This window comes from Dama dama, chromosome 29 (genome assembly GCF_033118175.1).
Source record: "Dama dama isolate Ldn47 chromosome 29, ASM3311817v1, whole genome shotgun sequence".
In the NCBI taxonomy this organism is placed as follows: domain Eukaryota; kingdom Metazoa; phylum Chordata; class Mammalia; order Artiodactyla; family Cervidae; genus Dama; species Dama dama.
In genome coordinates this window covers 321,026-465,204 of record NC_083709.1, presented here as the reverse complement: position 1 = coordinate 465,204, position 144,179 = coordinate 321,026, and positions in this window count along the sequence as shown.

Genomic DNA, 144,179 nt, shown 5'->3' with positions numbered 1-144,179 from the left:
TTTTTGAACACCGCTTCATGCTTCTCCTATTTTTCAGACCGTTTCATGCTATTCATGTATTTAATACCTTTTGAAGCTCTTCATATTTTTCACACCTTTTCAGGCTCTTCATGTTTTTGAACACCTTTTCATGCTCCTCGTATTTTTCTGACCGTTTCCTGCTCCTCATATTTTTGACCCTTTTTGAACCTCCTCATATTTTTCGCACCTTTTGAACCTCTTCATATATTTCACATCATTTCAGGCTCTTCATGTTTTTCAACACCACTTCATGCTCCTCCTATTTTTCAGACCGTTTCATGCTCCTCATAATTTTGACACGTTTTGAAGCTCTTCAAATTTTTCACACCTTTTCAGGCTCTTCATCTTTTTCAACACCACTTCATGCTCCTCCTCTTTTCCAGAGCGTTTCATTGTCCTCATATTTTTGACACCTTTAGAAGCTCTTTATATTTTTCACAACTTTTCAGGCTCTTCATGTTTTTCACAACCGCTTCATGCTCCTCCTATTTTTCAGACAGTTTCATTCCTCTCATGTATTTCACACCTTTTGAAGCTCTTCATATTTTTCACACCTTTTCAGGCTCTTCATGTTTTTGAACAACACTTCATGCTCCTCCTATTTTACACACAGTTTCATGCTCCAAATGTATTTCACACCTTTTGAAGCTCTTCTTATTTTTCACACATTTTGAGGCTCTTCATTTGTTTGAACACCGTTTCATGCTGCTCCTAATTTTCAGACCGTTTCATTCTCATCTCATTTTGACAGCTTTTGAAGCTCTTCATATTTTCACGCCATTTGAAGCTCTTCATATATTTCACACCTTTTCAGGCTCTTCTTTTTTTTCAACACCACTTCATGCTCCTCCTAATTTTCAGACCGTTTCATGATCATCTTATTTTGACAGCTTTTGAAGCACTTCATATTTTCACACCTTTTGAAGCTCTACATATTATTCACATCTTTTCAGGCTCTTCATGATTTTCAACACCGCTTCATGCTCATCCTATTTTTCAGACTGTTTCATGCTCATCTCATTTTTGACACCTTTGGAAACTCTTCATATTTTTTCACACGTTTTCAGGCTCTTCAAGTTTTTCAACAACATTTCATGCTCCTCCTATTTTTCAGACTGTTTCATGGTCGTAATGTATTTCACACCTTTTGAAGCTCTTTATATTTTTCACACCTTGTCAGGCTCTTCATGTTTCTGAACAGTGCTTCATGCTCCTCCTATTTTTCAGACCGTATCATGCTCCTCATATTTTTGAAACATTTTGAAGCTCTTCATATATTTCACACCTTTTCAGGCTCTTCATGTTTTTGAACACTGCTTCATGCTCCTCCTATTTTTCAGAGAGTTTCATGCTCCTCATGTATTTCACAACTTTTGAAGCTCTTCATGTTTTTCACACCTTTTCAGGCTGTTCATGTTTTTTAACAGCGCTTCATGATTCTCCTATTTTTCAGACCGTTTCATGCTCTTCATATTTTTGACACATTTTGAAGCTCTTCATATTTTTCACAGCTTTTCAGGCTCTTCATGTTTTTCCACACCACTTCATGCTTCTCCTAATTTTCAGACCGTTTCATGCTCCTCATGTATTTCACACCTTTTGAAGCTCTTCATATTTTTCACACCTTTTCAGGCTCTTCATGTTTTTCCACACCACTTCATGCTTCTCTTATTTTTCAGCCCGTTTCATGCTCCTCATATATTTCACACCTTTTGAAGCTCTTCATATTTTTCAAACCTTTTCAGGCTCTTCATGTTTTTGATCACCGTTTCATGCTCCTCCTATTTTTCAGACGGTTTCATGCTCCTCATATTTTTGACACTTTTTGAAGATCTTCATATTTTTCACACCTTTTCAGGCTCTTCATTTTTTTCAACACCACTTCATGCTCCTCCTATTTTTCAGACCGTTTCATGCTCCTCATATATTTGACACATTTAGAAGCTCTTCATATTTGCACACCTTTTCAGGCTCTTCATATTTATCATCACCGCTTCATGCTCCTCCTATTTTTCAGACGGTTTCATGTTGATCTCATTTTTGACACCTTTGGAAGCTCTTCATATTTTTCACACCTTTTGAAACTCTTCATATTTTTCACAGCTTTTCAGGCCCTTCATGATTTTCATCACCACTTCATGCTCCTCCTATTTTTAAGACCGTTTCATGCTCCTCATATTTTTGACACCTTTAGAAGATCTTCATATTTTTCACACCTTATCAGGCTCTTCATGTTTTTCAACAACGCTTCATGCTCCTCCTATTTTTCAGACCGTTTCATGCTCCTCATATTTTTGACACCTTTTGAAGCTCTTCATATTTTTCACACCTTTTCAGGCTCTTCATATTTTTCAACACCGCATCATGCTCTTCCTATTTTTCAGACCGTTTCATGCACCTCATATTTTTCACACCTTTTAAAGCTCTTCATATTTTTCACACCTTTTCAGGCTCCTTATGTTTTTCAACACCGATTCATTCTCCTCCTATTTTTCAGACCGTTTCATGCTTCTCATATTCTTGACAAGTTTTAAAGCTCTTCATATTTTTCACACCTTTTCAGGCTCTTCATGATTTTGAACACCGCTTCATGCTCCTCCTATTTTTCAGACCGTTTCATGCTCCTCATATTTTTCACACCTTTTGAAGCTCTTCATATTTTTCACAACTTTTCAGGCTCTTCATATTTTGAACACCGCTTCATGCTCCTCCTATTTTTCAGACCGTTAAATGCTCCTCATGTATTTGACACCTTTTGAAGCTCCTCATATTTTTCACACGTTTTCAGGCTGTGCATGTTTTTGAACACCGCTTCATGCTCCTCCTATTTTTCAGACCGTTTCATGCTCGTCATATTTTTGACACCTTTTGAAGCTCTTCATATTTTTCACACCTTTTCAGGCTCTTCAGGTTTTTCAACACTGCTTCATGCTCCACCTATTTTTCAGACCGTTTCATCCTCCTCATACTTTTGACACCTTTTGAAGCTCTTCATATTTTTCACACCTTTTCAGGCTCTTCAGGTTTTTCAACACTGCTTCATGCTCCTCCTATTTTTCAGACCGTTTCATGCTCCGCATATTTTTGACACCTTTTGAATTTCTTCATATTTTTCACACCTTTTCAGGCTCTTCATGTTTTTGATCACCGTTTCATGCTCCTCCTATTTTTCAGACCGTTTCATGCTCCTCATATTTTTCACTCCTTTTGAAGCTCTTCATAATTTTTACATCTTTTCAGTCTCTTCATGTTTTTGAACACCATTTCATGCCGCTTCTATTTTTTAGACCGTTTCCTGCTCCTCATATTTTTCACTCCTTTTGATGCTCTTCATATTTTTCACACGTTTTCAGGCTCTTCATATTTTTCACACCTTTTCAGGCTCTTCATGTTTTTGAACACCATTTCATGATCCTCCTATTTTTCTGACCGTTTAATGCTCCTCATATTTTTGACACCTTTAGAAACTCTTCATATTTTTCACACCTTTTCAAGCACTTCATGGTTTTCCACACCTCTTCATGCTCCTTCTATTTTTCAGACGGTTTCATGCTATTCATATTTTTGATAACTTTTGAAGCTCTTCATATTTTTCACACCTTTTCAGGCTCTTCATGTTTTTCAAGACCACTTCATGCTCCTCCTATTTTTCAGACCGTTTCATGCTCATCTCATTTTTGACACCTTTTGAAGTTCTTCATATTTTTCCCACCTTTTGAAGCTCTTCATATATTTCACACGTTTTCAGGTTCTTCATATTTTTCAACACCGTTTCATGCTGCTTCTATTTTTCAGACCGTTTCATGCTCCTCATATTTTTCACACCTTTTGAAGCTCTTCATATTTTTCACACGTTTTCAGGCTCTTCATGTTTTTCAACACCGTTTAATTCTGCTTCTATTTTTCAGACCGTTTCATGCTCCTCATATTTTTGACACCTTTAGACTCTTCATATTTTTCACACCTTTTCAGCCTCTTCATGTTTTTCACACATTTTCAGCCTCTTCATGTTTTTGAACACCCTTTCTTGCTCCTTTTATTTTTCAGAGAGTTTCATGCTCCTCATGTATTTCACACCTTTTAAAGCTCTTCATATTTTTCACACCTTTACAGGCTCTTCACGATTTTGAACACCGTTTCATCCTCCTCCTATTTTTCAGACCGTTTCATGCTCCTCATATTTTTGACACCTTTTGAAGCTCTTCATATTTTTCACACCTTTTCAAGCTCTTCATGTTTTTGCACACTGCTTCATGCTCTTCCTATTTTTCAGACCGTTTCATGCTCCTCATATTTTTGACACCTTTTGAAGCTCTTCATATTTTTCACACCTTTTCAGGCTCTTCATGTTTTTCAACACCAATTCATGCTTCTCCTATTTTTCAGACTGTTTAATGCTCCTCATATTTTTGACACCTTTAGAAACTCTTCATATTTTTCACACCTTTTCAAGCACTTCATGGTTTTCCACACCGCTTCATGCTCCTCCTATTTTTCATACCGTTTCATTCTCCTCATATTTTTGACATCTTTTGAAGCTCTCATATATTTCACACCTTTTCAGGCTCTTCATTTTTTACAACACCACGTCATGCTCCTCCTATTTTTCAGACCCTTTTATGCTCTTCTCATTTTTGACACCATTTGAAGCTCTTCATATTTTTCACACCTTTTGAAGCTCTTCATGGTTTTCACACCTTTTCAGGCTCTTCATGTTTTTCAATGCCGCTTCATGCTCCTTCTATTTTTCTGACCGTTTCATGCTCCTCATAATTTTAACACATTTTGAAGCTCTTCATATTTTTCACACCTTTTCAGGCTCTTCATGTTTTTCAACACCGCTTCGTGCTCCTCCTCTTTTTCAGACCGTTTCATGCTCCTCATATTTTTGACATCTATTGAAGCTCTTCATATTTCTCACACCTTTTCAGGTTCTTCACGTTTTTCAACACCACTTCATGCTCCTCCTATTTTTCAGACCGTTTCATGCACATCTCATTTTTGACACCTTTTGAAGCTCTTCATATCTTTCATATTTTTGAAGTTCTTCATATTTTCACAGGTTTTCAGACTCTTCATGTTTTTCAACACCGCTTCATGCTCCTGCTATTTTTGAGACCGTTTCATGCTCTTCATATATTTGACACCTCTTGAAGCTCTTCATATTTTTCACACCTTTTCAGGCTCTTCATGTTTTTCCCCACCACTTCATTCTTCTCCTATTTTTCAGATCATTTCATGCTCCTCATGAATTTCACACCTTTTGAAGCTCTTCATATTTTTCACACCTTTTCAGGCTCTTCATGTTTTTTATCAACGTTTCATGCTCCTATTTATCAGACCGTTTCATGCTCCTCATATTTTTGACACCTTTTGCAGCTCTTCATATTTTTCACAAGTTTTCAGTCTCTTCATGATTTTGAACACCGCTTCAAGATCCTCCTATTTTTAAGACCGTTTCATGCTCTTCATATTTTTGACACCTTTTGCAGCTCTTCATATTTTTCACACCTTTTCAGGCTCTTCATGTTTTTCAACACCGTTTCATGCTGCTTCTCTTTTTCAGACCGTTTCATGCTCCTCATATTTTTCACACCTTTTGAAGCTCCTCATATTTTTCACACCTTTTCAGGCTCTTCATGTTTTTGAACACAGCTTCATGCTACTCCTATTTTTCAGACTGTTTCATGCTCCTCATATTTTTCACACCTTTTGAAGCTCCTCATATTTTTCACACCTTTTCAGGCTCTTCATGTTTTTCAGCACCGTTACATGATCCTCCTATTTTTCAGACTGTTTCATGCTCATCTCATTTTTGACACCTTTTGAAGCTTTTCAGATTTTTCTCAACTTTTTAGGCTCTTCATGTTTCTCAACACGGCTTCATGCTCCACATATTTTTCAGACCGTTTCATGCTCATCTCATTTTTGACACCTTTTGAAGCTCTTCATATTTCTCACAACTTTTTAGGCTTTTCATATTTTTGAACACCGCTTCATGCTCCTCCTATTTTTCAGAGAGTTTCATGCTCCTCATGTATTTCACATCTTTTGAAGCTCTTCATATTTCTCACAACTTTTTAGGCTCTTCATGTTTTTCCACATCACTTCATGCTTCTCGTATTTTTCGGCCTGTTTCATGCTCCTCATGTATTTCACAGCTTTTGAAGCTCTTCATATTTTTCACACCTTTTCAGGCTCTTCATGTTTTTAATCACCGTTTCATGCTCCTCCTATTTTTCAGACCGTTTCATGCTCCTCATATATTTGACACATTTTGAAGCTCTTTATATTTTTCACACATTTTCAGGCTCTTCATGTTTTTGAACACTGCTTCATGATCCTCCTATTTTTCAGACCTTTTCATGTTCTTCATATGTTTGACACATTTTGAAGCTCTTCATATTTTTCACACCTTTTCAGGCTCTTCATGTGTTTCAACACCACTTCATGCTTCTCCTATTTTTCAGACCGTTTCATGCGCCTCATGTATTTCACACCTTTTGAAGCTCTTCATAATTTTCACATCTTTTCAGTCTCTTCATGTTTTTGAACACCATTCCATGCCGCTTCTATTTTTTAGACCGTTTCCTGCTCCTCATATTTTTCACACCTTTTGATGCTCTTCATATTTTTCACACGTTTTCAGGCTCTTCTTGTTTTTCAACACCGCTTCATGCTCCTCCTATTTTTCAGACCGTTTCTTGCACCTCATATTTTTCTCACCTTTTGAAGCGCTTCATATTTTCCACACCTTTTCAGGCTCTTCATGTTTTTCAACACCACTTCATGCTCCTCCTATTTTTCAGACCGTTTCATGCTCCTCATATTTTTGACACGTTTTGAAGCTCTTCATATTTTTCACACGGTTTCAGGCTCTTCATGTTTTTCACACCTTTTCAGGCTCTTCATGTTTTTGAACACCATTTCATGATCCTCCTATTTTTCTGACCGTTTAATGCTCCTCATATTTTTGACACCTTTAGAAACTCTTCATATTTTTCACACCTTTTCAAGCACTTCATGGTTTTCCACACCGCTTCATGCTCCTCCTATTTTTCAGACGGTTTCACGCTCTTCATATTTTTGATAACTTTTGAAGCTCTTCATATTTTTCACACCTTTTCAGGCTCTTCATGTTTTTCAAGACCACTTCATGCTCCTCCTATTTTTCAGACCGTTTCATGCTCATCTCATTTTTGACACCTTTTGAAGTTCTTCATATTTTTCCCACCTTTTGAAGCTCTTCATATATTTCACACGTTTTCAGGTTCTTCATGTTTTTCAACACCGTTTCATGCTGCTTCTATTTTTCAGACCGTTTCATGCTCCTCATATTTTTCACACCTTTTGAAGCTCTTCATATTTTTCACACGTTTTCAGGCTCTTCATGTTTTTCAACACCGTTTAATTCTGCTTCTATTTTTCAGACCGTTTCATGCTCCTCATATTTTTGACACCTTTAGACTCTTCATATTTTTCACACCTTTTCAGCCTCTTCATGTTTTTCACACATTTTCAGCCTCTTCATGTTTTTGAACACCCCTTCTTGCTCCTTTTATTTTTCAGAGAGTTTCATGCTCCTCATGTATTTCACACCTTTTAAAGCTCTTCATATTTTTCACACCTTTACAGGCTCTTCATGTTTTTGAACACCGTTTCATCCTCCTCCTATTTTTCAGACCGTTTCATGCTCCTCATATTTTTGACACCTTTTGAAGCTCTTCATATTTTTCACACCTTTTCAAGCTCTTCATGTTTTTGCACACTGCTTCATACTCTTCCTATTTTTCAGACCGTTTCATGCTCCTCATATTTTTGACACCTTTTGAAGCTCTTCATATTTTTCACACCTTTTCAGGCTCTTCATGTTTTTCAACACCAATTCATGCTTCTCCTATTTTTCAGACTGTTTAATGCTCCTCATATTTTTGACACCTTTAGAAACTCTTCATATTTTTCACACCTTTTCAAGCACTTCATGGTTTTCCACACCGCTTCATGCTCCTCCTATTTTTCATACCGTTTCATTCTCCTCATATTTTTGACACCTTTTGAAGCTCTCATATATTTCACACCTTTTCAGGCTCTTCATTTTTTTCAACACCACGTCATGCTCCTCCTATTTTTCAGACCCTTTTATGCTCTTCTCATTTTTGACACCTTTTGAAGCTCTTCATATTTTTCACACCTTTTGAAGCTCTTCATGTTTTTCACACCTTTTCAGGCTCTTCATGTTTTTCAACACTGCTTCATGCTCCTTCTATTTTTCTGACCGTTTCATGCTCCTCATAATTTTGACACATTTTGAAGCTCTTCATATTTTTCACACCTTTTCAGGCTCTTCATGTTTTTCAACACCGCTTCGTGCACCTCCTCTTTTTCAGACCGTTTCATGCTCCTCATATTTTTGACATCTATTGAAGCTCTTCATATTTCTCACACCTTTTCAGGTTCTTCATGTTTTTCAACACCACTTCATGCTCCTCCTATTTTTCAGACCGTTTCATGCACATCTCATTTTTGACACCTTTTGAAGCTCTTCATATCTTTCATATTTTTGAAATTCTTCATATTTTCACACGTTTTCAGACTCTTCATGTTTTTCAACACCGCTTCATGCTCCTGCTATTTTTCAGACCGTTTCATGCTCTTCAAATATTTGACACCTCTTGAAGCTCTTCATATTTTGCACACCTTTTCAGGCTCTTCATGTTATTCCCCACCACTTCATTCTTCTCCTATTTTTCAGACCATTTCATGCTCCTCATGAATTTCACACCTTTTGAAGCTCTTCATATTTTTCACACCTTTTCAGGCTCTTCATGTTTTTTATCACCGTTTCATGCTCCTATTTTTCAGACCGTTTCATGCTCCTCATATTTTTGACACCTTTTGCAGCTCTTCCTATTTTTCACAAGTTTTCAGTCTCTTCATGATTTTGAACACCGCTTCAAGATCCTCCTATTTTTAAGACCGTTTCATGCTCTTCATATTTTTCACACCTTTTCAGGCTCTTCATGTTTTTCAACACCGTTTCATGCTGCTTCTCTTTTTCAGACCGTTTCATGCTCCTCATATTTTTCACACCTTTTGAAGCTCCTCATATTTTTCACACCTTTTCAGGCTCTTCATGTTTTTGAACACAGCTTCATGCTACTCCTATTTTTCAGACTGTTTCATGCTCCTCATATTTTTCACACCTTTTGAAGCTCCTCATATTTTTCACACCTTTTCAGGCTCTTCATGTTTTTCAACACCGTTACATGATCCTCCTATTTTTCAGACTGTTTCATGCTCATCTCATTTTTGACCCCTTTTGAAGCTTTTCAGATTTTTCACAACTTTTTAGGCTCTTCATGTTTCTCAACACGGCTTCATGCTCCACATATTTTTCAGACCGTTTCAAGCTCATCTCATTTTTGACACCTTTTGAAGCTCTTCATATTTCTCACAACTTTTTAGGCTTTTCATATTTTTGAACACCGCTTCATGCTCCTCCTATTTTTCAGAGAGTTTCATGCTCCTCATGTATTTCACATCTTTTGAAACTCTTCATATTTCTCACAACTTTTTAGGCTCTTCATGCTTTTCCACATCACTTCATGCTTCTCGTATTTTTCGGCCTGTTTCATGCTCCTCATGTATTTCACACCTTTTGAAGCTCTTCATATTTTTCACCCCTTTTCAGGCTCTTCATGTTTTTAATCACCGTTTCATGCTCCTCCTATTTTTCAGACCGTTTCATGCTCCTCATATATTTGACACATTTTGAAGCTCTTTATATTTTTCACACATTTTCAGGCTCTTCATGTTTTTGAACACTGCTTCATGATCCTCCTATTTTTCAGACCTTTTCATGTTCTTCATATGTTTGACACATTTTGAAGCTCTTCATATTTTTCACACCTTTTCAGGCTCTTCATGTGTTTCAACACCACTTCATGCTTCTCCTATTTTTCAGACCGTTTCATGCGCCTCATGTATTTCACACCTTTTGAAGCTCTTCATAATTTTCACATCTTTTCAGTCTCTTCATGTTTTTGAACACCATTTCATGCCGCTTCTATTTTTTAGACCGTTTCCTGCTCCTCATATTTTTCACACCTTTTGATGCTCTTCATATTTTTCACACGTTTTCAGGCTCTTCTTGTTTTTCAACACCGCTTCATGCTCCTCCTATTTTTCAGACCGTTTCTTGCACCTCATATTTTTCTCACCTTTTGAAGCGCTTCATATTTTCCACACCTTTTCAGGCTCTTCATGTTTTTCAACACCGCTTCATGCTCCTCCTATTTTTCAGACCGTTTCATGCTCCTCATATTTTTGACACGTTTTGAAGCTCTTCATATTTTTCACACGTTTTCAGGCTCTTCATGTTTTTGAACGCCATTTCATGATCCTCCTATTTTTCTGACCGTTTAATGCTCCTCATATTTTTGACACCTTTAGAAACTCTTCATATTTTTCACACCTTTTCAAGCACTTCATGTTTTTCCACACCACTTCATGCTCCTCCTATTTTTCAGACCGTTTCATGCTCATCTCATTTTTGACACCTTTTGAAGTTCTTCATATTTTTCCCACCTTTTGAAGCTCTTCATATATTTCACACGTTTTCAGGTTCTTCATGTTTTTCAACATCGTTTCATGCTGCTTCTATTTTTCAGACCGTTTCATGCTTCTCATATTTTTCACACCTTTTGAAGCTCTTCATATTTTTCACACGTTTTCAGGCTCTTCATTTTTTCAACACCGTTTAATTCTGCTTCTATTTTTCAGACCGTTTCATGCTCCTCATATTTTTGACACCTTTAGACTCTTCATATTTTTCACACCTTTTCAGCCTCTTCATGTTTTTCACACATTTTCAGCCTCTTCATGTTTTTGAACACCCCTTCTTGCTCCTTTTATTTTTCAGAGAGTTTCATGCTCCTCATGTATTTCACACCTTTTATAGCTCTTCATATTTTTCACACCTTTACAGGCTCTTCATGTTTTTGAACACCGTTTCATCCTCCTCCTATTTTTCAGACCGTTTCATGCTCCTCATATTTTTGACATCTTTTGAAGCTCTTCATAATTTTCACACCTTTTCAAGCTCTTCATGTTTTTGCACACTGCTTCATGCTCTTCCTATTTTTCAGACCGTTTCATGCTCCTCATATTTTGACACCTTTTGAAGCTCTTCATATTTTTCACACCTTTTCAGGCTCTTCATGATTTTCCACACCAATTCATGCTTCTCCTATTTTTCAGACTGTTTAATGCTCCTCATATTTTTGACACCTTTAGAAACTCTTCATATTTTTCACACCTTTTCAAGCACTTCATGGTTTTCCACACCACTTCATGCTCCTCCTATTTTTCAGACCGTTTCATTCTCCTCATATTTTTGACACCTTTTGAAGCTCTCATATATTTCACACCTTTTCAGGCTCTTCATTTTTTTCAACACCACGTCATGCTCCTCCTATTTTTCAGACCCTTTTATGCTCTTCTCATTTTTGACACCTTTTGAAGCTCTTCATATTTTTCACACCTTTTGAAGCTCTTCATGGTTTTCACACCTTTTCAGGCTCTTCATGTTTTTCAACACCGCTTCATGCTCCTTCTATTTTTCTGACCGTTTCATGCTCCTCATAATTTTGACACATTTTGAAGCTCTTCATATTTTTCACACCTTTTCAAGCACTTCATGGTTTTCCACACCGCTTCATGCTCCTCCTCTTTTTCAGACCGTTTCATGCTCCTCATATTTTTGACATCTATTGAAGCTCTTCATATTTCTCACACCTTTTCAGTTTCTTCACGTTTTTCAACACCGCTTCATGCTCCTCCTATTTTTCAGACAGTTTCATGCACATCTCATTTTTGACACCTTTTGAAGCTCTTCATATTTTTCATATTTTTGAAGCTCTTCATGTTTTCAGACGTTTTCAGACTCTTCATGTTTTTCAACACCAATTCATGCTCCTCCTATTTTTCAGACCGTTTCATGGTCCACACATTTTGAAACCTTTTGAAGCTCTTCATATTTTTCACACCTTTTCAGGCTCTCCATGTTTTTCATCACCGCTTCATGCTCCTCGTATGTTCAGACCGTTTCATGCTCCTCATATTTTTGACACCTTTTGAATCTCTTCATACTTTTCACACCTTTTAGGCTCTTCATGTTGTTGAACAGCGCTTCATGCTCCTCCTATTTTTCAGACCGTTTCATGCTCCTCATGTATTTCACACCATTTGAAGCTCTTCCTGTTTTTCACACCTTTTCAGTCTCTTCATGTATTTGAACACCATTTCATGCTCCTCCGATTTTTTAGACCGTTTCATGCTCCTCATATTTTTGACACCTTTTGAAGCTCTTCATATTTTTCACACCTTTTGAAGCTCTTCATGTTTTTCATATTTTTGAAGCTCTTCATATTTTTCACACCTTTTCACGCTTTTCATGTATTTGAACACCGGTTCATGCTCTTCCTATTTTTCAGACCGTTTCATGCTCCTCCTATTTTTCACTCCTTTTGAAGCTCTTCATATTTTTCACACCTTTTCAGTCTCTACATGTTTTTGAACACCGCTTCATGCTCCTCCTATTTCTCAGACCATTTCATGCTCCTCATGTATTTCACACCTTTTGAAGCTCTTCGTATTTTGCACACATTTTCAGGCTTTTCATGTTTTTCACAACGACTTCATGCTCCTCATATTTTTCAGACCGTTTCATGCACATTTCATTTTTGACTCCTTTGGAAGCTCTTCATATTTTTCACACCATTTTCAGGCTCTTCATGTTTTTCAACACCGCTTTATGATCCTCCTATTTTTCAGACCGTTTCATATTCCTCATATTTTTGACATTTTTTGAGGCTCTTCATATTTTTCACACCTTTTCAGGCTCTTCATGTCTTTGAACACCGTTTCATGCTCCTCCTATTTTTGTGACCGTTTCATGCACATCTCATTTTGACACCTTTTGAAGCCTTTGATATTTTTCACACCATTTTCAGGCTCTTCATGTTTTTCAACACCGCTTTCTGATCCTCCTATTTTTCAGACCGTTTCATGCTCCTCATATATTTGACACCTTTTAAAGCTCCTCATATTTTTCACACCTTTTCAGGCTCTTCATATTTTTCACATAATTTCAGGCTGTTCATGTTTTTGAACACGGCTTCATGCTCCTCCAATTTTTCAGACCGTTTCATGTTCCTCATATTTTTGACACCTTTTGAAGCTCTTCATATTTTTCACACCTTTTGAAGCTCTTCATATTTTTCACACCATTTTCAGGCTCTTCATGTTTTTTAACACCGTTTCATGCTCCTCCTATTTTTCAGACCGTTTCATGCTCCTCTTATGTTTGACACCTTTTGAAGCTCTTCATATTTTTCACACCTTTTCACGCTCTTCATGTTTTTGAACACCGCTTCATACTCCGCATATTTTTCAGACCGTTTCATGCACATCTCATTTTTGACACCTTTTGAAGCCTTTGATATTTTTCACACCATTTTCAGGCTCTTCAGGTTTTTCAACACCACTTTCTGATCCTCCTATTTTTCAGACCGTTTCATGCTCCTCATATATTTGACACCTTTTGAAGCTCTTCATATTTTCACAATTTTTTAAGCTCTTCATATGTTTCACACGTTTTCAGGTTCTTCATGTTTTTCAACACCGCTTCATGCTCCCCCTATTTTTCATTCCGTTTCATGCTCCTCATATTCTTGACACCTTTTGACGCTTTTCATATTTTTCACACATTTTCAGGCTCTTCTAGTTTTTCAACACCGCTTCATGCTCCCCCTATTTTTCATTCCGTTTCATGCTCCTCATATTTTTGACACCTTTTGAAGCTCTTCATATTTCTCACACCTTTTCAGGCTCTTCATGTTTTTCAACACCGCTTCATGATCCTCCTGTTTTTCAGACCGTTTCATGCTGATCTCATTTTTGACACCTTTGGAAGCTTTTCATATTTTTCACAACTTTTCAGGCTCTTCACGTTTTTGAACACCGCTTCATGTTCCTCCTATTTTTCAGACCGCATCATGCTCCTCATATATTTCACACGTTTTGAAGCTCTTCATATTTTTCATACCTTTTCAGGCTCTTCATGTATTTCAACACCAATTCATGCTCCTACTATTTTTCAGACCGTTTCATGCTCATCTCATTTTTGACACCTTTCGAAGCTGTTTATATTTTTCACACCTTTTGAAGCTCTTCATATTTTTCACACGTTTTCATGCCCTACATGTTTTTCATCAACGCTTCATGCTCCTCCTATTTTTCAGACCGTTTCATGCTCCTCATATTTTTGACACCTTTTGAAGCTCTTCATATATTTCACACCTTTTCAGGCTCTTCTTTTTTTTCAACACCACTTCATGCTCCTCCTATTTTTCAGACCGTTTCATGCTCATTTCATTTTTGACACCTTTTGTAGCTCTTCATATTTTTCACACATTTTCATGCTCTTCATGTAATTGAACACCGCTTCATTTTCCTCCTATTTTTCAGACCGTTTCATGCTCCTCATATTCTTGACACCTTTTGAAGCTTTTCATATTTTCACACCTTTTAAGGCTCTTCAAGTTTTTCAATACCGTTTCATGCTCCTCCTATTTTTCAGACCGTTTCATGCTCCTCTTATGTTTGACACCTTTTGAAGCTCTTCATATTTTCACAATTTTTTAAGCTCTTCATATGTTTCACACGTTTTCAGGTTCTTCATGTTTTTCAACACCGCTTCATGCTCCTCCTATTTTTCATTCCGTTTCATGCTCCTCATATTCTTGACACCTTTTGACGCTTTTCATATTTTTCACACATTTTCAGGCTCTTCATGTTTTGCCACACCACTTCATGCTCCTCCTATTTTTCAGACGTTTTCATGCTCCTCATATTTTTGACACCTTTAGAAACTCTTCATATCATTCACACCTTTTCAGGCTCTTCATGTTTTGCCACACCGCTTCATGCTCCTTCTATTTTTGAGCCCGTTTCATGCTCCTCATGTATTTCACACCTTTTGAAGCTCTTCATATATTTCACACCCTTACATACTCTTCATGTTTTTCAACACCACTTCATGCTCCTCCTATTTTTAAGACTGTTTCATGCTCCTGATATTTTTGACTCGTTTTGAAGCTCTTCATATTTTCACAATTTTTTAAGCTCTTCATATTTTTCACACGTTTTCAGGTTCTTCATGTTTTTCAACACCGCTTCATGCTCCTCCTATTTTTCTTTCCGTTTCATGCTCCTCATATTCTTGACACCTTTTGACGCTTTTCATATTTTTCACACATTTTCAGGCTCTTCAAGTTTTTCAACACCGCTTCATGCTCCTCCTATTTTTCATTCCGTTTCATGCTCCTCATATTTTTGACACCTTTTGAAGCTCTTCATATTTCTCACACCTTTTCAGGCTCTTCATGTTTTTCAACACCGCTTCATGATCCTCCTGTTTTTCAGACCGTTTCATGCTGATCTCATTTTTGACACCTTTGGAAGCTTTTCATATTTTTCACAACTTTTCAGGCTCTTCACGGTTTTGAACACCTTTTCATGTTCCTCCTATTTTTCAGACCGTATCATGCTCCTCATATATTTCACACGTTTTGAAGCTCTTCATATTTTTCATACCTTTTCAGGCTCTTCATGTATTTCAACACCAATTCATGCTCCTACTATTTTTCAGACCGTTTCATGCTCATCTCATTTTTGACACCTTTCGAAGCTGTTTGTATTTTTCACACCTTTTGAAGCTCTTCATATTTTTCACACGTTTTCATGCCCTTCATGTTTTTCATCACCGCTTCATGCTCCTCCTATTTTTCAGACCGTTTCATGCTCCTCATATTTTTGACACCTTTTGAAGCTCTTCATATATTTCACACCTTTTCAGGCTCTTCTTTTTTTTCAACACCACTTCATGCTCCTACTATTTTTCAGACCGTTTCATGCTCATCTCATTTTTGACACCTTTTGATGCACTTCATATTTTTGACACCTTTTGAAGCTCTTCGTATATTTCACACCTTTTCAGGCTCTTCATGTTTTCAACACCACTTCATGCCCCTCCTATTTTTCAGACCCTTTCATGTTAAACTAAATTTGACACCTTATGAAGCTTTTCATGTTTTTCATACCTTTTCATGCTCTTTATGTTTTTGAACACCGGTTCATGCTCCTCCTATTTTTCAACCCGTTTCATGCTCCTCATGTATTTCACATCTTTTGAACTCTTCATATTTTTCACACCTTTTCAGTCTCTTCATGTTTTTGAACACCGTTTCATGCTCCTCCTACTTTTCAGACCATATAATGCTCGTCATATATTTCACACGTTTTGAAGCTCTTCATATTTTTCACAACTTTTCAGGCTCTTCATGTTTTTAAACACCACTTCATGCTCCTCCTAATTATCAGACCGTTTCATGCTCCTCATATATTTGACACCTTTTGTAGCTCTTCATATTATTCACTCCTTTTCAGACTCCCCATGTTTTTCAACACCACTTCATGTTCCTCCCATTTTGCAGACAGTTTCATACTCCTCATATTTGTGACAACATTTGAAGCTCTTCATATTTCTAACACCTTTTCAGGCGCTTCATGTTTTTCAACACCGCTTCGTGCGCCTCCTATTTTTCAGACCGTTTCATGCTCATCTCATTTTTGACACCTTTTGAAGCTCTTCTTATTTTCCACATCTTTTGAAACCCTTCATATTTTTCACACGTTTTCAAGCTCTTCATGTTTTTCAACAACGTTTCATGCTCCTCCTATTTTTCAGACCGTTTCATGCTCCTCATATTTTTGACACCTTTTGAAGCTCTTCATATTTTTCACAACTTTTGAATCTCTTATATTTTTCACACCTTTTCAGGCTCTTCATGATTTTCAACACCGCTTCATGCTCCTCCTATTTTTCAGACCGTTTCTTGTTCCTCATATATTTGACACCTTTTGAAGCTCTTCATATATTTCACACCTTTTCAGGCGCTTCATGTTTTTCAACACCGCTTCATGCTCCTCCTATTTTTCAGACCATTTCATGCTCATCTCTTTTTTGACACCTTTTGAAGCTCTTCATATTTTTCACACCTTTTGAGCTCTTCATATTTTTCAAGACTGCTTTATGCTCCTTCTATTTTTCAGACCATTCATGCCCCTCATAATTTTGAAACATTTTGAAGCTCTTCATATTTTTTACACCTTTTCAGGCTCTTCATGTTTTTCAACACCACTTCATCCTCCTCCTGTTTTTAAGACCGTTCATGTCCCTCATATTTTTGACACCTTTTGAAGCTCTTCATATTTTCACACGTTTTCAGGCTCTTCATGTTTTTCAACACCCTATCATGCTCATCGTATTTTTCAGACCGTTTCATGCTCCTCATATTTTTGACACGTTTTCAGTCTCTTCATATTATTGACACATTTTCAGGCTCTTCATGTTTTTCAACACTGCTTCATGCTCCTCCTTTTTTTCAGAACTTTTCATGCTCATCTCATTTTTGACACCTTGTGAAGCTCTTCGTATTTTTTACACCTTTTGAAGCTCTTCATATTTTTATACCTTTTCAGGCTCTTCATGTTTTTCAACACCGCTTCATGCTTCTCCTGTTTTTCAGACCGTTTCATGCTCCTCATATTTTTGACACCTTTTGAAGCTCTTCATACTTTTCACATCTTTTCAGGCTCTTCATGATTTTCAACACCACTTCATGCTCCTAGTATTTTTCAGACCTTTTCATGCTCCTCGTATTTTTGACACCTTTTGAAGCTCTTCATATTTTTCACACCTTTTAAGGCTCTTCATGTTTTTCAACACCACTTCATGTTCCTCCTATTTTTCAGAACGTTTCATGCTCCTCATATTCTTGACACCTTTTAAAGTTCTTCATATTTTTCACACCTTTTAAGGCTCTTCATGTTTTGAACACCGTTTCATGCTCCTCCTATTTTCAGACCGTTTCATGCTCTTCATTTTTTTGACACCTTTTGAAGCTCTTCATATTTTTCACACGTTTTGAAGCTCTTCATATATTTCACACCTTTTCAGGCTCTTCATGTTTTTGAACACCGCTTCATGCTCCTCCTATTTTTCAGGCCATTTCATGCTCTTCATTTTTTTGACACCTTTTGAAGCTCTTCATATTTTTCACACCTTTTGAAGCTCTTCATATATTTCACACCTTTTCAGGCTGTTCATGTTTTTCAAAACACCACTTCATGCTCCTCCTATTTTTCAGACCGTTTCATGCTCATCTAATTTTTGACACTTTTTGAAGCTCTTCATATATTTCACACCTTTTGAAGCTCTTCATATTTTTCACATTTATGAAGCTATTCAAATTTTTCACACGTTTTCAGGCTCTTCATGTTTTTGAACACCGCTTCATGTTCCTGCTATTTTTCAGAACGTTTCACACTCCTCATGTTTTTGACACATTTTGAGGCTACTCATATTTTTCACACCTTTTCAGGCTCTTCATGTTTTTGAACACCGTTTCATGATCCTCCTATTTTTCAGAACGTTTCATGCTCCTCATATTCTTGACACTTTTTAAAGTTCTTCATATTTTTCACACCTTTTAAATCTCTTCATGTTTTGAACACCGTTTCATGCTCCTCTTATTTTCAGACCGTTTCATGCTCTTCATTTTTTTGACACCTTTTGAAGCTCTTCATATTTTTCACACCTTTTGAAGCTCTTCATATATTTCACACCTTTTCAGGCTCTTCATGTTTTTGAACACCGCTTCATGCTCCTCATACTTTTCACACCTTTTGAAGCTCTTCATTTTTTTCACACATTTTCAGGCCCTTTATGTTTCTCACCACCGCTTCATGCTCCTCCTATTTTTGAGACCGTTTCATGCTCATCTCATTTTTGACACCTTTTGAAGCTCTTCGTATTTTTTACACCTTTTGAAGCTCTTCATATTTTTATAACTTTTCAGGCTCTTCATGTATTTCAACACCGCTTGATTCTTCTCCAGCTTTTCAGACCGTTTCATGCTCCTCATATTTTTGACACCTTTTGAAACTCTTCATATTTTTCACATCTTTTCAGGCTCTTCATGATTTTCAACACCACTTCATGCTCCTCGTATTTTTCAGACCTTTTAATGCTCCTCATATTTTTGACACCTTTTGAAGCTCTTCATATTTTTCACACCTTTTGAAGCTCTTCGTATTTTTCACACCTTTTCAGGCTCTTCATGTTTTTGAACACCGTTTTTTGCTGCTTCTATTTTTCAGACCGTTTCATGCTCCTCATATATTTTAAACCTTTTGAAACTCTTCATATTTTTCACACCTTTTCAAGCTGTTCATGTTTTTCAACAATGCTTCATGATCCTCCTATTTTTCAGACCGTTTCATGCTCCTCAAGTATTTCACAACTTTTGAAGCTCTTCATATTTTTCACACCTTTTCAGGCTCTTCATGATTTTGAAGACCGATTCATGCTCCTCCTGTTTTTCAGACGGTTTCAGGCTCCTCATATTTTTGACACCTTTTGAAGCTCTTCATATTTTTTACAACTTTTCAGGCATTTCATGTATTTGAACACCTCTTCATGCTCCTCCTATTTTTCACACCTTTTGAAGCTCTTCACAGTTTTCACACCATTTCAGGCTCTTCATGTTTTTCAACACCGCTTCCTGCTCCTCCTATTTTTCAGACAGTTTAATGCTCCTCCTGTATTTCACACCTTTTGTAGCTCTTCATATTTTTTACACCTTTTCAAGCTCTTCATGTTTTTGAATAGCGCTTCATGCTCCTCCTATTTTTCAGACAGTTTCATGATCCTCATGTATTTCACACCTTTTGAAGCTCTTCGTATTTTTCACACCTTTTCAGGCTCTTCATGTTTTTGAGCACCGCTTCATGCTCCTCTTCTTTTTCAGACCGTTTCATGCTCCTCATATTTTTGACCTCTTTTGAAGCTCCTAATATTTTTCACATCTTTTGAAGCTCTTCATATATTTCACACTTTTTCAGGCTCTTCATGTTTTTCAAAACCACTTCATGTTCCTCCTATTTTTCAGACCGTTTCATGCTCATCTCATTTTTGACAGATTTTGAAGCTCTTCATATTTTTCACACCTTTTCAGTCTCTTCATGTTTTTGAACACCGTTTCATGCTCCTCCTATTTTTCAGACCGTTTCATGCTCCTCATGTATTTCACACCTTTTGAAGCTGTTCATATTTTTCACACGTTTTCAGGCTCTTCATGTTTTTCATCAATGCTTCATGCTCCTTCTCTTTTTCAGACCGTTTCATGCTCCTCATATTTTTCACACTTTTTGAAGCTCTTCATATTTTTCACACCTTTTCAGGCTCTTCACGTTTTTCAACACCGTCTCATGCTCCTCCTATTTTTCAGACAGTTTCATGCTCCTCATGTATTTCACATCTTTTGAAGCTCTTCATATTTTTCACACCTTTTCAAGCTCTTCATGTTTTTGAACACCGCTTCATGCTCCTTCTATTTTTCAGACCGTTTCATTCTCCTCATATTTTTAACACCGTTTGTAGCTCTTCATATTTTTCACACCTTTTCAGGCTCTTCATGTTTCTGAACACCGCTTCATGCTCCTCCTATTTTATACACCGTTTCATGCTCCTCATGTATTTCACACCTTTTGTAGCTCTTCATATTTTTTACACCTTTTCAAACTCTTCATGTTTTTGAACAGCGCTTCATGCTCCTCCTATTTTTCAGACAGTTTCATGCTCCTCATGTATTTCACACCTTTTGAAGCTCTTCGTATTTTTCACACCTTTTGAAGCTCTTCATGTTTATCAACACCGCTTCATGCTCCTCCTATTTTTCAGACCGTTACATGCGCCTCATATTTTTGACACCTTTTGAAGCTCTTCATATTTTTCACACATTTTCAGGCTCTTCATGTTTATCAACACCGCTTCATGCTCCTCCTATTTTTCAGACCGTTTCTTGCTCCTAATATTTTTGACACTTTTTGAAGCTCTTCATATTTTTCACACCTTTTCATGCTCTTCATGTTTTCAACATCGATTCACGCTCCTATTATTTTTCAGACCGTTTCATCCTCGTCCTATTTTCACACCGTTTCATGCTCCTCATATTTTTGACACCTTTTGAAGCTCTTCATATTTTTCACACCTTTTCATGCTCTTCATGTTTTCAACATCGATTCATGCTCCTATTATTTTTCAGACCGTTTCATCCTCGTCCTATTTTCACACCGTTTCATGCTCCTCATATTTTTGACACATTTTGAAGCTCTTCATATTTTTCACACCTTTTCAGGCTCTTCAAGTTTTTGAACAATGCTACAATTCTCCTCCTATTTTTCAGACCGTTTCATGCTCCTCATATTTTTGATCTCTTTTGAAGCTCTTCATATTTTTCACGCCTTTTGAAGCTCTTCATATATTTCACACTTTTTCAGGCTCTTCATGTTTTTCAACACCACTTCATGCTTCTCCTATTTCTCAGACCGTTTCATGCTCATCTCATTTTTGACAGCATTTGAAGCTCTTCATATTTTTCACATTTTTGAAGCTCTTCAAATTTTTCACACTTTTTCAGGCTCTTCATGTTTTTGAACACCGCTTCATGCTCCTCCTATTTTCAGACCGTTTCTTGCTCCTCATATTTTTGACACCTTTTGAAGCTCTTCATATTTTTCACACCTTTTCCGGCTCTTCATGTTTTTGAACACCGTTTCATGCTCCTCCTATTTTCAGACCGTTTCTTGCTCCTCATATTTTTGACACCTTTGAATCTCTTCATATTTTTCACACCTTTTCAGCCTCTTCATATATTTCACACGTTTTAAGTCTCTTCATGTTTTTCAACACCGCTTCATGCTCCTCCTATTTTTCTGACCGTTTCATGCTCCTCATGTATTTCACACATTTTGAAGCTCTTCATATTTTTCACACCTTTTGAAGCTCTTCATATTTTTCACACCTTTTGAAGCACTTCATATTTTTCCCACCTTTTCAGGCTATTCATGTTTTTGAACACCGTTTCATGCTCCTCCTATAATTCAGACGGTTTCATGCTCCTCATGTATTTCACTCCTTTTGAAGCTCTTCATATTTTACACACCTTTTCAGGCTCTTCATGATTTTCAACCCCACTCATGCTCCTCCGATTTTTCAGACCGTTTCATGCTCATCTCATTTTTGACACCTTTTGAAGCTCTTCATATTTTTCACACCTTTTCAGGCTCTTCATGTTTTTCACACCTTTTCAGGCTCTTCATGATTTTGAACAGCGTTTCATGCTGCTCGTATTTTTCAGACCTTTTCATACTCCTCTTATTTTGACACATTTTGAAGCTCTTCATATATTTCACACCTTTTCAGGCTCTTCATGTTTTTCTACACTGCTTCATGCTCCTCCGATTTTTCAGACCGTTTCATGCTCATCTCATTTTTGACACCTTTTGAAGCTCTTCATATTTCACACCTTTTCATGATCTTCATGTTTTTCAATAACACTTCATGTTCCTCCGAGATTTCAGACCGTTTCATACTCCTCCTATTTTTGACACCTTTGGAAGCTCTTAATATATTTCACCCCATTTCAAGCTCTTCATGTTTTTCAACACCGCTTCATGCTCCTCCTATTTTTCAGACCGTTACAGGCGCCTCATATTTTTGACAGCTTTTGAAGCTCTTCATATTTTTCACACATTTTCAGGCTCTTCATGTTTTTCAACACCGCTTCATGGTCCTCCTATTTTTCAGACCGTTTCTTGCTCCTAATATTTTTGACACCTTTTGAAGCTCTTCATATTTTTCACACCTCTTCATGCTCTTCATGTTTTCAACATCGATTCATGCTCCTATTATTTTTCAGACCGTTTCATCCTCCTCCTATTTTCACACCGTTTCATGCTCCTCATATTTTTGACACCTTTTGAAGCTCTTCATATATTTCACACCTTTTCAGGCACTTCATGTTTTTTCACACCACTTCATGCTTCTCCTATTTTTCAGACCGTTTCATGATCCTCATGAATTTCACACATTTTGAAGCTCTTTATATTTTTCACACATTTTCAGGCTCTTCATTTTGTTCAACACTACTTCTTGCTCCTCCAAATTTTCAGACCGTTTCATACTCATCTAATTTTTGACACCTTTTGAAGCTCTTCATATTTTTCACACCTTTTCAGGCTCTTCATATTTTTCCCCACCACTTCATTCTTCTCCTATTTTTCAGACCATTTCATGCTCCTCATGAATTTCACACCTTTTGAAGCTCCTCATATTTTTCACACCTTTTCAGGCTCTTCATGATTTTCAACCCCACTTCATGCTCCTCCGATTTTTCAGACCGTTTCATGCTCATCTCATTTTTGACACCTTTTGAAGCTCTTCATATTTTTCACACCTTTTCAGGCTCTTCATGTTTTTCACACCTTTTCAGGCTCTTCATGATTTTGAACAGTGTTTCATGTTACTCCTATTTTTCAGACCGTTTCATACTCCTCATATTTTACACATTTTGAAGCTCTTCATATATTTCACACCTTTTCAGGCTCTTCATGTTTTTCTACACAGCTTCATGCTCCTCCTATTTTTCAGACCGTTTCATGCTCCTCATATTTTTGACACCTTTTAAAGCTCTTCATATTTTTCACAACTTTCAGGCTCTTCATGGTTTTCAACACCACTACATGCTCTTCCTCATATGTTTCACACCTTTTGAAGCTCTTCAAGTTTTTTAACACCTTTTCATGCTGCTCCTATATTTCCTACCATTTCATGCTCCTTATATTTTTGACACCTTTTGAAGCTCTTCATATATTTCACACCTTTTCACGCTCTTCATATTTTTCAACACCGCTTCAAGCTCCTCCTATTTTTCAGACCGATTATTGCTCCTCATATTGTTGACACCTTTGAGGCTCTTCATATATTTCACACATTTTCAGGCTCTTCATGTTTTCAACACCGCTTCATGCTCCTCCTAATTTTCAGACCGTTTCATTCTCCTCATATTTTTGACACCATTTTAAGCTCTTCATATTTTTCACACCTTTTCAGGCTCTTCATGTTTTTTAACACCTTTTCATGCTCCTGCTATATTTCAGACCGTTTCATGCTCCTTATATTTTTGACACCTTTTGAAGCTCTTCCTATTTTTCATACGTTTTCAGGCTCTACATATTTTTCAACACCGCTTCATGCTCCTCCTATTTTTCAGACCGTATCATGCTCCTCATATGTTTCACACTTTTTCAGGCTCTTCATGGTTTTCAACAACACTTCATGCTCCTCATATGTTTCAGACCGTTTCATGCTCCTCATATTTTTGACACAGTTTGAATCTCTTCACATTGTTCACACCTTTTGAGTTTCTTCATGTTTTTGAAAACAGTTTCTTGCTCCTCATATTTTTCAGACCGTTTCACCCTCTATATATTTGACACCTTTTTGAAGTTCTTCATATTTTTCACACCTTTTGAGGCTCTTCATGTTTTTGAAAACAGTTTCTTGCTCCGCAGATTTTTCAGACCATTTCACCCTCTGTATATTTGACAAATTTTTGAAGCTCTTCATATTTTTCACACCTTTTCAGGCTCTTCATGTTTTTCAACACCACTTCAAGTTCCTTCTATTTTTCAGACCGTTTCTTGCTCCTCATAATTTTGACACCTTTGAGGCTCTTCATATACTTCACACTGTTTCAGGCTCTTCATGTTTTTCAACACCACTTCAAGCTCCTTCTATTTTTCAGACCGTTTCCTGCTCCTCATATTTTTGACACCTTTGAGGCTCTTCATATATTTCACACTGTTTCAGGCTCTGTATGTTTTTCAACACCGCTTCATGCTCCTCCTAATTTTCAGACCGTTTCATTCTCCTCATATTTTTGACGCCTTTTGAGGCTCTTCATATTTTTCACACTTTTTCAGGCTCTTCATGTTTTTCAAACCGCTTCATGCTCCTCCTATTTTTCAGACCGTTTCATGCTTCTCCTATTTTTCAGACCGTTTCATGCTCCTCATATTTTTGACGCCTTTTGAAGCTCTTCCTATTTTTCACACCTTTTCAGGCTCTTCATGTTTTTCAACACCGCTTCATGCTCCTCGTATTTTTCAGAGCGTTTCATGGTCCTCATAATTTTGACACCTTTGAAGCTCTTCATATTTTTCACACCTTTTCAGTCTCTTCATATTTTTCAACACCACTTCATGCTTCTCCTATTTTTCAGACCGTTTAATGTTCCTCATATTTTTGACACTTTTTGAAGCTCTTCATATTTTTCACACTTCTCCAGGCTCTTCATTTTTTTGAACACCGCTTCATGCTCCTCCTATTTTTCAGACCTTTTCATGCTCCTCATGTTTTTGACACCTTTTGAAGCACTTCATATTTTTCACACCTTTTCAGGCTCTTCATGTTTTTCAACAACGCTTCATGCTCCTCCTATTTTTCAGACCGTTTCATGCTCCTCATATGTTTCACACCTTTTGAAGCTCTTCATATTTTTTTAACACTTTTTCACGCTCCTCCTATATATCAGACCGTTTCAAGCTCCTCATATTTTTGACACTTTTTGTAGCTCTTCATATTTTTCACACCTTTTCAGGGTCTTCATGTTTTTCTCCACCACTTCATGCTCCTCCTATTTTTCAGACCGTTTTATTCTACTCATATGTTTCACACCTTTTTCAAGCTCTTCATGTTTTTCAACACCACTTCATGCTCCTCCTAATTATCAGACCGTTTCATTCTCCTCATATTTTTGACACCATTTGAAGCTTTTCATATTTTTCACACCTTTTCAGGCTCTTCATGTTTTTTAACACCTTTTCATGCTCCTCCTATATTTCAGACCGTTTCATGCTCCTTATATTTTTGACACCTTTTGAAGCTCTTCATATTTTTCACTCCTTTTTCAGGCTCTTCCTGTTTTTCAACAACACTTCATGCTCCACCTATGTTTAAGACCGTTTCATGCTCCTCATATTTTTGACACAGTTTGAAGCTCTTCACATTGTTCACACCTTTTGAGGCTCTTCATGTTTTTGAAAACAGTTTCTTGCTCCTCATATTTTTCAGACCGTTTCACCCTCTATATATTTGACACCTTTTTGAAGCTCTTCATATTTTTCACACCTTTTGAGGCTCTTCATGTTTTTGAAAACAGTTTCTTGCTCCTCTTAATTTTCAGACCGTTTCACCCTCTATATATTTGACACCTTTTTGAAACTCTTCATATTTTTCACACCTTTTCAGGCTCTTCATGTTTTTCAACACCACTTCAAGTTCCTTCTATTTTTCAGACCGTTTCTTGCTCCTCATATTTTTGACACCTTTGAGGCTCTTCATATATTTCACACTTTTTCAGGCTCTTCATGTCTTTCAACACCACTTCAAGCTCCTTCAATTTTTCAGACCTTTTCTTGCTCCTCTTATTTTTGACACCTTTGAGGCTCTTCATATATTTCACACTGTATCAGGCTCTTTATGTTTTTCAACACCGCTTCATGCTCCTCCTAATTTTCACATCGTTTCATTCTCCTCATATTTTTGACACCTTTTGAAGCTCTTCATATTTTTCACACTTTTTCAGGCTCTTCATGTTTTTCAAACCGCTTCATGCTCCTCCTATTTTTCAGACCATTTCATGCTTCTCCTATTTTTCAGACCGTTTCATGCTCCTCATATTTTTGACGCCTTTTGAAGCTCTTCCTATTTTTCACACCTTTTCAGGCTCTTCATGTTTTTCAACACCGCTTCATGCTCCTCGTATTTTTCAGACCGTTTCATGCTCCTCATATTTTTCACTCCTTTTGAAGCTCTTCATATTTTTCACACCTTTTCAGGCTCTTCATGTTTTTGAACACCGTTTCATGCTCGTCATATTTTTCAGACCGTTTCATGCTCCTCATATTTTTGACACCTTTTGAAGCTCTTCATATTTTTCACACCTTTTCAGTCTATTCATGTTTTTCAATACCGCTCATGATCCTCCTATTTTTCAGACCGTTTCATACTCCTCATGTATTTCACACCTTTTGAAGCTCTTCATATGTTTCACACCTTTTCAGGCTCTTCATGTTTTTCAACACCATTTCATGCTCCTCTTATTTTTCAGACCGTTTCATGCTCCTCATATTTTTGACACCTTTTGAAGCTCTTCATATTTTTCACACCATTTCAGGCTCTTCAAGTTTTTGAACAACGCTACAATGCTCCTCCTATTTTTCAGACCGTTTCATGCTCCTCATATTTTTGACACCTTTTGAAGCTCTTCATATTTTTTACACCTTTTCAGTCTCTACATGTTTTTCAACACGGCTTCATGCTCCTCTTATTTTTCAGACCGTTTCATGCTCCTCATATTTTTCACAACTTTTGAAGCTCTTCCTATTTTTCACACCTTTTCAGGCTCTTCATATTTTTCAGCACCACTTCATACTCCTCCTATTTTTCAGACCGTATCATGCTCCTCATATATTTGACACCTTTTGAAGCTCTTCATATTTTTCACACCTTTTCAGGCTCTTCATGTTTTTCAACACCGCTTCATGCTCCTCCTATTTTTCAGACCGTTTCTTGCTCCTCATATTTTTGACACCTTTTGAAGCTCTTCATATTTTTCACACCTTTTCACGCTCTTCATGTTTTTCAACATCGCTTGCTGCTCCTCCTCTTTTTCAGAGCGTTTCATGCTCCTCATAATTTTGACACCTTTGAAGCTCTTCGTATTTTTCACACCTTTTCAGGCTCTTCATATTTTTCAACCCCACTTCATGGTTCTCCTATTTTTCAGACCGTTTAATGCTCCTCATATTTTTGACACTTTTTGAAGCTCTTCATATTTTTCAAACTTCTCCAGGCTCTTCATTTTTTTGAACACCGCTTCATGCTCCTCCTATTTTTCAGACCTTTTCATGCTCCTCATGTTTTTGACACCTTTTGAAGCACTTCATGTTTTTCACACCTTTTCAGGCTCTTCATGTTTTTCAACAACGCTTCATGCTCCTCCTATATTTCAGACTGTTTTATTCTACTCATATATTTCACACCTTTTTCAAGCTTTTCATGTTTTTCAACACCACTTCATGCTCCTCCTAATTATCAGACCGTTTAATTCTCCTCATATATTTGACAACATTTGAAGCTTTTCATATTTTTCACACCTTTTCATGCTCTTCATGTTTTTTAACACCTTTTCATGCTCCTCCTATATTTCAGGCCGTTTCATGCTCCTTATATTTTTGACACCTTTTGAAGCTCTTCATATTTTTCACACCTTTTCAGGCTCTTCATATTTTTCAACACCGCTTCATGCTCCTCCTATTTTTCAGACTGTATCATGCTCCTCATATGTTTCACACATTTTTCAGGCTCTTCAAGTTTTTCAACAACACTTCATGCTCCTCCTATTTTTCAGAGCGTTTCATGCTTCTCCTATTTTTCAGACCGTTTCATGCTCCTCATATTTTTGACGCCTTTTGAAGCTCTTCATATTTTTCACACCTTTTCAGGCTATTCATGTTTTTCAGCACCACTTCATGCTCCTCCTATTTTTCAGACCGTTTCATGCTCCTCATATTCTTGACACCTTTTGAAGCTCTTCATATTTTTCACACCTTTTCAGCCTCTTCATGTTTTTCAACACCGCTTCATGCTCCTCCTATTTTTCAGACCCTTTCATGCTCCTCATATTTGTGACACCTTTTGAAGCTCTTCATATTTTTCACACCTTTTCACGCTCTTCATGTTTTTCAACATCGCTTGCTGCTCCTCCTCTTTTTCAGGGCGTTTCATGCTCCTCATAATTTTGACACCTTTGAAGCTCTTCATATTTTTCACACCTTTTCAGGCTCTTCATGTTTTTCAACACCACTTCAAGCTCCTTCTATTTTTCAGACCGTTTCTTGCTCCTCATATTTTTGACACCTTTGAGGCTCTTCATATATTTCACACATTTTCAGGCTCTTCATGTTTTTCAACACCACTTCACGCTCCTTCTATTTTTCAGAACGTTTCTTGCTCCTCATATTTTTGACACCTTTGAGGCTCTTCATATATTTCACACTGTTTCAGGCTCTTTATATTTTTCAACACTGCTTCATGCTCCTCCTATTTTTCAGACCGTTTCATGCTTCTCCTATTTTTCAGACCGTTTCATGCTTCTCCTATTTTTCAGACCGTTTCATGCTCCTCATATTTTTGACACCTTTTGAAGCTCTTCATATTTTTCACACCATTTCAGGCTCTTCAAGTTTTTGAACAACGCTACAATGCTCCTCCTATTTTTCAGACCGTTTCATGCTCCTCATATTTTTGACACCTTTTGAAGCTCTTCATATTTTTTACACCTTTTCAGTCTCTACATGTTTTTCAACACGGCTTCATGCTCCTCTTATTTTTCAGACCGTTTCATGCTCCTCATATTTTTCACAACTTTTGAAGCTCTTCCTATTTTTCACACCTTTTCAGGCTCTTCATATTTTTCAGCACCACTTCATACTCCTCCTATTTTTCAGACCGTATCATGCTCCTCATATATTTGACACCTTTTGAAGCTCTTCATATTTTTCACACCTTTTCAGGCTCTTCATGTTTTTCAACACCGCTTCATGCTCCTCCTATTTTTCAGACCGTTTCTTGCTCCTCATATTTTTGACACCTTTTGAAGCTCTTCATATTTTTCACACCTTTTCACGCTCTTCATGTTTTTCAACATCGCTTGCTGCTCCTCCTCTTTTTCAGAGCGTTTCATGCTCCTCATAATTTTGACACCTTTGAAGCTCTTCGTATTTTTCACACCTTTTCAGGCTCTTCATATTTTTCAACCCCACTTCATGGTTCTCCTATTTTTCAGACAGTTTAATGCTCCTCATATTTTTGACACTTTTTGAAGCTCTTCATATTTTTCAAACTTCTCCAGGCTCTTCATTTTTTTGAACACAGCTTCATGCTCCTCCTATTTTTCAGACCTTTTCATGCTCCTCATGTTTTTGACACCTTTTGAAGCACTTCATGTTTTTCACACCTTTTCAGGCTCTTCATGTTTTTCAACAACGCTTCATGCTCCTCCTATTTTTCAGACTGTTTTATTCTACTCATATATTTCACACCTTTTTCAAGCTTTTCATGTTTTTCAACACCACTTCATGCTCCTCCTAATTATCAGACCGTTTAATTCTCCTCATATATTTGACAACATTTGAAGCTTTTCATATTTTTCACACCTTTTCAGGCTCTTCATGTTTTTTAACACCTTTTCATGCTCCTCCTATATTTCAGGCCGTTTCATGCTCCTTATATTTTTGACACCTTTTGAAGCTCTTCATATTTTTCACACCTTTTCAGGCTCTTCATATTTTTCAACACCGCTTCATGCTCCTCCTATTTTTCAGACTGTATCATGCTCCTCATATGTTTCACACATTTTTCAGGCTCTTCAAGTTTTTCAACAACACTTCATGCTCCTCCTATTTTTCAGAGCGTTTCATGCTTCTCCTATTTTTCAGACCGTTTCATGCTCCTCATATTTTTGACGCCTTTTGAAGCTCTTCATATTTTTCACACCTTTTCAGGCTATTCATGTTTTTCAGCACCACTTCATGCTCCTCCTATTTTTCAGACCGTTTCATGCTCCTCATATTCTTGACACCTTTTGAAGCTCTTCATATTTTTCACACCTTTTCAGCCTCTTCATGTTTTTCAACACCGCTTCATGCTCCTCCTATTTTTCAGACCCTTTCATGCTCCTCATATTTGTGACACCTTTTGAAGCTCTTCATATTTTTCACACCTTTTCACGCTCTTCATGTTTTTCAACATCGCTTGCTGCTCCTCCTCTTTTTCAGGGCGTTTCATGCTCCTCATAATTTTGACACCTTTGAAGCTCTTCATATTTTTCACACCTTTTCAGGCTCTTCATGTTTTTCAACACCACTTCAAGCTCCTTCAATTTTTCAGACCGTTTCTTGCTCCTCATATTTTTGACACCTTTGAGGCTCTTCATATATTTCACACATTTTCAGGCTCTTCATGTTTTTCAACACCACTTCACGCTCCTTCTATTTTTCAGAACGTTTCTTGCTCCTCATATTTTTGACACCTTTGAGGCTCTTCATATATTTCACACTGTTTCAGGCTCTTTATGTTTTTCAACACTGCTTCATGCTCCTCCTATTTTTCAGACCGTTTCGGCTTCTCCTATTTTTCAGACCGTTTCATGCTTCTCCTATTTTTCAGACCGTTTCATGCTCCTCATATTTTTGACACTTTTTGAAGCTCTTCATATTTTTCACACTTCTCCAGGCTCTTCATTTTTTTGAACACCGCTTCAAGCTCCTCCTATTTTTCAGACATTTTCATGCTCCTCATGTTTTTGACACTTTTTGAAGCACTTCATATTTTTCACACCTTTTCAGGCTCTTCATGTTTTTCAACAACGCTTCATGCTCCTCCTATTTTTCAGACCGTTTCATGCTCCTCATACTTTTCACACCTTTTGAAGCTCTTCATATTTTTTTAACACCTTTTCACGCTCCTCCTATATTTCAGACCGTTTCAAGCTCCTCATATTTTTGACACTTTTTGTAGCTCTTCATATTTTTCACACCTTTTCAGGGTCTTTATGTTTTTCTACACCACTTCATGCTCCTCCTATTTTTCAGACCGTTTTATTCTACTCATATGTTTCACACCTTTTTCAAGCTCTTCATGTTTTTCAACACCACTTCATGCTCCTCCTAATTATCAGACCGTTTCATTCTCCTCATATTTTTGACACCATTTGAAGCTTTTCATATTTTTCACACCTTTTCAGGCTCTTCATGTTTTTTAACAACTTTTCATGCTCCTGCTATATTTCAGACCGTTTCATGCTCCTTATATTTTTGACACCTTTTGAAGCTCTTCATATTTTTCACACATTTTCATGCTCTTCATATTTTTCAACACCGCTTCATGCTCCTCCTATTTATCAGACCATATCATGCTCCTCATATGTTTCACAACTTTTTCAGGCTCTTCATGTTTTTCAACAACACTTCATGCTCCTCCTATGTTTCAGACCGTTTCATCTCCTCATATTTTTGACACAGTTTGAAGCTCTTCACATTTTTCACACCTTTTGAGGCTCTTCATGTTTTTCAGCACCACTTCATGCTCCTCCTATTTTTCAGACCTTTTTTTGCTCCTCATATTTTTTACACATTTTGAAGCTCTTCATATTTTTCACACCTTTTCAGGCTCTTCATGTTTTTCACCACCGCTTCATGCTCCTCCTATTTTTCAAACCGTTTCATGCTCCTCATATTTTTGACACCTTTTGAATCTCTTCATATTTTTCACACCTTTTCAGGCTCTTCATGTTTTTCAACATCGCTTGCTGCTCCTCATCTTTTTCAGACCGTTTCATGCTCCTCTTAGTTTTGACACCTTTGAAGCTCTTCATATTTTTTACACCTTTTCAGGCTCCTCATATTTTTCTCCACCACTTCATGCTTCTCCTATTTTTCAGACCGTTTCATGCTCCTCATATTTTTGACACTTTTTGAAGCTCTTCATATTTTTGACACCTTTTCAGGCTCTTCATGTTTTTCAACAACGCTTCATGCTCCTCCTATTTTTCAGACCGTTTCATGCTCCTCATATTTTTGACACTTTTTGAAGCTCTTCCTATTTTTCACACCTTTTCAGGCTCTTCATGTTTTTCAACACCGCTTCATGCTCCTCGTATTTTTCAGAGCGTTTCATGGTCCTCATAATTTTGACACCTTTGAAGCTCTTCATATTTTTCACACCTTTTCAGTCTCTTCATATTTTTCAACACCACTTCATGCTTCTCCTATTTTTCAGACAATTTAATGCTCCTCATATTTTTGACACTTTTTGAAGCTCTTCGTATTTTTCACACTTCTCCAGGCTCTTCATTTTTTTGAACACCGCTTCATGCTCCTCCTATTTTTCAGACCTTTTCATGCTCCTCATGTTTTTGACACCTTTTGAAGCACTTCATATTTTTCACACCTTTTCAGGCTCTTCATGTTTTTCAACAACGATTCATGCTCCTCCTATTTTTCAGACCGTTTCATGCTCCTCATATGTTTCACACCTTTTGAAGCTCTTCATATTTTTTTAACACTTTTTCACGCTCCTCCTATATTTCAGACCGTTTCAAGCTCCTCATATTTTTGACACTTTTTGTAGCTCTTCATATTTTTCACACCTTTTCAGGGTCTTCATGTTTTTCTACACCACTTCATGCTCCTCCTATTTTTCAGACCGTTTTATTCTACTCATATGTTTCACACCTTTTTCAAGCTCTTCATGTTTTTCAACACCACTTCATGCTCCTCCTAATTATCAGACCGTTTCATTCTCCTCATATTTTTGACACCATTTGAAGCTTTTCATATTTTTCACACCTTTTCAGGCTCTTCATGTTTTTTAACACCTTTTCATGCTCCTCCTATATTTCAGACCGTTTCATGCTCCTTATATTTTTGACACCTTTTGAAGCTCTTCATATTTTTCACTCCTTTTTCAGGCTCTTCATGTTTTTCAACAACACTTCATGCTCCACCTATGTTTAAGACCGTTTCATGCTCCTCATATTTTTGACACAGTTTGAAGCTCTTCACATTGTTCACACCTTTTGAGGCTCTTCATGTTTTTGAAAACAGTTTCTTGCTCCTCATATTTTTCAGACCGTTTCACCCTCTATATATTTGACACCTTTTTGAAGCTCTTCATATTTTTCACACCTTTTGAGGCTCTTCATGTTTTTGAAAACAGTTTCTTGCTCCTCTTAATTTTCAGACCGTTTCACCCTCTATATATTTGACACCTTTTTGAAACTCTTCATATTTTTCACACCTTTTCAGGCTCTTCATGTTTTTCAACACCACTTCAAGTTCCTTCTATTTTTCAGACCGTTTCTTGCTCCTCATATTTTTGACACCTTTGAGGCTCTTCATATATTTCACACTTTTTCAGGCTCTTCATGTCTTTCAACACCACTTCAAGCTCCTTCAATTTTTCAGACCTTTTCTTGCTCCTCTTATTTTTGACACCTTTGAGGCTCTTCATATATTTCACACTGTTTCAGGCTCTTTATGTTTTTCAACACCGCTTCATGCTCCTCCTAATTTTCAGACCGTTTCATTCTCCTCATATTTTTGACACCTTTTGAAGCTGTTCATATTTTTCACACTTTTTCAGGCTCTTCATGTTTTTCAAACCGCTTCATGCTCCTCCTATTTTTCAGACCATTTCATGCTTCTCCTATTTTTCAGACCGTTTCATGCTCCTCATATTTTTGACGCCTTTTGAAGCTCTTCCTATTTTTCACACCTTTTCAGGCTCTTCATGTTTTTCAACACCGCTTCATGCTCCTCGTATTTTTCAGACCGTTTCATGCTCCTCATATTTTTCACTCCTTTTGAAGCTCTTCATATTTTTCACACCTTTTCAGGCTCTTCATGTTTTTCAACACCACTTCAAGTTCCTTCTATTTTTCAGACCGTTTCTTGCTCCTCATATTTTTGACACCTTTGAGGCTCTTCATATATTTCACACTTTTTCAGGCTCTTCATGTCTTTCAACACCACTTCAAGCTCCTTCAATTTTTCAGACCTTTTCTTGCTCCTCTTATTTTTGACACCTTTGAGGCTCTTCATATATTTCACACTGTTTCAGGCTCTTTATGTTTTTCAACACCGCTTCATGCTCCTCCTAATTTTCAGACCGTTTCATTCTCCTCATATTTTTGACACCTTTTGAAGCTCTTCATATTTTTCACACTTTTTCAGTCTCTTCATGTTTTTCAAACCGCTTCATGCTCCTCCTATTTTTCAGACCATTTCATGCTTCTCCTATTTTTCAGACCGTTTCATGCTCCTCATATTTTTGACACCTTTTGAAGCTCTTCATATTTTTCACACCTTTTCAGTCTATTCATGTTTTTCAATACCGCTCATGATCCTCCTATTTTTCAGACCATTTCATACTCCTCATGTATTTCACACCTTTTGAAGCTCTTCATATGTTTCACACCTTTTCAGGCTCTTCATGTTTTTCAACACCATTTCATGCTCCTCTTATTTTTCAGACCGTTTCATGCTCCTCATATTTTTGACACCTTTTGAAGCTCTTCATATTTTTCACACCATTTCAGGCTCTTCAAGTTTTTGAACAACGCTACAATGCTCCTCCTATTTTTCAGACCGTTTCATGCTCCTCATATTTTTGACACCTTTTGAAGCTCTTCATATTTTTTACACCTTTTCAGTCTCTACATGTTTTTCAACACGGCTTCATGCTCCTCTTATTTTTCAGACCGTTTCATGCTCCTCATATTTTTCACAACTTTTGAAGCTCTTCCTATTTTTCACACCTTTTCAGGCTCTTCATATTTTTCAGCACCACTTCATACTCCTCCTATTTTTCAGACCGTATCATGCTCCTCATATATTTGACACCTTTTGAAGCTCTTCATATTTTTCACACCTTTTCAGGCTCTTCATGTTTTTCAACACCGCTTCATGCTCCTCCTATTTTTCAGACCGTTTCTTGCTCCTCATATTTTTGACACCTTTTGAAGCTCTTCATATTTTTCACACCTTTTCACGCTCTTCATGTTTTTCAACATCGCTTGCTGCTCCTCCTCTTTTTCAGAGCGTTTCATGCTCCTCATAATTTTGACACCTTTGAAGCTCTTCGTATTTTTCACACCTTTTCAGGCTCTTCATATTTTTCAACCCCACTTCATGGTTCTCCTATTTTTCAGACCGTTTAATGCTCCTCATATTTTTGACACTTTTTGAAGCTCTTCATATTTTTCAAACTTCTCCAGGCTCTTCATTTTTTTGAACACAGCTTCATGCTCCTCCTATTTTTCAGACCTTTTCATGCTCCTCATGTTTTTGACACCTTTTGAAGCACTTCATGTTTTTCACACCTTTTCAGGCTCTTCATGTTTTTCAACAACGCTTCATGCTCCTCCTATTTTTCAGACCGTTTCATGCTCCTCATATGTTTCACACATTTTGAAGCTCTTCATATTTTTTTAACACCTTTTCACGCTCCTCCTATATTTCAGACCGTTTCAAGCTCCTCATATTTTTGACACTTTTTGTAGCTCTTCATATTTTTCACACCTTTTCAGGGTCTTCATGTTTTTCTACACCACTTCATGCTCCTCCTATTTTTCAGACTGTTTTATTCTACTCATATGTTTCACACCTTTTTCAAGCTTTTCATGTTTTTCAACACCACTTCATGCTCCTCCTAATTATCAGACCGTTTAATTCTCCTCATATATTTGACAACATTTGAAGCTTTTCATATTTTACACACCTTTTCAGGCTCTTCATGTTTTTTAACACCTTTTCATGCTCCTCCTATATTTCAGGGCGTTTCATGCTCCTCATATTTTTGACACCTTTTGAAGCTCTTCATATTTTTCACACCTTTTCAGGCTCTTCATATTTTTCAACATCGCTTCATGCTCCTCCTATTTTTCAGACCGTATCATGGTCCTCATATGATTCACACCTTTTTCAGGCTCTTCATGTTTTTCAACAACACTTCATGCTCCTCCTATTTTTCAGAGCGTTTCATGCTTCTCCTATTTTTCAGACCGTTTCATGCTCCTCATATTTTTGACGCCTTTTGAAGCTCTTCATATTTTTCAAACCTTTTCAGGCTATTCATGTTTTTCAGCACCACTTCATGCTCCTCCTATTTTTCAGACCGTTTCATGTTCCTCATATTCTTGACACCTTTTGAAGCTCTTCATATTTTTCACACCTTTTCAGGCTCTTCATGTTTTTCAACACCGCTTCATGCTCCTCCTATTTTTCAGACCCTTTCATGCTCCTCATATTTGTGACACCTTTTGAAGCTCTTCATATTTTTCACACCTTTTCACGCTCTTCATGTTTTTCAACATCGCTTGCTGCTCCTCCTCATTTTCAGAGTGTTTCATGCTCCTCATAATTTTGACACCTTTGAAGCTCTTCATATTTTTCACACCTTTTCAGGCTCTTCATGTTTTTCAACACCACTTCAAGCTCCTTCTATTTTTCAGACCGTTTCTTGCTCCTCATATTTTTGACACCTTTGAGGCTCTTCATATATTTCACACTTTTTCAGGCTCTTCATGTTTTTCAACACCACTTCAAGCTCCTTCTATTTTTCAGACCGTTTCCTGCTCCTCATATTTTTGACACCTTTGAGGCTCTTCATTTATTTCACACTGTTTCAGGCTCTTTATGTTTTTCAACACTGCTTCATGCTCCTCCTATTTTTCAGACCGTTTCATGCTTCTCCTATTTTTCAGACCGTTTCATGCTTCTCCTATTTTTCAGACCGTTTAATGCTCCTCATATTTTTGACACTTTTTGAAGCTCTTCATATTTTTCACACTTCTCCAGGCTCTTCATTTTTTTGAACACCGCTTCAAGCTCCTCCTATTTTTCAGACATTTTCATGCTCCTCATGTCTTTGACACTTTTTGAAGCACTTCATATTTTTCACACCTTTTCAGGCTCTTCATGTTTTTCAACAACGCTTCATGCTCCTCCTATTTTTCAGACCGTTTCATGCTCCTCATACTTTTCACACCTTTTGAAGCTCTTCATATTTTTTTTAACACCTTTTCATGCTCCTCCTATATTTCAGACCGTTTCAAGCTCCTCATATTTTTGACACTTTTTGTAGCTCTTCATATTTTTCACACCTTTTCAGGGTCTTCATGTTTTTCTACACCACTTCATGCTCCTCCTATTTTTCAGACCGTTTTATTCTACTCATATGTTTCACACCTTTTTCAAGCTCTTCATGTTTTTCAACACCACTTCATGCTCCTCCTAAATATCAGACCGTTTCATTCTCCTCATATTTTTGACACCATTTGAAGCTTTTCATATTTTTCACACCTTTTCAGGCTCTTCATGTTTTTTAACACCTTTTCATGCTCCTGCTATATTTCAGACCGTTTCATGCTCCTTATATTTTTGACACCTTTTGAAGCTCTTCATATTTTTCACACATTTTCATGCTCTTCATATTTTTCAACACCGCTTCATGCTCCTCCTATTTATCAGACCATATCATGCTCCTCATATGTTTCACAACTTTTTCAGTCTCTTCATGTTTTTCAACATCACTTCATGCTCCTCCTATGTTTCAGACCGTTTCATGCTCCGCATATTTTTGACACAGTTTGAAGCTCTTCACATTTTTCACACCTTTTGAGGCTCTTCATGTTTTTGAAAACAGTTTCTTGCTCCTCATATTTTTCAGACCGTTTCACCCTCTATATATTTGACACCTTTCTGAAGCTCTTCATATTTTTCACACCTTTTCAGGCTCTTCATGTTTTTCAACACCACTTCAAGCTCCTTCTATTTTTCAGACCGTTTCTTGCTCCTAATATTTTTGACACCTTTGAGGCTCTTCATATATTTCACACTTTTTCAGTCTCTTTATGTTTTTCAACACCGCTTCATGCTCCTCCTAATTTTCAGACCGTTTCATTCTCCTCATATTTTTGACACCTTTTGAAGCTCTTCATATTTTTCACACCTTTTCAGGCTCTTCATGTTTTTCAACACCACTTCAAGCTCCTTCTATTTTTCAGACCGTTTCTTGCTCCTCATATTTTTGACACCTTTGAGGCTCTTCATATATTTCACACTTTTTCAGGCTCTTTATGTTTTTCAACACCGCTTCATGCTCCTCCTGATTTTCAGACCGTTTCATTCTCCTCATATTTTTGACACCTTTTGAAGCTCTTCATATTTTTCACACTTTTTCAGGCTCTTCATGTTTTTCAAACCGCTTCATGCTCCTCCTATTTTCAGACCGTTTCATGCTCCTCCTATTTTTCAGACCGTTTCATGCTCCTCGTATTTTTGACGCCTTTTGAAGCTCTTCATATTTTTCACACCTTTTCAGGCTCTTCATGTTTTTCAGCACCACTTCATGCTCCTCCTATTTTTCAGACATTTTTTTGCTCCTCATATTTTTTACACATTTTGAAGCTCTTCATATTTTTCACACCTTTTCAGGCTCTTCATGTTTTTCAACACCGCTTCATGCTCCTCCTATTTTTCAAACCGTTTCATGCTCCTCATATTTTTGACACATTTTGAATCTCTTCATATTTTTCACACCTTTTCAGGCTCTTCATATTTTTCAACATCGCTTGCTGCTCCTCAACTTTTTCAGACCGTTTCATGCTCCTCTTAGTTTTGACACCTTTGAAGCTCTTCATATTTTTTACACCTTTTCAGGCTCCTCATATTTTTCTTCACCACTTCATGCTTCTTCTATTTTTCAGACCGTTTCATGCTCCTCATATTTTTGACACTTTTTGAAGCTCTTCATATTTTTGACACCTTTTCAGGCTCTTCATGTTTTTCAACAACACTTCATGCTCCTCCTATTTTTCAGACCGTTTCATGCTCCTCATATGTTTCACACCTTTTTCAGGCTCTTCATGTTTTTCAACAACACTTCATGCTCCTCCTATGTTTCAGACCGTTTCATGCTCCTCATATTTTTGACACAGTTTGAAGCTCTTCACATTGTTCACACCTTTTGAGGCTCTTCATGTTTTTGAAAACAGTCTCTTGCTCCTCATATTTTTCAGACCGTTTCACCCTCTATATATTTGACACCTTTTTGAAGCTCTTCATATTTTTCACACCTTTTGAGGCTCTTCATGTTTTTGAAAACAGTTTCTTGCTCCTCATATTTTTCAGACCGTTTCAACCTTTATATATTTGACACCTTTTTGAAGCTCTTCATATTTTTCACACCTTTTCAGGCTCTTCATGTTTTTCAACACCACTTCAAGCTCCTTCTATTTTTCAGACCGTTTCTTGCTCCTCATATTTTTGACACCTTTGAGGCTCTTCATATATTTCACACTGTTTCAGGCTCTTTATGTTTTTCAACACCGCTTCATGCTCCTCCTAATTTTCAGACCGTTTCATTCTCCTCATATTTTTGACACATTTTGAAGCTCTTCATATTTTTCACACTTTTTCAGGCTCTTCATGTTTTTCAAACCGCTTCATGCTCCTCCTATTTTTCAGACCGTTTCATGCTTCTCCTATTTTTCAGACCGTTTCATGCTCCTCATATTTTTGACGCCTTTTGAAGCTCTTCATATTTTTCACACCTTTTCAGGCTATTCATGTTTTTCAGCACCACTTCATGCTCCTCCTATTTTTCAGACCGTTTCATGCTCCTCATATACTTGAAACCTTTTGAAGCTCTTCATATTTTTCACACTTTTTCACGCTCTTCATGTTTTTCAACATCGCTTGCTTCTCCTCCTCTTTTTCAGAGCGTTTCATGCTCCTCCTAATTTTGACACCTTTGAAGCTCTTCATATTGTTCACACCTTCAGGCTCTTCATGTTTTTCAACACCACTTCAAGCTCCTTCTATTTTTCAGACCGTTTCTTGCTCCTCATATTTTTGACACCTTTGAGGCTCTTCATATATTTCACACTTTTTCAGGCTCTTCATGTTTTTCAACACCACTTCAAGCTCCTTCTATTTTTCAGACCGTTTCTTGCTCCTCATATTTTTGACACCTTTGAGGCTCTTCATATATTTCACACTGTTTCAGGCTCTTTATGTTTTTCAACACTGCTTCATGCTCCTCCTAATTTTCAGACCGTTTCATGCTTCTCCTATTTTTCAGACCGTTTCATGCTCCTCATATTTTTGACGCCCTTTGAAGCTCTTCCTATTTTTCACACCTTTTCAGGCTCTTCATGATTTTCAACACCACTTCATGCTCCTCCTTTTTCAGACTGCTTCATTCTCATCTCATTTTTGACACATTTTGAAGCTGTTCATATTTTTCATTTCTTTTGAAGCTCTTCATATATTTTACACGTTTTCAGGCTCTTCATGGTTTTCAACACTGCTTCGTGCTGCTCCTAATTTTCAGATCATTTCATGCTCATCGATTTTTACACCTTTTGCAGGTCTTCATATTTTCACACCTTTTGAAGCTCTTCATATTTTTCACACCTTTTTAGGCTCTTCATGTATTTGAACACCGTTTCATGCTCCTCCTCTTTTTCAGATCGTTTCATGCTCCTCATATTTTTGACACCTTTTGAAACTCTTCTTTTATTTTCACACCTTTTGAAGCTTTTCATATATTTCACACCTTTTCAGGCTCTTCATGCTTTTAAACAACACTTCATGCTCCTCCTATTTTTCAGACCGCTTCAAGCTCATCTCATTTTTCACACCTTTTGAAGCTGTTCATATTTTTCACACGTTTTCAGGTTCTTCATGTTTTTCAACACTGCTTCATGCTCCTCCTAATTTTCAGACCGTTTCATGCTTCTCCTATTTTTCAGACCGTTTCATGCTCCTCATATTTTTGACGCCCTTTGAAGCTCTTCCTATTTTTCACACCTTTTCAGGCTCTTCATGTTTTTCAACACCGCTTCATGCACCTCCTATTTTTCAGAACGTTTCATGCTCATCTCATTTTTGACACCTTTTGAAGCTTTTCATATTTTTCAAAACTTTTCAGGCTCTTCATGTTTTGAACACCGCTTCATGGTAATCCTATTTTTGAAACCATATCATGCTCCTCATATTTTTCACATATTTTGAAGCTCTTCATATTTTTCAATCCTTTTCAGACTCTTCATGTTTTTGAACACCACTTCATGCTCCTTCTATTTTTCAGAGAGTTTCATGCTCCTCATGTATTTCACACCTTTTGAAGCTCTTCATATTTTTCACACCTTTTCAGGCTCTTCATGTTTTTGAACACCGTTTCATGCTCCTCCAATTTTTCAGACGGTTTCATGCTCCGCATATTTTGACACCTTTTGAAGCTCTTCAAATTTTTCACACTTTTTCAAGCTCTTCATGTTTTTCAACTCCACTTCATACTCCTCCTATTTTTCAGACCGTTTCATGTTCCTCATATTTTTGACACCTTTAGAAACTTTTCATAATTGTCACACTTTTTCAGGCTCTTCATGTTTTTCAACACCGCTTCAGCTCCTCCTATTTTTCAGACAGTTTCATTCTCCTCATAAATTTGACACATTTTAAAGCTCTTCATATATTTCACACCTTTTCAGGCTCTTCATTTTTTCAACACCACTTCATGCTCCTCCTATTTTTCAGACCGTTTCATGCTCATCTACTTTTTAACACCTTTTGAAGCTCTTCATATTTTTCACACCTTTTAAGCTCTTCACATTTTTCACACCTTTTCAGGCTCTTCATGTTTTGTACACCGTTTCTTGCTACTCCTATTATTCAGACCGTTTCATGATCCTCATATATTTGACACCTCATGAAACTCTTCATATTTTTCACACCTTTTCAGGCTCTTCAAATTTTTCATATTTTTGAACCTCTTCATGTTTTTCACACCTTTTCAGGCTCTTCAAGATTTTCAACACCGCTTCATGCTCCTCCGATTTTTCAGACCGTTTCATGCTCATCTAATTTTTGACACCTTTTGAAGCTCTTCATATTTTTCACAACTTTTCAGGCTCTTCATTTGTTTAAAGACCGTTTCATGCTCCTTCTATTATTCAGACCGTTTCATGCTCCTCATATTTTTGACACCTTTTGAAGCTCTTCATATTTTTCACACGTTTTCAGGCTCTTCATGTTTTTCATCAATGCTTCATGCTCCTCCTATTTGTCAGACGGTTTCATTCTCCTCATATTTTTGACTCCTTTTGAAGCTCTTCATATATTTCACACCTTTTCAGGCTCTTCATGTTTTTCAACACTGCTTCATGTTCCTCCTATTTTTCAGACCGTTTCATGCTCCTCATATTTTTGACACCTTTTGAAGCTCTTCATATTTTTCACAGCTTTTCAGGCTCTTCAAGTTTTTGAACATCGTTTCATGCTCCTCCTATTTTTCAGAACGTTCCATGCTCCTCATATTTTTCACACGTTTTGCAGCTCTTCATATTTTTCACACCTTTTCTGGGTCTTCATATTTTTCAACACCACTTCATGCTTCTCCTATTTTTTAGAATGTTTAATGCTCCTCATAATTTTGACACCTTTTGAAACTCTTCATATTTTTCAAACCTTTTCAGACTCTTCATGTTTTTCAACAACAATTCATGCTCCTCCTATTTTTCACACCGTTTCATGCTCCTCATATTTTTGACATCTTTTGAAGCTCTTCATATATTTCACACCTTTTCATACTCTTCATGTTTTTCACCATTGCTTCATTCTCCTCCTATTTTTCAGACCGTTTCATGCTCCTCATATTTTTGACACCCTTGAAGCTCTTCATATTTTTCACAGCTTTTCATGCTCTTCATGTTTTTGAACACCCCTTCATGCACCTCTTCTTTTTCAGACCGTTTCATACTCCTCATATTTTTGACACCTTTTGAAGCTCTTCATATATTTCACAACTTTTCAGGCTCTTCATGTTTATCAACACCATTTCATGCTCCTCCTGTTTTTCAGCCCATTTCATGCTCATCTCATTTTTGACACCTTTTGAAGCTCTTCATATTTTTCACAGCATTTTAGGCTCTTCATGTTTTTCAAAACCGCTTCCTTTTCCTCCTATTTTTCAGAACGTTTCATGCTCCTCATATTTTTGATACCTTTTGAAGCTGTTCATATTTTTCACACCTTTTCATGCTCTTCATGTTTTCAACACCGATTCATGCTCCTCCTATTTTTCAGACCGTTTCATGCTCCTCCTATTTTTCAGACCGTTTCATGCTCCTCCTATTTTTCAGACCGTTTCATTCTGCTCATATTTTTGACACCTTTTGAAGCTCTTCATATTTGTCATATCTTTTCAGGCTCTTCATGTTTTTGAACACCGCTTCATGCTCCTCTTATTTTTCAGACCGTTTCATGCTCATTTCATTATTGACACCTTTTGAAGCTCTTCATATTTTTCACACCTTTTCAAGCTCTTCATGTTTTTCAACACCGTTTCATGCTCCTCCTATTTTTCAGACCATTTCATGCTCATCTCATTTTTGACACCTTTTGAAACACTTCATATTCTTCACACATTTTGAAGCTTTTCATATTTTTTCACACGTTTTCAGGCTCTTCATGTTTTTCAACACCGCTTCATGCTCCTCCTATTTTTCAGACCGTTTCATGCTCCTCATATTTTTGACACCTTTTGAAGCTCTTCATATTTTTCACACTTTTCTGGCTCTTCATGTTTTTCAACACCACTTCCTGCTCCTCCTATTTTTCAGACCGTTTCATGCTCCTCATGTATTTCACACCTTTTGAAGCTCTTCATATTTTTCACACCTTTTCAGGCTCTTCATGTTTTTAATCACCGTTTCATCCTCCTCTAATTTTTCAGACCGTTTCATGCTCCTCATATATTTGACACATTTTGAAGCTCTGAATATTTTTCACACATTTTCAGGCTCTTCATGTTTTTGAACACTGCTTCATAATCCTCCTATTTTTCAGACCGTTTCATGCTCCTCATATTCTTCACACCTTTTGAAGCTCTTCATATTTTTCACACATTTTCAGGCTCTTCATATTTTTGAACACCGCTTCTCGCTCCTCCTATTTTAAGACCGTTTCATGCTCATCTCATTTTTCACACCTTTTGAAGCTCTTCATATTTTTCACACGTTTTCAGGCTCTTCATGTTTTTCAGCACTTCTTCAAACTCCTCCTATTTTTCAGCCCGTTTCATGCTCCTCATATTTTTACACCTTTTGAAGCTTTTCATATTTTTCAAACCTTTTCAGGCTCTTCATTTTTTTCAACACTACTTCTTGCTCCTCCAATTTTTCAGACCGTTTCATGCTCATCTAATTTTTGACACCTGTTGAAGCTATTCATATATTTCACACCTTCTGAAGCTCTTCATATTTTTCACACTTTTTCAGGCTCTTCATGTTTTGCAACACCACTTCATGCTTCTCCTATTTTTCAGCCCGTTTCATGCTCCTCATGTTTTTCACACCTTTTGAAGCTCGTCATATTTTTTACACCTTTTCAGGCTCTTCATGTTTTGATCACCGTTTCATGCTACCCCTATTTTTCAGACCGTTTCATGCTCATCTAATTTTTGACACCTTTTGAAGCTCTTCATATATTTCACACCTTTTGAAGCTCTTCATATTTTGCACACCTTTCCAGGATCTTCATATTTTTCAACACAGCTTCATGCTCGTCCTATTTTTCAGACCTTTTCATGCTCCTCATATTTTGACACCTTTTGAAGCTCTTCATATTTTTCACAGCATTTTAGGCTCTTCATGTTTTTCAACACCGCTTCAGGCTCCTCCTATTTTTCAGACCTTTTCATGCTCCTCATATTTTTGACACCTTTTGAAGCTCTTCATATTTTTCACAGCATTTTAGGCTCTTCATGTTTTTCAACACCCCTTCATGCTCCTCCTATTTTTCAGACCGTTTCATGCTCCTCATATTTTTGACAGCTTTTGAAGCTCTTCAAATATTTCACACCTTTTCAGGCTCTTCTATTTTTTTCAACACCACTTCATGCTCCTCCTTTTTTTCAGACCGTTTCATGCTCATCTCATTTTTGACACCTTTTGAAGCTCTTCATATTCTTCACACATTTTGAAGCTCTTCATATTTTTTCACATCTTTTCAGCTTCTTCATGTTTTTCAACACCGCTTCATGCTCCTCCTATTTTTCAGACCGTTTCATGCTCCTCATATTTTTGACACCTTTTGAAGCTCTTCATATTTTTCACACTTTTCAGGCTCTTCATGTTTTTCAACACCACTTCATGCTCCTCCTATTTTTCAGACCGTTTCATTCTCCTCATATTTTTGACACCTTTTGAAGCTCTTCATATATTTCACACCTTTTCAGGCTCTTCATGTTTTTAACACCACTTCATGCTCCTCCTATTTTTCAGACCATTTCCTGCTCATCGATTTTTGACACCTTTTGAAGCTCTTCATGTTTTTGACCACCGTTTCATGCTATTCCTATTTTTCAAACTGTTTCATGGTCCTCATGTTTGTTACACCTTTTGAAGCTATTCATATATTTCACACCTTTTCAGGCTCTTCTTGTTTTTCAACACAGCTTCATTCTCCTCCTATTTTACACCGTTTCATGCTCCTCCTGTTTTTGACACCTTTTGAAGCACTTCATATTTTTCACACTTTTCAGGCTCTTCATGTATTTGAAAACCGCCTCATGCTCCTCCTATTTTTCAGACCGTTTCATGTCCAAATGTATTTCACACCTTTTGAAGCGCTTTATATTTTTCAAAACTTTTCAGGCCCTTCATGTGTTTGATCAGCATTTCATGCTCCTCCTATTTTTCAGACCGTTTCATGCTCCTCATATTTTGACAACTTTTGAAGCTCTTCATATTTTTCACCCCTTTTCAGGCTCTTCATATTTTTGAACACCCCTTCATGCTCCTCCTATTTTTCAGACCGTTTCATTCTCCTCATATTTTTGACACCTTTTGGATCTCTTCATATATTTCACACCTTTTCAGGCTCTTCTTTTTTTTCAAAACCTCTTCATGCTCGTCCTGTTTGTCAGACCGTTTCATGCTCCTCATATTTTTCACACCTTTTGAAGCTCTTCATATTTTTCACACCTTTTGAAGCTCTTCATATTTTCCACACGTTTTCAGGCTCCTCATGTTTTTGAACACCGCTTCATGCTCCTCATATTTTTCAGACCGTTTCGTGCTCCTCATACTCTTGACACCTTCTGAAGCTCTTCATATTTTTCACACCTTTTCAGGCTCTTCATGTTTTTGATCACCGTTTTATGCTCCTCCTATTTATCAGACCGTTTCATGCTCATGTCATTGTCGACACCTTTTCAAGCTCTTCATATATTTCACACCTTTTTAAGCTCTTCATATTTTGCACACCTTTCCAGGCTCTTCATATTTTTCAGCACCGCTTCATGCTCCACCTATTTTTCAGACCGTTTCATGCTCCTCATATTTTTGACACCTTTTGAAGCTTTTCATATTTTTCACACCTTTTCATGCTCTTCATTTTTTTCAACACTACTTCTTGCTCCTCCACTTTTTCAGACCATTTCATGCTCATCTAATTTTTGACACCTGTTGAAGCTCTTCATATTTTTCACACCTTCTGAAGCTCTTTATATTTTTCACACTTTTTCAGGCTCTTCATGTTTTTCAACACCACTTCATGCTTCTCCTATTTTTCAGCCCGTTTCATGCTCATCATGTTTTTCACACCTTTTGAAGCTCGTCATATTTTTCACACCTTTTAAGGCTCTCCATGTTTTTGATCACCGTTTCTTGCTCCTCCTATTTTTCAGACCGTTTCATGCTCCTCATAGTTTTCACACCTTTTGAAACTCGTCATATTTTTCACACCTTTTTAGGCTCTCCATTTTTTTGATCACCGTTTCTTGCTCCTCCTATTTTTCAGACCCTTTCATGCTCCTCATATTTTTGAAACCTTTTGAAGCTCTTCATATTTTTCACAAGTTCTCAGCCTCCTCATGTTTTTCAACACCGCTTCATGCTCCTCCTATTTTTCAGACCGTTTCATGCTTCTCATATTTTTGACACCTTTTGAAGCTCTTCATATTTTTCACACCTTTAAAGGCTCTTCATGTTTTTGAACACCGCTTCATGGTCCTCCTCTTTTTCAGACCATTTCATGCACCTCATATTTTTGACACCTTTTGAAGCTCTTCATAATTTTCACACCTTTTCAGGCTCTTCATATTTTTGAACACCGCTTCATGCTCCTCCTATTTTTCAGACCGTTTCATGCTCCTTGTAATTTTGACACCTTTTGAAGCTCTTCGTATTTTTCACACCTTTTCAGGCTCTTCATGTTTTTTAACCGCTGCATACTCCTCCTATTTTTCAGACCGTTTCATGCTCCTCATATATTTCACACCTTTTGAAGCTCTTCATATTTTTCACACCTTTTCAAGCTCTTCATATTTTCACACCTTTTCAGGCTCTTCATGTTTTTGAACACTGCTTCATGCTCCTTCTATTTTTCCGAGAGTTTCATGCTCCTCATGTATTTCTCACCTTTTGAAGCTCTTCATATTTTTCACACCTTTTCAGGCTCTTCATGTTTTTCCACACCACTTCATGCTTCTCCTATTTTTCAGCCCGTTTCATGCTCCTCATGTATTTCCCACCTTTTGAAGCTCTTCAAATATTTCACACCTTTTCAGGCTCTTCACGTTTTGATCACCATTTCATGCTCCTTTATTTTTCAGACCGTTTCATGCTCATCTCATTTTTGACACCTTTTTAAGCTCTTCATATATTTCACACATTTTCAAGCTCCTCATATTTTTCACACCTTTTCAGGCTCTTCATGTTTTGAACACCGCTTCATGCTCCTCCTATTTTTCAGACCGTTTCATGCTTCTCATATTTTTGACACCTTTTGAAGCTCTTCATATTTTTCACACCTTTTCAGGCTCTTCATGTATTTGATCACCATTTCTTTCTCCTCCTATTTTTCAGACCGTTTCATGCTCCTCATATTTTTGACACTTTTTGAATCTCTTCCTTTTTTTCACACCTTTTCAGACTCTTCATTTTTCTCAACTCCGCTTCATGCTCCTCCTATTTTTCAGACTGTTTCATGCTCCTCATATTTTTGACAAGTTTTGAAGCTCTTCATATTTTTCACACCTTTTCATGCTCTTCATGTTTTTGAACACCACTTCATGCTTCTCCTATTTTTCAGACCGTTTCATGCTCCTCATATGTTTCACTCCTTTTTCAGGCTCTTCATGATTTTCAACAACACTTCATGCTCCTCCTATTTTTCAGACCATTTCATGCTCCTCCTATTTTTCAGACCGTTTCATGCTCCTCATATTTTGACACCTTTTGAAGCTCTTCATATTTTTCACCTTTTCAGGCTCTTCATATTTTTCAACACTGCTACATACTTCTCCTATATTTCCGACCGTTTCATGCTCCTCATATTTTTGATACCTCTTGAAGCTCTTCATATTTTTCACACCTTTTCAGGCTCTTCATGTTTTTCAGCACCGCTTCATGCTCCTCCTATTTTCCAGACCGTTTCATGCTCCTCATATTTTTGACACCTTTGAAGCTCTTCATATATTTCAAACCTTTTCAGGCTCTTCAAGTTTTTCAACACAGCTTCATGCTCCTCATATTTTTCAGACCGTTTCATTCTCCTCATATTTTTGATACCTTTTGAAGCTCTTCGTATTTTTCACACCTTTTCAGGCTCTTCATGTTTTTCAACACCGCTTCAGGCTCCTCCTATTTTTCAGACCGTTTCATGCTCCTCCTATTTTTGTCACCTTTTAGAGCACTTCATATTTTTCACACCTTTTCAGGCTCCTCATGTTTTTCCTGACCGCTTCATGCTCCTCCTAATTTTCAGACCGTTTCATGCTCTTCATATTTTTGAGACCTTTTGAAGCTCTTCATATTTTTCATACCTTTTCAGGCTTTTCATGTTTTTCAAGACCGCTTCATGCTCCGCCTATTTTTCAAACCGTTTCATGCTCCTCATATGTTTCACACCTTTTTCAGGCTCTTCATGGTTTTCAACACCACTTCATGCTCCTCCTATTTTTCAGACCTTTTCATGTTTCTCATATATTTGACACAGTTTGAAGCTCTTCATATTTTTCACAACTGTTGAGGCTCTTCATGTTTTTGAAAACAGTTTCTTGCTCCTCATGTTTTTCAGACCCTTTCACCCTCCTCATATTTTTGACACCTTTTTGAAGCTCTTCATTTTTTTCACACCTTTCCAGGCTCTTCAAGTGTATGAACACCATTTCATGATCTTCCTATTTTTCAGACCGTTTCATGCTCCTCATATATTTGACACCTTTTGAAGTTCTTCATATTTTTCACACCTTTTCAGACTCTTCATGTTTTTCAACACCACTTCATGCTCCTCCTATTTTTCAGATCGTTTCATGCTCCTTATATTTTTGACACCTTTTGAAGTTCTTCATATTTTTCACACCTTTCAGGCTCTTCATGGTTTTCAACACCACTTCATGCTCTTCCTATATTTCATACCGTTTCATGCTCCTTATATTTTTGACACCTTTTGAAGCTCTTCATATATTTCACACCTTTTCAGGCTCTTCATATTTTTCAACACCGCTTCAAGCTCCTCCTATTTTTCAGACCGTTTCTTGGTCCTCATATTTTTGACACCTTTGAGGCTCTTCATATATTTCACACATTTTCAGGCTCTTCATGTTTTTCAACACCGCTTCATGCTCCTCCTAATTTTCAGACCGTTTCATTCTCCTCATATTTTTGACACCATTTGAAGCTTTTCATATTTTTCACACCTTTTCAGGCTCTTCATATTTTTTAACAACTTTTCATGCTCCTCCTATATTTCAGACCGTTTCATGCTCCTCATAATTTTGACACCTTTGAAGCTCTTCATATTTTTCACACCTTTTCAGGCTGTTCATATTTTTCAACACCACTTCATGCTTCTCCGATTTTTCAGACCGTTTCATGCTCCTCATATGTTTCACACCTTTTGAAGCTCTTCATATTTTTTTTAACACCTTTTCACGCTCCTCCTATATTTCAGACCGTTTCATGCTCCTCATATTTTTGACACAGTTTGAAGCTCTTCACATTTTTCACAACTTTTGAGGCTCTTCATGTTTTTGAAAACAGTTTCTTGCTCCTCCTATTTTTCAGACCGTTTCATGCTCCTCATATGTTTCACAACTTTTGAAGCTCTTCATATTTTTTACACCTTTTCAGGCTCTTTATGTTTTTCAACAGGCTTCATGCTCCTCTTATTTTTCAGACCGTTTTGTGCTCCTCATATTTTTCACACCTTTGAAGCTCTTCATATTTTTCACACCTATTCAGGCTCTTCATAATTTTGAACACGGCTTCATGCTCCTCCTATTTTTCAGACCGTTTCATGCTCCTCATATTTTTGACACCTTTTGAAGCTCTTCATATTTTTCACACCTTTTCAGGCTATTTATGTTTTTCAATACAGCTCATGATCCTCCTATTTTTCAGACCGTTTCATACTCCTCATGTATTTCACACCTTTTGAAGCTCTTCATATTTTTCACACCTTTTCAGGCTCTTCATGTTTTTGAACACAGTTTCATGTTCCTCCTATTTTTCAGACCGTTTCATGCTCCTCATATTTTTGACACCTTTTGAAGCTCTTCATATTTTTCACACCATTTCAGGCTCTTCACGTTTTTGAACAACGCTACAATGCTCCTCCTATTTTTCAGACAGTTTCATGCTCCTCATATTTTTGACACCTTTTGAAGCTCTTCATATTTTTTGCACCTTTTCAGTCTTTACATGTTTTTCAACACAGCTTCATGCTCCTCTTATTTTTCAGACAGTTTCATGCTCCTCATGTATTTCACACCTTTTGAAGCTCTTCATATTTTTCACACCTTTTCAGGCTCTTCATGTTTTTGAGCACCGTTTCATGTTCCTCCTATTTTTCACACCTTTTGAAGGTCTTCATATATTTCACACATTTTCAGGCTCTTCATGTTTTTCAACAACGCTTCATGCTCCTCCTATTTTTCACACCTTTTGAAGCTCTTCATATTTTACACCTTTTCAGGCTCTTCATGTTTTTGAACAACGCTTCATGCTCCTACAATTTTCAGACCGTTTCAAACTCCTCAGGTATTTCACACCATTTGAAGCTCTTCATATTTTTCACACCTTTTCAGTCTCTTCATGTTTTTGAACAGCGTTTCATGCTGCTCCTATTTTTCAGACGGTTTCATACTCCTCATAATTTTGACACATTTTGAAGCTCTTCATATATTTCACACCTTTTAAGGCTCTTTATATTTTTCAACACCACTTCATGCTCCTCCTATTTTTCAGACCGTTTCATGCTCCTCATATTTTTGACACCTTTTGAAGCTCTTCATAATTTTCACATCTTTTCAGGCTCTTAATGTTTTTCAACACAGCTTCATGCTCCTCCTATTTTTCAGACCGTTTCATGCTCCTCATGTATTTCACACCTTTTGAAGCTCTTCATATTCTTCACACCTTTTCAGGCTCTTCATGTTTTTGAACACCGTTTCATGCTCCTCCTATTTTTCAGACCGTTTCATGCTCCTCGTATTTGTGACATCTTTTGAAGCCTTTCATATTTTTCACACCTTTTAGGCTCTTCATGTTTTTCAGCACCAATTCTTGCTCCTCCCCTTTTTCAGACCGTTTCATGCTCCTCTTATTTTTGACACCTTTTGAAGCTCTTCATATTTTTTACACCTTTTCAGGCTCTACATGTTTTTCAACACGGCTTCATGCTCCTCTTATTTTTCAGACCGTTTCATGCTCCTCATATTTTTCACACCTTTTGATGCTCTTCATATTTTTCACACTTTTTCAGGCTCTTCATGTTTTTCAACACCGCTTCATGCTCCTCCTATTTTTCAGACCGTTTCATGCTCCTCATATTTTTCACACCTTTTGATGCTCTTCATATTTTTCACACCTTTTCAGGCTCTTCATGTTTTTCAACACCGCTTCATGCTCCTCCTATTTTTCAGACCGTTTCATGCTCCTCATATATTTGACACCTTTTCAAGCTCTTCATATATTTCACACCTTTTCAGGTTCTTCATGTTTTTGAACACCGTTTCATGCTCCTCCTATTTTTCAGACCATTTCATGCTCCTCATATATTTCACATTATTTGAAGCTCTTCATATTTTTCACACCTTTTGAATCTCTTCATATTTTTCACACCTTTTGAAGCTCTTCATATTTTTCACACCTTTTCAGGCTCTTCATGCTTTTGAACACCGTTTCATGCCCCTCTATATTTCAGACTGTTTCATGCTCCTCATATTTTTGACACCTTTTGAAGCTCTTCATATTTTTCACACCTTTGCAGGCTCTTCATGTTCTTCAACAACACTTCATGCTCCTCCTTTTGTTCAGACCTTTTCATGCTCCTCATATTTTTGACACCTTTTGAAGCTCTTCATTTTTTTCACACCTTTTCAGGCTTTTCATGTTTTTCAACACTACTTCATGCTCCTCCTATTTTTCAGACCGCTTCTTGCTCATCTCATTTTTGACCGCTTTTGAAGCTCTTCATATTTTTCACACCTTTTGAGGCTCTTCATATTTTTCACACGTTTTCAGGCTCTTCATGTTTTTGAACACCGTTTCATGCTGCTCCTATTTTTCAGACCGTTTCATGCTTCTCATATTTTTGACACCTTTTGAAGCTCTTCATATTTTTCACACCTTTTCAGGCTCTTCATGTTTTTCAACACCGCTTCATGGTCCTCCTATTTTTCAGACCCTTTCATGCTCCCACTTTTTTGACACCTTTTGAAGCTCTTCATATTTTTCACAGCTTTTCATGCTCTTCATGTTTTTCAACACTGCTTCATGCTCCTCCTATTCTTCAGACAGTTTCATGCTCCTCATGTGTTTCACACCTTTTGAAGCTGTTAGTATTTTTCACACATTTTCATGCTCTTAATGTATTTGAACACCGCTACAATCCTCCTCCTATTCTTCAGACCGTTTCATGCTCCTCATATTTTTCACACCTTTTGAAGCTCTTCATATTTTTAACACCATTTCAGGCTCTTCATTTTTTTGAACACCGCTTCATGCTCCTACTATTTTTCAGACCGTTTTCTGCTCCTCATATATTTGACACCTTTTGAAGCTGTTCATATTTTTCATATCTTTTCAGGTTTTCATGTTTTTCAACACCGCTTCATGCTCCTCCTATATTTCATACCATTTCATGCTCCTCATGTATTTCACATTATTTGAAGCTCTTCATATTTTTCACACCTTTTGAATCTCTTCATATTTTTCACACCTTTTGAAGCTCTTCATATATTTCACACCTTTTGAACCTCGTCAAATTTTTCACAACTTTTCAGGCTCTTCATGTTTTTGAACACCGCTTCATGCTCCTCCTATTTTTCAGACCTTTTCATATTCCTCCTATTTTTCAGATCATTTCATGCTCCTCATATGTTTGACACCTTTTGAAGCTTTTCATATTTTTCACACCCTTTCAGGCTCTTCATGTTTTTCAACACCGTTTCATGCTCCTCCTATTTTAGACATTTTCATGCTCCTCATATTTTTGACTCCTTTTGAACCTCTTCATATTTTTCACACCTTTTCTGGCTCTTCATATTTTTAAACACCGCTTCATGCTCCTCGTATGTTTAGAACTTTTAATGCTCCTCATAATTTTGACACCTTTTGCAGCTCTTCATATATTTCACACTTTTTCTGGCTCTTCATATTTTTCAACACCACTTCATGCTCCTCCTATGTTTAGAACGTATAATGTTTCTCATAATTTTGACACCTTTTGAAGCTCTTCATAATTTTCACACCTTTTCAGTCTCTTCATGTTTTGAACACCGCTTCATGATCCTCCTATTTTTCAGACCGTTTCATGCTCTGCATATATTTCACACCTTTTGAAGCTCTTCATATTTTTCACACCTTTTCTGGTTCTCATGTTTTTGAACACAGCTTCATGCTTCTGCTATTTTTCAAACCGTTTCATGCTCCTCATATATTTCACACCTTTTGAAGCTCTTCATATTTTTCACACCTTTTCAGGCTCTTCATCTTTTTCGACATCACTTCATGCTCCTCCTATTTCTCAGACCATTTCAGGCTCCTCATATTTTTGACAGCTTTTGAATCTCTTCATATTTTTCACACCTTTTCATGATCTTCATGTTTTTCAACACCGTGTCATGCTCGTCCTATTTTTCAGACGGTTTCATGCTCCTCATATTTTTCACACCTTTAAAGCTCTTCATATTTTTCACACATTTTAAGGCTCTTCATATTTTTCAACACCGTGTCATGCTCCTGCTAATTTTCAGATGGTTTCATGCTCCTCATAATTTTCACAACTTTAAAGCTCTTCATATTTTTCACACCTTTTAAGGCTCTTCATGTTTTTGAACACCACTACATGCTCCTCCTATTTTTCTGACCGTTTCATGCTCCTCATATTTTTGACACCTTTTGAAGCTCTTCATATTTTTAACACCTTTTCAGGCTCTTCATGTTTTTCAACACCATTTCATGCTCCTCATATTTTGACAACTTTTGAAACTCTTCATATTTTTCAGACCGTTTCATGCTCCTCATATTTTTGACACCTTTTGAAGCTCTTCCTATTATTCACACCTTTCCAGACTCTTCATGTTTTTGAACACCGCTTCATGCTCCTCCTATTTTTCAGACCGTTTCATGCTCCTCATATTTTTCACACCTTTTGAAGCTCTTCATATTTTTCTCACCTTTTCAGGCTCTTCTTGTTTTTGAACAGCACTTCATGCTCCTCCTATTTTTCAGAGAGTTTCATGCTCCTCATGTATTTCACACCTTTTGAAGCTCTTCATATTTTTCACACCTTTTCAGGCTCTTCATGTTTTTCCACACCACTTCATGCTTCTCCTATTTTTCATCCGTTTCATGCTCATCTCAATTTTGACACCATTTGAAGCTTTTCATATTTTTCACAACTTTTCAGGCTCTTCATGTTTTTGAACACCGCTTCATGCTCCTCCTATTTTTCAGACCGTTTCATGCTCTCATGTATTTCACACCTTTTGAAGCTCTTCATATTTTTCACACCTTTTCAGGCTCTTCATGTTTTTCCACACCAGTTCATGCTCCTCCTATTTTTCAGACCATTCATGCTCCTCATATTTTTGAAACCTTTAGAAACTCTTCATATTTTTCACACCTTTTCCGGCTCTTCATGTTTTTCAACACCGCTTCATGCTCCTCCTATTTTTCAGATCGTTTCATGCTCCTCATATTTGACACCTTTTGAAGCTCTTCATATTTTTCACACCTTTTCAGGCTCTTCATGTTTTTGAACACTTCTTCTTGCTCCTCCTCTTTTTCAAACCCTTTCATGCTTCTCATATTTTTGACATCTTTTAAAGCTCTTCATATTTTTCACACCTTTTCAGGCTCTTCATGTTTTTCAACACCACTTCATGCACCTCCTATTTTTGAGACCGTTTCATGCTCCTCATATTTCTGACACCTTTAGAAACTCTTCATATTTTTCACACCTTTTCCGGCTCTTCAGGTTTTTTAACACCTCTTCATACTCCTCCTATTTTTCAGACCGTTTCATTCTCCTCATATTTTTGACACCTTTTCAAGCTCTTCATATATTTCACACCCTTTCAGGTTCTTCATTTTTTTCAACACCACTTCATGCTCCTCCTATTTTTCAGAGCGTTTCATGCTCCTCATCTTTTTGACAGCTTTTGAAGCTCTTCATATATTTCACACATTTTCAGGCTCTTCATGTTTTTCAACACTGCTTCATGCTCGTCCTATTTTTCAGAACGTTTCATGCTCCTCAAATTTTTGACACCTTTTCAAGCTCTTCATATTTCTCACACCTTTTCAGGCTTTTCATGTTTTTTTGAACACCGCTTCATGTTCCTCCTATTTTTCAGACCGTTTCATGCTCCTCATATTTTTGACACCTTTTGAGGCTCTTCATATATTTCACAACTTTTCAGGCTCTTCATATTTTTGAACACCGCTTCATGCTCCTCCTATTTTCAGACCGTTTCATGCTCCTCTCATTTTTGACACCTTTTGAAGATTTGCATTTCTTTACACACCTATTCAGGCTCTTCATGTTTTTGAACACTGCTTCATGCTCCTCCTATTTTTCAGACCATATCATGCTCCTCATATTTTTCACACATTTTGAAGCTCTTCATATTTTTCACACCTTTTCAGGCTCTTCATTTTTTTCAACAGTACTTGTTGCTCCTCCTATTTTTTAGACCTTTTCATGCTCATCTAATTTTTGACACTTTTGAAGCTCTTCATATTTTTTACACCTTTTGAAGCTCCTCATATTTTTCACACATTTTGAAGCTCTTCATATTTTTCTCACCTTTTCAGGCTCTTCATGATTTTCATCACCGCTTCATGCTCCTCCTATTTTTCAGACCGTTTCATGCTCATCTCATTTTTGACACCTTTTGAAGCTCTTCCTATTTTTTACAGGTTTTCAGGCTCTTCATGTTTTTCAACAACGCTTCATGCTCCTCCGATTTTTCAGACCGTTTCATGCTCCTCATAATTTTGACACCTTTTGAAGCTTTAATATTTTTAACACCTTTTCAGGCTCTTCATCTTTTTCAACACCACTTCATGCTCCTCCTTTTTTGCAGACCATTTCATGCTACTCATATTTTTAACACCTTTTGAAGCTCTTCATATTTCTCACAACTTTTCAGGCTCTTCATGTTTTTCAACAACGCTTCATGCTCCTCCGATTTTTCAGACCGTTTCATGCTCCTCATATTTTTGACACCTTTTGAAGCTGTTCATGTTTTTCACACCTTTTCAGGCTCTTCATGTTTTTGAACACCGCTTCATGCTTCTCCTATTTTTCAGACCGTTTCATGCTCCTCATATTTTTGACACCTTTTGAAGCTCTTCATATTTTTCACAACTTTTCAGGCTCTTCATGTTTTTCAACACCGCTTCATGCACGTCCTATTTTTCAGACCATTTCATGCTCATCTCATTTTTGACACCTTTTGAAGTTTTTCATATTTTTCACAACTTTTCAGGCTCTTCATGTTTTTGAACACCACTTCACGCTAATCCTATTTTTCAAACCATATCATGCTCCTCATATTTTTCACACCTTTTGAAGCTCTTCATATATTTCACACCTATTCAGGCTCTTCATGTTTCTGAACACCACTTCATGCTCCTTCTCTTTTTCAGAGAGTTTTATGCTCCTCATGTATTTCACACCTTTTGAAGCTCTTCATATTTTTCACACCTTTTCAGGCTCTTCATGTTTTTCAACACCACTTCATGCTGCTCATATTTTTCAGACCGTTTCATGCTCCTCATATTTTTGACACCTTTTGAAGCTCTTCATTTTTTTCACACCTTTTAAGGCTCTTCATGTTTTTCAACACCGCTTCATGCTGCTCATATTTTTCAGACCGTTTCATGCTCCTCATATTTTTGACACCTTTTGAAGCTCTTCATATTTTTCACACGTTTTCAGTCTATTCATGTTTTTGAACACCATTTCAGGCTCCTCCTATTTTTCAGAGTGTTTCATGCTCCTCATGTATTTCACACCTTTGAAAGCTCTTCATATTTTTCAAAGATTTTGAAGCTCTTCATATTTTTCACACCTTTTCAGGCTCTTCATGTTTTTCAACACCGTTTCATGCTCCTCCTATTTTTCAAACCGTTTCATGTTCCTCATAATTTTGACACCTTTTGAAGATCTTCATAATTTTCACACATTTTCAGGCTCTTCATGTGTTTGAACACCGCTTCATGTTCCTCCTATTTTTCAGACCGTTTCATGCTCCTCATATTTTTGACACCTTTTGAAGCTCTCATATTTTTCATACCTTTTGAAGCTCTTCATGTTTTTGAACACTGCTTCATGCTCCTCGTATTTTTCAGATCGTTTCATGCTCCTCATTTTTTGGCACTTTTTGAGCTCTTCGTATTTTTCAAAACTTTTCAGGCTCTTCATGTTTTCGAACTCTGCTTCATGCTCCTCCAATTTTTCACACCGTTTCATGATCCTCATATTTTTGATACTTTTTGAGCTCTTCATATTTTTCACACCTTTTCAGGCTCTTCATGTTTTTGAACACCGCTTCATGCTACTCCTATTTTTCAGACCGTTTATGCTCCTCATATTTTTGACACCTTTAGAAGCTCTTCATATTTTTCACACATTTTCAGGCTCTTCATGTTTTTGATCACCGTTTCATGCTCCTCCTATTTTTCAGACCGTTTCATGCTCCTCATATTTTTGACACCTTTTGAAGTTCTTCATATTTTTCACACATTTTCAGGCTCTTCATGTTTTTGATCACCGTTTCATGCTCCTCCTATTTTTCAGACCGTTTCATGCTCCTCATATTTTTGACACCTTTTGAAGCTCTTCATATTTTTCACACCTTTTCAGGCTCTTCGTGTTTTTGAACACCGCTTCATGATCCTCTTGTTTTTCAGACCGTTTCATGCTCTTCATATTTGTGAAACATTTTGAAGCTCTTCATATTTTTCACACCTTTTCAGGCTCTTCATGTTTTTCACCACCACTTCACGCTCCTCCTATTTTTCAGACCGTATCATGCTCATCTCATTTTTGTCACCTTTGAAGCTCTTTATTTTTTTCACACCTTTTGAAGCTCTTCATATTTTTCACACGTTTTCATGCTCTTCATATTTTTCAACACCGTTTCATGCTGCTTCAATTTTTCAGTCCGTTTCATGCTCATCTCATTTTTGACACCTTTTAAAGCTCTTCATATTTTTCACACATTTTCAGGCTCTTCATATTTTTCAACACCGCATCATGCTCCTCCGATTTTTCAGACCGTTTCATGCTCCTCATATTTTTCAGACCTTTTGAAGCCTTTCATATTTTTCACAACGTTTCAGGCTCTTCATGTTTTTGAACATCGCTTCATGCTCCTCCTATTTTTCAGACCGTTTCATGCTCATCTCATTTTTGACACCTTTTGAAGCTTTTGATATTTTTCACAACTTTTCAGGCTCTTCATGTTTTTGAACACAGCTTCATGCTCCTCCTATTTTTCAGACCGTATCATGCTCCTCATATTTTTCACACCTTTTGAAGCTCTTCATATTTTTCACACGTTTTCAGTCTATTCATGTTTTTGAACACCATTTCAGGCTCCTCCTATTTTTCAGAGAGTTTCATGCTCCTCATGTATTTCACACCTTTGAAAGCTCTTCATATTTTTCAAAGATTTTGAAGCTCTTCATATTTTTCACACCTTTTCAGGCTCTTCATGTTTTTCAACACCGTTTCATGCTCCTCCTATTTTTCAAACCGTTTCATGTTCCTCATAATTTTGACACCTTTTGAAGATCTTCATAATTTTCACACATTTTCAGGCTCTTCATGTGTTTGAACACCGCTTCATGTTCCTCCTATTTTTCAGACCGTTTCATGCTCCTCATATTTTTGACACCTTTTGAAGCTCTCATATTTTTTCTTACCTTTTGAAGCTCTTCATGTTTTTGAACACTGCTTCATGCTCCTCGTATTTTTCAGATCGTTTCATGCTCCTCATATTTTTGACACTTTTTGAGCTCTTCATATTTTTCACACCTTTTCAGGCTCTTCATGCTTTTGAACACCGCTTCATGATCTTCCTGATTTTCAGACCGTTTCATGCTCTTCATATTATTGAAACATTTTGAAGCTCTTCATATTTTTCACACCTTTTCAGGCTCTTTATTGTTTTCTCCACCACTTCATGCTCCTCATATTATTCAGACCGTTTCATGCTCATCTCATTTGTGTCACCTTTGAAGCTCTTCATATTTTTCACACCTTTTAAAGCTCTTCATATTTTTCACAAGTTTTCAGGCTCTTCATGTTTTTCAAAACCGTTTCATGCTGCTTCTATTTTTCAGACCGTTTCATGCTCCTCATATTTTTCACACCTTTTGAAGCTCTTCATATTTTTCACACCCTTTTAAGATCTTCATGTTTTTGAACACAGCTTCATGCTCCTCCTATTTTTCAGACCGTTTCATGCTCCTCATATTTTTGACAACTTTTGAAGCTCTTCATATTTTTCACACCTTTTCAGGCTCTTCATATTTTTGAACACAGCTTCATGCTCCTCCAATTTTTCAGACCGTTTCATGCTCCTCATATTTTTGACACCTTTTGAAGCTTTTCATATTTTTCACATCTTTTCAGGCTCTTCATGTTTTGCAACACCATTTCATGATCCTCCTATTTTTCAGACCGTTTCATGCTCATCTCATTTTTGACATCTTTTGAAGCTTTTCATATTTTTCACACATTTTCAGGCTCTTCATATTTTTGCACACCACTTCATGCTTCTCCTATTTTTCAGCCCGTTTCATGCTCCTCATGTTTTTGACATCTTTTGAAGCTCTTCATATTTTTCACACGTTTTCAACTCTTAATGTTTTTCAACACCGCTTCATGCTCTTCCTATTTTTCAGACCGTTTCATGCTCATCTCATTTTTGACACCTTTGGAAGCTCTTCATATTTTTCACACGTTTTCAGCTCTTAATGTTTTTCAACACCGCTTCATGCTCTTCCTATTTTTCTGACGGTTTCATGCTCATCTCAAGTTTGACACCTTTTGAAGCTCTTCATATTTTTCACACATTTTCAGGCTCTTCATGTTTTTGACCATCGCTTCATGCTCCTCCTATTTTTCAGAGAGTTTCATGCTCCTCATGTATTTCACACCTTTTGAAGCTCTTCATATTTTTCACACCTTTTCAGGCTCTTCATGTTTTTCAACACCGCTTATGCTCCTCCTATTTTTCAGACCGTTTCATGCTCATCTCATTTTTGAAAACTTTTGAAGCTCTTCATATTTTTAATATTTTTGAAGCTCTTCATATTTTCACACGTTTTCAGACTCTTCATGTTTTTCAACACCGCTTCATGCTCCTCCTATTTTTCAAACGGTATCATGCTCCTCATATTTTTGAAAACTTTTGAAGCTCTTCATATTTTTCACACCTTTTCAGGCTCTTCATGTTTTTGAACACTTCTTCATGCTCTTCCTCTTTTTCAGACCGTTTCATGCTCCTCATATTTTTGACACTTTTTGAAGCTCTTCATATTTTTCACTCATTTTCAGGCTCTTCATATTTTTCAACACCACTTCATGCTCCTCCTATTTTTGAGACCGTTTGGTGCTCCGCATATTTTTGACACCTTTAGGAACTCTTCATATTTTTCACACCTTTTCAGGCACTTCATGTTTTTTATCACTGCTTCATGCTCGTCCTATTTTTCAGAACGTTTCATGCTCCTCATATTTTTGACACCTTTTGAAGCTCTTCATATTTTTCACACCTTTTCAGGCTTTTCATGTTTTTGAACACCGCTTCATGCTCCTCCTATTTTTCAGATTGTTTCATGCTCCTCATATTTTTGACACCTTTTGAAGCTCTTCATATTTTTCACACCTTTTCAGGCTCTTCATGTTTTTCAACACCGCTTCATGCTCGTCGTATTTTGCTGACCGTTTCATGCTCCTCATATTTTTGACACCTTTTGAAGCTCTTCAGATATTTCGCACCTTTCCAGGCTCTTCATTTTTTCAACATCACTTCATGCTCCTCCTATTTTTCAGATCGTTTCATGCTCATCTCATTTTAACACCTTTTGAAGCTCTTCATATTTTTGACAAATTTTGAAGGTCTTCATATTTTTCACACGTTTTCAGGCTCTTCATGATTTTCAACACCGCTTCATGCTCCTCCTATTTTTCAGACCTTTTCATGCTCATCTCTTTTTTGACACCTTTTGAAGCTCTTCAGATTTTTCACACCTTTTGAAACTCTTCATATTTTTCACATTTATTAATCTCTTCATATTTTCCACACGTTTTCAGACAATTCATGTTTTTCAACATCGCTTCATGCTCCTCCGATTTTTCAGACCGTTTCATTCTCCTCATATTTTTGACACCTTTTGAAGCTCTTCATATATTTCACACTTTTTCAGACTTTTCCTTTTTTTCAACACGACTTCATGCTCCTCCTATTTTTCAGACCGTTTCATGCTCATCTCATTTTGACATCTTTTGAAGCTCTTCATATTTTTCACACCTTTTGAAGCTCTTCATATTTTTCACATTTATGAATCTCTTCATATTTTTTACACGTTTTCAGACAATTCATGTTTTTCAACATCACTTCATGTTATTCCTATTTTTCAGACCGTTTCATGCTCCTCATAATTTTGACACCTTTTGAAGCTTTAATATTTTTAACACCTTTTCAGGCTCTTCATCTTTTTCAACACCACTTCATGCTCCTCCTTTTTTGCAGACCGTTTCATGCTACTCATATTTTTAACACCTTTTGAAGCTCTTCATATTTCTCACACCTTTTCAGGCTCTTCATGTTTTTCAACAACGCTTCATGCTCCTCCGATTTTTCAGACCGTTTCATGCTCCTCATATTTTTGACACCTTTTGAAGCTCTTCATATTTTTCACACTTTTTCAGGCTCTTCATGTTTTTGAACACCGCTTCATGCTTCTCCTATTTTTCAGACCGTTTCATGCTCCTCATATTTTTGACACCTTTTGAAGCTCTTCATATTTTTCACAACTTTTCAGGCTCTTCATGTTTTTCAACACCGCTTCATGCACGTCCTATTTTTCAGACCGTTTCATGCTCATCTCATTTTTGACACCTTTTGAAGTTTTTCATATTTTTCACAACTTTTCAGGCTGTTCATGTTTTTGAACACCACTTCATGCTCCTTCTCGTTTTCAGAGAGTTTTATGCTCCTCATGTATTTCACACCTTTTGAAGCTCTTCATATTTTTCACACATTTTCAGGCTCTTCATGTTTTTCAACACCGCTTCATGCTGCTCATATTTTTCAGACCGTTTCATGCTCCTCATATTTTTGACACCTTTTGAAGCTCTTCAATTTTTTCACACCTTTTAAGGCTCTTCATGTTTTTCAACATCGCTTCATGCTGCTCATATTTTTCAGACCGTTTCATGCTCCTCATATTTTTGACACCTTTTGAAGCTCTTCATATTTTTCACACTTTTTCAGTCTATTCATGTTTTTGAACACCCTTTCAGGCTCCTCCTATTTTTCAGAGTGTTTCATGCTCCTCATGTATTTCACACCTTTGAAAGCTCTTCATATTTTTCAAAGATTTTGAAGCTCTTCATATTTTTCACACCTTTTCAGGCTCTTCATGTTTTTCAACACCGTTTCATGCTCCTCCTATTTTTCAAACCGTTTCATGTTCCTCATAATTTTGACACCTTTTGAAGATCTTCATAATTTTCACACATTTTCAGGCTCTTCATGTGTTTGAACACCGCTTCATGTTCCTCCTATTTTTCAGACCGTTTCATGCTCCTCATATTTTTGACACCTTTTGAAGCTCTCATATTTTTCATACCTTTTGAAGCTCTTCATGTTTTTGAACACTGCTTCATGCTCCTCGTATTTTTCAGGTCGTTTCATGCTCCTCTTATTTTTGACACTTTTTGAGCTCTTCATATTTTTCAAACCTTTTCAGGCTCTTCATGTTTTCGAACACCCCTTCATGCTACTCCTATTTTTCAGACCGTTTCATGCTCATCTCATTTTTGACACCTTTTGACGCTCTTCATATTTTTCACACGTTTTCAGCTCTTAATGTTTTTCAACACCGCTTCATGCTCTTCCTATTTTTCAGACCGTTTCATGCTCATCTCATTTTTGACACCTTTTGACGCTCTTCATATTTTTCACACGTTTTCAGCTCTTAATGTTTTTCAAAACCGCTTCATGCTCTTCCTATTTTTCCGACCGTTTCATGCTCATCTCATTTTTGACACCTTTTGAAGCTCTTCATATTTTTCACACATTTTCAGGCTCTTCATGTTTTTGAACATCGCTTCATGCTCCTCCTATTTTTCAGAGAGTTTCATGCTCCTCATGTATTTCACACCTTTTGAAGCTCTTCATATTTTTCACACCTTTTCAGGCTCTTCATGATTTTCAACACCGCTCATGCTCCTCCTATTTTTCAGACCGTTTCATGCTCATCTCATTTTTGACACCTTTTTAATCTCTTCATATTTTTCAAAACTTTTGAAGCTCTTCATATTTTTAATATTTTTGAAGCTCTTCATATTTTCACACGTTTTCACACTCTTCATGTTTTTCAACACCGCTTCATGCTCCTCCTATTTTTCAAACCGTATCATGCTCCTCATATTTTTGACACTTTTTGAAGCTCTTCATATTTTTCACTCATTTTCAGGCTCTTCATATTTTTCAACACCACTTCATGCTCCTCCTATTTTTGAGACCGTTTGGTGCTCCGCATATTTTTGACACCTTTAGGAACTCTTCATATTTTTCACACCTTTTCAGGCACTTCATGTTTTTTATCTCTGCTTCATGCTCGTCCTATTTTTCAGAACGTTTCATGCTCCTCATATTTTTGACACCTTTTGAAGCTCTTCATATTTTTCACACCTTTTCAGGCTCTTCATGTTTTTCGACACAGCTTCATGCTCCTCCTATTTTTCAGACCGTTTCATTCTCCTCATATTTTTGACACCTTTTGAAGCTCTTCATATTTTTCACACATTTTCAGGCTCTTCATGTTTTTCGACACAGCTTCATGCTCCTCCTATTTTTCAGACCGTTTCATTCTCCTCATATTTTTGACACCTTTTGAAGCTCTTCATATTTTTCACACATTTTCAGGCTCTTCATGTTTTTGAACATCGCTTCATGCTCCTCCTATTTTTCAGAGAGTTTCATGCTCCTCATGTATTTCACACCTTTTGAAGCTCTTCATATTTTTCACACATTTTCAGGCTCTTCATGTTTTTCGACACAGCTTCATGCTCCTCCGATTTTTCAGACCGTTTCATGCTCCTCATATTTTTGACACCTTTTGAAGCTCTTCAATTTTTTCACACCTTTTAAGGCTCTTCATGTTTTTCAACACCGCTTCATGCTGCTCATATTTTTCAGACCGTTTGATGCTCCTCATATTTTTGACACCTTTTGAAGCTCTTCATATTTTTCACACGTTTTCAGTCTATTCATGTTTTTGAACACCATTTCAGGTTCCTCCTATTTTTCAGAGAGTTTCATGCTCCTCGTGTATTTCACTCCGTTGAAAGCTCTTCATATTTTTCAAAGATTTTGAAGCTCTTCATTTTTTTCACACCTTTTCAGGCTCTTCATGTTTTTCAACACCGTTTCATGCTCCTCCTATTTTTCAAACCGTTTCATGTTCCTCATAATTTTGACACCTTTTGAAGATCTTCATAATTTTCACACATTTTCAGGCTCTTCATGTGTTTGAACACCGCTTCATGTTCCTCCTATTTTTCAGACCGTTTCATGCTCCTCATATTTTTGACACCTTTTGAAGCTTTTCATATTTTTCACAACTTTTCAGGCTCTTCATGTTTTGATCACCGTTTCATGCTCCTTCTATTTTTCAGATCGTTTCATGCTCATCATGTTTTTGACCCTTTTTGAGCTCTTCATATTTTTCACACCTTTTCAGGCTCTTCATGTTTTTGAACACCGCTTCATGATCCTCCTGATTTTCAGACCGTTTCATGCTCTTCATATTTTTGAAACATTTTGAAGCTCTTCATATTTTTCACACATTTTCAGGCTCTTCATGTTTTTCTCCACCACTTCATGCTCCTCCTATTTTTCAGACCGTTTCATGCTCTTCTCATTTTTGTCACCTTTGAAGCTCTTCATATTTTTCACACCTTTTAAAGCTCTTCATATTTTTCACAAGTTTTCAGGCTCTTCATGTTTTTCAAAACCGTTTCATGCTGCTTCTATTTTTCAGACCGTTTCATGCTCCTCATATTTTTCACACCTTTTGAAGTTCTTCATATTTTTCACACCCTTTTAAGATCTTCATGTTTTTGAACACAGCTTCATGCTCGTCCTATTTTTCAGACCGTTTCATGCTCCTCATATTTTTGACAACTTTTGAAGCTCTTCATATTTTTCACACCTTTTCAGGCTCTTCATATTTTTGAACACAGCTTCATGCTCCTTCTATTTTTCAGACCGTTTCATGCTCCTCATATTTTTGACACTTTTTGAAGCTTTTCATATTTTTCACATCTTTTCAGGCTCTTCATGTTTTTCAAGACCATTTCATGATCCTCCTATTTTTCAGACCGTTTCATGCTCATCTCATTTTTGACACCTTTTGAAGCTTTTCATATTTTTCACACATTTTCAGGCTCTTCATATTTTTCCACACCACTTAATGCTTCTCCTATTTTTCAGCCCGTTTCATGCTCCTCATGTATTTCACAGCTTTTGAAGCTCTTCATATTTTTCACACCTTTTCAGGCTCTTCATGTTTTTGGTCACCGTTTCATGCTCCTCCTATTTTTCAGACCGTTTCATGCTCCTCATATTTTTGACACCTTTTGAAGCTCTTCATATTTTTCACACGTTTTCAGCTCTTAATGTTTTTCAACACCGCTTCATGCTCTTCCTATTTTTCAGACCGTTTCATGCTCATCTCATTTTTGACACCTTTTGAAGCTCTTCATATTTTTCACACGTTTTCAGCTCTTAATGTTTTTCAACACCGCTTCATGCTCTTCCTATTTTTCAGACCGTTTCATGCTCATCTCATTTTTGACACCTTTTGAAGCTCTTCATATTTTTCACACGTTTTCAGCTCTTAATGTTTTTCAACACCGCTTCATGCTCTTCCTATTTTTCAGACTGTTTCATGCTCATCTCAATTTTGACACCTTTTGAAGCTCTTCATATTTTTCACACATTTTCAGGCTCTTCATGTGTTTGAACATCGCTTCATGCTCCTCCTATTTTTCAGAGAGTTTCATGCTCCTCATGTATTTCACACCTTTTGAAGCTCTTCATATTTTTCACACCTTTTCAGGCTCTTCATGATTTTCAACACCGCTCATGCTCCTCCTATTTTTCAGACCGTTTCATGCTCATCTCATTTTTGACACCTTTTTAATCTCTTCATATTTTTCAAAACTTTTGAAGCTCTTCATATTTTTAATATTTTTGAAGCTCTTCATTTTTTCACACGTTTTCACACTCTTCATGTTTTTCAACACCGCTTCATGCTCCTCCTATTTTTCAAACCGTATCATGCTCCTCATATTTTTGACACTTTTTGAAGCTCTTCATATTTTTCACTCATTTTCAGGCTCTTCATATTTTTCAACACCACTTCATGCTCCTCCTATTTTTGAGACCGTTTGGTGCTCTGCATATTTTTGACACCTTTAGGAACTCTTCATATTTTTCACACCTTTTCAGGCACTTCATGTTTTTTATCACTGCTTCATGCTCGTCCTATTTTTCAGAACGTTTCATGCTCCTCATATTTTTGACACCTTTTGAAGCTCTTCATATATTTCACACCTTTTCAGGCTCTTCATGTTTTTCGACACAGCTTCATGCTCCTCCTATTTTTCAGACCGTTTCATTCTCCTCACATTTTTGACACCTTTTGAAGCTCTTCATATTTTTCACACATTTTCAGGCTCTTCATGTTTTTCGACACAGCTTCATGCTCCTCCTATTTTTCAGACCGTTTCATTCTCCTCATATTTTTGACACCTTTTGAAGCTCTTCATATTTTTCACACATTTTCAGGCTCTTCATGTTTTTGAACATCGCTTCATGCTCCTCCTATTTTTCAGAGAGTTTCATGCTCCTCATGTATTTCACACCTTTTGAAGCTCTTCATATTTTTCACACATTTTCAGGCTCTTCATGTTTTTCGACACAGCTTCATGCTCCTCCTATTTTTCAGACCGTTTCATGCTCCTCATATTTTTGACACCTTTTGAAGCTCTTCAATTTTTTCACACCTTTTAAGGCTCTTCATGTTTTTCAACACCGCTTCATGCTGCTCATATTTTTCAGACCGATTCATGCTCCTCATATTTTTGACACCTTTTGAAGCTGTTCATATTTTTCACACGTTTTCAGTCTATTCATGTTTTTGAACACCATTTCAGGCTCCTCCTATTTTTCAGAGAGTTTCATGCTCCTCATGTATTTCACACCTTTGAAAGCTCTTCATATTTTTCAAAGATTTTGAAGCTCTTCATATTTTTCACACCTTTTCAGGCTCTTCATGTTTTTCAACACCGTTTCATGCTCCTCCTATTTTTCAAACCGTTTCATGTTCCTCATAATTTTTACACCTTTTGAAGATCTTCATAATTTTCACACATTTTCAGGCTCTTCATGTGTTTGAACACCGCTTCATGTTCCTCCTATTTATCAGACCGTTTCATGCTCCTCATATTTTTGACACCTTTTGAAGCTCTCATATTTTTCATACCTTTTGAAGCTCTTCATGTTTTTGAACACTGCTTCATGCTCCTCGTATTTTTCAGATCGTTTCATGCTCCTCATATTTTTGACACTTTTTGAGCTCTTCATATTTTTCAAACCTTTTCAGGCTCTTCATGTTTTCGAACTCTGCTTCATGCTCCTCCTATTTTTCAGACCGTTTCATTCTCCTCATATTTTTGACTCCTTTTGAAGCTCTTCATATTTTTCAAACCTTTTCAGGCTCTTCATGTTTTTCGACACAGCTTCATGCTCCTCCTATTTTTCAGACCGTTTCATTCTCCTCATATTTTTGACACCTTTTGAAGCTCTTCATATTTTTCACACATTTTCTGGCTCTTCATGTTTTTGAACATCGCTTCATGCTCCTCCTATTTTTCAGAGAGTTTCATGCTCCTCATGTATTTCACACCTTTTGAAGCTCTTCATATTTTTCACACCTTTTCAGGCTCTTCATGTTTTTCAACACCGCTCATGCTCCTCCTATTTTTCAGACCGTTTCATGCTCATCTCATTTTTGACACCTTTTGAAGCTCTTCATATTTTTCACACCTTTTCAGCCTCTTCATGTTTTTCAACACCACTTCATGCTCCTCCTATTTTTGAGACCGTTTGGTGCTCCTCATATTTTTGACACCTTTAGGAACTCTTCATATATTTCACACCTTTTCAGGCACTTCATGTTTTTTATCACTGCTTCATGCTCGTCCTATTTTTCAGAACGTTTCATGCTCCTCATATTTTTGACACCTTTTGAAGCTGTTCATATTTTTCACACCTTTTCAGGCTTTTCATGTTTTTGAACACCGCTTCATGTTCCTCCTATTTTTCAGACCGTTTCATGCTCCTCATATTTTTGACACCTTTTGAAGCTCTTCATATATTTCACACCTTTTCAGGCTCTTCATATTTTTGAACACCGCTTCATGCTCCTCCTATTTTTCAGATTGTTTCATGCTCCTCATATTTTGACACCTTTTGAAGCTCTTCATATTTTTCACACCTTTTCAGGCTCTTAATGATTTTCAACACCGCTTCATGCTCCTCCTATTTTTCAGACCTTTTCATGCTCATCTCTTTTTTGACACCTTTTGAAGCTCTTCAGATTTTTCACACCTTTTGAAGCTCTTCATATTTTTCACATTTATGAATCTCTTCATATTTTCCACACGTTTTCAGACAATTCATGTTTTTCAACATCGCTTCATGCTCCTCCTATTTTTCAGACCGTTTCATTCTCCTCATATTTTTGACACCTTTTGAAGCTCTTCATATATTTCACACTTTTTCAGACTTTTCCTTTTATTCAACACGACTTCATGCTCCTCCTATTTTTCAGACCTTTTCATGCTCATCTCATTTGACACCTTTTGAAGCTCTTCATGTTTTTCTCATCTTTTGAAGCTCTTCATATTTTTCACAACTTTTCAGGCTCTTTATGATATTCAACAGCGCTTCATGCTCCTCCTATTTTTCAGACCGTTTCATGCTCCTCATAATTTTGACACCTTTTGATGCTTTCATATTTTTAACACCTTTTCAGGCTCTTCATCTTTTTCAACACCACTTCATGCTCCTCCTTTTTTGCAGACCGTTTCATGCTACTCATACTTTTAACACCTTTTGAAGCTCTTCATATTTCTCACACCTTTTCAGGCTCTTCATGTTTTTCAACAACGCTTCATGCTCCTCCGATTTTTCAGACCGTTTCATGCTCCTCATATTTTTGACACCTTTTGAAGCTCTTCATATTTTTCACCCCTTTTCAGGCTCTTCATGTTTTTGAACACCGCTTCATGCTTCTCCTTTTGTTCAGACCGTTTCATGCTCCTCATATTTTTGACACCTTTTGAAGCTCTTCATATTTTTCACTACTTTTCAGGCTCTTCATGTTTTTCAACACCGCTTCATGCACGTCCTATTTTTCAGACCGTTTCATGCTCATCTCATTTTTGACACCTTTGAAGGTTTTCATATTTTTCACAACTTTTCAGGCTCTTCATGTTTTTGAACACCGCTTCATGCTAATCCTATTTTTCAAACCATATCATGCTCCTCATATTTTTCAAACCTTTTGAAGCTCTTCATATATTTCACACCTTTTCAGGCTCTTCATGTTTTTCAACACCACTTCATGCTCCTTCTCTTTTTCAGAGAGTTTTATGCTCCTCATGTATTTCACACCTTTTGAAGCTCTTCATATTTTTCACACCTTTTCAGGCTCTTCATGTTTTTAAACACCGCTTCATGCTCCTCCAATTTTTCAGACCATTTCATGCTCCTCATATTTTTGACACCGTTTGAAGCTCTTCATATTTTTCACACATTTTCAGACTCTTCATGTTTTTCAACACCGCTTCATGCTCCTCCGATTTTTCAGACAGTTTCATGCTCCTCATATTTTTCACACCTTTTGAAGCCTTTCATATTTTTCACAACTTTTCAGGCTCTTCATGTTTTTGAACACAGCTTCATGCTCCTCCTATTTTTCAGACCGTATCATGCTCCTCATATTTTTCACACCTTTTGAAGCTCTTCATATTTTTCACACGTTTTCAGTCTATTCATGTTTTTGAACACCATTTCAGGCTCCTCCTATTTTTCAGAGAGTTTCATGCTCCTCATGTATTTCACACCTTTGAAAGCTCTTCATATTTTTCAAAGATTTTGAAGCTCTTCATATTTTTCACACCTTTTCAGGCTCTTCATGTTTTTCAACAGCGTTTCATGCTCCTCCTATTTTTCAGAGAGTTTCATGCTCCTCATAATTTTGACAGCTTTTGAAGATCTTCATAATTTTCACACATTTTCAGGCTCTTCATGTGTTTGAACACCGCTTCATGTTCCTCATATTTTTCAGACCGTTTCATGCTCCTCATATTTTTGACACCTTTTGAAGCTCTTCATATTTTTCACACCTTTTCAGGCTCTTCATGTTTTTCGACACAGCTTCATGCTCCTCCTATTTTTCAGACCGTTTCATTCTCCTCATATTTTTGACACCTTTTGAAGCTCTTCATATTTTTCACACATTTTCAGGCTCTTCATGTTTTTCGACACAGCTTCATGCTCCTCCTATTTTTCAGACCGTTTCATTCTCCTCATATTTTTGACACCTTTTGAAGCTCTTCATATTTTTCACACATTTTCAGGCTCTTCATGTTTTTGAACATCGCTTCATGCTCCTCCTATTTTTCAGAGAGTTTCATGCTCCTCATGTATTTCACACCTTTTGAAGCTCTTCATATTTTTCACACATTTTCAGGCTCTTCATGTTTTTCGACACAGCTTCATGCTCCTCCTATTTTTCAGACCGTTTCATGCTCCTCATATTTTTGACACCTTTTGAAGCTCTTCAATTTTTTCACACCTTTTAAGGCTCTTCATGTTTTTCAACACCGCTTCATGCTGCTCATATTTTTCAGACCGATTCATGCTCCTCATATTTTTGACACCTTTTGAAGCTGTTCATATTTTTCACACGTTTTCAGTCTATTCATGTTTTTGAACACCATTTCAGGCTCCTCCTATTTTTCAGAGAGTTTCATGCTCCTCATGTATTTCACACCTTTGAAAGCTCTTCATATTTTTCAAAGATTTTGAAGCTCTTCATATTTTTCACACCTTTTCAGGCTCTTCATGTTTTTCAACACCGTTTCATGCTCCTCCTATTTTTCAAACCGTTTCATGTTCCTCATAATTTTGACACCTTTTGAAGATCTTCATAATTTTCACACATTTTCAGGCTCTTCATGTGTTTGAACACCGCTTCATGTTCCTCCTATTTATCAGACCGTTTCATGCTCCTCATATTTTTGACACCTTTTGAAGCTCTCATATTTTTCATACCTTTTGAAGCTCTTCATGTTTTTGAACACTGCTTCATGCTCCTCGTATTTTTCAGATCGTTTCATGCTCCTCATATTTTTGACACTTTTTGAGCTCTTCATATTTTTCAAACCTTTTCAGGCTCTTCATGTTTTCGAACTCTGCTTCATGCTCCTCCTATTTTTCAGACCGTTTCATTCTCCTCATATTTTTGACACCTTTTGAAGCTCTTCATATTTTTCAAACCTTTTCAGGCTCTTCATGTTTTTCGACACAGCTTCATGCTCCTCCTATTTTTCAGACCGTTTCATTCTCCTCATATTTTTGACACCTTTTGAAGCTCTTCATATTTTTCACACATTTTTCTGGCTCTTCATGTTTTTGAACATCGCTTCATGCTCCTCCTATTTTTCAGAGAGTTTCATGCTCCTCATGTATTTCACACCTTTTGAAGCTCTTCATATTTTTCACACCTTTTCAGGCTCTTCATGTTTTTCAACACCGCTCATGCTCCTCCTATTTTTCAGACCGTTTCATGCTCATCTCATTTTTGACACCTTTTGAAGCTCTTCATATTTTTCACACCTTTTCAGGCTCTTCATGTTTTTCAACACCACTTCATGCTCCTCCTATTTTTGAGACCGTTTGGTGCTCCTCATATTTTTGACACCTTTAGGAACTCTTCATATATTTCACACCTTTTCAGGCACTTCATGTTTTTTATCACTGCTTCATGCTCGTCCTATTTTTCAGAACGTTTCATGCTCCTCATATTTTTGACACCTTTTGAAGCTGTTCATATTTTTCACACCTTTTCAGGCTTTTCATGTTTTTGAACACCGCTTCATGTTCCTCCTATTTTTCAGACCGTTTCATGCTCCTCATATTTTTGACACCTTTTGAAGCTCTTCATATATTTCACACCTTTTCAGGCTCTTCATATTTTTGAACACCGCTTCATGCTCCTCCTATTTTTCAGATTGTTTCATGCTCCTCATATTTTGACACCTTTTGAAGCTCTTCATATTTTTCACACCTTTTCAGGCTCTTAATGATTTTCAACACCGCTTCATGCTCCTCCTATTTTTCAGACCTTTTCATGCTCATCTCTTTTTTGACACCTTTTGAAGCTCTTCAGATTTTTCACACCTTTTGAAGCTCTTCATATTTTTCACATTTATGAATCTCTTCATATTTTCCACACGTTTTCAGACAATTCAGGTTTTTCAACATCGCTTCATGCTCCTCCTATTTTTCAGACCGTTTCATTCTCCTCATATTTTTGACACCTTTTGAAGCTCTTCATATATTTCACACTTTTTCAGACTTTTCCTTTTATTCAACACGACTTCATGCTCCTCCTATTTTTCAGACCTTTTCATGCTCATCTCATTTTGACACCTTTTGAAGCTCTTCATGTTTTTCTCATCTTTTGAAGCTCTTCATATTTTTCACAACTTTTCAGGTTCTTTATGATATTCAACAGCGCTTCATGCTCCTCCTATTTTTCAGACCGTTTCATGCTCCTCATAATTTTGACACCTTTTGATGCTTTCATATTTTTAACACCTTTTCAGGCTCTTCATCTTTTTCAACACCACTTCATGCTCCTCCTTTTTTGCAGACCGTTTCATGCTACTCATACTTTTAACACCTTTTGAAGCTCTTCATATTTCTCACACCTTTTCAGGCTCTTCATGTTTTTCAACAACGCTTCATGCTCCTCCGATTTTTCAGACCGTTTCATGCTCCTCATATTTTTGACACCTTTTGAAGCTCTTCATATTTTTCACCCCTTTTCAGGCTCTTCATGTTTTTGAACACCGCTTCATGCTTCTCCTATTGTTCAGAATGTTTCATGCTCCTCATATTTTTGACACCTTTTGAAGCTCTTCATATTTTTCACTACTTTTCAGGCTCTTCATGTTTTTCAACACCGCTTCATGCACGTCCTATTTTTCAGACCGTTTCATGCTCATCTCATTTTTGACACCTTTGAAGGCTTTCATATTTTTCACAACTTTTCAGGCTCTTCATGTTTTTGAACACCGCTTCATGCTTCTCCTATTGTTCAGACCGTTTCATGCTCCTCATATTTTTGACACCTTTTGAAGCTCTTCATATTTTTCACTACTTTTCAGGCTCTTCATGTTTTTCAACACCGCTTCATGCACGTCCTATTTTTCAGACCGTTTCATGCTCATCTCATTTTTGACACCTTTGAAGGTTTTCATATTTTTCACAACTTTTCAGGCTCTTCATGTTTTTGAACACCGCTTCATGCTAATCCTATTTTTCAAACCATATCATGCTCCTCATATTTTTCAAACCTTTTGAAGCTCTTCATATATTTCACACCTTTTCAGGCTCTTCATGTTTTTGAACACCACTTCATGCTCCTTCTCTTTTTCAGAGAGTTTTATGCTCCTCATGTATTTCACACCTTTTGAAGCTCTTCATATTTTTCACACCTTTTCAGGCTCTTCATGTTTTTCAACACCGCTTCATGCTCCTCCTATTTTTCAGACCGTTTCATGCTCCTCATATTTTTGACACCTTTTGAAGCTCTTCATTTTTTTCACACCTTTTAAGGCTCTTCATGTTTTTCAACACCGCTTCATGCTCCTCCAATTTTTCAGACCATTTCATGCTCCTCATATTTCTGACACCGTTTGAAGCTCTTCATATTTTTCACACATTTTCAGGCTCTTCATGTTTTTCAACACCGCTTCATGCTCCTCCGATTTTTCAGACAGTTTCATGCTCCTCATATTTTTCACACCTTTTGAAGCTCTTCATGTTTTTGAACACTGCTTCATGCTCCTGGTATTTTTCAGATCGTTTCATGCTCCTCATATTTTTGACACTTTTTGAGCTCTTCATATTTTTCAAACCTTTTCAGGCTCTTCATGTTTTCGAACTCTGCTTCATGCTCCTCCACTTTTTCACACCATTTCATGATCCTCATGTATTTCACAACTTTGAACCTCTTAATATTTTTCACACCTTTTCATGCTCTTCAAGTTTTTCAACATCACTTCATGCTCCTACTTTTTTGCAGACCGTTTCATTCTCCTCAAATTTTTGACACCTTTTGAAGCTCTTCATATTTCTCACACCTTTTCAGGCTCTTCATGTCTTTCAACACCGCTTCATGCTCCTCCTATTTTTCAGAGGGGTTCATGCTCATCTCGTTTTTGACACCTTTTGAAGCTTTTCATATTTTTCACACCTTTTCAGGCTCTTCATGTTTTTGAACACAGGTTGATGCTCCTCCTATTTTTCAGAACGTTTCATGCTCCTCATAATTTTGACACCTTTTGTAGCTCTTCATATTTTTCACATCTTTTCAGGCTCTTCATGTTTTTCAACACCGTTTCATGATCCTCCTATTTTTCAGACCGTTTCATGCTCATCTCATTTTTGACACCTTTTGAAGGTCTTCATATTTTTCACACCTTTTCAAGCTCTTCATATTTTTAAACACCACTTCATGCTTCTCCTATTTTTCAGCCCATTTCATGCTCCTCATGTATTTCACACCTTTTGAAGCTCTTCATATTTTTCACAGCTTTTCAGGCTCTTCATGTTTTTCCACAGCACTTCATGCTTCTCTTATTTTTCAGCCCGTTTCATGCTCCTCATGTATTTCAAATCTTTTGAAGCTCTTCATATTTTTCTCACCTTTTCATGCTCTTCATGTTTCTGCAAACCGCTTCATGCTCCTCCTATTTTTCAGACCGTTTCATTCTCCTCATATATTTCACACCTTTTGAAGCTCTTCATATTTTTCACAACTTTTCAGGCTCTTTATGATATTCAACAGCGCTTCATGCTCCTCCTATTTTTCAGACCGTTTCATGCTCCTCATAATTTTGACACCTTTTGATGCTTTCATATTTTTAACACCTTTTAAGGCTCTTCATCTTTTTCAACACCACTTCATGCTCCTCCTTTTTGGCAGACCGTTTCATGCTACTCATAATTTTAACACCTTTTGAAGCTCTTCATATTTCTCACACCTTTTCAGGCTCTTCATGTTTTTCAACAACGCTTCATGCTCCTCCGATTTTTCAGACCGTTTCATGCTCCTCATATTTTTGACACCTTTTGAAGCTCTTCATATTTTTCACTACTTTTCAGGCTCTTCATGTTTTTCAACACTGCTTCATGCACGTCCTATTTTTCAGGCCGTTTCATGCTCATCTCATTTTTGACACCTTTTGAAGGTTTTCATATTTTTCACAACTTTTCAGGCTCTTCATGTTTTTGAACACCGCTTCATGCTAATCCTATTTTTCAACCCATATCATGCTCCTCATATATTTCACACCTTTTGAAGCTCTTCCTATATTTCACACCTTTTCATGCTCTTCATGTTTTTGAACACCACTTCATGCTCCTTCTCTTTTTCAGAGAGTTTTATGCTCCTCATGTATTTCACACCTTTTGAAGCTCTTCATATTTTTCACACCTTTTCAGGCTCTTCATGTTTTTCAACACCGTTTCATGCTGCTCATATTTTTCAGACCGTTTCATGCTCCTCATATTTTTGACACCTTTTGAAGCTCTTCATTTTTTTCACACCTTTTAAGGCTCTTCATGTTTTTCAACACCGCTTCATGCTCCTCCAATTTTTCAGACCATTTCATGCTCCTCATATTTTTGACACCTTTTGAAGCTCTTCATATTTTTCACACATTTTCAGGCTCTTCATGTTTTTCAACACCGCTTCATGCTCCTCCGATTTTTCAGACCGTTTCATGCTCCTCATATTTTTCACACCTTTTGAAGCCTTTCATATTTTTCACAACTTTTCAGGCTCTTCATGTTTTTGAACACAGCTTCATGCTCCTCCTATTTTTCAGACCGTATCATGCTCCTCATATTTTTCACACCTTTTGAAGCTCTTCATATTTTTCACACGTTTTCAGTCTATTCATGTTTTTGAACACCATTTCAGGCTCCTCCTATTTTTCAGAGAGTTTCATGCTCCTCATGTATTTCACACCTTTGAAAGCTCTTCATATTTTTCAAAGATTTTGAAGCTCTTCATATTTTTCACACCTTTTCAGGCTCTTCATGTTTTTCAACACCGTTTCATGCTCCTCCTATTTTTCAAAACGTTTCATGTTCCTCATAATTTTGACAGCTTTTGAAGATCTTCATAATTTTCACACATTTTCAGGCTCTTCATGTGTTTGAACACCGCTTTATGTTCCTCATATTTTTCAGACCGTTTCATGCTCCTCATATTTTTGACACCTTTTGAAGCTCTCATATTTTTCATACCTTTTGAAGCTCTTCATGTTTTTGAACACTGCTTCATGCTCCTCGTATTTTTCAGATCGTTTCATGCTCCTCATATTTTTGACACTTTTTGAGCTCTTCATATTTTTCAAACCTTTTCAGGCTCTTCATGTTTTCGAACTCTGCTTCATGCTCCTCCACTTTTTCACACCGTTTCATGATCCTCATGTATTTCACAACTTTGAACCTCTTAATATTTTTCACACCTTTTCATGCTCTTCAAGTTTTTCAACATCACTTCATGCTCCTACTTTTTTGCAGACCGTTTCATGCTCCTCATATTTTTGACACCTTTTAAAGCTCTTCATATTTCTCACACCTTTTCAGGCTCTTCATGTCTTTCAACACCGCTTCATGCTCCTCCTATTTTTCAGACGGGTTCATGCTCATCACATTTTGACACCTTTTGAAGCTTTTCATATTTTTCACACCTTTTCAGGCTCTTCATGTTTTTGAACACAGGTTGAGGCTCCTCCTATTTTTCAGAACGTTTCATGCTCCTCATAATTTTGACACCTTTTGTAGCTCTTCATATTTTTCACATCTTTTCAGGCTCTTCATGTTTTTCAACACCGTTTCATGATCCTCCTATTTTTCAGACCGTTTCATGCTCATCTCATTTTTGACACCTTTTGAAGGTCTTCATATTTTTGACACCTTTTCAAGCTCTTCATATTTTTAAACACCACTTCATGCTTCTCCTATTTTTCAGCCCATTTCATGCTCCTCATGTATTTCACACCTTTTGAAGCTCTTCATATTTTTAACAGCTTTTCAGGCTCTTCATGTTTTTGAACACTGCTTCATGCTCCTCGTATTTTTCAGATCATTTCATGCTCCTCATATTTTTGACACTTTTTGAGCTCTTCATATTTTTCACACCTTTTCAGGATCTTCATGTTTTTGAACACCGCTTCATGATCCTCCTGATTTTTAGACCGTTTCATGCCCTTCATATTTTTGAAACATTTTGAAGCTCTTCATATTTTTCACACCTTTTCAGGCTCTTCATGTTTTTCAACTCCGTTCATGCTCCTCCTATTTTTCAGACCGTTTCATGCTCATCTCATTTTTGTCACCTTTGAAGCTCTTCATGTTTTTCACACCTTTTGAAGCCCTTCATATTTTTCACACGTTTTCAGGCTCTTCATGTTTTTCAAAACCGTTTCATGCTGCTTCTATTTTTCAGACCGTTTCATGCTCCTCATATTTTTCACACCTTTTGAAGCTCTTCATATTTTTCACACCCTTTTAAGATCTTCATGTTTTTGAACACAGCTTCATGCTCCTCCTATTTTTCAGACCGTTTCATGCTCCTCATATTTTTGACACCTTTTGAAGCTCTTCATATTTTTCACACCTTTTCAGGCTCTTCATGTTTTTGAACACAGCTTCATGCTTCTCCTATTTTTCAGACCGTTTCATGCCCTTCATATTTTTGAAACATTTTGAATCTTTTCATATTTTTCACATCTTTTCAGGCTCTTCATGTTTTTCAACTCCGTTTCATCATCCTATTTTTCAGCCCGTTTCATGCTCCTCATGTATTTCACACCTTTTGATGCTCTTCATATTTTTCACACCTTTTCAGGCTCTTAATGTTTTTGATCACCGCTTCATGATCCTCCTGATTTTCAGACGGTTTCATGCTCTTCATATTTTTGAAACATTTTGAAGCTCTTCATACTTTTCACACCTTTTCAGGCTCTTCATGTTTTTGAACACCGCTTCATGATCCTCCTATTTTTCAGACCGTTTCATGCTCCTCATATTTTTGACACCTTTAGAAGCTCTTCATATTTTTCACACCTTTTCAGGCTCTTCATGTTTTTCGACACAGCTTCATGCTCCTCCTATTTTTCAGACCGTTTCATTCTCCTCATATTTTTGACACCTTTTGAAGCTCTTCATATATTTCACACCTTTTCAGTCTCTTCTTTTTTTTTCAACACCACTTCATGCTCCTACTATTTTTCAGACCGTTTCATACTCATCTCAATTTTGACACCTTTTGAAGCTCTTCATATTTTTCACACATTTTCAGGCTCTTCATGTTTTTGAACATTGCTTCAGGCTCCTCCTATTTTTCAGAGAGTTTCATGCTCCTCATGTATTTCACACCTTTTGAAGCTCTTCATATTTTTCACACCTTTTCATGCTCTTCATGTTTCTGAAAACCGCTTCATGATCCTCCTATTTTTCAGACCCTTTCATTCTCCTCATATATTTCACACCTTTTGAAGCTCTTCATATTTTTCACACCTTTTCATGCTCTTCATGTTTCTGAAAACTGCTTCATGACCCTCCTATTTTTCAGACCGTTTCATGCTCCTCATATATTTCACACCTTTTGAAGCTCTTCATATTTTTCACACCTTTTCAGGCTCTTAATGTTTTTGAACACAGCTTCATGCTCCACCTATTTATCAGACCGTTTCATGCTCCTCATATTTTTGACACCTTTTGCAGCTCTTTATATTTTTCTCACTATTTCAGGCTCTTCATGATTTTCAACACCGTTTCATGTTATTCCTGTTTTTCAGACCGTTTAAGGCTCATCTCATTTTTGACACCTTTTGAAGCTTTTCATATTTTTCACAACTTTTCAGGCTCTTCATGTTTTTGAACACCGCTTCATGCTCCTCCTATTTTTCAGAGAATTTCATGCTCCTCATGTATTTCACACCTTTTGAAGCTCTTCATATTTTCCACACCTTTTCAGGCTCTTCATGTGTTTGATCACCGTTTCATGCTCCTTCTATTTTTCAGACCGTTTCATGCTCTTCATATTTTTGACACCTTTTGAAGCTCTTCATATTTTTCACATCATTGAAGCTCTTCATATTTTTCACCCCTTTTCAGGCTCTTCATGATTTTCAACACCGCTTCATGCTCCTCGTATTTTTCGGACCGTTTTATGCTCATCTCATTTTTGACACCTTTTGAAGCTCTTCATATTTTTCACACCTTTTGAAGCTCTTCATATTTTTCATATGTTTGAAGCTCTTCATATTTTCACACGTTTTCAGACTCTTCATGTTTTTCAACACCGCTTCATGCCCCTGCTATTTTTCAGACAGTTTCATGCTCCTCATATTTTTGACAGGTTTTGAGGCTTTTCATATTTTTCACACCTTTTCAGGCTCTTCATATTTTTGAACACCGTTTCATAATCCGCCTATTTTTAAGACCGTTTCATGCTCCTCATATTTTTGACACCTTTAGAACCTCTTCATATTTTACACAGCTTTTCAGGCTCTTCATGTTTTTCAACACCGCTTCATGCTCCTCCTCTTTTTCAGAACGTTTCATGCTCCTCATATATTTGACACATTTGGAAGCTCTTGATATTTCTCACACCTTTTAAGGTTCTTCATGTTTTTCAACACCGCTTCATGCTCCTCCTATTTTTCAGACCGTTTCATGCTCATCTCATTTTTGACACCTTTTGAAGCTCTTCATATTTTTCACATCTTTTGAAGCTCTTTATATTTTTCACACATTTTCAGGCTTTTCATGTTTTTGAACACCGCTTCATGTTCCTCCTATTTTTCAGACCGTTTCATGCTCCTCATATTTTTGACACCTTTTGAAACTCTTCATATTTTTCACACCTTTTCATGCTCTTCATATTTCTGATAACCGCTTCATGATCCTCCTATTTTTCAGACCGTTTCATTCTCCTCATTTATTTCACACCTTTTGAAGCTCTTCATATTTTTCACACCTTTTCAGGCTCTTCATGTTTTTAGACACCGCTTCATGCTCGTCGTATTTTGCCGACCGTTTCATGCTCCTCATATTTTTGACACCTTTTGAAGCTCTTCAGATATTTCACACCTTTCCAGGCTCTTCATTTTTTTAACACCACTTCATGCTCCTCCTATTTTTCAGATAGTTTCATGCTCATCTCATTTTAACACCTTTTGAAGCTCTTCATATTTTTGACAAATTTTGAAGGTCTTCATATTTTTCACACGTTTTCAGGCTCTTCATGATTTTCAACACCGCTTCATGCTCCTCCTATTTTTCAGACCTTTTCATGCTCATCTCTTTTTTGACACCTTTTGAAGCTCTTCAGATTTTTCACACCTTTTGAAGCTCTTCATATTTTTCACATTTATGAATCTCTTCATATTTTCCACACGTTTTCAGACAATTCATATTTTTCAACATCGCTTCATGCTCCTCCTATTTTTCAGAACGTTTCATTCTCCTCATATTTTTGACACCTTTTGAAGCTCTTCATATATTTCACACTTTTTCAGACTTTTCCTTTTTTTCAACACGACTTCATGCTCCTCCTATTTTTCAGACCGTTTCATGCTCATCTCATTTTGACACCTTTTGAAGCTCTTCATGTTTTTCTCATCTCTTGAAGCTCTTCATATTTTTCACAACTTTTCAGGCTCTTCATGATATTCAACAGCGCTTCATGCTCCTCCTATTTTTCAGACCGTTTCATGCTCCTCATAATTTTGACACCTTTTGATGCTTTCATATTTTTAACACCTTTTCAGGCTCTTCATCTCTTTCAACACCACTTCATGCTCCTCCTTTTTTGCAGACCGTTTCATGCTACTCATACTTTTAACACCTTTTGAAGCTCTTCATATTTCTCACACCTTTTCAGGCTCTTCATGTTTTTCAACAACGCTTCATGCTCCTCCGATTTTTCAGACCGTTTCATGCTCCTCATATTTTTGACACCTTTTGAAGCTCTTCATATTTTTCACCCCTTTTCAGGCTCTTCATGTTTTTGAACACCGCTTCATGCTTCTCCTATTGTTCAGACCGTTTCATGCTCCTCATATTTTTGACACCTTTTGCAGCTCTTTATATTTTTCACACTATTTCAGGCTCTTCATGATTTTCAACACCGTTTCATGTTATTCCTGTTTTTCAGACCGTTTAAGGCTCATCTCATTTTTGACACCTTTTAAAGCTCTTCATATTTTTCACACCTTTTCTGGCTCTTCATGTTTTTGAACACCGCTTCATGATCCTCCTGATTTTCAGACCGTTTCATGCTCTTCATATTTTTGAAACATTTTGAAGCTCTTCATATTTTTCACACCTTTTCAGGCTCTTCATGTTTTTCACCACCACTTCATTCTCCTCCTATTTTTCAGACCGTTTCATGCTCATCTCATTTTTGTCACCTTTGAAGCTCTTTATATTTTTCACACCTTTTGAAGCTCTTCATATTTTTCACACGTTTTCAGGCTCTTCATAGTTTTCAACACCGTTTCATGCTGCTTCTATTTTTCAGATCGTTTATGCTCCTCATATTTTTGACACCTTTAGAAGCTCTTCATATTTTTCAAACCTTTTCAGGTTCTTCATGTTTTTGATCACCGTTTCATGCTCCTCCTATTTTTCAGACCGTTTCATGCTCCTCATATTTTTGACACATTTTGAAGCTGTTCATATTTTTCACACCTTTTCAGGCTCTTCATGTTTTTGAACACCGCTTCATGATCCTCCTATTTTTCAGACCGTTTCATGCTCCTCATATTTTTGACACTTTTTGAGCTCTTCATATTTTTCACACCTTTTCAGGCTCTTCATGTTTTTGAACACCGCTTCATGCTACTCCTATTTTTCAGATCGTTTATGCTCCTCATATTTTTGACACCTTTAGAAGCTCTTCATATTTTTCAAACCTTTTCAGGCTCTTCATGTTTTTGATCACCGTTTCATGCTCCTCCTATTTTTCAGACCGTTTCATGCTCCTCATATTTTTGACACATTTTGAAGCTGTTCATATTTTTCACACCTTTTCAGGCTCTTCATGTTTTTGAACACCGCTTCATGCTACTCCTATTTTTCAGATCGTTTATGCTCCTCATATTTTTGACACCTTTAGAAGCTCTTCATATTTTTCAAACCTTTTCAGGCTCTTCATGTTTTTGATCACCGTTTCATGCTCCTCCTATTTTTCAGACCGTTTCATGCTCCTCATATTTTTGACACCTTTTGAAGCTCTTCATATTTTTCACACCTTTTCAGGCTCTTCATGTTTTTGAACACCGCTTCATAATCCTCCTGTTTTTCAGACCGTTTCATGCTCTTCATATTTGTGAAACATTTTGAAGCTCTTCATATTTTTCACACCTTTTCAGGCTCTTCATGTTTTTGAACACAGCTTCATGCTCCACCTATTTATTAGACCGTTTCATGCTCCTCATATTTTTGACACCTTTTGCAGCTCTTTATATTTTTCACACTATTTCAGGCTCTTCATGATTTTCAACACCGTTTCATGTTATTCCTATTTTTCCGACCGTTTAATGCTAATCTCATTTTTGACACCTTTTGAAGCTCTTCATATTTTTCACACCTTTTCAGGCTCTTCATGTTTTTGAACACCGCTTCATGCTCCTCTTATTTTTCAGACCGTTTTTTGCTCCTCATATTTTTAACACCTTTTTAAGCTTTTCATATTTTTCACACCTTTTCAGGCTCTTCAAGTTTTTCAACACCACTTCATGCTCCTTCTTTTTTGCAGACCGTTTCATGCTCCTCATATATTTGACACCTTTTGATCCTCTTCATATTTTTCACACCTTTTCAATCTTCATTTTTCAACACCGCTTCATGCTCCTCCTATTTTTCAGACCGTTTCATGCTCATATCATTTTTGACACCTTTTGAAGCTTTTCATATTTTTCACAACTTTTCAGGCTCTTCATGTCTTTCAACACCGTTTCAGACTCCTCCTATTTTTCAGACCGTTTCATGCTCATCTCAATTTTGACACCTTTTGAAGCTCTTCATAATTTTCACACATTTTCAGGCTCTTCATGTTTTTGAACACCGCTTCATGCTCCTCCTATTTTTCAGAGAGTTTCATGCTCCTCATGTATTTCACACCTTTTGAAGCTCTTCATATTTTTCACACCTTTTCAGGCTCTTCATTTTTCAACACCGCTTCATGCTCCTCCTGTTTTTCAGACCGTTTCATGCTCTTCATATTTGTGAAACATTTTGAAGCTCTTCATATTTTTCACACCTTTTCAGGCTCTTCATGTTTTTGAACACAGCTTCATGCTCCACCTATTTATCAGACCGTTTCATGCTCCTCATATTTTTTTTTTGTTTTTTTATTCTTGATAAGCTTTTTTTTTTTTTTTTAATTTTTATTATTTTTTTTTCCAGTGGGTTTTGTCATACATTGCTATGAATCAGCCATTGATATACATGTATTCCCAATCCCGATCATATTTTTGACACCTTTTGCAGCTCTTTATATTTTTCACACTATTTCAGGCTCTTCATGATTTTCAACACCGTTTCATGTTATTCCTATTTTTCAGACCGTTTAATGCTAATATCATTTTTGACACCTTTTGAAGCTTTTCATATTTTCCACAACTTTTCAGGCTCTTCATGGTTTTGAACACCGCTTAATGCTCCTCCTATTTTTCAGAGCGTTTCATGCTCCTCATATTTTTGACACTTTTTGAGCACTTCATATTTTTCACACCTTTTCAGGCTCTTCATGTTTTTCGACACAGCTTCATGATCCTCCTATTTTTCAGACCATTTCATTCTCCTCATATATTTGACACCTTTTGATCCTCTTCATATTTTTCACACCTTTTCAGGCTCTTCATATTTTTCAACACCGTTTCATGCTGCTTCTATTTTTCAGACCGTTTCATGCTCCTCATATTTTTCACACCTTTTGAAGCTCTTCATATTTTTCACACCTTTTCAGGCTCTTCATGTTTTTGAACACAGCTTCATGCTCCACCTATTTATCAGACCGTTTCATGCTCCTCATATTTTTGACACCTTTTGCAGCTCTTTATATTTTTCACATTATTTCAGGCTCTTCATGATATTCAACACCGTTTCATGTTATTCCTATTTTTCAGACCGTTTAATGCTCATCTCATTTTTGACACCTTTTGAAGCTTTTCATATTGTTCACACCTTTTCAGTCTGTTCATGATTTTCAACACCGCTTCATGCTCCTTCTATTTTTCAGACCGTTTCAAGCTCATCTCATTTTTGACACCTTTTTAATCTCTTCATATTTTTCACAACTGTTGAAGCTCTTCATATTTTTAATATTTTTGAAGCTCTTCATATTTTCACACGTTTTCACACTCTTCATGTTTTTCAACACCGCTTCATGCTCCTCCTTTTTTCAAACCGTATCATGCTCCTCATATTTTTGACACCTTTAGAAACTCTTCATATTTTTCACACCTTTTCAGGCTCTTCATGTTTTTTATCACTGCTTCATGCTCGTCCTATTTTTTAGAAAGTTTCATGCTCCTCATATTTTTGACACCTTTTGAAGGTCTTCATATTTTTCACACCTTTTCAGGCTCTTCATTTTTTTCAACACTACTTGTTGCTCCTCCTATTTTTTAGAACTTTTCATACTCATCTAATTTTTGACACATTTTGAGGCACTTCATATTTTCTACACCTTTTGAAGCTCTTCATATTTTTCACATTTTTGAAGCTCTTCATATTTTTCACACGATTTCAGACCCTTCATGTTTTTCAAAACCGCTTCATGCTCCTGCTATTTATCATACCGTTTCATACTTCTCATATTTTTGACACGTTTTGAGGCTCTTCATATTTTTCACACCTTTTCAGGCTCTTCATGTTTTTGAACACTGCTTCATGCTCCTCCTATTTTTTCTACCGTATCATGCTCCTCATATTTTTCACACCTTTTGTAGCTCTTCATATTTTTCACACCTTTTCAGGCTCTTCATGTTTTTGAACAGCACTTCATGCTCCTCCTATTTTTCAGACCGTTTCATGCTCCTCATATTTTTGACACCTTTTGAAGCTCTTCATATTTTCCACACCTTTTCAGGCTCTTCATGTTTTTCAACACCGCTTCATGCTCCTCCGATTTTTCAGACCATTTCATGCTCCTCATATTTTTGACACCTTTTGAAGGTCTTCATATTTTTCACACCTTTTCAGGCTCTTCATGTTTTTCAACACCACTTCATGCTCCTCCTTTTTTTCAGACCGTTTCAGGCTCCTCATATTTTTCACACCTTTTGAAGCCGTTCATATTTCTCACACCTTTTCATGCTCTTCATTTTTTTCAACACTATTTGTTACTCCTCCTATTTTTTAGACCGTTTCATGCTCATCTCATTTTTTCACCTTTGAAGCTCTTTATATTTTTCACACCTTTTGAAGCTCCTCATATTTTTCACACGTTTTCAGGCTCTTCATGTTTTTCAACACCGTTTCATGCTGCTTCTATTTTTCAGACCGTTTCATGCTCCTCATATTTTTCACACCTTTTGAAGCTCTTCATATTTTTCACACCTTTTCAGGCTCTTCATGTTTTTGAACACAGCTTCATGCTCCACCTATTTATCAGACCGTTTCATGCTCCTCATATTTTTGACACCTTTTGAAGCCGTTCATATTTCTCACACCTTTTCATGCTCTTCATTTTTTTCAACACTATTTGTTACTCCTCCTATTTTTTAGACCGTTCCATACTCATCTAATTTTTGACAACTTTTGAAGCTCTTCATATTTTTCACCTTTTTGAAGCTCTTCATTTTTTCACACAATTTCAGACTCTTCATGTTTTTCAACACCGCTTCATGCTCCTTCTATTTATCATACCATTTCATACTCCTAATATTTTGACACGTTTTGAGGCTCTTCATATTTTTCACACCTTTTCAGGCTCTTCATTTTTCAACACCGCTTCATGCTCCTCCTATTTTTCAGACCGTTTCATGCTCATCTCATTTTTGACACCTTTTGAAGCTTTTCATATTTTTCACAACTTTTCAGGCTCTTCATGTCTTTCAACACCGTTTCAGGCTCCTCATATTTTTCAGACCGTTTCATGCTCATCTCATTTTTGACACCTTTTGAAGCTCTTCATATTTTTCACACATTTTCAGGCTCTTCATGTTTTTGAAAACCCCTTCATGCTCCTCCTATTTTTCAGAGAGTTTCATGCTCCTCATGTATTTCACACCTTTTGAAGCTCTTCATATTTTTCACACCTTTTCAGGCTCTTCATGTTTTTGATCACCGTTTCATGCTCCTCATATTTTTCAGACCGTTTCATGCTCCTCATATTTATGACACCTTTTGAAACTCTTCCTGTTTTTCACACCTTTTCATGCTCTTCATGTTTCTGAAAACCGCTTCATGATCCTCCTATATTTCAGACCGTTTCATTCTCCTCATATATTTCACACCTTTTGAAGCTCTTCATATTTTTCACACCTTTTCATGCTCTTCATGTTTCTGAAAACCGCTTCATGATCCTCCTATTTTTCAGACCGTTTCATTCTCCTCATATATTTCACACCTTTTGAAGCTCTTCATATTTTTCCCACCTTTTCAGGCTCTTCATGTTTTTGAACACTGCTTCATGCTCCTCGTATTTTTCAGATCGTTTCATGCTCCTCATATTTTTGACACTTTTTGAGCTCTTCATATTTTTCACACCTTTTCAGGCTCTTCATGTTTTTGAACACCGCTTCATGATCCTCCTGATTTTCAGACCGTTTCATGCTCTTCATATTTTTGAAACATTTTGAAGCTCTTCATATTTTTCACACCTTTTCAGGCTCTTCATGTTTTTCACCACCACTTCATTCTCCTCCTATTTTTCAGACCGTTTCATGCTCATCTCATTTTTGTCACCTTTGAAGCTCTTTATATTTTTCACACCTTTTGAAGCTCCTCATATTTTTCACACGTTTTCAGGCTCTTCATATTTTTCAACACCGTTTCATGCTGCTTCTATTTTTCAGACCGTTTCATGCTCCTCATATTTTTCACACCTTTTGAAGCTCTTCATATTTTTCACACCTTTTCAGGCTCTTCATGTTTTTGAACACAGCTTCATGCTCCACCTATTTATCAGACCGTTTCATGCTCCTCATATTTTTGACACCTTTTGCAGCTCTTTATATTTTTCACATTATTTCAGGCTCTTCATGATATTCAACACCGTTTCATGTTATTCCTATTTTTCAGACCGTTTAATGCTCATCTCATTTTTGACACCTTTTGAAGCTTTTCATATTGTTCACACCTTTTCAGTGTGTTCATGATTTTCAACACCGCTTCATGCTCCTTCTATTTTTCAGACCGTTTCAAGCTCATCTCATTTTTGACACCTTTTTAATCTCTTCATATTTTTCACAACTGTTGAAGCTCTTCATATTTTTAATATTTTTGAAGCTCTTCATATTTTCCCACGTTTTTACACTCTTCATGTTTTTCAACACCGCTTCATGCTCCTCCTATTTTCAAACCGTATCATGCTCCTCATATTTTTGACACCTTTAGAAACTCTTCATATTTTTCACACCTTTTCAGGCTCTTCATGTTTTTTATCACTGCTTCATGCTCGTCCTATTTTTTAGAAAGTTTCATGCTCCTCATATTTTTGACACCTTTTGAAGGTCTTCATATTTTTCACACCTTTTCAGGCTCTTCATTTTTTTCAACACTACTTGTTGCTCCTCCTATTTTTTAGAACTTTTCATACTCATCTAATTTTTGACACATTTTGAGGCACTTCATATTTTCTACACCTTTTGAAGCTCTTCATATTTTTCACATTTTTGAAGCTCTTCATATTTTTCACACGATTTCAGACCCTTCATGTTTTTCAAAACCGCTTCATGCTCCTGCTATTTATCATACCGTTTCATACTTCTCATATTTTTGACACGTTTTGAGGCTCTTCATATTTTTCACACCTTTTCAGGCTCTTCATGTTTTTGAACACTGCTTCATGCTCCTCCTATTTTTTCTACCGTATCATGCTCCTCATATTTTTCACACCTTTTGTAGCTCTTCATATTTTTCACACCTTTTCAGGCTCTTCATGTTTTTGAACAGCACTTCATGCTCCTCCTATTTTTCAGACCGTTTCATGCTCCTCATATTTTTGACACCTTTTGAAGCTCTTCATATTTTCCACACCTTTTCAGGCTCTTCATGTTTTTCAACACCGCTTCATGCTCCTCCGATTTTTCAGACCATTTCATGCTCCTCATATTTTTGACACCTTTTGAAGGTCTTCATATTTTTCACACCTTTTCAGGCTCTTCATGTTTTTCAACACCACTTCATGCTCCTCCTTTTTTTCAGACCGTTTCAGGCTCCTCATATTTTTCACACCTTTTGAAGCCGTTCATATTTCTCACACCTTTTCATGCTCTTCATTTTTTTCAACACTATTTGTTACTCCTCCTATTTTTTAGACCGTTTCATGCTCATCTCATTTTTGTCACCTTTGAAGCTCTTTATATTTTTCACACCTTTTGAAGCTCCTCATATTGTTCACACGTTTTCAGGCTCTTCATGTTTTTCAACACCGTTTCATGCTGCTTCTATTTTTCAGACCGTTTCATGCTCCTCATATTTTTCACACCTTTTGAAGCTCTTCATATTTTTCACACCTTTTCAGGCTCTTCATGTTTTTGAACACAGCTTCATGCTCCACCTATTTATCAGACCGTTTCATGCTCCTCATATTTTTGACACCTTTTGAAGCCGTTCATATTTCTCACACCTTTTCATGCTCTTCATTTTTTTCAACACTATTTGTTACTCCTCCTATTTTTTAGACCGTTCCATACTCATCTAATTTTTGACAACTTTTGAAGCTCTTCATATTTTTCACCTTTTTGAAGCTCTTCATTTTTTCACACAATTTCAGACTCTTCATGTTTTTCAACACCGCTTCATGCTCCTTCTATTTATCATACCATTTCATACTCCTAATATTTTGACACGTTTTGAGGCTCTTCATATTTTTCACACCTTTTCAGGCTCTTCATTTTTCAACACCGCTTCATGCTCCTCCTATTTTTCAGACCGTTTCATGCTCATCTCATTTTTGACACCTTTTGAAGCTTTTCATATTTTTCACAACTTTTCAGGCTCTTCATGTCTTTCAACACCGTTTCAGGCTCCTCATATTTTTCAGACCGTTTCATGCTCATCTCATTTTTGACACCTTTTGAAGCTCTTCATATTTTTCACACATTTTCAGGCTCTTCATGTTTTTGAAAACCCCTTCATGCTCCTCCTATTTTTCAGAGAGTTTCATGCTCCTCATGTATTTCACACCTTTTGAAGCTCTTCATATTTTTCACACCTTTTCAGGCTCTTCATGTTTTTGATCACCGTTTCATGCTCCTCATATTTTTCAGACCGTTTCATGCTCCTCATATTTATGACACCTTTTGAAACTCTTCCTGTTTTTCACACCTTTTCATGCTCTTCATGTTTCTGAAAACCGCTTCATGATCCTCCTATATTTCAGACCGTTTCATTCTCCTCATATATTTCACACCTTTTGAAGCTCTTCATATTTTTCACACCTTTTCATGCTCTTCATGTTTCTGAAAACCGCTTCATGATCCTCCTATTTTTCAGACCGTTTCATTCTCCTCATATATTTCACACCTTTTGAAGCTCTTCATATTTTTCCCACCTTTTCAGGCTCTTCATGTTTTTGAACACTGCTTCATGCTCCTCGTATTTTTCAGATCGTTTCATGCTCCTCATATTTTTGACACTTTTTGAGCTCTTCATATTTTTCACACCTTTTCAGGCTCTTCATGTTTTTGAACACCGCTTCATGATCCTCCTGATTTTCAGACCGTTTCATGCTCTTCATATTTTTGAAACATTTTGAAGCTCTTCATATTTTTCACACCTTTTCAGGCTCTTCATGTTTTTCACCACCACTTCATTCTCCTCCTATTTTTCAGACCGTTTCATGCTCATCTCATTTTTGTCACCTTTGAAGCTCTTTATATTTTTCACACCTTTTGAAGCTCCTCATATTTTTCACACGTTTTCAGGCTCTTCATATTTTTCAACACCGTTTCATGCTGCTTCTATTTTTCAGACCGTTTCATGCTCCTCATATTTTTCACACCTTTTGAAGCTCTTCATATTTTTCACACCTTTTCAGGCTCTTCATGTTTTTGAACACAGCTTCATGCTCCACCTATTTATCAGACCGTTTCATGCTCCTCATATTTTTGACACCTTTTGCAGCTCTTTATATTTTTCACATTATTTCAGGCTCTTCATGATATTCAACACCGTTTCATGTTATTCCTATTTTTCAGACCGTTTAATGCTCATCTCATTTTTGACACCTTTTGAAGCTTTTCATATTGTTCACACCTTTTCAGTGTGTTCATGATTTTCAACACCGCTTCATGCTCCTTCTATTTTTCAGACCGTTTCAAGCTCATCTCATTTTTGACACCTTTTTAATCTCTTCATATTTTTCACAACTGTTGAAGCTCTTCATATTTTTAATATTTTTGAAGCTCTTCATATTTTCCCACGTTTTTACACTCTTCATGTTTTTCAACACCGCTTCATGCTCCTCCTATTTTCAAACCGTATCATGCTCCTCATATTTTTGACACCTTTAGAAACTCTTCATATTTTTCACACCTTTTCAGGCTCTTCATGTTTTTTATCACTGCTTCATGCTCGTCCTATTTTTTAGAAAGTTTCATGCTCCTCATATTTTTGACACCTTTTGAAGGTCTTCATATTTTTCACACCTTTTCAGGCTCTTCATTTTTTTCAACACTACTTGTTGCTCCTCCTATTTTTTAGAACTTTTCATACTCATCTAATTTTTGACACATTTTGAGGCACTTCATATTTTCTACACCTTTTGAAGCTCTTCATATTTTTCACATTTTTGAAGCTCTTCATATTTTTCACACGATTTCAGACCCTTCATGTTTTTCAAAACCGCTTCATGCTCCTGCTATTTATCATACCGTTTCATACTTCTCATATTTTTGACACGTTTTGAGGCTCTTCATATTTTTCACACCTTTTCAGGCTCTTCATGTTTTTGAACACTGCTTCATGCTCCTCCTATTTTTTCTACCGTATCATGCTCCTCATATTTTTCACACCTTTTGTAGCTCTTCATATTTTTCACACCTTTTCAGGCTCTTCATGTTTTTGAACAGCACTTCATGCTCCTCCTATTTTTCAGACCGTTTCATGCTCCTCATATTTTTGACACCTTTTGAAGCTCTTCATATTTTCCACACCTTTTCAGGCTCTTCATGTTTTTCAACACCGCTTCATGCTCCTCCGATTTTTCAGACCATTTCATGCTCCTCATATTTTTGACACCTTTTGAAGGTCTTCATATTTTTCACACCTTTTCAGGCTCTTCATGTTTTTCAACACCACTTCATGCTCCTCCTTTTTTTCAGACCGTTTCAGGCTCCTCATATTTTTCACACCTTTTGAAGCCGTTCATATTTCTCACACCTTTTCATGCTCTTCATTTTTTTCAACACTATTTGTTACTCCTCCTATTTTTTAGACCGTTTCATGCTCATCTCATTTTTGTCACCTTTGAAGCTCTTTATATTTTTCACACCTTTTGAAGCTCCTCATATTTTTCACACGTTTTCAGGCTCTTCATATTTTTCAACACCGTTTCATGCTGCTTCTATTTTTCAGACCGTTTCATGCTCCTCATATTTTTCACACCTTTTGAAGCTCTTCATATTTTTCACACCTTTTCAGGCTCTTCATGTTTTTGAACACAGCTTCATGCTCCACCTATTTATCAGACCGTTTCATGCTCCTCATATTTTTGACACCTTTTGCAGCTCTTTATATTTTTCACATTATTTCAGGCTCTTCATGATATTCAACACCGTTTCATGTTATTCCTATTTTTCAGACCGTTTAATGCTCATCTCATTTTTGACACCATTTGAAGCTTTTCATATTGTTCACACCTTTTCAGTCTGTTCATGATTTTCAACACCGCTTCATGCTCCTTCTATTTTTCAGACCGTTTCAAGCTCATCTCATTTTTGACACCTTTTTAATCTCTTCATATTTTTCACAACTGTTGAAGCTCTTCATATTTTTAATATTTTTGAAGCTCTTCATATTTTCACACGTTTTCACACTCTTCATGTTTTTCAACACCGCTTCATGCTCCTCCTTTTTTCAAACCGTATCATGCTCCTCATGTTTTTGACACCTTTAGAAACTCTTCATATTTTTCACACCTTTTCAGACTCTTCATGTTTTTTATCACTGCTTCATGCTCGTCCTATTTTTTAGAAAGTTTCATGCTCCTCATATTTTTGACACCTTTTGAAGGTCTTCATATTTTTCACACCTTTTCAGGCTCTTCATTTTTTTCAACACTACTTGTTGCTCCTCCTATTTTTTAGGACTTTTCATACTCATCTAATTTTTGACACATTTTGAGGCACTTCATATTTTTTACACCTTTTGAAGCTCTTCATATTTTTCACATTTTTGAAGCTCTTCATATTTTTCACACGATTTCAGACCCTTCATGTTTTTCAAAACCGCTTCATGCTCCTGCTATTTATCATACCGTTTCATACTTCTCATATTTTTGACACGTTTTGAGGCTCTTCATATTTTTCACACCTTTTCAGGCTCTTCATGTTTTTGAACACAGCTTCATGCTCCTCCTATTTTTTCTACCGTATCATGCTCCTCATATATTTCACACCTTTTGTAGCTCTTCATATTTTTCACACCTTTTCAGGCTCTTCATGTTTTTGAACAGCACTTCATGCTCCTCCTATTTTTCAGACCTTTTCATGCTCCTCATATTTTTGACACCTTTTGAAGCTCTTCATATTTTTCACACCTTTTCAGGCTCTTCATGTTTTTCAACACCACTTCATGCTCCTCCTTTTTTTCAGACCGTTTCAGGCTCCTCATATTTTTCACACCTTTTGAAGCCGTTCATATTTCTCACACCTTTTCATGCTCTTCATTTTTTTCAACACTATTTGTTACTCCTCCTATTTTTTAGACCGTTTCATACTCATCTAATTTTTGACAACTTTTGAAGCTCTTCATATTTTTCACCTTTTTGAAGCTCTTCATATTTTTCACACAATTTCAGACTCTTCATGTTTTTCAACACCGCTTCATGCTCCTTCTATTTATCATACCGTTTCATACTCCTAATATTTTGACACGTTTTGAGGCTCTTCATATTTTTCACACCTTTTCAGGCTCTTCATGTTTTTGAACTCTGCTTCATGCTCCTTCTATTTTTCAGAGAGTTTCATGCTCCTCATGTATTTCACACCTTTTGAAGCTCTTCATATTTTTCACACCTTTTCAGGCTCTTCATGTTTTTCCACACCACTTCATGCTTCTCCTATTTTTCATCCGTTTCATGCTCATCTCAATTTTGACAAAATTTGAAGCTTTTCATATTTTTCACAACTTTTCAGGCTCTTCATGTTTTTGAACACCGCTTCATGATCCTCCTATTTTTCAGACCGTTTCCTGCTCCTCATATTTTTGACACCTTTTGAAGCTCTTCATATTTTTCACACCTTTTCAGACTCTTCATGTTTTTCAACAGCGCTTCATGCTCCTCCTTTTTTTCAGACCGTTTCATGCTCCTCATGTATTTCACACCTTTTGAAGCTCTTCATATTTTTCACACCTTTTCAGGCTCTTCATGTTTTTGAACACCGCTTCATGCTCCTCCTATTTTTCAGACCGTTTCATGCTCCTGATGTATTTCACACCGTTTGAAGCTCTTCATATTTTTCACACCTTTTCAGGCTCTTCATGTTTTAGATTACCGTTTCATCCTCCTCCTATTTTTCAGACCGTTTCATGCTCCTCATATTTTTCACACCTTTTGAAGCTCTTCATATTTTTCCCACCTTTTCAGGCTCTTCATGTTTTTCAACACCAGTTCATGCTCCTCCTATTTTTCAGACCATTCATGCTCCTCATATTTTTGAAACCTTTAGAAACTCTTCATATTTTTCACACCTTTTCCGGCTCTTCATGTTTTTCAACACCGCTTCATGCTCCTCCTATTTTTCAGATCGTTTCATGCTCCTCATATTTGACACCTTTTGAAGCTCTTCATATTTTTCACACCTTTTCAGGCTCTTCATGTTTTTGAACACATCTTCTTGCTCCTCCTCTTTTTCAAACCCTTTCATGCTTCTCATATTTTTGACATCTTTTAAAGCTCTTCATATTTTTCACACCTTTTCAGGCTCTTCATGTTTTTCAACACCACTCATGCTCCTCCTATTTTTGAGACCGTTTCATGCTCCTCATATTTCTGACACCTTTAGAAAGTCTTCATATTTTTCACACCTTTTCCGGCTCTTCATGTTTTTTAACACCTCTTCATACTCCTCCTATTTTTCAGACCGTTTCATTCTCCTCATATTTTTGACACCTTTAGAAACTCTTCATATTTTTCACACCTTTTCCGGCTCTTCATGTTTTTTAACACCTCTTCATACTCCTCCTATTTTTCAGACCGTTTCATTCTCCTCATATTTTTGACACCTTTTCAAGCTCTTCATATATTTCACACCCTTTCAGGTTCTTCATTTTTTTCAACACCATTTCATGCTCCTCCTATTTTTCAGAGCGTTTCATGCTCCTCATCTTTTTGACAGCTTTTGAAGCTCTTCATATTTTTCACACATTTTCAGGCTCTTCATGTTTTTCAACACTGCTTCATGCTCGTCCTATTTTTCAGAACGTTTCATGCTCCTCAAATTTTTGACACCTTTTCAAGCTCTTCATATTTCTCACACCTTTTCAGGCTTTTCATGTTTTTTTGAACACCGCTTCATGTTCCTCCTATTTTTCAGACCGTTTCATGCTCCTCATATTTTTGACACCTTTTGAAGCTCTTCATATATTTCACAACTTTTCAGGCTCTTCATATTTTTGAACACCGCATCATGCTCCTCCTATTTTCAGACCGTTTCATGCTCCTCTCATTTTTGACACCTTTTGAAGCTTTGCATTTCTTTACACACCTATTCAGGCTCTTCATGTTTTTGAACACTGCTTCATGCTCCTCCTATTTTTCAGACCGTATCATGCTCCTCATATTTTTCACACATTTTGAAGCTCTTCATATTTTTCACACCTTTTCAGGCTCTTCATTTTTTTCAACACTACTTGTTGCTCCTCCTATTTTTTAGACCTTTTCATGCTCATCTAATTTTTGACACTTTTGAAGCTCTTCATATTTTTTACACCTTTTGAAGCTCCTCATATTTTTCACACATTTTGAAGCTCTTCATATTTTTCTCACCTTTTCAGGCTCTTCATGATTTTCATCACCGCTTCATGCTCCTCCTATTTTTCAGACCGTTTCATGCTCATCTCATTTTTGACACCTTTTGAAGTTCTTCATATTTTTCACACCTTTTCAGGCTCTTCATGTTTTTGAACACCGCTTCATGCTCCTCCTATTTTTCAGATCGTTTCATGCTCCTCATATTTTTGACACCTTTGAAGCTCTTCATATTTTTCACACCTATTCAGGCTCTTCATGTTTTTGAAAACCACTTCATGCTCCGCCTATTTTTCAGACCGTTTCATGCTTCTCATATTTTTGACACCTTTTGAAGCTCTTCATATTTTTCACACCTTTTCAGGCTCTTCATGTTTTCGAACACCGCTTCATGCTCCTCCTATTTTTCAGACCGTTTCATGCTCCTCATGTATTTCACACCGTTTGAAGCTCTTCATATTTTTCACACCTTTTCAGGCTCTTCATGTTTTTGATTACCGTTTCATCCTCCTCCTATTTTTCAGACCGTTTCATGCTCCTCATATTTTTCACACCTTTTGAAGCTCTTCATATTTTTCCCACCTTTTCAGGCTCTTCATGTTTTTCAACACCAGTTCATGCTCCTCCTATTTTTCAGACCATTCATGCTCCTCATATTTTTGAAACCTTTAGAAACTCTTCATATTTTTCACACCTTTTCCGGCTCTTCATGTTTTTCAACACCGCTTCATGCACCTCTATTCTTCAGACCGTTTCATGCTCATCTCATTTTTGACACCTTTTGAAGCTCTTCATATTTTTCACACCTTTTCAGGCTCTTCATGTTTTTGAACACCACTTCACGCTCCTCCTAATTTTCAGACGGTATCATGCTCCTCATATTTTTCACACCTTTTGACGCTCTTCATATTTTTCACACCTTTTCAGGCTCTTCATATTTTTGAACACGACTTCATGCTCCTCCTATTTTTCAGACCGTTTCATGCTCCTCTCATTTTTGACACCTTTTGAAGCTTTGCATATTTTTCACAACTTTTCAAGCTCTTCATGTTTTTAAGCACCGCTTCATGCTCCTCCTATTTTTCAGACCGTATCATGCTCCTCATATTTTTCACACCTTTTGAAGATCTTCATATTTTTCACACCTTTTCAGGCTCTTCTTTTTTTTCAACACTACTTGTTGCTCCTCCTATTTTTTAGACCTTTTCATGCTCATCTAATTTTTGACACCTTTTGAAGCTCTTCATATTTTTTACACCTTTTGAAGCTCTTCATGTTTTTAACATTTTTGAAGCTCTTCATAATTTTCAAACGATTTCAGACTCTTCATGTTTTTCAACTCCGCTTCATGCTCCTGCTATTTATCATACCGTTTCATACTCCTCATATTTTTGACACCTTTTGAGGCTCTTCATATTTTTCACACTTTTTCAGGCTCTTCATGGTTTGAACACAGCTTCATGCTCCTCCTATATTTTCTACCGTATCATGCTCCTCATATTTTTCACACCTTTTGAAGCTCTTCATATTTTTCACACCTTTTCAGGCTCTTCATGTTTTTGAACAGCACTTCATGCTCCTCCTATTTTTCAGACCGTTTCGTACTCCTCATATTTTTGACACATTTTGAAGCTCTTCATATTTTTGAGACCTTTTCAGTCTGTTCATGTTTTCAACACCGCTTCATGCTCCTTCTATTTTTCAGATCGTTTCATGCTCCTCATATTTTGACACCTTTTGAACCTCTTCATAATTTTCACACCTTTTCAGGCTCTTCATGTTTTTGAACACTTCTTCATGCTCCTCCTCTTTTTCAGACAGTTTCATGCTCCTCATATTTTTGACACCTTTTGAAGGTCTTCATATTTTTCACACCTTTTCAGGCTCTTCATGTTTTTGATCACCGTTTCATGCTCCTCCTATTTTTCAGACCGTTTCATGCTCCTCATATTTTGACAACTTTTGAAGCTCTTCATATTTTTCACACCTTTTCAGACACTTCATATTATTCAACATCGCTACATGCTCCTCCTGTTTTTCAGACCGTTTCATACTCCTCATATTTTTGACACCTTTTGAAGCTCTTCATATTTTCCACACCTTTTCAGGCTCTTCATGTTTTTCAACACCGCTTCATAATCCTCCTATTTTTCAGATCGTTTCATGCTCCTCATATTTTGACACCTTTTGAAGCTCTTCATATTTTTCACACCTTTTCAGGCTCTTCATGTTTTTGAACACTTCTTCATGCTCCTCCGATTTTTCAGACCGTTTCATTCTCCTCATATTTTTGACACGTTTTGAAGGTCTTCATATTTTTCACACCTTTTCAGGCTCTTCATGTTTTTCAACACCACTTCATGCTCCTCCTTTTTTTTAGACCGTTTCAGGCTCCCCATATTTTTCACACCTTTTCAGGCTCTTCATGTTTTTCAACACCACTTCATGCTCCTCCTATTTTTCAACCGTTTCATGCTCATGTAATTTTTGACACCTTTTGAAGCTCGTCAATTTTTCACACCTTTTGAAGCTCTTCATATTTTTCAAACGTTTTCAGGCTCTTCATGTTTTTCAACACAGCTTCATGCTCCTCATATTTTTCAGACCGTTTAATCCTCCTCATGTATTTCACACCTTTTGAATCTCTTCATATTTTTCACACGTTTTCAGGCTCTTAATCGTTTTCAACACCGCTTCATGCTCCTCCTATTTTTCAGACCGTTTCATGCTCATCTCATTTTTGACACCTTTTGAAGCTCTTCATATTTGTCACACCTTTTGAAGCGCTTCATATTTTTTATATTCTTGAAGCTCTTCATATTTTCACACGTTTTCAGACTCTTCATGTGTTTCAACACCGCTTCATGTTCCTGCTATTGTTCAGACCGTTTCATGCTCCTCATATTTTTGACACGTTTTGAGGCTTTTCTATTTTTCACACCTTTTCAGCTCTTCATGTTTTTGAACACCGCTTCATCCTCCTTCTATTTTTCAGACCATTTCATGATCCTTATATTTTTGACACCTTTTGAAGCTCTTCTAATTTTTCACACCTTTTCAGGCACTTCATGTTTTTGAACACCGCTTTATGCTCCTCCTATTTTTCAGACCGTTTCATGCTCCTCATATTTTTGACACCTTTTGAAGCTGTTCATATTTTTCACACCTTTTCATTCTCTTCATGATTTTCAACAGCATTTCATGCTCCTCCTATTTTTCAGACCGTTTGATGCTCATCTCATTTTTGACACCTTTTGAAGCTCTTCATATTTTTCCCAACTTTGAAGCTCTTCATATTTTTCTAACCTTTTCAGGCTCTTCACTTTTTTGAACAACGCTTCATGCTCCTCGTATTTTTCAGACCGTTTCATGCTCCTCGAATTTTTGACACCTTTTGAATCTCCTCATATTTTTCACACCTTTTGAAGCTCTTCATATTTTTCAACACCGCTTCATGCTCCTCCTATTATTCAGACCGTTTCATGCTCATCTCATTTTTGACACCTTTTGAAGCTCTTCATATTTTTCACACCTTTTCAGGTTCTTCATGTTTTTGAACACCGCTTCATGGTCCTCCTATTTTTCAGAACTTTTCATGCTCCTCATATAATTCAGACCGTTTGAAGCTCTTCATATTTTTCACACCTTTTCAGGCTCTTCATGTTTTTCAACACCGTTTCATGCTCCTCCTATTTTTCAGACCGTTTCATGCTCCCCATATTTTTGACACATTTTGAAGCTCTTCATATTTTTCACACATTTTCAGGCTCTTCATGTTTTTCAACACCGCTTCATGCTCCTCCTATTTTTCAGAATGTTTCATGCTCCTCATATTTTTGACACCTTTTGAAGGTCTTCATATTTTTCACACATTTTCAGGCTCTTCATGTTTTTCAACACCGCTTTATGCTCCTCCTATTTTGCAGACCGTTTCATGCTCCTATATTTTTGACACCTTTTGAAGCTTTTCATATTTCTCACTCATTTTGAGGCTCTTCATGTTTTTGAACATCACTTCATGCTCCTCCTATTTTTCAGACCGTTTCATGCTCCCCATATTTTTGACACCTTTTGAAGCTCTTCATATTTTTCACCCCTTTTGAAGCTGTTCATATATTTCACACCTTTTCAGGCTCTTGATGTTTTTCAACACCACTTCATGCACCTTCTATTTTTCACACCCTTTCGTGCTAATCTAATTTTTGACACCTTTTGAAGCTCTTCATATTTTTCACACCTTTTGAAGGTCTTCATATTTTTCACACCTTTTCAGGCTGTTCATGTTTTTGAACACCGCTTATGCTCGTCCTATTTTTCAGACCATTTCATGCTCCTCATACTTTTGACACCTTTTGAAGCTCTTCATATTTTTCACACCTTTTCAGGCTCTTCATGTTTTTCAACACCGCTTCATGATCCTCCTATTTTTCAGACCGTTTCATGCTCCGCATATTTTTGACACCTTTTGAAGCTCTTCATATTATTCACACCTTTTCAGGCTCTTCATGTTTTTCAACAACACTTCATGCTCCTCCTATTTTTCGGACCGTTTCATGCTCATCTCATTTTTGACATTTTTGAAGCTCTTCATATTTTTCACACCTTTTGAAGCTCTTCATAATTTTCATATTTTTGAAGCACTTCATATTTTTCACACTTTTTCAGGCTCTTCATGTTTTTCAACACCTCTTCAGGCTCCTCCTATTTTTCGGACCCTTTCATGCTAATCTAATTTTTGGCACTTTTTGAAGCTCTTCATATTTATCACACCTTTTAAGTCTCTGCTTGTTTTTGAACACCTTTACATGCTCCTCATGTATTTCACTCCTTTTGAAGCTCTTCATATTTTGCACAAATTTTCAGGCTCTTCATGTTTTTGAACACCGCTTCATCCTCCTATTTTTAAGAGGGTTTCATGCTCGTCGTATTTATGACACATTTTGAAGCTCTTCATATTTTTCACACCTTTTCAGGCTCTTCATGTTTTTGAACACCGCTTCATGCTCCTCCTATTTTTGAGACCGTTTCATGCTCCTCATATTTTCGACAGCTTTTGAAGCTTTCATATTTTTCACACCTTTTCAAGCTCTTCATGTTTTTCAACACCAGTTCATGCTGCTCCTTTTTTGCAGACCGTTTCATGCTACTCATATTTTTGACACCTTTTGAAGCTCTTCATACTTCTCACACCTTTTCAGGCTCTTCATGTTTTTCAACACCGCTTCATGCACCTCCGATTTTTCAGACCGTTTCATGCTCATCTCATTTTCAACACCTTTTGAAGCTCTTCATATTTTTCACATCTTTTGAAGCTGTTCATATTTTTCACACTTTTTCAGGCTCTGCATGTTTTTCAACAACCTTTTTTGCTCCTCCTATTTTTCAGACCGTTTCATGCTCCTCATATTTTTCACACCTTTTGAAGCTCTTCATATTTTTCACACCTTTTCAGGCTCTTCATGTTTTTGAACACCGCTTCATGCTCCTCCTATTTTTCAGACCGTTTAAACCTCCTCATGTATTTAACACCTTTTGAAGCTCTTCATATTTTTCACACCTTTTCATGCACTTCATGTGTTTGAACATCATTTCATGCTCCTCCTATTTTGCAGACCGTTTCATTCTTCTCATATTTTTGACACCTTTTGAAGCTCTTCATATATTTCACACCTTTTCAGGCTTTTCATTTTTTTCAACACCACTTCATCCTCCTCATATTTTTAAGACCGTTTCATGCTCCTAATATTTTTGACACCTTGTGAAGCTCTTCATATTTTTCACACCTTTTCAGGCTCTTCATGTTTTTCAACACCGTTTCATGATCCTCATATTTTTCAGACCGTTTCATGCTCCTCATATTTTTTACACCTTTTGAAGCTCTTCATATATTTAACACCTTTTCAGGCTCTTCTTATTTTGCAACACCGCATCATGCTCCTCCTCTTTTTGAGACCGTTTCATGCTCCTCATATTTCTGACACGTTTTGAAGCTCTTCATATTTTTCACACCTTTTCAGGCTCTTCATGATTTTGAACACCTCTTCATGATCCTCCTATTTTACAGACCGTTTCATGCTCTTCATATTATTGACCCCTTTTGAAGCTCTTCATATTTTTCACACCTTTTCAGGCTCTTCATGTTTTTCAACACCATTTCATGCCGCATCTATTTTTCAGACCGTTTCATGCTCCTCATATTTTTCACACCTTTTGAAGCTCTTCATATTTTTCACACCTTTTCAGGCTCTTCATGTTTCTGAACACCACTTCATGCTCCACCTATTTTTCAGACCGTTTCAAGCTCCTCATATTTTTGACACCTTTTGAAGCTCTTCATATATTTCACACCTTTTCAGGGTCTTCATGTTTTTCAACACCGTTTCATGACACTCCTATTTTTCAGACCGTTTCATGCTCCTCATATTTTTGACACCTTTTGAAACTCTTCATATATTTCACACCTTTTCAAACTCTTCATGTTTTTGAACACCGCTTCATGCTCCTCCTATTTTTCAGACCGTTTCATGCTCCTCATATTTTTGACACCATTTGAAGCTCTTCATATTTCTCACAGCTTTTCAGGTTCTTCATGTTTTTCAACACCGCTTCATGCTCCTCCTATTTTTCAGACCGTTTCATGCTCATATCATTTTTGACACCTTTTGAAGCTCTTCATATTTTACCACACCTTTTGAAGCTCTTCATATTTTACCACATCTTTTGAAGCTCTTCATATTTTTCACACCTTTTCAGTTTCTTCAGGTTTTTGAACACCACTTCATGCTCCTCCTGTTTTTCAGATCGTTTCATGCTCATCTCATTTTTGACACCTTTGAAACTCTTCATATTTTTCACACCTTTTGAAGCTCTTCATATATTTCACACCTTCTCTGGCTCTTCATGATTTTCAACATCACTTCATGCTCCTCCTATTTTTCAGACCCTTTCATGCTAATCTAATGTTTGACACCTTTTGAAGGTCTTCATATTTTTCACACCTTTTGAAGCTCTTCATATTTTTCAAACCTTTTCAGGCTCTTCATGTTTTTGAACACCGCTTCATGCTCCTCCCTTTTTTCAGACCGTTTAATGCTCCTCATATTTTTGACATTTTTTGAAGCTCTTCATATTTTTCACACCTTTTCAGGCTCTTCATGTTTTTGAACACCGCTTCATGCTCCTCCTATATTTCAGTCCGTTTCATGCTCCTCCTATTTTTCACACCTTTTGAAGCTCTTCATATTTTTCACACCTTTTCAGGCTCTTCATGTTTTTGAACACCGCTTGATGCTCCTCCTATTTTTCAGACCGTTTCATGCTCCTCATGTATTTCACACGTTTTGAAGCTCTTCATATTTTTCACACCTTTTCAGCCTCTTCATGATTTTGAACACCGCTTCATCATCCTCCTATTTTTCAGAATGTTTCATGCTCCTCATATTTTTGACAACTTTTGAAGCTTTTCATATTTTTCACAACTTTTCAGGCTCTTCATGTTTTTGAACAGAGCTTCATGCTCCTCCTATTTTTCAGACCGTATCATGTTCCTCATGTATTTTACACCTTTTGAAGCTCTTCATATTTTTCACACCTTTTCAGGCTCTTCATGCATTTGAACAACTTTTCATGCTCCTCATATTTTTCAGACCGTTTCATACTCCTCATTGTTTTGACACCTTTTGAAGCTCTTCATATTTTTCACACCTTTTCAGGTTCTTCATGTTTTTCAACATCGCTTCATGCTCCTCCTATTTTTCAGACCGTTTCATGCTCCTCATATTTTTGACACCTTTTGAAGCTCTTAATATATTTCACAGCTTTTCAGACTCTTCATGATTTCCATTACCGCTTCATGCTCCTCATATTTTTCAGACCGTTTCATGCTCATCTCATTTTTATCACCTTTTGAAACTCTTCATATTTTTCACCCCTTTGGAGCTCTTCATATTTTTCACACGTTTTCAGGCTCTTCATGTTTTTCAACACCACTTCTTGCTTCTCCTATTTTTCAGACCGTTTCATGATCCTCATATTTTTGACCCATTTTGAAACTCTTCATATTTTTCACACCTTTTCAGGCTCTTCATGTTTTTCAACACCGCTTCATGCTCCTCCTATTTTTCAGACCCTTTCATGCTCCTCATAATTTTGACACCTTTTGATGCTCTTCATATTTTTCACACCTTTTCAGGCTCTTCATGTTTTTCCACACCGCTTCATGCTCCTCCTATTTTTCAGACCATTTCATGCTCCTCATATATTTGACACATTTTGAAGCTCTTCATATTTTTCACACCTTTTCATGCTCTTCATGTTTGTGAACACCGCTTCATGCTCGTCCTATTTTTCAGACCGTTTCAGGCTCCTCATGTATTTCACACCTTTTGAAGCTCTTCATATTTTGCACAGCTTTTCAGGCTCTTCATGTTTTTCACAAACACTTCATGCTCCTCCTATATTTCAGTCCGTTTCATGCTCCTCCTATTTTTCACACCTTTTGAAGCTCTTCATATTTTTGACACCTTTGAGGCTCTTCATGTTTTTGAACACCACTTCATGCTCCTCCTATTTTTCAGACCGTTTCATGGTCCTCATATATTTGACTCCTTTAGAAGCTCTTCATATTTTTCACACCTTTTCAGGCTCTTCATGGTTTTCAACACCGCTTCATGCTCCTCCTCTTTTTCAGACCGTTTCATGCTCCTCATATTTTTGGCACCTTTTGAAGCTCTTCATATTTTTCACACCTTTTCAGGTCTTCATGTTTTTGAACACCATTTCATGCTCCTCCTATTTTTCAGACCGTTTCATGGTCCTCATATTTTTGACACCTTTTAAACCTCTTCATATTTTTCACACCTTTTCAGGCTCTTCATGTTTTCAACACCGCTTCATGCTCCTACTATTTTTCAGACGGTTTCATGCTCCTCATATTTTTGACACCTTTTGAAGCTCTTCATATTATTCACACCTTTTCAGGCTCTTCATGTTTTTCAACACCGCTTCATGCTCCTCCTTTTTTTCAGACCGTTTCATGCTCCTCATATTTTTGACGCCTTTTGAAGCTCTTCATATTTTTCACACTTCCCCAGGCTCTTCATGTTTTTGAACACCATTTCATGCTCCTCCTGTTTTTCAGACCGTTTCATGCTCCTCATCTTTTTGACACGTTTTGAAACTCTTCATATTTATCACACCTTTTCAGGCTCTTCATGTTTTTCAACACAATTTCATGCTCCTCCTTTTTTTCAGACCGTTTTATGCTCCTCATATATTTGACACCTTTTGAAGCTCTTCATAATTTCCACACCTTTTCAGGCTCTTCATGTTTTTCTACACCGCTTCATGCTCCCCCTACATTTCAGACCGTTCATGCCTCTCATATTTTTGAAACCTTTTGAAGCTCTTCATATTTTTCACACCTTTTTAGGCTCTTCATGTTTTTCAACACCATTTCATGCTCCTCCTTTTTTTCAAACCATTTTATGCTCCTCATATATTTGACACCTTTTGAAGCTCTTCATAATTTCCACACCTCTTCAGGCTCTTCATGTTTTTGAACACCATTTCATGCTCCTCTTATTTTTTTTTTTTTATTGTTTTTTTTTTTAAATTTTTTTAATTATTTTTATTTTTTCTTTCCCAGTCGGTTTTGTCATACATTGATATGAATCAGCCATGGATTTACATGTATTCCCAATTCCAATCCCCCCTCCCACCTCCCTCTCCACCCGATTCCTCTCCGTCTTCCCAGTGCACCAAGCCGGAGCACTTGTCTCGTGCATCCTACCTGGGCTGGTGATCTGTTTCACCATAGATAGCATACATGCTGTTCATTTGAAATATCCCACCCTCACATTCTCCCACAAAGTTCAAAAGTCTGTTCTGTATTTCTGTGTCTATTTTTCTGTTCTGCATATAGGGTTATCGTTATCACCTTTCTAAATTCCATATACATGTGTCAGCATGCTCTAATGTTCTTTATCTTTCTGGCTTACTTCACTCTGTATAATGGGCTCCAGCTTCATCCATCTCATTAGGACTGATTCAAGTGAATTTTTTAATGGCTGAGTAATATTCCATGGTGTATATGTACCACAGCTTTCTTATCCATTCATCTGCTGACGGGCATCTAGGTTGCTTCCATGTCCTGGCTATTATAAATAGTGCTGCGATGAACATTGGGGTGCACGTGTCTCTTTCAGACGAACCTATGGACACCTTATCTTTGACAAAGGAGGCAAGGATATACAATGGAAAAAAGACAACCTCTTTAACAAGTGGTGCTGGGAAAACTGGTCAACCACTTGTAAAAGAATGAAAATAGAACACTTTCTAACACCATACACAAAAATAAACTCAAAATGGATTAAAGATCTAAATGTAAGACCAGAAACTATAAAACTCCTAGAGGAGAAGATAGGCAATACACTCTCCGACATAAATCAAAGCAAGATCCTCTATGACCCACCTCCCAGAATATTGGAAATAAAAGCAAAACTAAACAAATGGGACCTAATGAAACTTAAAAGCTTTTGCACTACAAAGGAAACTATAAGTAAGGTGAAAAGACAGCCCTCAGATTGGGAGAAAATAATAGCAAATGAAGAAACAGACAAAGGATTAATCTCAAAAATATACAAGCAAATCCTGCAGCTCAATTCCAGAAAAATAAATGACCCAATACAAAATGAGCCAAAGAACTAAACAGACATTTCTCCAAAGAAGACATACAGATGGATAACAAACACATGAAAAGATGCTCAACATCACTCATTATTAGAGAAATGCAAATCAAAACCACAATGAGGTACCATTATATGCCAGTCAGGATGGCTGCTATCCAGAAGTCTACAAGCAATAAATGCTGGAGATGGTGTGGAGAAAAGGGAACCCTCTTACACTGTTGGTGGGAATGCACACTAGTACAGCCGCTATGGAAAACAGTGTGGAGATTTCTTAAAAAACTGGAAATAGAACTGCCATATGACCCAGCAATCCCACTTCTGGGCATACACACTGAGGAAACCAGATCCTCTTATTTTTCAGACCGTTTCAAGCTCCTCATATTTTTTACACCTTTTGAAGCTCTTCATATATTTCACACCTTTTCAGGCTCTTCATGTTTTTCAACACCGCTTCATGCTCCTCCTATTTTTCAGACCGTTTCATGGTCCTCATGTTTTTGTCACCTTTTGAAGCTCTTCATATTTTTCACACCTTTTCATGCTCTTCATGTTTTTGAACACCATATCATGCTCCTCCTATTTTTTAAACCGTTTCATGCTCCTCATATTTTTCACACATTTTGAAGCTCTTCATATTTTTCACACCTTTTCAGGCTCTTCATATTTTACAACAAGTTTTCATGCTCCTCCTATTTTTCAGACCGTTTAATGCTCCCCATAATTTTGACACCTTTTGAAGCGCTTCATAATTATCACACCTTTTCAGGCTCTTCATGTTTTTCAAATTTGCTTCTGCTCCTCCTATTTTTCAGACCGTTTCATGCTCCTCATATTTTTGACACCTTTTGAAGCTCTTCATATTTTTCACAGCTTTTCAGGCTCTTCATGTTTTTCAACACTGCTTTATTCTCCTCATATTTTTCAGACCGTTTCATGCGCCTCATATTTTGGATATCTTTAGAAGCTCGTCATATTTCTAACAACTTTTCAGGCTCTTCATGTTTTCAACACAGTTTCATGCTCCTCCTATTTTTCAGACCGTTTCATGCGCCTCATATTTTGACTCTTTTTGAAGCTCTTCATATTTTTCACACATTTTCAGGCTCTTCATGTTTTTCAACACCGTTTCTTGCTCATCCTCTTTTTCAGACCGTTTCATGCCCCTCATATTTTTGACACCTTTTCAAGCTCTTCACATTTTTCAAACCTTTTCAGGCTCTTCATGTTTTTGAACAACGTTTCATGCTCCTCCTATTTTTCAGACAGTTTCATGCCCCTCATATTTTTGACACCTTTTCAAGCTCTTCACATTTTTCAAAACATTTCAGGCTCGTCATGTTTTGAACACCGTTTCATCCTCCTCCTAATTTTCAGACCGTTTCATGCTCCTCATATATTTGACACCTTTTGAAGCTCTTCATATTTTTCACAACTTTTCAGGTTCTTCATGTTTTCAACACCACTTCATGCTCCTCCTATATTTCTGACCGTGTCATGCTCCTCATATTTTTGACAACTTTTGAAGCTCTTCATATTTTTCACACCTTTTCAGGCTCTTCATGTTTTTCTACACCGCTTCATGCTCCTCCTATTTTTGACATCTTTTGAAGCTCTTCATATTTTTCACACCTTTTCAGGCTCTTCATGTTTTTGAACACCGTTTCATGCTCCTCATATTTTTCAGACCGTTTCATGCTCCTCATATTATTGACACCTTTTGAAGCTCTTCATATATTTCACACCTTTTCAGGGTTTTCATGTTTTTGAACACCGTTTCATGCTCCTCATATTTTTCAGACCGTTTCATGCTCCTCATATTTTTGACACCTTTTGAAACTCTTCATATTTTTCACAATTTTTCAGGCTCCTCATGTTTTTGAACACCGTTTCATGCTCCTCCATTTTTTCAGACCGTTTCATGCTCCTCATATTTTGACACCTTTTGAAGCTCTTCATATTTTTCACACCTTTTCAGGCTCTTCATATTTTTCAACAAGGTTTCATGCTCCTCCTATTTTTCAGACGGTTTCATGCTCCTCATATTTTTGACACCTTTTGAAGCTCTTCATATTTTTCACACCTTTCCATGCTCTTCATATTTTTGAACACCGATTAATGCTCCTCCTATTTTTCAGACCGTTTCTTGCTCCTCATATTTTTGACACCTTTTGAAGCTCTTCATATTTTTCACAGCTTTCCAGGCTCTTCATATTTTTGAACACCGATTAATGCTCCTCCTATTTTTCAGACCGTTTCTTGCTCCTCATATTTTTGACACCTTTTGAAGCTCTTCATATTTTTCACACCTTTTCAGGCTCTACATATTTTTCAACACAACTTCATGCTCCTCCTTTATTTGAGACCGTTTCATGCTCCTCATATTTTTGACACCTTTTGAAGCTCTCCATAGATTTCACACCTTTTCAGGCTCTTCATGTTTTTCTACACCGCTTCTTGCTCCTCCTATTTTTCAGAGCTATTCATGCTCCTCATATTTTTGTCACCTTTTGAAGCTCTTCATATATTTCACACCTTTTCAGGCTTTTCATGTTTTTCAACACCGCTTCATGCTCCTACTATTTTTCAGACCTTTTCATGCTCCTCATATGTTTCACACCTTTTTAAGCTCTTCATGTTTTTTAACACCTTTCACGCTCCTCCTATATTTCAGAACGTTTCAAGCTCCTCATATTTTTGACACCTTTTGAAGCTCTTCATATTTTTCACATTTATCAGGGTCTTCATGTTTTTCTACACCACTTCATGCTCCTCCTATTTTTCAGACCGTTTCATTCTCCTCATATTTTTGAAGCCTTTTGAAGCTCTTCATATTTTTCACACCTTTTCAGGCTCTTCATGTTTTTCAACACCGTTTCATGATCCTCCTATTTTACAGACCGTTTCATGCTCATCTCATTTTTGACACCTTTTGAAGCTTTTCATATTTTTCACAACTTTTTAGGCTCTTCATGTTTTTGAACACGGCTTCATGCTCCTCCTCTGTTTCAGAGTTTCATGCTCCTCATGTATTTCGCACTTTTTGAAGCTCTTCATATTTTTCACACATTTTCAGCATCTTCATGCTTTTGATCACCGTTTCATGCTCATCCTATTTTTCAGACCGTGTCATGCACCTCATATTTTTCACACCTTTTGAAGCTCTTCATATTTTTCACACCTTTTCAGGCTCCTCATGTTTTTCAACACCGCTTCATGCTCCTCCTCTTTTTCAGACCGCTTCATGCTCCTCATATTTTTCAGACCGTTTCATGAACCTCATATTTTTCACACCTTTTGAAGCTCTTCATATTTTTTACACCTTTCTCAGGCTCTTCATGTTTTTCAACACCTCTTCATGCTCCTCCTACTTTTCAGACCATTTAATGTTCCTCATGTATTTCACACCTTTTGAAGTTCTTCATATTTTTCACACCTTTTGAAGCTCTTCATATTTTTCACACGTTTTCAGGCTCTTCATGTATTTCAAAACCGCTTCATGCTGCTTCAATTTTTCAGACCGTTTCATGCTCCTCATATTTTTGACCCGTTTGGAAGCTGTTCATATTTTTCACAACTTTTCAGTTTCTTCAGGTTTTTGAACACCACTTCATGCTCCTCCTGTTTTTCAGATCGTTTCATGCTCATCTCATTTTTGACACCTTTTGAAACTCTTCATATTTTTCACACCTTTTGAAGCTCTTCATATATTTCACACCTTCTCTGGCTCTTCATGTTTTTCAACATCACTTCATGCTCCTCCTATTTTTCAGACCCTTTCATGCTAATCTAATTTTTGACACCTTTTGAAGGTCTTCATATTTTTCACACCTTTTCAGGCTCTTCATGTTTTTGAACACCGCTTCATGCTCCTCCCTTTTTTCAGACCGTTTCATGCTCCTCCTATTTTTCACACCTTTTGAAGCTCTTCATATTTTTCACACCTTTTCAGGCTCTTCATGTTTTTGAACACCGCTTGATGCTCCTCCTATTTTTCAGACCGTTTCATGCTCCTCATGTATTTCACACGTTTTGAAGCTCTTCATATTTTTCACACCTTTTCAGCCTCTTCATGATTTTGAACACCGCTTCATCATCCTCCTATTTTTCAGAATGTTTCATGCTCCTCATATTTTTGACAACTTTTGAAGCTTTTCATATTTTTCACAACTTTTCAGGCTCTTCATGTTTTTGAACAGAGCTTCATGCTCCTCCTATTTTTCAGACCGTATCATGTTCCTCATGTATTTTACACCTTTTGAAGCTCTTCATATTTTTCACACCTTTTCAGGCTCTTCATGCATTTGAACAACTTTTCATGCTCCTCATATTTTTCAGACCGTTTCATACTCCTCATTGTTTTGACACCTTTTGAAGCTCTTCATATTTTTCACACCTTTTCAGGTTCTTCATGTTTTTCAACATCGCTTCATGCTCCTCCTATTTTTCAGACCGTTTCATGCTCCTCATATTTTTGACACCTTTTGAAGCTCTTAATATATTTCACAGCTTTTCAGACTCTTCATGATTTCCATTACCGCTTCATGCTCCTCATATTTTTCAGACCGTTTCATGCTCATCTCATTTTTATCACCTTTTGAAACTCTTCATATTTTTCACCCCTTTGGAGCTCTTCATATTTTTCACACGTTTTCAGGCTCTTCATGTTTTTCAACACCACTTCTTGCTTCTCCTATTTTTCAGACCGTTTCATGATCCTCATATTTTTGACCCATTTTGAAACTCTTCATATTTTTCACACCTTTTCAGGCTCTTCATGTTTTTCAACACCGCTTCATGCTCCTCCTATTTTTCAGACCCTTTCATGCTCCTCATAATTTTGACACCTTTTGATGCTCTTCATATTTTTCACACCTTTTCAGGCTCTTCATGTTTTTCCACACCGCTTCATGCTCCTCCTATTTTTCAGACCATTTCATGCTCCTCATATATTTGACACATTTTGAAGCTCTTCATATTTTTCACACCTTTTCATGCTCTTCATGTTTGTGAACACCGCTTCATGCTCGTCCTATTTTTCAGACCGTTTCAGGCTCCTCATGTATTTCACACCTTTTGAAGCTCTTCATATTTTGCACAGCTTTTCAGGCTCTTCATGTTTTTCACAAACACTTCATGCTCGTCCTATTTTTCAGACCGTTTCATGCTCCTCATATTTTTGACAACTTTTGAAGCTCTTCATATTTTTGACACCTTTGAGGCTCTTCATGTTTTTGAACACCACTTCATGCTCCTCCTATATTTCAGTCCGTTTCATGCTCCTCCTATTTTTCACACCTTTTGAAGCTCTTCATATTTTTGACACCTTTGAGGCTCTTCATGTTTTTGAACACCACTTCATGCTCCTCCTATTTTTCAGACCGTTTCATGGTCCTCATATATTTGACTCCTTTAGAAGCTCTTCATATTTTTCACACCTTTTCAGGCTCTTCATGGTTTTCAACACCGCTTCATGCTCCTCCTCTTTTTGAGACCGTTTCATGCTCCTCATATTTTTGGCACCTTTTGAAGCTCTTCATATTTTTCACACCTTTTCAGGTCTTCATGTTTTTGAACACCATTTCATGCTCCTCCTATTTTTCAGACCGTTTCATGGTCCTCATATTTTTGACACCTTTTAAACCTCTTCATATTTTTCACACCTTTTCAGGCTCTTCATGTTTTCAACACCGCTTCATGCTCCTACTATTTTTCAGACGGTTTCATGCTCCTCATATTTTTGACACCTTTTGAAGCTCTTCATATTATTCACACCTTTTCAGGCTCTTCATGTTTTTCAACACCGCTTCATGCTCCTCCTTTTTTTCAGACCGTTTCATGCTCCTCATATTTTTGACGCCTTTTGAAGCTCTTCATATTTTTCACACTTCCCCAGGCTCTTCATGTTTTTGAACACCATTTCATGCTCCTCCTGTTTTTCAGACCGTTTCATGCTCCTCATCTTTTTGACACGTTTTGAAACTCTTCATATTTATCACACCTTTTCAGGCTCTTCATGTTTTTCAACACAATTTCATGCTCCTCCTTTTTTTCAGACCGTTTTATGCTCCTCATATATTTGACACCTTTTGAAGCTCTTCATAATTTCCACACCTTTTCAGGCTCTTCATGTTTTTCTACACCGCTTCATGCTCCCCCTACATTTCAGACCGTTCATGCCTCTCATATTTTTGAAACCTTTTGAAGCTCTTCATATTTTTCACACCTTTTTAGGCTCTTCATGTTTTTCAACACCATTTCATGCTCCTCCTTTTTTTCAAACCATTTTATGCTCCTCATATATTTGACACCTTTTGAAGCTCTTCATAATTTCCACACCTCTTCAGGCTCTTCATGTTTTTGAACACCATTTCATGCTCCTCTTATTTTTTTTTTTTATTGTTTTTTTTTTTAAATTTTTTTAATTATTTTTATTTTTTCTTTCCCAGTCGGTTTTGTCATACATTGATATGAATCAGCCATGGATTTACATGTATTCCCAATTCCAATCCCCCCTCCCACCTCCCTCTCCACCCGATTCCTCTCCGTCTTCCCAGTGCACCAAGCCGGAGCACTTGTCTCGTGCATCCTACCTGGGCTGGTGATCTGTTTCACCATAGATAGCATACATGCTGTTCATTTGAAATATCCCACCCTCACATTCTCCCACAAAGTTCAAAAGTCTGTTCTGTATTTCTGTGTCTATTTTTCTGTTCTGCATATAGGGTTATCGTTATCACCTTTCTAAATTCCATATACATGTGTCAGCATGCTCTAATGTTCTTTATCTTTCTGGCTTACTTCACTCTGTATAATGGGCTCCAGCTTCATCCATCTCATTAGGACTGATTCAAGTGAATTTTTTAATGGCTGAGTAATATTCCATGGTGTATATGTACCACAGCTTTCTTATCCATTCATCTGCTGACGGGCATCTAGGTTGCTTCCATGTCCTGGCTATTATAAATAGTGCTGCGATGAACATTGGGGTGCACGTGTCTCTTTCAGACGAACCTATGGACACCTTATCTTTGACAAAGGAGGCAAGGATATACAATGGAAAAAAGACAACCTCTTTAACAAGTGGTGCTGGGAAAACTGGTCAACCACTTGTAAAAGAATGAAAATAGAACACTTTCTAACACCATACACAAAAATAAACTCAAAATGGATTAAAGATCTAAATGTAAGACCAGAAACTATAAAACTCCTAGAGGAGAAGATAGGCAATACACTCTCCGACATAAATCAAAGCAAGATCCTCTATGACCCACCTCCCAGAATATTGGAAATAAAAGCAAAACTAAACAAATGGGACCTAATGAAACTTAAAAGCTTTTGCACTACAAAGGAAACTATAAGTAAGGTGAAAAGACAGCCCTCAGATTGGGAGAAAATAATAGCAAATGAAGAAACAGACAAAGGATTAATCTCAAAAATATACAAGCAAATCCTGCAGCTCAATTCCAGAAAAATAAATGACCCAATACAAAATGAGCCAAAGAACTAAACAGACATTTCTCCAAAGAAGACATACAGATGGATAACAAACACATGAAAAGATGCTCAACATCACTCATTATTAGAGAAATGCAAATCAAAACCACAATGAGGTACCATTATATGCCAGTCAGGATGGCTGCTATCCAGAAGTCTACAAGCAATAAATGCTGGAGATGGTGTGGAGAAAAGGGAACCCTCTTACACTGTTGGTGGGAATGCACACTAGTACAGCCGCTATGGAAAACAGTGTGGAGATTTCTTAAAAAACTGGAAATAGAACTGCCATATGACCCAGCAATCCCACTTCTGGGCATACACACTGAGGAAACCAGATCCTCTTATTTTTCAGACCGTTTCAAGCTCCTCATATTTTTTACACCTTTTGAAGCTCTTCATATATTTCACACCTTTTCAGGCTCTTCATGTTTTTCAACACCGCTTCATGCTCCTCCTATTTTTCAGACCGTTTCATGGTCCTCATGTTTTTGTCACCTTTTGAAGCTCTTCATATTTTTCACACCTTTTCATGCTCTTCATGTTTTTGAACACCATTTCATGCTCCTCCTATTTTTTAAACCGTTTCATGCTCCTCATATTTTTCACACATTTTGAAGCTCTTCATATTTTTCACACCTTTTCAGGCTCTTCATATTTTACAACAAGTTTTCATGCTCCTCCTATTTTTCAGACCGTTTAATGCTCCCCATAATTTTGACACCTTTTGAAGCGCTTCATAATTATCACACCTTTTCAGGCTCTTCATGTTTTTCAAATTTGCTTCTGCTCCTCCTATTTTTCAGACCGTTTCATGCTCCTCATATTTTTGACACCTTTTGAAGCTCTTCATATTTTTCACAGCTTTTCAGGCTCTTCATGTTTTTCAACACTGCTTTATTCTCCTCATATTTTTCAGACCGTTTCATGCGCCTCATATTTTGGATATCTTTAGAAGCTCGTCATATTTCTAACAACTTTTCAGGCTCTTCATGTTTTCAACACAGTTTCATGCTCCTCCTATTTTTCAGACCGTTTCATGCGCCTCATATTTTGACTCCTTTTGAAGCTCTTCATATTTTTCACACATTTTCAGGCTCTTCATGTTTTTCAACACCGTTTCTTGCTCATCCTCTTTTTCAGACCGTTTCATGCCCCTCATATTTTTGACACCTTTTCAAGCTCTTCACATTTTTCAAACCTTTTCAGGCTCTTCATGTTTTTGAACAACGTTTCATGCTCCTCCTATTTTTCAGACAGTTTCATGCCCCTCATATTTTTGACACCTTTTCAAGCTCTTCACATTTTTCAAAACATTTCAGGCTCTTCATGTTTTGAACACCGTTTCATCCTCCTCCTAATTTTCAGACCGTTTCATGCTCCTCATATATTTGACACCTTTTGAAGCTCTTCATATTTTTCACAACTTTTCAGGTTCTTCATGTTTTCAACACCACTTCATGCTCCTCCTATATTTCTGACCGTGTCATGCTCCTCATATTTTTGACAACTTTTGAAGCTCTTCATATTTTTCACACCTTTTCAGGCTCTTCATGTTTTTCTACACCGCTTCATGCTCCTCCTATTTTTGACATCTTTTGAAGCTCTTCATATTTTTCACACCTTTTCAGGCTCTTCATGTTTTTGAACACCGTTTCATGCTCCTCATATTTTTCAGACCGTTTCATGCTCCTCATATTATTGACACCTTTTGAAGCTCTTCATATATTTCACACATTTTCAGGGTTTTCATGTTTTTGAACACCGTTTCATGCTCCTCATATTTTTCAGACCGTTTCATGCTCCTCATATTTTTGACACCTTTTGAAACTCTTCATATTTTTCACAATTTTTCAGGCTCCTCATGTTTTTGAACACCGTTTCATGCTCCTCCATTTTTTCAGACCGTTTCATGCTCCTCATATTTTGACACCTTTTGAAGCTCTTCATATTTTTCACACCTTTTCAGGCTCTTCATATTTTTCAACAAGGTTTCATGCTCCTCCTATTTTTCAGACGGTTTCATGCTCCTCATATTTTTGACACCTTTTGAAGCTCTTCATATTTTTCACACCTTTCCATGCTCTTCATATTTTTGAACACTGATTAATGCTCCTCCTATTTTTCAGACCGTTTCTTGCTCCTCATATTTTTGACACCTTTTGAAGCTCTTCATATTTTTCACAGCTTTCCAGGCTCTTCATATTTTTGAACACCGATTAATGCTCCTCCTATTTTTCAGACCGTTTCTTGCTCCTCATATTTTTGACACCTTTTGAAGCTCTTCATATTTTTCACACCTTTTCAGGCTCTACATATTTTTCAACACAACTTCATGCTCCTCCTTTATTTGAGACCGTTTCATGCTCCTCATATTTTTGACACCTTTTGAAGCTCTCCATAGATTTCACACCTTTTCAGGCTCTTCATGTTTTTCTACACCGCTTCTTGCTCCTCCTATTTTTCAGAACTATTCATGCTCCTCATATTTTTGTCACCTTTTGAAGCTCTTCATATATTTCACACCTTTTCAGGCTTTTCATGTTTTTCAACACCGCTTCATGCTCCTACTATTTTTCAGACCTTTTCATGCTCCTCATATGTTTCACACCTTTTTAAGCTCTTCATGTTTTTTAACACCTTTCACGCTCCTCCTATATTTCAGAACGTTTCAAGCTCCTCATATTTTTGACACCTTTTGAAGCTCTTCATATTTTTCACATTTATCAGGGTCTTCATGTTTTTCTACACCACTTCATGCTCCTCCTATTTTTCAGACCGTTTCATTCTCCTCATATTTTTGAAGCCTTTTGAAGCTCTTCATATTTTTCACACCTTTTCAGGCTCTTCATGTTTTTCAACACCGTTTCATGATCCTCCTATTTTACAGACCGTTTCATGCTCATCTCATTTTTGACACCTTTTGAAGCTTTTCATATTTTTCACAACTTTTTAGGCTCTTCATGTTTTTGAACACGGCTTCATGCTCCTCCTCTGTTTCAGAGTTTCATGCTCCTCATGTATTTCACACCTTTTGAAGCTCTTCATATTTTTCACACATTTTCAGCATCTTCATGCTTTTGATCACCGTTTCATGCTCATCCTATTTTTCAGACCGTGTCATGCACCTCATATTTTTCACACCTTTTGAAGCTCTTCATATTTTTCACACCTTTTCAGGCTCCTCATGTTTTTCAACACCGCTTCATGCTCCTCCTCTTTTTCAGACCGCTTCATGCTCCTCATATTTTTCAGACCGTTTCATGAACCTCATATTTTTCACACCTTTTGAAGCTCTTCATATTTTTTACACCTTTCTCAGGCTCTTCATGTTTTTCAACACCTCTTCATGCTCCTCCTACTTTTCAGACCATTTAATGTTCCTCATGTATTTCACACCTTTTGAAGTTCTTCATATTTTTCACACCTTTTGAAGCTCTTCATATTTTTCACACGTTTTCAGGCTCTTCATGTATTTCAAAACCGCTTCATGCTGCTTCAATTTTTCAGACCGTTTCATGCTCCTCATATTTTTGACCCGTTTGGAAGCTGTTCATATTTTTCACACCTTTTCAGTTTCTTCAGGTTTTTGAACACCACTTCATGCTCCTCCTGTTTTTCAGATCGTTTCATGCTCATCTCATTTTTGACACCTTTTGAAACTCTTCATATTTTTCACACCTTTTGAAGCTCTTCATATATTTCACACCTTCTCTGGCTCTTCATGTTTTTCAACATCACTTCATGTTCCTCCTATTTTTCAGACCCTTTCATGCTAATCTAATTTTTGACACCTTTTGAAGGTCTTCATATTTTTCACACCTTTTGAAGCTCTTCATATTTTTCAAACCTTTTCAGGCTCTTCATGTTTTTGAACACCGCTTCATGCTCCTCCCTTTTTTCAGACCGTTTCATGCTCCTCCTATTTTTCACACCTTTTGAAGCTCTTCATATTTTTCACACCTTTTCAGGCTCTTCATGTTTTTGAACACCGCTTGATGCTCCTCCTATTTTTCAGACCGTTTCATGCTCCTCATGTATTTCACACGTTTTGAAGCTCTTCATATTTTTCACACCTTTTCAGCCTCTTCATGATTTTGAACACCGCTTCATCATCCTCCTATTTTTCAGAATGTTTCATGCTCCTCATATTTTTGACAACTTTTGAAGCTTTTCATATTTTTCACAACTTTTCAGGCTCTTCATGTTTTTGAACAGAGCTTCATGCTCCTCCTATTTTTCAGACCGTATCATGTTCCTCATGTATTTTACACCTTTTGAAGCTCTTCATATTTTTCACACCTTTTCAGGCTCTTCATGCATTTGAACAACTTTTCATGCTCCTCCTATTTTTCAGACCGTTTCATACTCCTCATTGTTTTGACACCTTTTGAAGCTCTTCATATTTTTCACACCTTTTCAGGTTCTTCATGTTTTTCAACATCGCTTCATGCTCCTCCTATTTTTCAGACCGTTTCATGCTCCTCATATTTTTGACACCTTTTGAAGCTCTTAATATATTTCACAGCTTTTCAGACTCTTCATGATTTCCATTACCGCTTCATGCTCCTCATATTTTTCAGACCGTTTCATGCTCATCTCATTTTTATCACCTTTTGAAACTCTTCATATTTTTCACACCTTTTCATGCTCTTCATGTTTTTCAACACCGCTTCATGCTCCTCCTATTTTTCAGACCCTTTCATGCTCCTCATAATTTTGACACCTTTTGATGCTCTTCATATTTTTCACACCTTTTCAGGCTCTTCATGTTTTTCCACACCGCTTCATGCTCCTCCTATTTTTCAGACCATTTCATGCTCCTCATATATTTGACACATTTTGAAGCTCTTCATATTTTTCACACCTTTTCATGCTCTTCATGTTTGTGAACACCGCTTCATGCTCGTCCTATTTTTCAGACCGTTTCAGGCTCCTCATGTATTTCACACCTTTTGAAGCTCTTCATATTTTGCACAGCTTTTCAGGCTCTTCATGTTTTTCACAAACACTTCATGCTCGTCCTATTTTTCAGACCGTTTCATGCTCCTCATATTTTTGACAACTTTTGAAGCTCTTCATATTTTTGACACCTTTGAGGCTCTTCATGTTTTTGAACACCACTTCATGCTCCTCCTATATTTCAGTCCGTTTCATGCTCCTCCTATTTTTCACACCTTTTGAAGCTCTTCATATTTTTGACACCTTTGAGGCTCTTCATGTTTTTGAACACCACTTCATGCTCCTCCTATTTTTCAGACCGTTTCATGGTCCTCATATATTTGACTCCTTTAGAAGCTCTTCATATTTTTCACACCTTTTCAGGCTCTTCATGGTTTTCAACACCGCTTCATGCTCCTCCTCTTTTTCAGACCGTTTCATGCTCCTCATATTTTTGGCACCTTTTGAAGCTCTTCATATTTTTCACACCTTTTCAGGTCTTCATGTTTTTGAACACCATTTCATGCTCCTCCTATTTTTCAGACCGTTTCATGGTCCTCATATTTTTGACACCTTTTAAACCTCTTCATATTTTTCACACCTTTTCAGGCTCTTCATGTTTTCAACACCGCTTCATGCTCCTACTATTTTTCAGACGGTTTCATGCTCCTCATATTTTTGACACCTTTTGAAGCTCTTCATATTATTCACACCTTTTCAGGCTCTTCATGTTTTTCAACACCGCTTCATGCTCCTCCTTTTTTTCAGACCGTTTCATGCTCCTCATATTTTTGACGCCTTTTGAAGCTCTTCATATTTTTCACACTTCCCCAGGCTCTTCATGTTTTTGAACACCATTTCATGCTCCTCCTGTTTTTCAGACCGTTTCATGCTCCTCATCTTTTTGACACGTTTTGAAACTCTTCATATTTATCACACCTTTTCAGGCTCTTCATGTTTTTCAACACAATTTCATGCTCCTCCTTTTTTTCAGACCGTTTTATGCTCCTCATATATTTGACACCTTTTGAAGCTCTTCATAATTTCCACACCTTTTCAGGCTCTTCATGTTTTTCTACACCGCTTCATGCTCCCCCTACATTTCAGACCGTTCATGCCTCTCATATTTTTGAAACCTTTTGAAGCTCTTCATATTTTTCACACCTTTTTAGGCTCTTCATGTTTTTCAACACCATTTCATGCTCCTCCTTTTTTTCAAACCATTTTATGCTCCTCATATATTTGACACCTTTTGAAGCTCTTCATAATTTCCACACCTCTTCAGGCTCTTCATGTTTTTGAACACCATTTCATGCTCCTCTTATTTTTTTTTTTTTTATTGTTTTTTTTTTTTAATTTTTTTAATTATTTTTATTTTTTCTTTCCCAGTCGGTTTTGTCATACATTGATATGAATCAGCCATGGATTTACATGTATTCCCAATTCCAATCCCCCCTCCCACCTCCCTCTCCACCCGATTCCTCTCCGTCTTCCCAGTGCACCAAGCCGGAGCACTTGTCTCGTGCATCCTACCTGGGCTGGTGATCTGTTTCACCATAGATAGCATACATGCTGTTCATTTGAAATATCCCACCCTCACATTCTCCCACAAAGTTCAAAAGTCTGTTCTGTATTTCTGTGTCTATTTTTCTGTTCTGCATATAGGGTTATCGTTATCACCTTTCTAAATTCCATATACATGTGTCAGCATGCTCTAATGTTCTTTATCTTTCTGGCTTACTTCACTCTGTATAATGGGCTCCAGCTTCATCCATCTCATTAGGACTGATTCAAGTGAATTTTTTAATGGCTGAGTAATATTCCATGGTGTATATGTACCACAGCTTTCTTATCCATTCATCTGCTGACGGGCATCTAGGTTGCTTCCATGTCCTGGCTATTATAAATAGTGCTGCGATGAACATTGGGGTGCACGTGTCTCTTTCAGACGAACCTATGGACACCTTATCTTTGACAAAGGAGGCAAGGATATACAATGGAAAAAAGACAACCTCTTTAACAAGTGGTGCTGGGAAAACTGGTCAACCACTTGTAAAAGAATGAAAATAGAACACTTTCTAACACCATACACAAAAATAAACTCAAAATGGATTAAAGATCTAAATGTAAGACCAGAAACTATAAAACTCCTAGAGGAGAAGATAGGCAATACACTCTCCGACATAAATCAAAGCAAGATCCTCTATGACCCACCTCCCAGAATATTGGAAATAAAAGCAAAACTAAACAAATGGGACCTAATGAAACTTAAAAGCTTTTGCACTACAAAGGAAACTATAAGTAAGGTGAAAAGACAGCCCTCAGATTGGGAGAAAATAATAGCAAATGAAGAAACAGACAAAGGATTAATCTCAAAAATATACAAGCAAATCCTGCAGCTCAATTCCAGAAAAATAAATGACCCAATACAAAATGAGCCAAAGAACTAAACAGACATTTCTCCAAAGAAGACATACAGATGGATAACAAACACATGAAAAGATGCTCAACATCACTCATTATTAGAGAAATGCAAATCAAAACCACAATGAGGTACCATTATATGCCAGTCAGGATGGCTGCTATCCAGAAGTCTACAAGCAATAAATGCTGGAGATGGTGTGGAGAAAAGGGAACCCTCTTACACTGTTGGTGGGAATGCACACTAGTACAGCCGCTATGGAAAACAGTGTGGAGATTTCTTAAAAAACTGGAAATAGAACTGCCATATGACCCAGCAATCCCACTTCTGGGCATACACACTGAGGAAACCAGATCCTCTTATTTTTCAGACCGCTTCAAGCTCCTCATATTTTTTACACCTTTTGAAGCTCTTCATATATTTCACACCTTTTCAGGCTCTTCATGTTTTTCAACACCGCTTCATGCTCCTCCTATTTTTCAGACCGTTTCATGGTCCTCATGTTTTTGTCACCTTTTGAAGTTCTTCATATTTTTCACACCTTTTCATACTCTTCATGTTTTTGAACACCATTTCATGCTCCTCCTATTTTTTAAACCGTTTCATGCTCCTCATATTTTTCACACATTTTGAAGCTCTTCATATTTTTCACACCTTTTCAGGCTCTTCATATTTTACAACAAGTTTTCATGCTCCTCCTATTTTTCAGACCGTTTAATGCTCCCCATAATTTTGACACCTTTTGAAGCGCTTCATAATTATCACACCTTTTCAGGCTCTTCATGCTTTTCAAATTTGCTTCTGCTCCTCCTATTTTTCAGACCGTTTCATGCTCCTCATATTTTTGACACCTTTTGAAGCTCTTCATATTTTTCACAGCTTTTCAGGCTCTTCATGTTTTTCAACACCGCTTTATTCTCCTCATATTTTTCAGACCGTTTCATGCGCCTCATATTTTGGATATCTTTTGAAGCTCGTCATATTTCTAACAACTATTCAGGCTCTTCATGTTTTCAACACAGTTTCATGCTCCTCCTATTTTTCAGACCGTTTCATGCGCCTCATATTTTGAGTCCTTTTGAAGCTCTTCATATTTTTCACACATTTTCAGGCTCTTCATGTTTTTCAACACCGTTTCTTGCTCATCCTCTTTTTCAGACCGTTTCATGCCCCTCATATTTTTGACACCTTTTCAAGCTCTTCACATTTTTCAAACCTTTTCAGGCTCTTCATGTTTTTGAACAACGTTTCATGCTCCTCCTATTTTTCAGACAGTTTCATGCCCCTCATATTTTTGACACCTTTTCAAGCTCTTCACATTTTTCAAAACATTTCAGGCTCTTCATGATTTGAACCCCGTTTCATCCTCCTCCTAATTTTCAGACCGTTTCATGCTCCTCATATATTTGACACCTTTTGAAGCTCTTCATATTTTTCACAACTTTTCAGGTTCTTCATGTTTTCAACACCACTTCATGCTCCTCCTATATTTCTGACCGTGTCATGCTCCTCATATTTTTGACAACTTTTGAAGCTCTTCATATTTTTCACACCTTTTCAGGCTCTTCATGTTTTTCTACACCGCTTCATGCTCCTCCTATTTTTGACATCTTTTGAAGCTCTTCATATATTTCACACCTTTTCAGGGTTTTCATGTTTTTGAACACCGTTTCATGCTCCTCATATTTTTCAGACCGTTTCATGCTCCTCATATTATTGACACCTTTTGAAGCTCTTCATATATTTCACACCTTTTCAGGGTTTTCATGTTTTTGAACACCGTTTCATGCTCCTCATATTTTTCAGACCGTTTCATGCTCCTCATATTTTTGACACCTTTTGAAACTCTTCATATTTTTCACAATTTTTCAGGCTCCTCATGTTTTTGAACACCGTTTCATGCTCCTCCATTTTTTCAGACCGTTTCATGCTCTTCATATTTTGACACCTTTTGAAGCTCTTCATATTTTTCACACCTTTTCAGGCTCTTCATATTTTTCAACAAGGTTTCATGCTCCTCCTATTTTTCAGACGGTTTCATGCTCCTCATATGTTTGACACCTTTTGAAGCTCTTCATATTTTTCACACCTTTCCAGGCTCTTCATATTTTTGAACACCGATTAATGCTCCTCCTATTTTTCAGACCGTTTCTTGCTCCTCATATTTTTGACACCTTTTGAAGCTCTTCATATTTTTCACAACTTTTCAGGCTCTACATATTTTTCAACACAACTTCATGCTCCTCCTTTATTTGAGACCGTTTCATGCTCCTCATATTTTTGACACCTTTTGAAGCTCTCCATAGATTTCACACCTTTTCAGGCTCTTCATGTTTTTCTACACCGCTTCTTGCTCCTCCTATTTTTCAGAGCTATTCATGCTCCTCATATTTTTGTCACCTTTTGAAGCTCTTCATATATTTCACACCTTTTCAGGCTTTTCATGTTTTTCAACACCGCTTCATGCTCCTACTATTTTTCAGACCTTTTCATGCTCCTCATATGTTTCACACCTTTTTAAGTTCTTCATGTTTTTTAACACCTTTCACGCTCCTCCTATATTTCAGACCGTTTCAAGCTCCTCATATTTTTGACACCTTTTGAAGCTCTTCATATTTTTCACATTTATCAGGGTCTTCATGTTTTTCTACACCACTTCATGCTCCTCCTATTTTTCAGACCTTTTCATTCTCCTCATATGTTTCACAACTTTTTCAGACTCTTCATGTTTCTCAACACCACTTCATGCTCCTCCTATTTTTCAGACCGTTTCATGCTCCTCATATTTTTGACGCCTTTTGAAGCTCTTCATATTTTTCACACTTCTCCAGGCTCTTCATGTTTTTGAACACCCTTTCATGCTCCTCCTGTTTTTCAGACCGTTTCATTCTCCTCATATTTTTGACACCTTTTGAAGTTCTTCATATTTTTCACACCTTTTCAGGCTCTTCACGTTTTTCAACACCACTTCATGCTCCTCCTATTTTTCAGTCCGTTTCATGCTCCTTATATTTTTGACACCTTTTGAAGTTCTTCATATTTTTCACACCTTACAGGCTCTTCATGATTTTCAACACCACTTCATGCTCCTCCTAATTTTCACACCGTTTCATGCTCCTCATATATTTGACACCTTTTGAAGCTCTTCAGATTTTTCACACCTTTTCAGGCTCTTCATATTTTTCAACACCGCTTCATGCTCCTCCTATTTTTCAGACCGTTTCATGCTCCTCATCTTTTTGACACGTTTTGAAACTCTTCATATTTATCACACCTTTTCAGGCTCTTCATGTTTTTCAACACCATTTCATGCTCCTCCTTTTTTTCAGACCGTTTTATGCTCCTCATATATTTGACACCTTTTGAAGCTCTTCATAATTTCCACACCTTTTCAGGCTCTTCATGTTTTTCTACACCGCTTCATGCTCCCCCTACATTTCAGACCGTTCATGCCTCTCATATTTTTGAAACCTTTTGAAGCTCTTCATATTTTTCACACCTTTTTAGTCTCTTCATGTTTTTCAACACCATTTCATGCTCCTCCTTTTTTTCAAACCGTTTTATGCTCCTCATATATTTGACACCAGTTGAAGCTCTTCATAATTTACACACCTTTTCAGGCTCTTCATGTTTTTGAACACCGTTTCATGCTCCTCTTATTTTTTTTATTGTTATTTTTTTTATTTTTTTTATTATTTTTATTTTTTTTCCCAGTCGGTTTTGGCATACATTGATATGAATCAGCCATGGATTTACATGTATTCCCATTCCCGATTCCCCCTCCCACCTCCCTCTCCACCCGATTCCTCTGGGTCTTCCCAGTGCACCAAGCTGGAGCACTTGTCTCGTGCATCCTACCTGGGCTGGTGATCTGTTTCACCATAGATAGCATACATACTGTTCTTTTGAAATATCCCACCCTCACATTTTCCCACAAAGTTCAAAAGTCTGTTCTGTATTTCTGTGTCTCTTTTTCTGTTCTGCATATAGGGTTATCGTTGTCACCTTTCTAAATTCCATATACATGTGTCAGTATGCTGTAATGTTCTTTATCTTTCTGGCTTACTTCACTCTGTATAATGGGCTCCAGCTTCATCCATATCATTAGGCCTGATTCAAATGAATTCTTTTTAATGGCTGAGTAATATTCCATGGTGTATATGTACCACAGCTTTCTTATCCATTCATCTGCTGACGGGCATCTAGGTTGCTTCCATGTCCTGGCTATTATAAATAGTGCTGCGATGAACATTGGGGTGCACGTGTCTCTTTCAGACGAACCTATGGACACCTTATCTTTGACAAAGGAGGCAAGGATATGCAATGGAAAAAAGACAACCTCTTTAACAAGTGGTGCTGGGAAAACTGGTCAACCACTTGTAAAAGAATGAAAATAGAACACTTTCTAACACCATACACAAAAATAAACTCAAAATGGATTAAAGATCTAAATGTAAGACCAGAAACTATAAAACTCCTAGAGGAGAAGATAGGCAAAACACTCTCCGACATAAATCAAAGCAAGATCCTCTATGACCCACCTCCCAGAATATTGGAAATAAAAGCAAAACTAAACAAATGGGACCTAATGAAACTTAAAAGCTTTTGCACTACAAAGGAAACTATAAGTAAGGTGAAAAGACAGCCCTCAGATTGGGAGAAAATAATAGCAAATGAAGAAACAGACAAAGGATTAATCTCAAAAATATACAAGCAAATCCTGCAGCTCAATTCCAGAAAAATAAATGACCCAATACAAAATGAGCCAAAGAACTAAACAGACATTTCTCCAAAGAAGACATACAGATGGATAACAAACACATGAAAAGATGCTCAACATCACTCATTATTAGAGAAATGCAAATCAAAACCACAATGAGGTACCATTACATGCCAGTCAGGATGGCTGCTATCCAAAAGTCTACAAGCAATAAATGCTGGAGAGGGAGTGGAGAAAAGGGAACCCTCTTATACTGTTGGTGGGAATGCACACTAGTACAGCCGCTATGGAAAACGGTGTAGAGATTTCTTAAAAAACTGGAAATAGAACTGCCATATGACCCAGCAATTCCACTTCTGGGCATACACACTGAGGAAACCAGATCCTCTTATTTTTCAGACCGTTTCAAACTCCTCATATTTTTCACACCTTTTGAAGCTCTTCATATATTTCACACCTTTTCAGGCTCTTCATGTTTTTCAACACCGCTTCATGCTCCTCCTATTTTTCAGACCGTTTCATGGTCCTCATATTTTTGACACCTTTTGAAGCTCTTCATATTTTTCACACCTTTCCGTGCTCTTCATGTTTTTCAACACGCTTTCATGCTCCTCCGATTATTCAGATCGTTTCATGCTCCTCATATTTTTGACACATTTTGAAGCTCTTCATATTTTCGACACCTTTCAGGTTCTTCATGTTTTTCAACACCGTTTCATGCTCCTCCTATTTTTCAAACCGTTTCATGCTCCTCATATTTTTGACACATTTTGAAGCTCTTCATATTTTCGACACCTTTCAGGTTCTTCATGTTTTTCAACACCGTTTCATGCTCCTCCTATTTGTCAAACCGTTTCATGTTCCTCCTATTTTTCAGACCGTTTCTTGCTCCTCATATTTTTGACACCTTTTGAAGCTCTTCATGTTTTTTAACACCTTTTCACGCTCCTCCTATATTTCAGACAGTTTCAAGCTCCTCATATTTTTGACACCTTTTGAAGCTCTTCATATTTTTCACATTTTTTCAGGGTCTTCATATTTTTCTACACCACTTCATGCTCCTCCTATTTTTCAGACCGTTTCATTCTCCTCATATGTTTCACAACTTTTTCAGGCTCTTCATGTTTCTCAACACCACTTCATGCTCCTCCTATTTTTCAGACCGTTTCATGCTCCTCATATTTTTGACACCTTTTGAAGTTCTTCATATTTTTCACACCTTTTCAGGCTTTTCATGTTTTTCTACACTGCTTCATTCTCTTCCTATTTTTCAGACATTTTCATGCTCCTCATACTTTTGACATCCTTTGAAGCTCTTCATATTTTTCACACCTTTTCAGGCTTTTCAGGTATTTCAACACCGTCTCATGCGCCTCCTATTTTTCAGACCGTTTCATGCTCCTCATATGTTTCACACCTTTTTCAGGCTCTTCATGTTTTTCAACACCACTTCATGCTCCTCCTAATTTTCAGACCGTATCATGCTCATCATATTTTTGACACAGTTTGAAGCTCTTCCTACTTTTCACACCTTTTGAGGCTCTTCATGTTTTTGAAAACAGTTTCTTGCTCCTCATATTTTTCAGACCGTTTCATGGTCCTCATATTTTTGACACCTTTTGAAGCTCTTCATATTTTTCACACTTTTTCAGGGTCTTCATATTTTTCTACACCACTTCATGTTCCTCCTATTTTTCAGACCGTTTCATGCTCCTCATATTTTTGACACCTTTTGAAGTTCTTCATATTTTTCACACCTTTTCAGGCTTTTCATGTTTTTCTACACCGCTTCATTCTCTTCCTATTTTTCAGACATTTTCATGCTCCTCATATTTTTGACATCCTTTGAAGCTCTTCATATTTTTCACACCTTTTCAGGCTTTTCAGGTATTTCAACACCGTCTCATGCGCCTCCTATTTTTCAGACCGTTTCATGCTCCTCATATGTTTCACACCTTTTTCAGGCTCTTCATGTTTTTCAACACCACTTCATGGTCCTCCTATTTTTCAGACCGTATCATGCTCATCATATTTTTGACACAGTTTGAAGCTCTTCCTACTTTTCACACCTTTTGAGGCTCTTCATGTTTTTGAAAACAGTTTCTTGCTCCTCATATTTTTCAGACCGTTTCATGGTCCTCATATTTTTGACACCTTTTGAAGCTCTTCATATTTTTCACACTTTTTCAGGGTCTTCATGTTTTTCTACACCACTTCATGCTCCTCCTATTTTTCAGTCCGTTTCATTCTCCTCATATGTTTCACAACTTTTTCAGGCTCTTCATGTTTCTCAACACCACTTCATGCTCCTCCCATTTTTCAGACCGTTTCATGCTCCTCATATTTTTGACACTTTTTGAAGCTCTTCATATTTTTCACACCTTTCCAGGCTCTTCATGTTTTTGAACACCGTTTCATGATCATCCTATTTTTCAGACCGTTTCATGCTCCTCATATGTTTCACACCTTTTGAAGCTCTTCATGTTTTTTAACACCTTTTCATGCTCCTCCTATATTTCAGACCGTTTAATGCTCCTTATATTTTTGACACCATTTGAAGCTCTTCATATTTTTCGCACCTTTTCAGGCTCTTCATATTTTTCAACACCACTTCATGCTTCTCCAATTTTTCAGACCGTTTCATGCTCCTCATATATATGACACCTTTTGAAGCTCTTCATATTTTTCACATCTTTTCAGGCTCTTCATATTTTTCAACCCGCTTAAGCTCCTCCTATTTTTCAGAGCGTTTCTTGCTCCTCATATTTTTGACACCTTTGAGGCTCTTCATATATTTCACACCTTTTCTGGCTCTTCATGTTTTTGAACACCGATTCATGCTCCTCCTATTTTTCAGACCGTTTCATGCTCCTCATATTTTAGACACCTTTTGAACCTCTTCATATTTTTCACACCTTTTCAGGCTCTTCATGTTTTCAACACTGCTTCATGCTCCACTATTTTTCAGACGGTTTCATGCTCCTCATATTTTTGACACCTTTTGAAGCTCTTCATATTATTCACACCTTTTCAGGCTCTTCATGTTTTTCAACACCGCTTCATGCTCCTCCTTTTTTTCAGACCGTTTCATGCTCCTCATATTTTTGACGCCTTTTGAAGCTCTTCATATTTTTCACACTTCTCCAGGCTCTTCATGTTTTTGAACACCGTTTCATGCTCCTCCTGTTTTTCAGACCGTTTCATGCTGCTCATATTTTTGACACCTTTTGAAGTTCTTCATATTTTTCACACCTTTTCAGGCTCTTCACGTTTTTCAACACCACTTCATGCTCCTCCTATTTTTCAGTCCGTTTCATGCTCCTTATATTTTTGACACCTTTTGAAGTTCTTCATATTTTTCACACCTTACAGGCTCTTCATGATTTTCAACACCACTTCATGCTCCTCCTAATTTTCACACCGTTTCATGCTCCTCATATATTTGACACCTTTTGAAGCTCTTCAGATTTTTCACACCTTTTCAGGCTCTTCATATTTTTCAACACCGCTTCATGCTCCTCCTATTTTTCAGACCGTTTCATGCTCCTCATCTTTTTGACACGTTTTGAAACTCTTCATATTTATCACACCTTTTCAGGCTCTTCTGTTTTTCAACACCATTTCATGCTCCTCCTTTTTTTCAGACCGTTTTATGCTCCTCATATATTTGACACCTTTTGAAGCTCTTCATAATTTCCACACCTTTTCAGGCTCTTCATGTTTTTCTACACCGCTTCATGCTCCCCCTACATTTCAGACCATTCATGCCTCTCATATTTTTGAAACCTTTTGAAGCTCTTCATATTTTTCACACCTTTTTAGGCTCTTCATGTTTTTCAACACCATTTCATGCTCCTCCTTTTTTTCAAACCGTTTTATGCTCCTCATATATTTGACACCTTTTGAAGCTCTTCATAATTTCCACACCTTTTCAGGCTCTTCATGTTTTTGAACACCGTTTCATGCTCCTCTTATTTTTTTTTATTGTTATTTTTTTTATTTTTTTTTTTATTATTTTCATTTTTTTTCCCAGTCGGTTTTGTCATACATTGATATGAATCAGCCATGAATTTACATGTATTCCCAGTCCCGATTCCCCCTCCCACCTCCCTCTCCACCCGATTCCTCTGGGTCTTCCCAGTGCACCAAGCCGGAGCACTTGTCTCGTGCATCCTACCTGGGCTGGTGATCTGTTTCACCATAGATAGCATACATGCTGTTCTTTTGAAATATCCCACCCTCACATTCTCCCACAAAGTTTAAAAGTCTGTTCTGTATTTCTGTGTCTCTTTTTCTGTTCTGCATATAGGGTTATCGTTGTCACCTTTCTAAATTCCATATACATGTGTCAGTATGCTGTAATGTTCTTTATCTTTCTGGCTTACTTCACTCTGTATAATGGGCTCCAGCTTCATCCATCTCATTAGGCCTGATTCAAATGAATTCTTTTTAATGGCTGAGTAATATTCCATGGTGTATATGTACCACAGCTTTCTTATCCATTCATCTGCTGACGGGCATCTAGGTTGCTTCCATGTCCTGGCTATTATAAACAGTGCTGCGATGAACATTGGGGTGCACGTGTCTCTTTCAGACGAACCTATGGACACCTTATCTTTGACAAAGGAGGCAAGGATATACAATGGAAAAAAGACAACCTCTTTAACAAGTGGTGCTGGGAAAACTGGTCAACCACTTGTAAAAGAATGAAAATAGAACACTTTCTAACACCATACACAAAAATAAACTCAAAATGGATTAAAGATCTAAATGTAAGACCAGAAACTATAAAACTCCTAGAGGAGAAGATAGGCAAAACACTCTCTGACATAAATCAAAGCAAGATCCTCTATGACCCACCTCCCAGAATATTGGAAATAAAAGCAAAACTAAACAAATGGGACCTAATGAAACTTAAAAGCTTTTGCACTACAAAGGAAACTATAAGTAAGGTGAAAAGACAGCCCTCAGATTGGGAGAAAATAATAGCAAATGAAGAAACAGACAAAGGATTAATCTCAAAAATATACAAGCAAATCCTGCAGCTCAATTCCAGAAAAATAAATGACCCAATACAAAATGAGCCAAAGAACTAAACAGACATTTCTCCAAAGAAGACATACAGATGGATAACAAACACATGAAAAGATGCTCAACATCACTCATTATTAGAGAAATGCAAATCAAAACCACAATGAGGTACCATTACATGCCAGTCAGGATGGCTGCTATCCAAAAGTCTACAAGCAATAAATGCTGGAGAGGGAGTGGAGAAAAGGGAACCCTCTTATACTGTTGGTGGGAATGCACACTAGTACAGCCGCTATGGAAAACGGTGTAGAGATTTCTTAAAAAACTGGAAATAGAACTGCCATATGACCCAGCAATTCCACTTCTGGGCCTACACACTGAGGAAACCAGATCCTTTTATTTTTCAGACCGTTTCAAACTCCTCATATTTTTTACACCTTTTGAAGCTCTTCATATATTTCACAACATTTGAGGCTCTTCATGTTTTTCAACACAACTTCATGCTCCTCCTATTTTTCAAACCGTTTCATGGTCCTCATATTTTTGACACCTTTTGAAGCTCTTCATATTTTTCACACCTTTCCGTGCTCTTTATGTTTTTCAACACGCTTTCATGCTCCTCCGATTATTCAGATCGTTTCATGCTCCTCATATTTTTGACACATTTTGAAGCTCTTCATATTTTCGACACCTTTCAGGTTCTTCATGTTTTTCAACACCGTTTCATGCTCCTCCTATTTTTCAAACCGTTTCATGCTCCTCATATTTTTGACACATTTTGAAGCTCTTCATATTTTCGACACCTTTCAGGTTCTTCATGTTTTTCAACACCGTTTCATGCTCCTCCTATTTGTCAAACCGTTTCATGTTCCTCCTATTTTTCAGACCGTTTCATGCTCCTCATATTTTTGACACCTTTTGAAGCTCTTCATGTTTTTCACACCCTTTCATGGTCTTCATATTTTTCAACACGGTTTCATGCTCCTCCTAATTTTCAGATCGTTTCATGCTCCTCATATTTTTGACACCTTTTGAAGCTCTTCTTATTCTTCACACTTTTTCAGGCTCTTCATGATTTTCAACACCGATTCATGCTCCTCCTCTCTTTCAAACCGTTTCAGGCTCCTCATATGTTTCACACCTTTTTCAGGCTCTTCATGTATTTCAACACCACTTCATGCTCCTCCTATTTTTCAGATCGTTTCATGCTCCTCATATTTTTGACACCTTTTGAAGCTCTTCATATTTTTCACAGCTTTCCAGGCTCTTCATATTTTTGAACACCGATTAATGCTCCTCCTATTTTTCAGACCGTTTCATGCTCCTCATATTTTTGACATCTTTTGAAGCTCTTCATATTTTTCACACATTTTCAGGCTCTTCAAATTTTTCAACACAACTTCATGCTCCTCCTTTATTTGATACCGTTTCATGCTCCTCATATTTTTGACTCCTTTTGAAGCTCTCCATAGATTTCACACCATTTCAGGCTCTTCATGTGTTTCTACACCACTTCATGCTCCTCCTATTTTTAAGAGCTTTTCATGATCCTCATATTTTTGTCACCTTTTGAAGCTCTTCATATTTTTCACACCTTTTCAGGCTTTTCATGTTTTTCAACACCGCTTCATGCTCCTACTATTTTCAGACCTTTTCATGCTCCTCATATGTTTCACACCTTTTTAAGCTCTTCATGTTTTAACACTTTTTCACGCTCCTCCTATATTTCAGACCGTTTCAAGCACATCATATTTTTGACACCTTTTGAAGCTCTTCATATTTTTCACATTTTTTCAGGGTCTTCATGTTTTTCTACACCACTTCATGCTACTCCTATTTTTAAGAGCTTTTCATGCTCCTCATATTTTTGTCACCTTTTGAAGCTCTTCATATTTTTCACACCTTTTCAGGCTTTTCATGTTTTTCAACACCACTTCATTCTCCTCCTTTATTTCAGACCGTTTCATGCTCCTCATCTTTTTCACACCTTTTGAAGCTCTTTATATTTTTCACACCTTTTCAGGCTTTTCATGTTTTTCTACACCGCTTCATTCTCTTCCTATTTTTCAGACATTTTCATGCTCCTCATATTTTTGACATCCTTTGAAGCTCTTCATATTTTTCACACCTTTTCAGGCTTTTCATGTATTTCAACACCGTCTCATGCGCCTCCTATTTTTCAGACCGTTTCATGCTCCTCATATGTTTCACACCTTTTTCAGGCTCTTCATGTTTTTCAACACCGCTTCATGCTCCTCCTATTTATCAGACCGTTTCATGCTCATCATATTTTTGACACAGTTTGAAGCTCTTCATACTTTTCACACCTTTTGAGGCTCTTCATGTTTTTGAAAACAGTTTCTTGCTCCTCATATTTTTCAGACCGTTTCATGGTCCTCATATTTTTGACACCTTTTGAAGCTCTTCATATTTTTCGCACCTTTTCAGGCTCTTCATTTTTTTGAACACCACTTCATGCTTCTCCAATTTTTCAGACCGTTTCATGCTCCTCATATATTTGACACCTTTTGAAGCTCTTCATATTTTTCACATCTTTTCAGGCTCTTCATATTTTTCAACCCGCTTAAGCTCCTCCTATTTTTCAGACCGTTTCTTGCTCCTCATATTTTTGACACCCTTGAGGCTCTTAATATATTTCACACCTTTTCAGGCTCTTCATGTTTTTGAACACCGCTTCATGCTCCTCCTATTTTTCAGACCGTTTCATGCTCCTCCTATTTTTCAGACCGTTTCATGCTCCTCATATTTTTGACACCTTTTGAACCTCTTCATATTTTTCACACCTTTTCAGGCTCTTCATGTTTTCAACACCGCTTCATGCTCCTACTATTTTTCAGACGGTTTCATGCTCCTCATATTTTTGACACCTTTTGAAGCTCTTCATATTATTCACACCTTTTCAGGCTCTTCATGTTTTTCAACACCGCTTCATGCTCCTCCTTTTTTTCAGACCGTTTCATGCTCCTCATATTTTTGACAACTTTTGAAGCTCTTCATATTTTTCACACTTCTCCAGGCTCTTCATGTTTTTGAACACCGTTTCATGTTCCTCCTTTTTTTCAGACTGTTTCATGCTGCTCATATTTTTGACACCTTTTGAAGTTCTTCATATTTTTCACACCTTTTCAGGCTCTTCACGTTTTTCAACACCACTTCATGCTCCTCCTATTTTTCAGACCATTTCAGGCTCCTCTTATTTTTTTTTTTTTTATTGTTATTTTTTTTATTTTTTTTATTTTTTTTTTCCAGTGGGTTTTGTCATACCTTGATATGAATCAGCCATGGATTTACATGTATTCACAGTCCCGATTCCCCCTCCCACCTCCCTCTCCACCCGATTCCTCTGGGTCTTCCCAGTGCACCAAGCCGGAGCACTTGTCTCGTGCATCCTACCTGGGCTGGTGCTCTGTTTCACCATAGATAGCATACATGCTGTTCTTTTGAAATATCCCACCCTCACATTCTCCCACAAAGTTTAAAAGTCTGTTCTGTATTTCTGTGTCTCTTTTTCTGTTCTGCATATAGGGTTATCGTTGTCACCTTTCTAAATTCCATATACATGTGTCAGTATGCTGTAATGTTCTTTATCTTTCTGGCTTACTTCACTCTGTATAATGGGCTCCAGCTTCATCCATCTCATTAGGACTGATTCAAATGAATTCTTTTTAATGGCTGAGTAATATTCCATGGTGTATATGTACCACAGCTTTCTTATCCATTCATCTGCTGACGGGCATCTAGGTTGCTTCCATGTCCTGGCTATTATAAACAGTGCTGCGATGAACATTGGGGTGCACGTGTCTCTTTCAGACGAACCTATGGACACCTTATCTTTGACAAAGGAGGCAAGGATATGCAATGGAAAAAAGACAACCTCTTTAACAAGTGGTGCTGGGAAAACTGGTCAACCACTTGTAAAAGAATGAAAATAGAACACTTTCTAACACCATACACAAAAATAAACTCAAAATGGATTAAAGATCTAAATGTAAGACCAGAAACTATAAAACTCCTAGAGGAGAAGATAGGCAAAACACTCTCCGACATAAATCAAAGCAAGATCCTCTATGACCCACCTCCCAGAATATTGGAAATAAAAGCAAAACTAAACAAATGGGACCTAATGAAACTTAAAAGCTTTTGCACTACAAAGGAAACTATAAGTAAGGTGAAAAGACAGCCCTCAGATTGGGAGAAAATAATAGCAAATGAAGAAATAGACAAAGGATTAATCTCAAAAATACACAAGCAAATCCTGCAGCTCAATTCCAGAAAAATAAATGACCCAATAAAAAATGAGCCAAAGAACTAAACAGACATTTCTCCAAAGAAGACATACAGATGGATAACAAACACATAAAAGATGCTCAACATCACTCATTATTAGAGAAATGCAAATCAAAACCACAATGAGGTACCATTACATGCCAGTCAGGATGGCTGCTATCCAAAAGTCTACAAGCAATAAATGCTGGAGAGGGAGTGGAGAAAAGGGAACCCTCTTATACTGTTGGTGGGAATGCACACTAGTACAGCCGATATGGAAAACGGTGTAGAGATTTCTTAAAAAACTGGAAATAGAACTGCCATATGACCCAGCAATTCCACTTCTGGGCATACACACTGAGGAAACCAGATCCTCTTATTTTTCGGACCGTTTCAAACTCCTCATATTTTTTACAACTTTTGAAGCTCTTCATATATTTCACACCTTTTCAGGCTCTTCATGTTTTTCAACACCGCTTCATGCTCCTACTATTTTTCAGACCGTTTCATGGTCCTCATATTTTTGACACCTTTTGAAGCTCTTCATATTTTTCACACCTTTTCAGGCTCTTCATGTTTTTGAACACCGTTTCATGCTCCTCCTATTTTTCAGACCGTTTCATGCTCCTCATGTTTTTGAGACGTTTTGAAGCTCTGCATATTTTTCATAACTTTCAGGCTCTTCATGCTTTTGAAACACCGTTACATGCTCCTCCTATTTTTCATACCATATCATGCTCCTCATTTTTTTGACACATTTTGAAGCTCTTCATATTTTTCACACCTTTTCAGGCTCTTTATGTTTTTCAACACCGTATCATGCTCCTCCTATTTTTCTGACCGTTTCATGCTCCTCATATCTTTGACACCTTTTGAAGCTCTTCATATTTTTCACATCATTTCAGGCTCTTCAAGTTTTTGAAAACGGCTTCATGCTCCTCCTAATTTTCAGACCGTTTTTTGCTCATCATATTTTTGACACATTTTGAAGCTTTTCATATTTTTCACAGCTTTTCAGGCTCTTCATGTTTTTGAACACAGTTTCATGCTCCGCATATTTTTCACACCTTTTCATGCTCTTCATATTTTTCACACCTTTTCAGGCTCTTCATGTTTCTCAACACCGTTTCATGCTTCTCCTATTTTTCAGACCATTTCATGCTCCTCATATTTTTGACAGCTTTTTAAGCTCTTCATATATTTCACACCTTTTCAGGCTTTTCATGTTTTTGAACACCGCTTCATGCTCCTCCTATTTTTCAGACCATTTCATGCTCCTCGTATTTTTCACACCTTTTGAAGCTCTTCGTATATTTCACACCTTTTCAGGCTCTTCATGTTTTTGAACACCGCTTAATGCTCCTCCCATTTTTCAGATTGTTTCATCCTCCTCATATTTTTGACACCTTTGAAGCTCTTCATATTTGTCACACCCTTCCAGGCTCTTCATGTTCTTCATCACTGTTTCATGCTCCTCCTATTTTTCAAACTGTTTCAGGCTCCTCATATTTTTCACACCTTTTGAAGCTCTTCATATTTTTCACACCTTTTCAGGCTCTTCATGTTTTTCAAAACCGCTTCATGCTCCTCCTGTTTTTCAGACCGTTTCAAGCTCCTCATGTTTTTCATATCTTTTGAAGCTCTTCATATTTTTCACACTTTTTCAGGCTCTTCATGATTTTCAACACCGCTTCATGATCCTCCTATTTATCAGACCGTTTCATGCTCATCTCATTTTTGACAGCTTTTGAAGCTGCTCATATTTTTCACACCTTTTGAAGCTCTTCATTTTTTTCACAACTTTTCAGGCTCTTCAAGTTTTTCAACACCGCTTCATGCTCCTCCTATTTTTCAGACCGTTTCATGCTCCTCATGTAATTCACACCTTTTGAAACTCTTCATATTTTTCACACCTTTTCAGGCTCTTCATGTTTTGGAACACCGTTTCATGCTCCTCCTATTTTTCAGACCTTTCATGCTCCTCATATTTTTGACACCTTTTGAAGCTCTTCATATTTTTCACAACTTTTCAGGCTCTTCATGTTTTTCAACACGGCTTCATGCTTCTCCTATTTTCCAGACCGTTTCATTGTCCTCATATTTTTGACACCTTTAGAAGCTCTTCATATTTTTCACAACTTTTCAGGCTCTTCATGTTTTTCAACACGGCTTCATGCTTCTCCTATTTTCCAGACCGTTTCATTGTCCTCATATTTTTGACACCTTTAGAAGCTCTTCATATTTTTCACACGTTTTCAGGCTCTTCATGTTTTTCAACACGGCTTCATGCTTCTCCTATTTTTCAGATCGGTTCATTCTCCTCATATTTTTCACACCTTTTGATGCTCTTCATATTTTTCACACCTTTTCAGGCTCTTCATGTTTTGGAACATCGTTTCATGCTCCTCCTATTTTTCAGACCTTTTCATGCTCCTCATATTTTTGACACCTTTTGAAGCTCTTCATATTTTTCACAACTTTTCAGGCTGTTCACGTTTTGGAACACCGTTTGATGCTCCTCCTTTTTTTCAGACCGTTTCATGCTCCTCATATCTTTGACACCTTTTGAAGCTCTATATTTTTCACACCTTTTCAGGATCTTCATGTTTTTGAACACCGCTTCATGCTACTCCTATTTTTCAGACCGTTTCATGCTCCTCCTATTTTTCACACTTTTTGAAGCTCTTCATATTTTTCACACCTTTTCAGGCTCTTCATGTTTTTGAACACCGTTTCATGCTGCTCCTATTTTTCAGACTCTTTCATGCTCGTCATATTTTTGACACCTTTTGAAGCTCTTCGTATTTTTCACACCTTTTCAGGCTCTTCATGTTTTTGAAAACCGCTTCATGCTCCTCCTATTTTTCACACCTTTTGAAGCTCTTCATATTTTTCACACCTTTTCAGGCTCCTCATGTTTTTCAACTCCGCTCATGCTCCTCCTCTTTTTCAGACCGTTTCATGCTCCTCATATTTTTGACACTTTTTGAGGCTCTTCATATTTTTCACACCATTTCAGGCTCTTCTTCGTTTTGAACAACGTTTCATGCTCCTCCTATTTTTCAGACCGTTTCATGCTCCTCATGTATTTCACACGTTTTGAAGCTCTTCATAATTTTCACACCTTTTCAGGCTCTACATGTTTTTCAACATCACTTCATGCTTCTCTTATTTTTCAGACCGATTCATGTTCCTCATATTTTTGACACCTTTTGAAGCTCTTCATATTTTTCACACCTGTTCAGGCTCTTCATGTTTTTCAACGCCGCTTCATGCTCCTCATCTTTTTCAGACCGTTTCATGCTCCTCATATTTTTCACACCTTTTGAAGCTCTTCATATTTTTCACAACTTTTCAGGCTCTTCATATTTTTGATCACCGTTTCATGCTCCTCCTATTTTTCAGACCGTTTCATGCTCCTCATATTTTGACACCTTTTTAAGCTCTTCACATTTTTCACACCTTTTCAGGCTCTTCATGTTTTTCAAAACCGCTTCATGATCCCCCTATATTTCAGACCGTTTCATGCTCCTCATATTTTTCACACCTTTTGAAGCTCCTCGTATTTTTCACACCTTTTCAGACTCTTCATGTTTTTCAACACCACTTCATGCTCCTCCTTTTTTTCCGACGGTTTCATGCTCATCGCATTTTTGACACCTTCTGAAGCTCTTCATTTTTTTCAAAACTTTTGAGCTCTTCACATTCTTCACACGTTTTCAGGCTCTTCATGTATTTCAATAACGGTTCTTACTCCTCCTATTTTTCAGAACGTTGCATGCTTCTCATATTTGTGATACGTTTTGAAGCTCTTCATATTTTTCACACCTTTTCAGGCTCTTCATGTTTTTCAACACCACTTCATGCTCCTCCTATTTTTCAGACCGTTTCATGCTCCTCCTATTTTTCACACCTTTTGAAGCTCTTCATATTTTTCACACCTTTTCAGGCTGTACATGTTTTTGAACACCACTTCATGCTCCTCCTATTTTTCCGATCGTTTCTTGCTCCTCATGTATTTCACACATTGTGAAGCTCTTCATATTTTTCACACCTTTTCAGGCTCTTCATGTTTTTCAACACCGCATCATGCTCCTCCTATTTTTCAGACCGTTTCATGCTCATTTCTTTTTTGACACCTTTTGAAGCTCTTCATATTTTTCATACGTTTTGAAGCTCTTCATACTTTTCACACTTTTTCAGGCTCTTCGTGTTTTTGAACACCGCTTCACGCTCCTCCTATTTTTCAGACCGTTTCATGCTGCTCGTATTTTTCAGACCGTTTCATGCTCCTCATAATTTTGACAATTTTATAAGCTCTTCATGTTTTTCACACTTTTTCAGGCTCTTCATGTTTTTGAACACCGCCTCATGCGCCTCCTATTTTTCAAACTTTTGAAGCTCTTCATGTTTTTCACACCTTTTCAGGCTCTTCATGTTTTTGAACACAGTTTCATGCTCCTCCTAATTTTCAGACCGTTTCATGCTCCTCAAACATTTCACACCTTTTTAAGCTCTTCCTATTTTTCACACCTTTTCACGCTCTTCATGTTTTTGAACACCGTTTTATGCTGCCTCTATATTTCAGACCGTTTCATGCTCCTCATATATTTTAAACCTTTGGATCTCTTCATATATTTCACACCTTTTCAGGCTGTTCATGTTTTTCAACAACGCTTCATGATCTTCCTATTATTCAGACCGTTTCATGCTCCTCAAGTATTTCACACCTTTTGAAGCTCTTCATATTTTTCACACCTTTTCAGGCTCTTCATGTTTTTCAACACCACTTAATGCCCCTCCTATTTTTCAGACCGTAAGCTCTTCATATTTTTCACACCTTTTGAAGCTCTTCCTATTTTTCACACCTTTTCAGGCTCTTCAGGGTTTTGAACACCGCTTCATGCTCCTCATATTTTTCACACCTTTTGAAGCTCTTCATATTTTTCACACCTTTTCAGGCTCTTCATGTTTTTCAACACCGCTTCTTGCTCCTCCATTTTTCACACCCTTTCATGCTTCTCATGTATTTCACACCTTTTGAAACTCTTCATATTTTTCACATCTTTTCAGGCTCTTCATGTTTTTGAACAAGGTTTCATGCTCCTCCCATTTTTCAGACCGTTTCATGCTCCTCATATTTTTGACACGATTTGAAGCTCTTCATATATTTCCCATTTTTCAGGCTCTTCATGTTTTTGAACACCGTTTCATGCTCCTCCTATTTTTCAGACCGTTCATGCTCCTCATATTTTGACACATTTTGAAGCTCTTCATATTTTTCACATCTTTTCAGGCTCTTCATGTTTTTGAACAAGGTTTCATTCTCCTCCCATTTTTCAGACCGTTTCATGCTCCTCATATTTTTGACACGTTTTGAAGCTCTTCATATTTTTCACACCTTTTCAGGCTCTTCATGTTTTTGAACACCGTTTCATGCTCCTCCTATTTTTCAGACCGTTGATGCTCCTCATATTTTGACACCTTTTGAAGCTCTTCATATTTTTCACACCTTTTCAGGCTCTTCATGTTTCTGAACACCGCGTCATGCTCCTCCTATTTTTCATATCGTTTCATGCTTCTCATATTTTTCACACCTTTTGAAGCTCTTCATATTTTTCACACCTTTTCAGGCTCTTCATATTTTTCAACACCGCTTCATGCTCCTCCTATTTTTCAGACCGTTTCATGCTCATCTCATTTTTGACACCTTTTGAAGCTCTTCATATTCTTCACTCCTTTTGAAGCTCTTCATATTTTTCACACCTTTTGAAGCTCTTCATATTTCTCACACCTTTTCAGACTCTTCATGTTTTTCAACACCGCTTTTTGCTCCTCCTATTTTTCAGACCGTTTCATGCTCCTCATATTTTTGACACGTTTTGAAGTTCTTCATATTTTTCACACATTTTCAGGCTCTTCATGTTTTTAAACACCGCTTCATGCTGCTCCTGTTTTTCAGACCTTTTCATGCTCCTCATATTTTTCACATCTTTTGAAGTTCTTCTTATTTTTCACACCTTTTCAAGCTCTTCATCATTTTCAAAACCGCTTCATGCTCCTCCTATTTTACAGACCGTTTCATTCTCCTCATGTATTTCACACGTAATGAAGCTCTTCCAATTTTGCACAACTTTTCAGTCTCTTCTTGTTTTACAACACCGCATCATGCTCCTCCTATTTTTCAGACTGTTTCATGCTCCTCATATTTTTGACACCTTTTGAAGCTCTTCATATTTTTCACACCTTTTGAAGCTCTTCATGTTTTTCACACCTTTTCAGGCTCTTCATGATTTTCAACACCGCTTCATGCTCCTGCTATTTTTCAGACCGTTTCATGCTCATCTCTTTTTTGACACCTTTAGAAGCTGTTCATATTTTTCACACCTTTTAAAGCTCTTCATATTTTTCACATTTTTGAAACTCTTCATATTTTTCTCACCTTTTGAAGCTCTTCATGTTTTTCACACCTTTTCAGGCTTCTCATGTTTTTGAACACCGCTTCATGCTCCTCCTATTTTTCACTCCTTTTGAAGCTCTTCATATTTTTCACACCTTTTCAGGCTGTACATGTTTTTGAACACCACTTCATGCTCCTCCTATTTTTCAGACCGTTTCTTGCTCCTCATGTATTTCACACATTTTGAAGCTCTTCATATTTTTCACACCTTTTCAATGTCTTCATGTTTTTGATCACTGTTTCATGCTGCTCCTGTTTTTCAGACCATTTCATGATACTCATATTTTTGACACCTTTTGAAGCTCTTCATATTTTTCACACTTTTTCAGGCTGTTTATAGTTTTCAACACCGCTGCATGATTCTCCTATATTTGAGACCATTTCATGCTCCTCATATTTTTGACATTTTTTGAAGCTCTTCATATTTTTCACACCTTTTCAATGTCTTCATGTTTTTGATCACTGTTTCATGCTGCTCCTGTTTTTCAGACCATTTCATGATACTCATATTTTTGACACCTTTTGAAGCTCTTCATATTTTTCACACTTTTTCAGGCTGTTTATAGTTTTCAACACCGCTGCATGATTCTCCTATATTTGAGACCATTTCATGCTCCTCCTATTTTTCACACCTTTTGAAGCTCTTCCTATTTTTCACAGGTTTTCAGGCTCTTCATGTTTTTCAACACTGCTTCATGCTCCTCCTATTTTTCCGACCGTTTCATGCTCATCTCATTTTTGACACCTTTTGAACATCTTCATATTTTTCACACCTTTTGAAGCTCTTCATATTTTTCACTTCTTTTCAGGCTCTTCATGTTTTTTAACACCGCTTCATGCTCCTCATATTTTTCAGACCGTTTCATGCTCC